This window comes from Telopea speciosissima, chromosome 4 (assembly GCF_018873765.1).
Source record: "Telopea speciosissima isolate NSW1024214 ecotype Mountain lineage chromosome 4, Tspe_v1, whole genome shotgun sequence".
In the NCBI taxonomy this organism is placed as follows: Eukaryota; Viridiplantae; Streptophyta; class Magnoliopsida; order Proteales; family Proteaceae; genus Telopea; species Telopea speciosissima.
In genome coordinates this window covers 25,857,661-25,978,520 of record NC_057919.1, presented here as the reverse complement: position 1 = coordinate 25,978,520, position 120,860 = coordinate 25,857,661, and the positions used below count along the sequence as shown (strand labels likewise).

At 39.9% G+C, this 120,860-nt stretch overlaps 2 protein-coding genes across 2 annotated transcripts; both read right to left on the bottom strand.

Moving 5' to 3' along the window:
• Positions 1-14,209: 14,209 nt before the first annotated feature.
• LOC122657383 lies at positions 14,210-18,093 on the bottom strand. The gene is made up of 5 exons (XM_043852075.1): positions 17,897-18,093; positions 17,616-17,711; positions 16,160-16,285; positions 15,219-15,258; positions 14,210-14,550 (listed from the first exon to the last, which is right to left on the bottom strand). The coding sequence occupies exons 1-5, from the start codon at positions 18,038-18,040 to the stop codon at positions 14,477-14,479; spliced, it is 480 nt and encodes a 159-aa protein (XP_043708010.1). The 5' UTR covers positions 18,041-18,093; the 3' UTR covers positions 14,210-14,476.
• A 12,356-nt stretch (positions 18,094-30,449) lies between these two features.
• LOC122660057 (nudix hydrolase 3-like) lies at positions 30,450-110,019 on the bottom strand. Its single transcript, XM_043855230.1, has 21 exons — positions 109,925-110,019; positions 109,244-109,423; positions 108,334-108,411; positions 108,053-108,149; positions 107,348-107,481; positions 83,878-83,959; positions 82,212-82,298; positions 72,362-72,468; positions 59,485-59,656; positions 56,061-56,314; positions 55,875-55,956; positions 55,108-55,173; positions 54,884-54,961; positions 54,714-54,809; positions 52,959-53,065; positions 52,656-52,824; positions 51,854-51,937; positions 32,067-32,161; positions 31,867-31,957; positions 31,637-31,783; positions 30,450-30,726 (listed from the first exon to the last, which is right to left on the bottom strand). The coding sequence occupies exons 1-21, from the start codon at positions 109,999-110,001 to the stop codon at positions 30,664-30,666; spliced, it is 2,346 nt and encodes a 781-aa protein (XP_043711165.1). The 5' UTR covers positions 110,002-110,019; the 3' UTR covers positions 30,450-30,663.
• Positions 110,020-120,860: the final 10,841 nt, after the last annotated feature.

The window sequence follows — 120,860 nt, the reverse complement described above, 5'->3', positions numbered from 1 at the left end:
CAATGGTGACTCTCTCTATCCTCCAACTTCTCAAGGGCACTTCGAATTCTACTTGGGATAGACTTATTTTGAAAGATATTCTCACTTATGGAAAGTTGAAAAATCAAAGATGCTTTGATTTTATTGCTTGGAGAAGATATCTACAAAGAAAATGAAGCACTTGTTAGAATTGGAAGTTTACTTTTCTAGAAATAGAAGGTCTATGTAAACAATCTTCTCTTCTTCTTCTTTCTATTTTTTTCTTTTTTCTTAGGATTCAAGGCATTGAAAAAGAGGAAGGAGAAGAGAATATTCTCTTTTCTTAGGGAATATTTCTCCTACACTTCCCTCTTCTCCCTTCTCTTCTCTTCCCCCTATAAATACCCCTTGCCCTTTGGGTTGTAAGAAGTTAGTTTTTTAGTTCAGTTCTTAGTTAGTTTCTAGTTCAATTTTAATTCAGTTTTTTAGTGTAATTTTTAGCTCATTCACTTAGTAAAATTTCTTCTCTTCTTCTCCTTCTAATTTGTGATTTTTGGCTTTTCTAAGTTCTGGTTTGCTTTTATAATTTTTAGTTAATGCTTATAATAGGTTTAGTTTATGCTTTAATTTCAATTTAAGTCTTCAATTGGGTTGTAATTTCTTAATTCTAGTTTAGGTTTTAAGCCTTCTAGTCTAAGTTCTTAAGTTGATGACAAGACTTGAAGATTTAGAAGAGGAGGCCATGGTAAGTTTATGCAAGTATTCAAGCTTTTCATTTACATTCATGCAAGCACATCCAGGTTTTACTATCTAAACTCTCAATCTCATTCTCCATCTCCTCTATCTCTCTCTATCTTCTTCTTCTTCCCCCTCTATTTCTTTTATTTTAATTTTATATGGTTGTGGTTTATGGATGCATTTTTATTCCCTTATTTCTTTTTATGTGGTTAGTATGTGTGGCTGCATTTTTATTCCTTTCAATTCGCTTTAGTTTGATAGGTTAGATGCTCATGTGTTAGGACGCCGATTTAATCCCTTAATTTTGTTAGATGCTTATGAGTTAGGATGCATTGATTTTCGTTAGTTTAATTAGTTTAATTTAACACTTTAATTTGGTTTATTTTGCATTACTTTTAAGTTAGTTAAATAGAGTGGCGTATATCTCCTCGTGTTCGACCCGTAGCTACGATTGACCCGTACGCTTGCGGTTTTATTTTAACTCAAATAAGTTTTTGGCGCCGTTGCCGGGGAGATTATTGACCACTTTATTTTTTTGATTTTTAAGTAATTCGAAGTGCTTTAGTTTCTTCTCTTTCTCCTCTTTCTTTTAAAAAAAAAAAAAAAGTTTTTGAAAACCTCTTCTTGTTACTCTTCTATTTCAAATAGTGTGCACCCAATCTAAAGTCCTTCATATGCCCAAACCCAGCCAATCTTGGTGCCCCTTGATTCTTTGGGTGGTTTGGATTGGCATGTGACTTATCTTTGGAGGTGACCACTCTTGATAACAGGAAAGCAACATAGTGAGAGTTTTGGAAACATAAACGTATAGTAGTCCTCCACCCTACATCAGAATCCATTTGGAGTCGTCCGTAGGTGGCTCGTGAAGACTATACGGGTTCCCTTCTTTGTCAACCTATATGGCAACCTTACAGCTTTGGAACCATTGTTTCGATTTCTGAGGGATAGATGCATTATCTACCTTGGGCTCCCTCTTGTTTTTAGTATTTTTTTTTTCTAGTATTTTATTTTTCTTGAAAATTTTTTTTTATGGGAGACCTCAATTTGGGATAGGTGGTTAATTTAGAATAATGGGAGATACACTTCCATATAAGACTTTGGGGGAAAGATGGACCTATGCTAAGGCAACCATGATTTTGGAGGAAATGTTTAAACAGGTTAGGGAAGCCAAAAGTAGTGAGATAGAGAATAATTTTGCACCACCCCAATACAATTTTTCTCCCCAACCCAACTATGGGCTTTCGGGAAATTTTGATTGGTCACTTCCCTAGGCAATCCATGTTATGGAAGGATGCCCTAATCTTTATGGGGGTAGCTATGGTGATGAGAATGTGAGTCCTCAATTTCAATACAATTCTTTTGGCACTTACAATCAGGGGTGGAGTGATCATCCCGATTTTTTGTGGGATCAATGGAATAACCAAGTTGGACCACCCAATTTCCAATATCATGGTCAGTTTGATCCTCCAATGCCTAACCCTCCATTAAATCTCAATGGGCCACCTGTCCTTAAACCATATCACCAACCCCTTGAGTTTCAAAACATGGGTGAGGAGGCCAGACTGAATGAGCTTGAGAAATACATAAACCTTCTCACAACAAACCAAAATACCATGGAGAAGCAACTCTCTCAACTGATAACCATGGTGCAAGAGGAGGAAACTGGTACATTACCTAGTCAGCCTGAACCGCCCCATCCCCAGTTTAATGATATTGAAAGTCCACCACCCCAGTTTGAGGTTAATGAGCGTCATTCCCAACAAGCTGCTTTTCATGATGATTTATTTGTTGAGATTGAGTCTCCTCAAGATATTAGTGAAGCGAGGTTTGATGAGCTACCTGGGGAAGTCCACCTTTTGCCTGAAATTTCTGATTTTAGTGAGCCTAGTGAATTTATTGATTTAGAATCAAATTTTCATGATAACATAGAAAGCCAGGAAATTCGATCTCCCCCTCTCTCTTTGGAAAACTTAGATAATTGTCATTTTGAGGATTCCATTGTCTCACATGTTGATTTGTCCAAACCTCCTAGGTTTGACGATTTTATTGAGGAGGACAATGTTAGTCATAATGCCTTTCAAGCATATTTTCATGATCTTTATTTGGCAAACCAAGTTATGCAAAGAGCGGATAGTTGTATTGCTAGGATTGATTTGAGTAAGCCTCCAATTTTTTATGATTATTTAGATGAGGTTATTCATAATCCTTTTTATGCTTATTGTGATCCATTTTTGATTGGTTTTTCAAAGAATGATAGGTGTTCTACATTGCAAATGGGAGAGAAGGGAAGAATTTATGGCCTGAGTTTTAATGCATTCATTTTCCACTGTCCCATGAGGATAGATTTTTCTATTGGATATTTCTCAGTTGTGCTTAACTTCCATATTATTTCTCGCTTTACTAAAATTCATGGTCGAGTGTTTTCTGGGTTTGAACCTATTTCTCCATTTACTGGTCATGGATTGAGATTTCTGTTGCTGCTCCTAGCACTTTTTGTAGAGCTCATGACTCTTCATGATCCTCTTTGTTGATTATATCCGGTAAACCCCTTCATCTCCTCCCTTGTCCTTATTCTTTCTTTTATGCATGCATTGAGGACACTGCATGAATTAAGTGTGGGGGGGGATGTTGGGCTTAATTGGTGAATTTTGATTGTGACAATAGTTTGGTTTTGTGCATATATCTCTTTGATTGCAAAGCGAGAAAAAGAGGGAATTAGGTGTCCTAGCATGCGAAATAATAAAAAAATTCCTTTTCAAGGATGGTAATTGGTTTGTATCCGGTGAGAGGGATTGAATTGAAAAATATGAGCGTTATTTCATTTGATGGTTAGATTCCTCTATGTGTTTTATGGACCCTTTGATCTTTTGGCTAGTAGTTGAGACCAATTTGTTTATGGCAAGGCAAGGCATGAAAGTGGAAGTGAATGAAAAAAAAAAAAAAAAAAAAAAAAGCAAGGAACAGAAAAGAAAGTGGAATTCCTTGGGACTAGACAGGGCACTGTGCCTCATGAAGCAGGGTGACTTGATCGAAATTCCTTGGAAATAAACTAAAAAAAAAAAAAAAAACTCTTGCATCAATGTCTCAATGTCTTATGGATATATGCAAAAAGCGAAGCTACCAAGTATTTGGGTGTCTGGTGTATGCTCCACCATGGCATTCAGAGAACAGTAGTGGAGTAGAAATAGAGTTTGTGGTTGAGAAAGAAAAAAAACTTTTGCCTTAATGCCTGGAAAAAAAAAAGTATGGTCAACAATACTCAATGCCTAAGTCTTTGGTTCCATCGATGCTATGGGGGGTTTACTTGAAGGTGAGTAGTGTTCAGAAAATATGAGGAGATCCCTTGAACTTGATGCATACTTGTTACTTGAATTGATGTGGGGTGATAAAATTCAAGTGTGGGGGAACCTTTGGCTCCTTGATCTTTAGTTGAACTCTTTTTGGGATTATGTACACTGTCCTACTTATGCTATGATTAAAATTTGCAGCATTCATTTACAATTGAATTTTGGATGTATATTCACTGCAAACACCCACGAGACACAACTCGTCCACTAGGGGTAACCTAGAGGTTCAAAGGCTTGTTGCACATGCTAAGTGCAATCGTGATTCCTACGAAAGTGAGTTAGGATTTTCTGCATTCTAGATTAGTTTTTCTTTTGCTTTACTTGAGGACAAGTAACGTTCAAGTGTGGGGGAATCTGATGAGCACATTTATGTGTGAAATCTTAGGGCATAAAGCATACATTTTACCATATTGGACAGAGTTACTCGGTGCTTTCTTATGCTTTTCAGGTTTTAGGTGAATTCTTGTGAAAATGGAGGAGATGATGCTAAGGAAATGTTTTTAAGGTGTTTAAAGGTGTTAATGGCTTGGATCCGGAGCCCATCGAGTCAGCTTCGCAACGGTTTAAACGGCACATGATTCCGAGTTGAAACGAAGAAGTTACGGCCGTTTCCGTAACGAAGCACGAAAATGGTCTATAGGGGTTTATTTGTAATTATTGATAGTCGGTTGGGGACAAAGTGAAGCGAAAGTTCAGATTGCAGGGGCCTTAACAGAATTATTAGAAGTTACATTTCTTGTACCCGAAAGATTCCATTTGGAGGGCTCTGGACAGTCCAACTTCAACTTGAGATATCTTGGGCTCCCGAACTCCAAATTGGACAAAATTTGGGTCTATTTTGGGTGATTTTTTCGCAAGGAACACAATGGTGAGGCCTATATAAGCACCCCATGCTCCACGTTTCCTGAAGGACAGAATGGGTATTTTATTTATTCTTGAAGGAATCCTAGTCATCACCCTTACTCTCTCTATCCTCCAACTTCTCAAGGGCACTTCTGGAATTCTACTTGGGATAGACTTATTTTGAAAGATATTCTCACCTATGGAAAGTTGAAAAATCAAAGATGCTTTGATTTTATTGCTTGGAGAAGATATCTACAAAGAAAATGAAGCACTTGTTAGAATTGGAAGTTTACTTTTCTAGAAATAGAAGGTCTATGTAAACAATCTTCTCTTCTTCTTCTTTCTATTTTTTTCTTTTTTCTTAGGATTCAAGGCATTAGGAGAAGAGAATATTCTCTTTTCTTAGGGAATATTTCTCCTACACTTCCCTCTTCTCCCTTTTCTTCTCTTCCCCCTATAAATACCCCTTGCCCTTTGGGTTGTAAGAAGTTAGTTTTTTAGTTCAGTTCTTAGTTAGTTTCTAGTTCAATTTTAATTCAGTTTTTTAGTGTAATTTTTATCTCATTCACTTAGTGAAATTTCTTCTCTTCTTCTCCTTCTAATTTGTGATTTTTGGCTTTTCTAAGTTCTGGTTTGCTTTTATAATTTTTAGTTAATGCTTATAATAGGTTTAGTTTATGCTTTAATTTCAATTTAAGTCTTCAATTGGGTTGTAATTGCTTAATTCTAGTTTAGGTTTTAAGCCTTCTAGTCTAAGTTCTTAAGTTGATGACAAGACTTGAAGATTTAGAAGAGAAGGCCATGGTAAGTTTATGCAAGTATTCAAGCTTTTCATTTACATTCATGCAAGCACATCCAGGTTTTACTATCTAAACTCTCAATCTCATTCTCCATCTCCTCTATCTCTCTCTATCTTCTTCTTCTTTCCCCTCTATTTCTTTTATTTTAATTTTATATGGTTGTGGTTTATGGATGCATTTTTATTCCCTTATTTCTTTTTATGTGGTTAGTATGTGTGGCTGCATTTTTATTCCTTTTAATTCGCTTTAGTTTGATAGGTTAGATGCTCATGTGTTAGGACGTCGATTTAATCCCTTAATTTTGTTAGATGCTTATGAGTTAGGATGCATTGATTTTCGTTAGTTTAATTAGTTTAATTTAACACTTTAATTTGGTTCATTTTGCATTACTTTTAAGTTAGTTAAATAGAGTGGCGTATATCTCCTCGTGTTCGACCCGTAGCTACTATTGACCCGTACGCTTGCGGTTTTATTTTAACTCAAACAACTCTCCACTTGGTGTTCCATATGACTTTCTGACAAGCGATCCTCCGTAGGATCCATGTTGTTCACAAGTGATATCTCAGCCAATGAATTGGAGGAATGAGAAAAGGACAGAGAGCTTGAGAAGAATGATGGACTGGCTTGAGTCAGCCTTCCATCGCGTCGGATCCAGATGGGCAAGAACGAAATTGTGCTTCTACGAGAGAAAGAAAATCCTAGTTTAGATACTAAGAATGAAAAGTGTTCAGAAACAAAATAATTAAGGGCGATTTTTTTTCTTTTTTTATATTTTTGTATTACTTTTTTTTTATTCATTTTTTTTTTGGCTCAAGTAATCGATGTCATTATCAAAACCTTCGGTATCATCGACGTTCCTTCAAAACGTATTTCGAATGCCATCGTCGCCCAAACATTTACAAATAAGGTCAAACAAACAAAGAAGAAAGCCTAATTGCAGGTTCCTGATGATTATATCTTGAATTAGTATGAGGTGCCCCATCTTTGAGGGACATGTAGGATTCCATCATACGGGAGTGGACTCTCGTCCTTCTTCGAGGGACTATCGCGGGACCATGGAATTCTCTACTTTGGACGGCATCTCATATTAAAGTCAGATTAATCATCAGGTGACCTTAAATTCAGGAATTCTCCGAGCTAACAAAGGTTGGTTTGTGTCGTATCCTAATCGTATATGGTCTATTTCCCTATATGATGCATGCAATGCGTAGGCTAATAGGACAAAAAAGGTCACCCTTGACAGAACCGATATACCTATCGCTCGTGGTCGTGAATTGTGAGTACGTGGTTCTTTTAATATACCTAGAGAGTAGGTCACACAATCTCAGAATAATCGTGCTAGTGTCTTTTTTGGGTGGCTAAAGCACCCCACAGCGAACTAGTAATTACCCTCGCTGGTGATTCTAAACTTGTTTAGTAAATATCAAAGGCTGTGGCTTCGCCGCGAATTACCCATGACTACTCATGGGGTCCAATGACTAACCACGGGGTAAATGTGTTCCCGTGTTGTGTGTGTGTGCATGAAAGTGGCACAGGAAGCGGCTATCATTCTATCTCAGAGTACTTAGTATGACGTACCTCACCTCTCCAGGGGTAAAGGTACGACAGAGAGTACCCTCGTCTTTTGATTTCACTTCGAGTACTATGCATGATGTAGTTAGTGCACAGAAAAGTTAGCCACACAGGTTTTCATACAAAATTAGAGAGAATATTCTTGCATTTATTGGTAGCATCTATTTAGAAAGCTTGACCTCAAGTGGATGTTTATCCACTACTTCCCCAGCAGAGTCGCCAGTGTAAGTACCGCGGTCCCCGCTTGTGGTCAGGGTTTCCTCGCCACTTGGTGTCGACACATTATCAATCAAAGATTATGGGGGTATCATATTGACACATCATTATGGGGTAGGGATCATGCTTCAAAAATGATAAAACAATCAGTCGCCACCTAAGATTAGGGCCTAGGACCCAATGGGTGTAGCCCTATCTGTTATGAACAGAAATGGGCTACACGATTCCAGACGGTCTGGTCAGAGATTCGGGTAAGGGGTCAGGTTATAAGCATGGGAAGGTGTTAGGCACCCATCTTGCCCGGTGAAAACCGATCTTTCCATTATAGATGCTGGAATGACAAATATTCTCTCTCTTTGGCAATGAAATTACATAATGAACGCTATACAGGTATTTACAATATATACGTTAAAACGGTAAAACTACTAAAAATTACATTGTAATAATGGAAATGCGACGAGTATACCTCTGTGTAAGTATACTTTGGATCCCGATGATCCCCTGGCTCAGGGGGAGACGGATGAATGGACCGACACCGGCTTCTTTCAACAGGGTAATGGCTCTTTTGGGTGACTTTTCATTATCTCTATACGGACAGGATAATGGCTGTAGAGGGAATCTTTGTTATCCGTACACTGACGGGATAACAACTTGGAGGGATGAAAGATCGCTCTTCACTCAAGCGGGTAATCGACGGATCTACCCATACTTGCCGGATCTCGTTCCAACGGAGGCTCAAATCAGGGCAACAAAGGGGTGTTTCTCACGTTAGGAGGGTCTCCCAGCCCGAAAATCCATGAAAAACAAGGGAGGGGGACCCTCCTATTTATAGGGGGGAGTGTCCCACAAGCTGGGCCAAATAAGTCCTCCACGGCGTCGTGGATGACGTCAGCAGGCTGAAGTCACACCCCTTTACAGCGACGTGGAAAAAGTACAGTGGTGTCGTGGTGGATCCCCACGGTGACGTGGGAGTGTCCACTGCGCCGTGGGGGCGCAGTGCCAATTTTCCTTTATTTTGGGCCTTAAATGGGCTCCTCTAGTATTGGGGTTCTGTCTGGGCCTGTGGGCTTTCTTGTCAGGGCTTTTCTAGGGGTAGTGGTGCGGTCTCGTTCATCTATGTCCCTTTTGTCATCATTGCCAAGGGGGTGACAAAATTCAATGTCTACAGATTTGCTTTGTTTTGCATCTTGGAACTTAGCTTTTGGCTTCTTTTTTTTTTTTTGTATTTTCTCTAAGTGAATTATTCATTTGAAAGCAATGGTCAAGCATCCATTACTTGGACAACAAACAAAAATATTAAATTAGCTTGACAAAAAGCCTCAACAATGTAAATAATATTCTCTTACATATATATGAGGGATTAAAGTTTTGATAGTTGCTAAAAGCTAAGAAAAGCAAGGTTAATCTAACATCCACCATGGTATAAATAACAGAGATTATTGACATTTATATTATCTTACATGTGGTGGTATGCGAGGGCAGGCCTTGGTACAACGATAAAGATTGCTCCATTGTGACCAAGTGGTTACGAGTTCGAGTCTAGAAACAATCTCTATGCAAAAACAGGGGTAAGGTTGCTTGCATTATGACCCGCCCCATACCCATATGGATGGATCCATGTAATTTGATGGCCACAGCCATTTCTCTAGAGCGGAATCAGCCTAATTGACCAAAAAGATTCAAGTTTTTTAGCTGATTTTTTGTAGACATTTTAAGTTAAAATTTTACAAATGAGATGGATATGGGTTCCTCCTCTATTACACCAATCCGCCCATGTATCACCACATAATGGGTCGATCACGAATATTTTTTTCACTTTCACTAGCAACAACTCAACTCTTATCCCAACTAAATGGCCAGTGTCGGTTACATATATAGATCCTTAGCCGTCAATAAGCTTTGTTCGAGGTCATACTTGATACAAGACCGAAGCTATACATGTCTTTTCTCACCACTTCTTCTAGAGTCATTTTAGATCTATCCTTATCTCTTTTAGCTCCTTCAATCAAAATCAAATAACTTTTCTATATTGGAGCATCCAATGATCTCTGTTAAATATAGTCACACCACGTCAAAGAATTTCTCATAATTTATCATGTGTCAGAGTTATTCTTATATCAATTATAATATGATCATTCTTTACTTCATCTTTCCTAATAATCGTGAATGTTAAGTTCTTTAAAAGATGCAAACTAGTGGACAAAATCATTTAATCATATTCTTTTTTGGTTTTTGTTGTCTCATAATCTTTTAAAGTGGGACCCATTAATCCTATCCATCCTAGTCCTCCAAACATGAGATATTGGGGGAGCTATTGTGGCATGTGGACATACTACATTGATGGTCCTTAAATAGAAAAGGCATTATCATATAACTCAAAAGCAGACTGTGCTGATAAGAGAAAGGCAGGGAGAGGGCAGTGAATGGGTACAGATCAGTAAACCAATAAAGAAAACATAGTTGCATGGGAAGACATAAGAGACATAGACATAAACCCTAGTGATGGGTGTGCCATGCATTATTGGTGACAAATCCCATCCCACTATTAAAACGTTTCTAAATCATATCCCACCCTTTTTATCTTCTTCTCTTTCTATTTGTATTTATTCATCTCAGAAAGTTTACCATACCATGTAGTCTACTCTTAAGTGGGACCATCCAGTTAGTACATGTGACACGTGTGTTTGTGATCTATCAAGAAGAACCCTTTAGCATTTCAAGTCTTTAAGGCAATTAGTGGTTCATGTCTGGAATCATTTGCATAGTTTTTCTTTGGTGGGTGTGTTGTGGGGTTGGGGGTGGGGGGGACAAGATTTTCATTTTTTTAATGGTCAAGCCTTTTTATTTTGGTAAAGTAATGGTCAAGCTTAAGCCCATACTCGAATGGAATCAATATATGAATGATTCGTGGAAAGCATTACCAAATCAAGAGGGAAAAAGTTGTAGTGGAATGGGTTTATTGGTCGGCCACTGCTTGGATGGACTGTAGATAAGGTTCACAACTTAGCAAAGCCCATGACCCTCTGAGCCCACTTAAAATTGGTTTAATCTTACCCACCTTAAGTTGGGCCAACTTCTATTTTGGTAAGCCCATTAGTCCAATAATTGAATGGGCTGGACTCAAATAGCGGACTAATACCCTTATGGTTTGCATACTCCTTTAACGTAGAGCACTTATACACTGCATTGTATGGTTCTTAATTGTAGAAAATGAAGGCTATAACAATGCAGAAAAGAATGGAAATCGTAAACAATCACATAGTGCAGACAAGGATTTACGTGGTTCAACAAATCTATCTATGTCCACGATGAGATGAGATCTGTTTCACTATCAATGGAGAATAGGTTACAGTCGCTCATCCTCACACCCCTCTCAGATTGCATTATAGAGAAAGAACCCTCACTATAAATTTATAACGAAACTCTGAACAGGGATTTTAGCAAAGTAACTATGTAATCCTTAAAAAAAATTCTCAAAGGCTACAACCCCAAAACCCCCACATGGACCTGCTAATTTGTTGAGGCCCATCAGTATAGTACATTAATGTGAAAGGTGGGCCAATTCCTCTGACCCTTCGAAATCAACTGAGAAATCCAAGCGATGGAGTAAAAGACATAACAACTATAAAAGGTAGTCAAATAAATAAATATATATATATATATATATTATCAAAATGGTGGAAATTTGTTTGGAAACTTAACCTGCATCCTCAATTTAAAATTTTCTTTTGGCGTCTCTTGAATGCAGAACTCCCTGTTAGGGCTTCTATTTCGAAATGGCTCCCATTCAACCCTTCATGTGTTTTCTGTGGTAATTTTGATGAATCGATTTGGCATTTATTCCTATCATGTGATTGGTCTAAGCGTATATGGGTTTCTACAGATCAGTCCTATTATGAATCCATACTGAAATCCTACTCCATTTTGTGTATTACCTACAAATATTTTCTACTAACACCATGGTACATATGACTGGTTTAATGGTCGCAGGCATCTATGAACCTGAACTTAATTTAGCCAAGTGGACCTTTAACCTTCTGATAGATGGACAAAGTTTTGTAAAAGATGCAGGTAGCGTCAAAGTGCAGGATCCAAAGGAACCGGAACCCTTCGGTCTCCTTCAAGACTGGGATAAAGCAAGAGAGGAAAGCATTTCCATCCAACATATTTGGCTCTGCAACAAGGAGCTTTTTTCTCTTTTTAGCTACCCTAACTCGTATACTATCCCATGGAATCTCATACCTCTTGTCTTTACCCTAGCTGAAAATTCTAACAACTTTAAGAATATTACTTTCCACCTCTGTAAGGACATGGCAATTCACAATGCCTCCTACCTGTTCTCTTCTTTCTAGTTTATATATATATATATATATATATAATATCAACTCATTTATTAGTTTTCACCTGGTTTAGTTAAACAATCAGAGTACAACTATATGATTGAAAATGAAAATAAAATTAGAAAAGCTTACCCAATTGTCTAACATCAGAGTAACAGAGACATTGAAGTCTTGGCACACTCGATAGACCTAGGTTCTCGTAGCAGTGCCGCTTTTGCCAAGTGCAGGTGGTAAGGTTGGCAGCACAAAAATTCCTGTTGAGGGTTGATGTCTTGGATCATGTGGATTGGGTTGTGGAGTTGCCTCCAAAGGGATATTAAAAGTTCGTAGAGGGTAATTTTTTGGGTGTTCATGGGGTAAGTTCAGAAATTGTCTCTTCTTTTGTTCTCCTTTTAAATTGGTAGTGATGGGGTTGTTTGGAAATTATTTGAATATAGAGAGGTGTGAAGAAGAGAGCTTGTAAATCTTTCTCGATTACTAGTAAAAAGGCTGTATGTTCTCATTTCATTGTGGACGTAGGCACCTTGCTGAGCTACGTATATCCTTGCATTATGATTGTTTAATTGCTTTTTATTTATATTATGTTGTATTTTATGCATCGTAAATAGATTTCAGTTTCTACAAATTCCAAGATGTTGATAACTAAAACCATGTAAAATAGGAAGCATTTCTAAATGCTTCATCAAGCAGTATGACGAACTCAATGCATTAGAGTTAAGAACACAAATGATGGTAAAGGTAGGACCAAGGATATAACAACAACATCATACAAGGACTCCATCATTGGAACTTGAAGTCTGTTGTTTGTCATTTGTAGTTTCCATGGATTTCCCTCGGCTCTTCATAATCCTTCATACTTCTATAAATGCTATAAAGTGCCCAACATTCTAATAGTATATGGGGAGAATGAAAATGACAACCGTGGAATACTCTCTGGCTTCCTTGAAGAGGTAAGTAAGACTGAAAATGCTAAACCAGGAATTTTTACTACTCAGTTGACAGTGGATTTTTTAACTAGATATGGGATAGTGACTAGGTTTACCCAGTGTAAGAAAAATATTTGGCATGTGCTTTGGAAGATTAAACTCCACCATCGTTTTACAATTTTAATCGGTGGGGTTGCAGTTGGGGTTAATTTGAGTGATTTTATCCATATTAGTTCTGTCCTTTATTTAAGATAAATGGAACTTGTTCCTTGTGCTATTGTTAAGAGGATACAATGGATTCATCCTCCCACAATACCGTATTCGAAATAAACAACACAATGTGTTTAGGATTATCTCTTGAGTGCCGCAATCGAAGCACCTTCAATGATTTATAACACTTGACCACCGAGCCCATTTAAGTATGAATCAACCTCCAAACAATAATTTGATGGAGTAGAATGCAACGAAATTCTTTCTCTAACAATGACAATCACCAACTCTCGGTGAGATAGACAAAAGAAGAAAGAGTTTCTGGGATTTTGGGAGAAACTGTTTTCTTTCAAAATGAGCTAAATGAATAATGACTACAACAAATTTCTCTCTTCTTAAGGGCCTTACATAGTCATACCCTAATTTCTTTCTTTCTTGGGATTGTTATTGACAAATGGAACAATCCTATTGGATCGTACACCAAGGTAGTCTACACTGAATCACACTCAATCAACTAATATGTAATTTGCACATAAATACACCCTAGATTGGAAATATCCATAAAACCGAGAATTGATAGAAAACATTACATATAAATCTCTCTATTTTACAATATCTCATAATATACCTCAGGACATGGAATTAAATTACTATCACCACCCTGTTCCATTCAACAACTAGAATAGAATATCATGATCACTGATTGGACAACACAAAACACGATTAAACGTTTTTAAAATATGTTTATTGAATAATAATAATAATAATGTGGGGATCACGTTTTTTTTTCAAGGCCGAGTGAATCTGTTTGATGTGATGAGTGATATCAGGTGCTGGACAAGGTAGCTTCCAGAAACAAATTTTGGAGAAACTAATATGGATATGTGCTTTCATGCAGCCTAGACCAATTCTGCTTACTTGAACTACATGTTATCAACCTTGTCTATTTTTTGCTCTTTTAAATGGTCATATAACCTGAATTATGAGATCAAGCGCCATACACAGATAATATTTGTATTTTTAATACATTTTTGTACAATGTGTTGTGCCTGTAACACTTACTTTACGATCAAATAATTCAAAGTATCTAATTACCAAGCATTAAGTATTTGGGAAATGTTTTACCAAAAAAAAAAAGTATTTGGGAAATATCAAAGCTATTTGGTTGCAAGTTGGTATCCTTATTTCAGTACTTGCATATGCTGCAGCGGCAGAGAAGGGTCTGGTATTTGAAGAAGCCATGGAGAGTCTATGTGCCGATTCAAGATCGGAAGCACATTTTCCAACTGCTGTGAAAGAGGTAAATTGCAAGTTATACAGTAGCTTCACAAGCTCAAGATATCCGTTTAGTTTTTCTAACCGTTTCACTCTAATGTTTACAGTTCAAAAGGAGGAACGGATAGTTCTATTCGCTCACCCAGAAGGCTCTTGCTGGAGGGAAACCTGTCCCATGCCCATTACATAACAGCATGGGTCAAGGAGCTGAAAATTGTCTGATAGGTTTCCATGTGCTTTTCCAAGTTACTTCAACTGCCCTGAACTATTGCTGAGAAGAGTAGTTGATTGATATCCTCTGTATCAGAGTCTTGCTTCGCATCCCCTGTGGCCATCAATATGCAGAGTTACTAAAATTTGTAATAGAGCACTCAGAGGCAATACAAAAATAAATGCAACTCGTATTTTTTTTTCTCTTCAAATTAGTTGCTTCTGAATTGTGTTTGGGTGTCACATGTGTGGGCTCAGTATATGGCTCCATTCAAAATACTTCTACTTTCACTATAAAACCAGTTTTCATCCTCAACACAGTTTCATGATCAATGAAAGTCATTCACTAGACTAGACGTGGTTGACTGAGAAAGCAAAATGGACCATTTGATACGTCCCAACTTTTTAACAGTACCAATCCTATCAATCACCTGGTTAAGCCATTGATGGGGGATCCTTCACATGTGCCAAGTTTACAGCTAGGACATCTGTAGATTTTATTGGTTTACCAAAAACAGATCAACATGTAGTGCTTAAGAAAGAAAACAGAGCTCAAGACCTATAATCCGTATTTGATTATGTGAACACCATGAAAGTTGTGTTCCTTAGCAATGGCTATTCACAGAAAACGTGAGGATCTGCATCAATTGTGGACCAACTAGGCATTCCCAGGGTCACCAAACCAGCTGAATCCTTAACAGCTAAAAGCCTATGACAAGAAGTTTCAGAATGGGTTGCAGGAAAAGATTTGAATAGATTGGTGAATCCAGTGAATGCTATTACCTGCTTTTGACCTGAGCTGGGCAGTCCACTCATCGATGATCTGAAGACAATGAACAATATATTAAAAGGAGTGAAAACTGAAAAGTTACATCTTCATCAAAAGAACAATGAACAATGGAAGGGTTAGCATAAACTGATGAATGACAGTCCTGGACCTTCTGGCAGACATGAAAATGCCACCATTGTAAAAGGTAATATAATAAGCCAACTAGCCAAGAATGCCAAGTCCTACTAAACACGTATCTGCTTTATAGATAGAACTTGAGAGCATCAGATTATGTAGCAAGGTACTGTTAAGGAAAATACCGGCCTCTCGGTATTATTATTGTTTCTTATGGTACCTCACTTTGAATTTAATGTTGGTTGCTTGCTGGCAAACGGTGCAAATTCTGTAGACACCATTTGGAAAATTGCAACCCAGTAAATTTGCTTTATATATATTTTGACAAATTCATCATCATGAAATGTAAGGGCTTTTTAATTCATGAAACAAGAAAGCTGAAGGTAAAAAACCATTGTCAGAAAGAAGCACTTCATAATTCACTCACATAAGGTTCTATGGCTCGGATGATTTGCAAAAATGGTTAAATCAGCACTCAAACAAATTTCATCTGTTTCTCAAGAGACGTAATTCAGCAGTTTCTGCTTTGGAGAGCAAGAATTTTTTCTTCATTTTCTTTTTCTTTGTTTTCTTCCCAAAGAGACTTCTCATTTGTATCTCAGAAATCAAGCACATTTACTTGTGGGCACAAAAATTACTATGGAGCGTACAACAAGATTAAGGAAAATTGATGCTTGGTATAGTCTAACTAAAATCTAGAGTTAATGAGCAAATAAATGTTTGTCTAAAAGAAATCATAATCAATAAATAGACTCAAACAGTAGCAAATAATTAGGAAAAATAAAGATCAGAATCTGCTATTATGATGAAGCAAGTCAACCTGATTGAAGTTAGAGAAAGCTGTATCATCAGAATCGCTGGTGATGGGAATGCCAGAGGAAGCTTGCATCCGTTGTAGTAGACTCCTGCTCCCAACTAGAACTGTCCTGGCCTTGTCAATCATATCCTGCAACCAAACAACACCTTTATTTATCTCTTTTTTAAAATTAAATAAGAATGTTAAGGATTTAACTGGAATCAAACAGTTACCTGCTTCCCAACATTTTCTGCTCTGACTAATAATATTTGTGGGAAAAACAGGCCTAAAAATTATCCCTGGTTCTGTCACTGCTAAGCAGGACTGATTTTATGGAGATTAGTAAAAGAGGAGGCTTTAGTGTAAAACAGTAAATCATTGAGCACAGAAAATGCTCATGGATGAAAGGCCTACTAGAAATCAAATGAAGCACAAACTCCATATTTTCCAGAATGGAAGTTGGTCATGAAAGGTACCTCCTAAACGCAGACATTTCGCTAGTAAGGCTGCACTGTAGCTCTTACTGTTACAGAAAGACTGTTTGAGAAGAGGATAGTGGTTATAACCCTTCGTGCCTTGTGTGCGAAGATCCTCAGGAAACAGTAATGCATGCTATCTCAGTGCCCCCACTCAAGAAATAAGTGGAATGGCTCCAAACTGGCATATTGAACAAATAATTTACCAGAAGCTGATTTTGAAAGTGGTTTCAATAAATGGCTTTTTTGGATACAGATTGGACTGAAGGACGCAGTGGGCATCTTATTGCATATTTTCTTGTTGGAACCCATGGAAGGTGAGAAATAGCTATGTGTATTGCAGAATCACACCTGATCTTTCTAAAATAAAAGATATTGTGAATGCTGCTTGACTGAATTTGCTCAGGTAAATAAAGGATTGCTAAAGAAGCTGAAATTGAGAGAACCGCAGATTAAGTTCATTTATCAACAATACCTCCTGCTATATAGTCATCAATGATGGAAGCTCTAGTAAGAGGAAGAAAGGAGCTTTGGGGGGATGGGGTTTGATTGTAATAAAGAATGAATAGCAGAGAAAGGAGCTTTTGCAGGGCCATTAGTTGAGAACTCAATAGCAGAAAGGTTTTCACACAACTCATTTCCCTGCAAAAGCAGCTGAAACTGATTCACAGGAAGGGCATGTTAACTTTTTGGCATGTAATAACTTTAATTGGACTCCAACAACTACTTAAAATTATGAATTCTCAAGGAAAAGACCTGACTTCAGTTCTGCTACAATCTTACCAGACATTCCGCAACTGATGCGAGACTTTGATAAGATTTCGTATGTGTATTGCATGAGATCATATCTCAAAGAAGCATACATATCCTGATAGTGGGTGATATTTATTTCTCTCTTTCAAAGGTTACATGACTTCAAGCCAATTAGATTATCACTTATCACCAACTCCCCTCTCTTGTCACTTTTTTTTTTTCCTTCAAAAAAATAAAATAAAATCAGTTACCTGCTTCGCAGCAAGAAGCTCACGGCAGTGTTCTTTCAAGGACAATAGGTCTTCCTGTATCTTCTTTATCCGATAAACAAGCTTCATCGGATTCGCCTGTAACATTCACATCCAAAAGGAAGGGGAAATTTTTAACTTGAAGAAAAGTAAAGCATCTGAGATCATAAAATTAAACAAGGAATGAAGCACAGCATTTACTCTAAAAATCACATGAAAAGAAAGACGAGTGAAAAGCAGAGGAAGAAAAAACAAGATCTAAGGAGAGAGAATGGAGGGAAAACATTTTCAGGGTAGATTTGCTGGAACTCCTTCTCGAGCCGGTGATGAACAACGCTTAGGTCATGGTTGGCTTTGGTGAACAAGTTCGCCAAATCGTCCACCGCTTCATGATGACGATGAAGGTGAAGATGATTCTGGTGCCCCATGTCTCTTCTCTACAGATCTCTGTAATCTCTCTCGCTTCGTCTGGTCTCTTCTACGTTTTTCCTGCCGGTTTTCAAAACTTAAATAGGGAAGCGGGGAGCAGCGGTTGAAGCCTCTGATAAATTTTCGTCTTCTCGTGAGCTTTAAGGATTTCGGATTTCCTTTGTAGCCCACCCAAATCCACAATGGACGGTTGAGATGGTTTACATAGATGAGATCCTGGCCTGATCCTGGCCTGATCCAGCACCCAAGCCAACCTCGCGCAGGTCCTTTTTGGGGATTGGGTTCCTCTTTTTGGAGGGCATCGTCCAATGAGTGTTCAGTGAGGCATTCAACGACTGAGTTGTACCACACACATCTCCATTGTTGATTGGACACTCACCGGAATGTGTGGGCATTCATTAGGCAATGCCCTCCAAAGAGAAGAGCCGAAATCCCCTTGAGAATCACACCATTCCTTCATGAGGCTGAATTGCAAAATCGATGAAATTTGAATTCAAATGAGCCCAAGCCTAGCTAAACCTAGCGTCCTAACCCAATTTGGTTCAAACCAGAGCCTAAATTTGGACCTAGTTGCACCACATCCATGACCATTCATATGTGATCTGCGTCAGAAAAGGAAGCTAAGATATTCTAATCTAACGGTTCTTGTGAGGAACAGTACAACTAATGATATAGAAAGGATAGGTGGTTTTTTATTTGGTATGGACCTTGGTTCAACTAGCATTGAGCTTTCTTAAGCACAATCTAGGAATGTAATTAATTATATCTTAAATACGACCAAAGAAAAAAATTAATGGCCAAGAGTTCTCTGTGGGGGAGCATGGCCCTAGCATGTGCACGGGGGCCAATGATAGCACGTAAAAGCATCATGGGGGAGGGATTTCCACCTTTCATTGGGGATGGGACGGTCATTTCACCCCCCAAATGTCTTGGTACACTACCCCCAAACAACTTATCTAAAATTGATTTAGTGATCACAAAACCAATTCATAAGTGTTTCTGCTAGATCTTCTCTTAATCTTGGTTTAGTGTGAGCTAGTACCATGGAATCATTTTCTTTTACTCCCCAATCATAGGAGCTCTTCTTCAAGTATCTCAGAAGTATTACAGCAAGGGTATTCTTGGTCTAGAAGCATTCCAGGGTTTTATTATTAAAGATCAGCTTTCTCAACCTGTTGAAGCAAGCGAGCGTTTTCGTATCAACTATGGAGCTTATCTTCGACGAGTTCTTCTCTAATTATACTTGGCCTTTTCTCTATCTACACTACTGTAAGTGAGGATTTTTTCTCGCATTTCTTCTGATTGCTGGGTCGGTTTTGCTTTCTTTATCATGTTTGAGTTTTTCAAAACTTTTACAGCTGGAGTTAATGGTATTAGCATTTGGCTTCCATTCATATCCCTCACCTGATGCATGTCATCATCTCTACATCTCTTTAGTGTATTCCTACTTTTTGAACTCTCCGTTTGATGCTAGTGGAATGCCTTTGGGGTTAGATCTTGCTCTTCTTTTTTTGTTTTTTCTTTGTTCGATTTTTGGATAAAGGGTTGTCTATGTTAGGGTTAGGGTTTAAGCACAAGGTTGCTTAAAGCATTACACCCTGAGTATCTAGTTTGGAATACCCAGACTGCTGCCTCCAGCTAGTATATATAGAGAAACTAGGGTTTAGGTCAGATGGACTAATTACTAGATTGCCCCTCACAGCCTGGGCATAAACACAAGTAGGATTATATTAGAACATATGAAGGGATATTACATAAATACCCTTACAATCTCCTCCTATGTTCTACATATGTCCATTACACATGTATAGGAACCATTGTTCAATCAGTAATTGAATCAATATAAATTGAATATCAATAATCCAATAAATCAAATAAGAAATAAGTAAACTTCAAGAAATAAAACTAAGGTTTTAGATCAAAACTAAACCCAACAATAAATCCGAAGTTTCACATGCAAGTGGCTAAACCAAAAGAAATAATCAAAAGGAAAAGTCATTGTAATCCATGTGACTTTACTCATCAAATAAGTCATCCTCATCTAGATCCAGATTCAACCGTTCTCCTCCATCTTCGTCATTCTCTGTAATTTGTCAAATATGAATTTCATAAGATATTATGAATTCAATCATTTGTACAATAGTATCTAGTTCAACAATAAGAACTTAGTACATTTCATATATGACTGAAGATAATCAAAAAATAATAAGCATCATCATCAAGTTTCTTTACAAGAACTCGATCCTATATAGTCTCTATCATAAGGACCATACCATGTTTCCATTTGGAATACTGTTCGTCATATCAGTCATAGATTTATGTTGTATCATCAAATTTGGAATGGTACACCATACTATGAAAGACATGTCATCAAATTTTGAATGACATAAAGACTAGCACAATATCATTGAAACATATCAGACATTTTCCATATTCCTTTGTGAAATAACAAAGTAAAGAGATTTCATATGAAAATTTGCTACACCATCAAGTTTGGAATGGTTTCACAAACCCCCATCCTTAGTAACCTAACTAAGTTATCTAAAACATGTAAACTGTCCCGAATGCTTACCAAGGCTAGATGAGATTCGAATAATTCAAGATAATACTGGGTTAGGTTAAAACCTGACTAAATGGTCTTTAACCCCATCTCCCATGTAGTTTTGAATGTTCGATCTTTGTTCAATCCCTTTGTAAGGGCATCTCCGTATTATCCTTCGATCTCACATCAATCAAAGTGATAATCTCTTGTTCTGTTCTATAATTCAGCATGGCCTGTTTCACCTAATGTGTCTCCTCTTACCATTAAAGAGTGAGTTATTCGCAATCGTCTTTGTTGCTTGATTATCACAGAATATAGATATAGAGTTTAACTTAAAACTCTTCAATGGAATATCCATGATCGTGATCCTTTATCCACTCTGCTTCATCTCCTGAAGCTAGAGCATAAAGTTTCGATTCCATAGATGACAGAGCAATACTAGTCTGTCTCTTGGATTTCCATGCTACAGATTGCTCCTCCTAGTGTAAATACATAACCACCGGTGGATCCGTTGTCTCCCAAATCGAGCACCAAGATGCATCAAAATATCCTTCCAAAGTTGGAGGATGTCCAAGATAACATAAAGCATAACCTTGAGTACCCTTAAGGTATCTCATCGACCTCGATAGGGCATCCCAATGCTCTTTTCTAGGATTACGAGTGAAAAGACTCGGCATGCCTACCATAAAGGCTATGTCTAGCCTAGTGCAACTCATTGCATACATGAGACTACCAATCGCTTAGAATAATCTAATCGATTCACGGTGTCACCTGTGTTAGGTTTCAACCGTTTGTTATAGTCATAGGGTGTCTCAATCGATTTATAATCACTGTATCCCCAACTAAAAATAGCTTCTCAATGTAATGAGTCCGACTAAGGGTGATCCCTTGCTCACCGAAGCTTACTCTCATCCCAAGAATGGTGTCTACCACACTAAGATCTTTCATGTCGAATTCTTTGGGCAATGTTTCTTTAATGTCACTCACTACGAGAGATCGAATTAAGAATCAACATGTCGTCTACATACAAGCAAATAATAGCGACCTTGTTTGACTCGGACAAAAAATAAAGGCACTTATCCGAGGTTCTTTGGTTTGAAAACCAAGGCTCTTTCTTGTCTTGTCAAACTTCTCATGCCACAATTTAGGTGCTTGTTTAAGACCATAGAGAGATTTGTTTAATTTGCAAACTCTTTTTCAGAATTTTTATGACAAACCCTTGAGGTTGGTTCATGTAGATTTCTTCATTAGGTCTCCATTAAGGAAAGTCATTTTTACATCCATTTGATGCACAACATAGTGCTCAATAGATGCTATGGCAAGAAGAATCCTTATTGTTGCCAAATGGCAAACCGGGGAGTAGATGTCAAAATAATCTATCCCTCTCACTTGTTTATAGCCCTTAGCTACTAATCGTGCTTTATACCTGGCTATAGACCCATCCAGATTAAGTTTCTTCTTCAGTACCGATTTACACCTTTGTCTTGGCCCCTCTAGGCAGATCAACAAGGTGTCAGGTCTCATTCTGCATTAAAGAGCTCATTTCCTCATCAATGGCTTCTTTCCATAACAGTGAGTCCCTAGATCTCATAACTTCCTTATAGGTGGATGGATTAGTCTCTAAATGGTAGGTCACAAAATCTTCACCAAAATTCTTGGGTACTCGATCTCTAGTAGATACTCTTCTAGATTCTGATTCAAGGAGCATTGTGGGAGTGGTGTCAGAAACAATTTGTTCAAATTTCAAAGGTGATTCTGTAACCATTTCAGTCAAACCAGGCAAGGTCATGCCTTTATCACTAAGGAATTTATCCTCAAAGAATATAGCATCCCTAGATTCTATCACCACATTGGTTGATAGATCCAAAATTGATCCGCAACACTTGTCTTCTACACAACCTAGATATACACAAGTGTTTGTTCTAGTTCCCACCTTAGGTCTCCTAGGGTCTTGTATCCTAACATAAGCTATACAGCCCCAAACCTTAAGAGTGTCATATCTACAGGGGATGATTATGCCATAGTTCATAAGGTGTAGAAGTCGGTTTGAATGTGGTAGTCTATTTAGAATGTGATTTGCGATCAACAACTGCTTCTCCCCAATAGCAAGAGGGCATGCCAGTGTCAATAACATGGAGTTTAACATCTCTGTTAACGTCCTATTTTTCTTTCGCTATGCCATTTGATTGAGGTGAGTAAGGAGTAGTAGTTTCAAGGATTATGCTGCAGAGGCACGGAATTCCTTGAACTCTGTCAATTTGTATTCTCCTCCCTATCACTTCTAAATCTTTTAATTTTCAAGTTTAACTGATTTTCTACCCTATTCTTGAAAATTTTAAAATTTTCAAATGCTTCATCTTTAGATTTTAACAGGTATAAATGACAATATCTAGAAAAATCGTCTATAAATGTTATCAAATACTTTCGACCTCCTCTAGTTGTGTAGCTTTTAAAGTCACAAATGTCGAATGTATAAGTTTGAGAAGTTGAGTGCTCCTAGAAACCGGTCTGAACGGTTTTCTAGTTATTTTGGTTTGAGCACACACTTCACATCTGTAAATCTAACTGAATTGTCTAATGGTAAATTATGAGTTTTAGCTAGTTTGAGCATTTTCCTATAGTTCAAATGTCCTAACCTACAATGTAGTATTTTGGGATCAAATGAATTATGGTTAACCTGGTTTATTATCTCATTAGCTAAACTCAACCTAAACATACCATTCAAATTATAAGCACAACCAAAATAAAAGGAGTTAACAGACAATGTTACTCTACCACTACTAAAAATAATAGACATGCCAGCATGAAGCAAAATTCCAATGGAAATTAAATTCTTTTCAAAATCGGGAAAGATTTTAACATTTTTCAAAGTTAATATTTTACCGATGATAGAACCGATTCATTGTCCTTGTTGAGCCACTTCCACGACGTCTCCATTTGCAACGGATGATCCTACTGCTACTTGAACAATATCGGTGAGCGGGTCCTTGCTATTGCAAACATGACAAGTCGCTCCAGTCTAACCACCAATCGAAGATGTCTTGTCCACCCCTTACCCTTGCCAACCATGGCAACAAAGTTAGTAGGCTCGAGTCTTGTCCACCAGCATGTGAACTTCCTTCGTGGTGTGTCGGTGTTCCCTTTCTTAGGACCCTATACTCGGATGCATAGTGACCCCACTTTCCACAGTTCGCGGCACTTGCCCCTCTTTTTAAAATTAGTCTTTTTGGCTTCCAAGCTGTTGGGGTTCTTTCTTAGGTGGCTTGGATGCCTAGGATATTTCTTGGGTTGTGAAACCAAATTGGCATATGCTGTTGTTGTTTCACCATCTCCAAGTTATTCCGACTGTTCTCATCTTCGATTCTAATGAACCGTTTGAGATCATCCAGCCCCACTTGTGTTTTCTTTCTGTGCATCTCGGTTTTAAAGGAATGCCGTGAGGGTAACTTAAAGATAATTGCACCTACTAAGAATGCATCAACAACGGGGATGTTTTCTTAGTTCAATTTTGTTCTCAAGTTCTCAAAATCATTACTTGTGGAAGTATCTCCTTATCTTCTTGAAACTTGAAGTCCATAAACTTGTCAACCAAGTAAGTTTTGATAGGTCATCCTCCTTTTTGAATTGGGCTTCTAGGTTTTCCAAATCTCTTTTGCGAGTCTCATATTTACTATAGGTCTCTCTAGCCTATCTCGACAGCGACGGTTCAATAGGTAGTCTTTGCAAAAGTCCTCATCACTTATCCATTGGGCTTGATTAGGTTCGTACAATCGAAACTTTATTTACGACGGTGTAGAAAATATTAAGGTCTTGATCCAAACCAGTCCTCCTTTTCCAAGAATCGAACTCGAGCCACTAAAGCTTTCCAATTTGATCATCTCAATTGGAGCAGCGTGTTTCTCCATATTTATTTGATTTGTTTATATGCCCAAGCAAAAATTCAAATAAAAAATAAATGCTTAAGGAATAGTCACACCTGAGATGGAGAACCCTGGATTTAGACGACGGAAGAAAAGATGGTGGCAGTATAGCGACGTCGACAGTCGTGGTGGGCACCCTAGTGCTGGCAGGCACGGGTCACTGGCTGTTGTTTGGTGACGGCTGGCACTAATCGCAACCCGTAGGTAGTGATCGATCTCAAAAACAAATCAAAAGTTAAAGCCTTTTGTCTTCTTCTACTTTTCCCTTGTTTTTTTTTTTTGTTTTTTTTTTTTTTGAATAGTCAAATCAAGGAAATAGAAAAGAGCTTTGAAAAATAGAAGCTCCCTGCCAATAACATACTCTGCCAAAAGGTAAACTCCAAAACTTCTTTTGATTTGGTTTTTTTTTTTTTTCAAACCAATCAAATCAAAAGGGATTAATTGTTTTTGTCTTTGTAACCAAACAACCAAATAAAAAACCTTTGATAAAGGTTCTCTACCAAGGTCTGCAAACGTTGCAGCTTTGTTTTAAAACCAAATCAAAACAAAACTTTGAGAAACGAAAACCGTGACGCACGTTCGAACAAAATCGTGAAGACAGATCTCCAAGCTTGATTGATCGTTTGATAAAGAATTACCTCTCAAACTGGAACCGTGATGCAAGAGCTTTGATCGATGTCGTCTTTGATAAAACAGATAACCGTGATCGATTCCGTGATCACCAAAAGGTCGATCAAATAAAAACTCTAAAGTCGATCAGAAAACCAGAATTGAGACGAAGTCGAACGTGAATCCAAAATTCAAAGCCGATCTTGATCGCAAGGAAACGAAAATCCTAATGCTTTAAAATTGTTAGGGTTAGGGTTTAAGCACAGGGTTCTTAAGCGTTACACGCAGAGTATCTAGTTTGGAATCACTGGGACTTGCCTCCAGCTAGTATATATAGAAAGCTAGGGTTTAGGTGGATGGATTAATTCTTAGATTCCCAGACCTGGGCATAAACACAAGATAAGATTATATTAGAACATATAAATGGATATTATATAAAAACCCTTACAGTCTAGGCCTCTGCAAACCCTGTTTCAGTCCTGTTTTCTGTGATTGTACTTGTGGCTAAGTTGTGTGAAACTTCTCCCTTCCCATCTGTTTCTCTACCGAACATCCGCCCGCCCCCTCTCCCTTCCCCTTGGAGCTGGGATTTATCTCTAAGGTTATCTTTGAGCCTTTAGCGGCTGAGTTCTCTTTCAAGTTCGACTTGCCAGAGATTATTACTCCTTCAATGGACATTACTATTTTCTTCATCCAGCAAGCTCTCCATTTGTTCACTAGTGGAGTTGAAGTTTCCTTACTGTGTGACTTGTTCGAGAAGAGCCCTGCTTTGGTTATTGCCTCTGTGGTTGATTTCGAGGTTGTGATGACTGGCCACAAACAGTCACCAGGGAAGCAACGAAGGTTCTCGTTCTTAATTGTCGAGGGATTAGTCAACTCTCGACCAAGCGGGAAATCCGCTCTTTGGTGATGAAGCATAGACCTCTTGTGTGTTTTTTGTCTGAGACCAAGTGCTCCTCCAGTAGGTTGCATAATTTTTGTAGATGCCTCTCTTTTGATCCTTTTATTTGCTCTCCAGCCTTCAATGGAGCAGGGGGACTGATTTTGGAATGGTGTAATTCAGTTCGTGTCGACGTCCTGTGGCAAAATTCTTGGTGTTTTCACACTAGTATGTTCTTTAATGATGGTTCTCAAAAATGGATGTCGACTTTTGTTTATTTGAGTTGTGTTGAGAATGTTCGGAAATCCCAATTTGATACTCTTTCGAACCTGTCTTCTTTCATTAATGACCTGTGGATTCTTATGGGTGATTGGAATGCTTATTTGAGCACTGAAGACAAGTTGGGGGGAAGGCAGATCTCTCAAGCACAAATTTCGCCTTTTAGCAACTTCACTAATATGGCTTGTGTGGCTGAGATCCAACATACAGGGTTCCAGTTCACGTGGAACAATAGGCAAGTTGGTGACCGCCGTATAGAAGCTAAGCTTGATTGCATCCTATCCAATGCGGAGTGGTTTGCTCTCTTTCCTAAAGCTTCGGTCACTACGGAAATTGTTAGCTCCTCAGATCATAGAGCTCTTGTTTTACAAATCGAAGAATTTCGGATTAAATCACTTCATCCTTTTCGATTCGAAGCCTTTTGGTTAGAAGAATCTGACTTTTGTGATGTGGTGGAGCATGATTGGAATTCCGATGGGCAGCGTGGATCTCCTTCTTACAATCTATGTTGTAAGTTGTTGGATATGCAATATCTTCTCAAGAATTGGAATAAATTTTAGGTGGGCAATATCTTCAATAAAATGGAAGAAACTAGGAGGAAGCTCTCTAATGTTTATCTTGCTCCAACTTATTTGAGGAGTGAAGATTGGTTTCTTGAGGAGAAACATCTCATTGCTCTGCTTAGGAAATTGAATCACCCGGAGGAGATCCTTTGGCAGCAGAAATCAAGGGTGGATTGGATTAAACATGGTGATCGTAACACTAGATTTTTCCAACTCACAACTATTAAGAGAAGGGCTAGAAATAGGATTAAGTCCTTAAATTCAAATGGTATCACCTTCACCGAAGAAGAAGATATAGCCAGGGAGATCAGATGTTATTATCAGAATTTATATGCTACTCAGAATCCTACTTTGGAGGATTCCTATTTTGAGCCAATCAGGGGCAGAGTAACTTTCAAGGACAATTTGTCTTTAGGAAGACCAATCATAGATGAAGAGATTGAAAAAATAGTAATGTCAATGCCTTCTAACAACTCGCCAGGACCAGATGGCTTCTCAAGAATGTTTTTTCACAAAACATGGGATGTGATTGGTAAAGATATTATCAGATGCGTTAGAGCTTTCTTTCGAACTGGAGCCTTTTCTCTTCAGATGAACCAAGCTTTCATCTCCTTAGTCCGTAAGGTGGATCACCCAACCTCAATTCAAGAATACAGACCGATTAGTCTCTGCAACTTCACTTATAAAGTCATTTCTAAGATCATGGTCAGCATGTTGAGCCCTATTCTCAATAGAATAATTTCTTTCAAATAGAATGGTTTCATCAAGGGTAGGCATATTCAAGATAATGTTCTTATCTGTCATGAAATTCTCCATAAGATTAAGAAGACTAGAAGAGGCAAGAAGGGTTATATTTCTCTCAAGATTAACATGAACAAAGCATATGATAGAGTGGAATAGTCTTTTCTCAAAAGTACTCTCCTCAATTTCGGTTTCGACAGTAATTGGGTGAAGAAAGTGATGTTCTGTGTTGAGAATACGCAGATGGGTATCCTTTTGAATGGTTCTCCTCTCCCATTCTTTTGTCCATCTGGAAGAATCAGGCAAGGGGACTCGCTTTCCTCTTATCTGTTTGTTCTTTGTACCGAGGTCTTTTCTACCAAACTAGCAATTTCTCTACAGGAAAATCAGATAAAAAGCATTCAGATTAATAGAGGTGGCGAGAGAATCTCTCACATGGCATTCGTGGAAGATCTTATTCTATTCGGGGAAGCTACTATGTTTGACGTCAGGGCGCTTAATGAAGTTCTTCAGGAATACTGTTCTTTCTCCGGACAATCTCAACAAAACCAGAGCTTATTTTAGCCCGAATGTGGATTTGGCCATCAAGAGACAAATGAGGGAATTTTTTCAGGTCTGCCCATCTTCTACTTCTAACATTTATCTTGGTATTCCCTTTGTGGGAAGAAAGTTATCCAAAAATCATTGCACAAATCTGATGGATAGAGTCAATAAGAAATTGTTGCTTTGGAAATCTTAGTTCCTTAGTCTAGCTGGGAAACTTGTTATGATTCAATCAATGCTATCTACTATGCCTTTATATGTTATGTCTTGCTTCAAGCTTTCTGCTTCAATTCATAAATCTCTAGATGCAACTAGCAGGAAATTCTTTTGATCCAATGGTAGTAGGAATCTGGTTCCCACAGTTTCTTGGAGTACTATATGCAAGCCTAAAAGATTTGGTGATTTGAATGTCAAACAATCGAGCTCCATGAATCAAGCGTTACTGGCAAAGAAGGCTTGGGTGTTGTCTCCTAATAATTCATTATGGGGTAGGCTTATGAAGGGAAAGTATTTCCCCAATACTTCTTTCTTCAATGCCAAATGCCCATCTAATGCTTCTTGGGGTTGGAAGTCAATTTGCTCGGCAAGGGATCTCATTCGCCAAGGTTTGTTTATTCAACTTGGTGATGGTCATTCTATAAATCATTGACTCGATTATTGGATTCTATCCCTGCTTGTCGCAACTGCACCATTTCCAGTCTCTTGGGATGCTCCCAAATTGGTGTCAGATCTTATCGATGTTCACACTGGGAGCTGGAAGCGTGATTTAATCTTTCATTGGTGGCCTCCTGACATTGCTTTTCGCATTATCTCTGTTCCTATTCCAACTTTCCCGGTGGAAGATAAGTTTGTTTGGGCAGCGGCTTCCAATGGGTCTTTTACTGTTGCGTCTGCTTATAGCTTAGCCATTAATGGTTTGAATCAGAATCAATCAAGCCAATGGCTGAGGGTTTGGCATCTCCCAACTGCTCCAAAAGTTCAGCATTTAGTGTGGAAGTTACTTCATCATAAGTTGCCTCTTTTGGATCTACTTATTAACAGGGGTTTGAATATCAATCCGAATTGTTCTCTCTGCCAGGCTCATCCCCAGTCTATGGAGCATCTTTTCGTTGAGTGCTTTTGGGCACAACAGGTTTGGGAACAAGCGAGTATGTTTCATCTCATCAACAATCATTTTATCACCGATCTATTCTCTTCTCTCTTAAGGAGTCAAAATAATTCCTATAGGGAAAATATTTTGTTCATCGCTTACTGCTGCAGCGTCCTTTGGAACATTTGGGTGAGCTATTGGAATTGGACTTTTTCAAGAGAAGTTTTTAATCGTAGGATGATTGCATTGAAATCCATTTTAGGGGCGAAGAAGGCAATTGGTCACTTTCGTTTCTCCACTAGGAGAGCCAGTAGATTCGTAAGATGGGTTCCTCCCCCTATTAGCTTCTTCAAGTTTAATGTCGATGGTTCTAGTTTGGGAAACCTTGGTCTGGCTGGTATCGGAGGTGTGTGTCGCAATTCGAATTCTCTTTTCACTCTTGGATTTGCTTATGGGACCGGATGGAATTATGCTCTTGCTGTTGAAGCTATTGCCGCTAAATCTGCTATGATCCTTGCTATCACCCTGAACCTCAAGAAAATTATCATTGAGAGCGACAACCTGTTAATCGTACAAATCCTGAGCAAATCTTCGAACACTACTCCTTGGAGGATTGCTCCCATTTTGAATGACTGTTTCAATATATCCTAAGGGAAGGAAATGCTGTGGCGGATTCACTTGCGTCATTTGCGTCTACTACACAAGATTCCAACTTTTGGTTTTCCCCTCCCCCTTCTATCTCCCCCTTACTGTACGCTGACTCTTTTGGAACTTTGTTCTTTCGCCTATAAATTTCTTTTTATCAAAAAATATATATATATATCACAAAACCAAAACCCATCATTCCATGCTCACCATTTCACATTTTCACAAAGAGTTGAGTTTACTGGAAGGCCCAGTTGGTTTAGAAGTGAAACGAAACTTTCACAAGTAAAGTCAAGTAATGAACTGGACAAAGAGAAACAATTCATTGGCCCACAAAAAGTCTCCATTACAACCAAATGCTTGAAAGATTAATTGCAAGACTTCACCAGGGAGATTTTCACTCAAATGCTAACCAAAATGGAGCCTAAGAAAGGGTCTGCAGGTAAGACTTCTGAGATGTATAAAAGCTCATGCTTTGAAGGAAGATGTTGATATTAGTAGCAGTACTTCCACTTTCTTTTCAAATGGGAAAGGGTAATTTTCATTAAACTCCATAATCAGTAGCTTTATATACTGTGCCTCCTACAAACTCCATAATCAGTATATTTTCATTGTTATTAATCAAGAAAGAGTAACAATTTCTTCTGATCCCAAAAATTCTAAGACGTAAGAAACTTCTATTTGCCATATCCTGAACACAATCATCGACCATCTCTAGATACACAAAGACAACATGCCTACCTTGGTCTCTCCAACCAAAATGAAACAAGTGGAGACCAAATGGAAGGGTGAAATAGCATGCCACATGTTCTAATGATTCTTCTCCAGTATTTGGTCGGCAATACGAAATATGGGAGCAATATCCACCGGTACCTGAGATTAAGAAAAAAAATTATAAAAACCAAATTTAAGTGCCTCTAATGGAAGAATATTATTTATTTATTTATTTATGTTCTGTGTCTTAGGCTCTTAGCTAGTTGATAGCAAACAAACTATAGGCACTGACTTGTGATGGTATATCAGCCATCCCCATAACCCAAACCAATAGTCACAAGGATGGTAAACTAGGTAAGACCAGTAATATTATCTCACACTAGCTCCCTAGTTCCATCATAAATCATTTAGAATCACAAAGATGGGAAACATTGTATTGACAAAGCACATCCTGATAGTAATGAAAATAAATAAATAAGAATATGAAAAAAAGAAAGAAAGAAACATGGAAATTATGGTGTTTGGTGCTTCAATTTAGAGGTTCTAAGGATTGGGTTGGTTTGGAAGGTTAAGAGAGGTATTTGCCTTCAAATAGGATTGGCTGATGGTAGCTTCTCCTAGTCTGTTTACCCTTTTTTCTTTACCCATGCGGATATGACTGGACCATTGAACTCTTAAAATGCATTTTGAGCATTATATTTCTGTTACCAAACAGGGGAGAATACGAACATTAAGGGCTCTGCTTGGTTGGACCAAAAATGAAAGGAAAATCAAGAGGGAGGGAAAGAAAAGAAAGAAAATCTCGTCTTCCATTAGCCATTTGGTTGGGCAGAAAGTCCCGTTCTTGTAGAATCCCTTACTTTCCTCTCATTTTGGGAGGAAAAATAAAATGAAGACATTTGGAAGACTGAAAGGTATTTAGGAGAGAGACGAAAATGAGGACTGCACTTTTCCTCCAACCAAATGCATAAAAGAGCATAACTGAAAGGAAATTGTTATATTTTTCTATGGTTGTCTATTCTACATCTGATGATCCTGATTGAATGGAGCCAAGGCTAAAGTCCTATACCTGGATTTTTTCTAATTTCTCCATCGCAAGTTGCAAAGGTTCTGTCATTTTACCATATTCCTGAAGAAGTGACCTTGCAGCTTCTTTGTCACCTTTTGCCTGTATTGTAAGTATCTTCCTGCTCAAACTCTCAACAGCTCCTTCAACCTTCAACCAGACAACAAATTTTAGGCCTCAGAGTTATTCTAGTTTGTGGAATAACGTCACTTAAGTAATTGTGAACTATGAACCTTGGTAAAATCGACAGAAAACATTCCATCCGAGTGCAAAACAAAGGCTTGTTTTTCAAATAACCAGTTGAACTGCAGTGCTTGACCTTTCCTGATTTTATTTTGTCAACAGCAGTTAGTGGAAAAAAAAAAAGAGGCAGGCACAGGAGGTTCTAACTGTCAATGGCATGATGAAATAACATAAAACAGCAAGTATTTACCCATGGGCTTCTTCTAACCCAAAACGTACTGATCGGAAGCATCCCGCAAGGAAAGAAACATACATGGATTTAATCAAGCTTATTGGAAGCAGTTCCTGATAAAAAAAGGAAGATAAAATATCAGATAGACCTCATAAATAGCTCAGGAGCCATAAGTTCTTCATTTACTCATATTTGATGAATAATGATGCCTTGTTATTAAATAAATACCAGTGAAAAAAGGAAAAGCAAAAAAGCAAAGCTGAGTGAAGAGATCTTAATGGTAAAAAAAAAAAAAAACAACCACAATAACATATTTTACAAGACAGGAATATGGATTGAACACATGTGAATGTACATAAAAATTCAAGTTCAAAATGAAAATCAGTTCCTAAATGTGTTTAGCCTTTTGCTTTATGCACAGGCCCCTCTTATAAAATATGATCCTTGTCTTCCAAGGCAAATCTCTGTGCAGGCATGTGTGCATGTGTCTACGGCAAAATATGTTGCAGGATGGAGCTAGTAAATGATGACCATTGTGCTTCAGCCCATTAATACCAATCTGAGGAATTGGAGATTTATAGTAATGATTTTTTTTTTTTAATATAGGTATTGTTATTTTATGACATTTTACATAATTGCAATAATTTCAAGTGTATTATAAGACTCTGGATGAAAAATTATGGAACAATTATATGCGCGGGTAAACTTGCTGACAGATAAGAGATTAAAGGGATATTACGGTAAATTAAGTATAGAGGATAATGACAAAGAAGAAGTAGGATGAACAGTACCAGTGCCATTGACCTTTGCTAAAGAGCCATTGGTCAAAGTGACACTAGAAGAAGATTCCCAAAAGAGGAAAAAATACCTAAAACACCAGACATGTAATCTGAATCACCTGAATCATGTTCATCCTAGTGCCATTGAGCTTTGCTAAAGAGCCATTGGCCAAAATGACACTGGAAGAAGATTCCTGAAAAGAGGAAAAAATACCTGAAATACCAGACATGTGATCTGAAACACCTGAATCAATGATCCAGGGACGAGAAGTGGAGAGATATGCAGTGGCATTACCTGCCTGGACAACGAGAAGTCTGAAACTCGTTATATAGGGCAAATTCTTTATCGGTCATCATTACCATCTTAGTCTCAGATTAGACAGTCTGGGGGGTAGACTCATTACTTGCTGCTGAATTTGCAGACTGCTTCTGTGGAGGTTTGCCATGAAGTTTCCAACAAAAAAGTTGGATATGTCCTAGTTTACCACAATGGTGGCATGTGCATACAGGTCCCTGAAGAGGTGGAACTACCAGTAGGTTACCCTTTATTATTCCCACTACTAGTGCCACGTGCAGTACCGTGATTGGCATTCTGAGAAACAAGAGCGGAGCTATCCGCTGGTGTAGGATCATGAGAACTCTCCCGAGATACCCGTAAGACTCGGGAAAAGATATCGGCGAGTGAGGCAAGCTTGTCACTGCCCAGAATTTGAGAACGGATAGAATCATATTCGGTTCCAAGGCCTCCCAAAAAACCCATAACTGTGAGTTCTCGCTAAAGCTACATCTTCTACACATCACTCCTAATAGGAAATAGAGAATTCGATTCTTTGTACATCCTCTTACAATCAATGAAGTACTAAGTTAGGGGGTGACCCTTCCGATCAACCCGATAAAATTCCTGTGACAACTCGTAGATACGAGAAAGGTTGTTCTGTCCAGAATACAGAAAATCAAATATTCCCACAACTCCTTCAATGTCGATGTGAGTAACAAGATAAACAATAGAATTATCCATCAAGTTCAAAAGCAGCCCAAGAATGCGGGCATCAACAGTATCCCATTTGGTATCATCAGCAGTCTTCACCTTTGTGAGATGATCCTGTTGTTCAGAACCAGTAAAAACCAAATGCACAATTTTCTTCCATTGCTGAAAATTGGAAGCCCCTGTATTCTTCTCTGTGATCCGATGAGAGGATGAGGGTACAACTTCAGTCACCATATTCTTTATTTCAGCCATGGAAACAAAGAAAGCAACAAACAATCAACAAGGCTGATCAACAAAAAATCGATTTTTCCAAAAACTCTGACCAAAAAATCAATTTCTTCCAAAACCCTGACAATTAATATCTCCCAAACAGAAGCACACCTTTCAAAGAATATCTCCCAAATAGCAGAACCGAAAAAGAGAACTGATAGACTCTAACACAGAATCAATCCAAAAATCAGCAAACCAAAAAAGGGTACCACAATCATCATACCCACAACAAATCGATCTCCAACCTTCAAAAAGAGAATTGATCGATCAATGGGACATCCCTCTTGAATCGATCCCACCAAAAAATTGATTGATCATAAATTTTAATTGATCAATCAAGTCTTCATCGCATTCAGATCCAAAATCAGTAAATCAGGGGGTGAAATCACCCCCTCTAAGTGTAGCCACGACCTGTGAGGTAGAGCAGTGTCAACCAAAGAAGAGGAGTTGTCCACTGGATCTAAGGACACAAAACTCGATGTAATGTTTAAGGATCGAGTTCTGATACCATGTAAATAATAAATAAAAGGAAAAAGAAGAAGAAAAGAGAAGAGAGGTTGTAACCTTGGGAGTCACAACCTTGTGGTTGGGACTGCCCAGTGCCCACTTCATTCAATATATAGAGAATTAGGGTACACTAGTAAGGAGACAAGAGAAAGAGCCAAAAAGACATAAAAGCCCCCAAATCAAGATTAGTGCCAGGCGCTAATCACGATTTCTCTCCCCCTTATTTCATGACTTCTAAATCAACCCAAAGCAGAATCCAGTAGCCAGGATTGTCACATCACTAGTCTTAGCTGGAGGGTTAAAGTCAGAATGAACTGGATGTCAAACAAATGGGACATCCTCATGTTCGATCTGCACTAGTGTCTTGTTGCAGCACTGCATCCCTATGAGCCAACAAACCATGGCTGTTCGTTGAATAATATACCATTCCCAAAGAAGTTGTGATCAGATTTCACAAAAAAAAAAAAACCCTCATTCAGGTTTGATTTATTTCACTTTTCCGTTACATGGGGGTGCTTTGGCCTTAATGGATCAGAGCAGAAATGGCAGCGGCAAGCACTACTGCCCACCTATAACGAGCACTGACAGGGGAAGTGATGGGGTTTAGCAAGAACGTGTAGGGATTTGGTATACTTTAATTACTTCATGAAATTCTTATTCTGCCCTCAACATATTGAATAATATAAATGAAAAAAATGGGGAAAAAAATTATAGTGAAACAATCCACTTCACTCTCCATTGTGCTATGGAAGATTACCCTTAAAGATATTTGCTTTTTATTCTGACAAATGATTATAGATATTTCAGTCTCATTCTTGAAACTAATTTCTAGTTCTTGATTCAAAGCAAAAACCATAGATTTCAACCTAATTCCTTAGGAATTTCAATTTTTTCTGGCAAGTAGCAAGAATTTATCAGTAAGGCATGTATAGACTAATAGATGTGCCAAAGGAAAGAAATGCTATGTGCATGAATACATAGAAAAATCCAAGGTAAGTCCAACTGTCCAAGCATAGTTATCAAAGTGTCACCTAGGCAACGCCTAGGCGTCAAGGCTCCTTGGTTGGCGCCTTGCTGCCATAGTTGTCACGGCGGTTAGGTGACCCAAGGCGTTGGAGATGGTAAAAAAAAATCAAGGTGACACAAAGTAGGCGACCAAGGCGCCCAAGTCGACCAAAGCGGTTGGACGCCTAGGCAATGCTTTGACAACTATACTTGCCGCCTTGTTGGTGTCGGCTTGATTTTGGACCCTCTCCAATGCCTTGCCACCTTGATAACTATGAGTCCAAGTGTCCAACCACATATACAAAATAGATTACTCTTTGAAAAAGATGAATCATCATCCGTATCAAATTCTGTTTATACACTACATAATCCCCACCCCCCCCCCCCCCGGCAAAAAAAAAATCACTTGCCAATTGCAAGTCACAATGTTAATTCCATTGCCATTAGAAATCCTACACAAAAGGTCTAAAGTCATCTTTTCCTGTTTCGTTCTTTTCAAATTCCTCATATAACCGGTGGTATATTCTGTAATTAAATATGAAATACATGTGTGTGTGTGTGTGTACATGCAGATTTGCATCCACCTAAAACCAAGCCTGCCATAGAAATCTAATAGATTTCTTCTCATTTTTACACTCTCAGTTCTGGTTTGTTGCAGGTCTTGTACTTGTTACGTGGTATTACAGCTGTTCTGGTACATTAGAAAGCTCACTCTTCAGATACTTGAAGGCTTCAGCAATCAGCATCTTCTCAACAGTTAATGTGTTAGCCCGAAAGTCCAGCAACAATTATTGTTTGTCACAGTTATGTATGGTGCAATAGTTGTAAATCAAAGATTGCAAGAGACCAAGGGAGAAGGAAGAAGATGTGAGAAGGAAGAAGAAGGAGAAGAAGAAGATGAAGAGACAAAGGAGTGAAGGAGATGGCGGTAAAACATATGGGAGAGAATACTCTTCTCTCCCCTATATTGATTCACCTAGCTTTAGCAAAGAGAAATTGCATCTCTACCCCAACGCTAATATAAGATAGCCAAGGGAGGTAAAAGGTAAAAAAAGAAAGAAATACATTACAAGTGTGAGACCCACCTCATAAAATTGGGCCTAATTTAAATTTTTAATAGGTCCTACGGGTGCAGTTTTAGGTGCCATGTTCATCTTCGCGTTGTGGGCATTGCCCGTCATTGAAACGAACCCGCACCCTATTGCACCTTGTGCCGAGGAACCATTGAACACGGCTTTGATGGAATCCAAGGAACCCTGTGGCCCGTCGCATATATGGTTCGCGTGCGAGAGATGTTTGGCGGACCACTTGCAACAACTATCAATGTCGGATGCCGAACATTAGGTAATAACACCTGTTTTAGAATTAAAATAAATAGTTATTCTATGCTTGTTTCGGCTGGCCTCGAGTCAATTACCACCATGATTGGCCGTGCCGGCTCGATGCCTTGTCATACCTCGCGGGTCCAATGCGATCGAATCTTGTAAGACCTCATGTCGCATCGGTACGACCCCGACATATCGATAATTTGTGTATTAATAAACTTATCTCGGAATCGGTTTCCACAAAGCTTTGAATCACTTTTTTTTAAATTATGAAGAAACCCACCTATTTCTATCCTTTTACAAACAGGCCCTTGGGACTAAATATATATTCTTATTCTTAGCTTTGAGAACTCTTTTCTCAAAGCTAAGAGGTAGAAAACGTTGGGCTGCTCTTGGAATGTTCATATGCTGTGATTTTGGCTTGGAAATCCCCCTTGATGTGCTTGCATGTTGGATCTTCTGCCTTCAAATCCTTTCTAACTCATCATTAGGTAAGCTACTAACCTGTAATTAGTTCAATCCATGTCTAGATTATCTTATTTTAGCTTAGGTGTTGCTACTATGGATTTCTTAAGCTTAACTCAGCAAAATCACCTTCCAATCCTTCCCTTTTTAGTTGAGATTGGGTAATATTGACTTTAATGGATGTTCTTTCCTCCTCCCTAAGCCTCTTGGCTAGCTGAACCAAGCTTGGTGGTCAAAATCCAGCCAAATAAATTGCTGTTTTTAACTTTGTTTTCTGGGCTCGCTCTTCAAAGCAGGCTGACCAGCCCTTCTGGAGCTAGAAGCTCAGGCCACCTCTGAATGACTTTTTGGGATCTTTAATGGTTTGGGATGATGCTCCAGCCTCTTAGGAAGAGTCTTAACATTTTTATAACTCTGTATTTAGGGGATTGAACCTGCTTTGAACTCTTTCTCTTTGATTTTGGACACTTGGTTGGATATCTCGATCAAGACAACCAAGGTGAGTGGGATTTTTTGTGTTGTTTGTAATTTGTATCTAATTTATTATATATATGAACAACAGTTCCAGATTTGATTTTCATGTTTGAGAGTTCATTTTATTGTTCATCTAATGTTAGCTAATGATGCATGTCTAGGATTGTGTATTGTTTATATTGAACTTATTGCGATATGTTTAAACACTTGTTTTGGAATTGCTATGATACAAGCTGTTTTCATTAGTGGTGTATGGATATGCAAAATGGTTGTGATTGTTGTTTGGAATTAATATGCATTACCACTTGTGTGACCCTGTGTTCTTGAGTGGACATGTATATGGAACACGGTGCACTCCTGAACACAGCATGTCATCATCTAGAAAACATGGTTAGGATGGAAACCCCGAACTACAACCCTTACCAGCAGGGGTTCAGGTGCTGGGTAGTTGGGTTACTGACGCTTGGAGCAAAGGGATTTAACCCAGGGTCAGCGGTACTTGACTATCGGGGTCTGCCCGAAGGCTTGAAGCCAACGTACCAAGCGTGGAGGCGGCTCCCTACTTGAATTGGCTGAGGGGGTGCAACGGCGATAAAAGAAGTGACCCAAAGTACCCCTCGAGTCGATACCGTAGTTCAAACCAATGACTTAGTCTGCTTGTTAGGTGGATTAACAAAAATGGAATTGATCATGCATCATGTTGTGCGATTGATAATTTCATTTAAAAATATGTGATCATGCATCATTTGTATGTTGTGTGTTTTTCCCCTCATTGGGCTCAGTGTAAGCTCACACTCGTAGAAACCCCTTTTTTTTTTTAGATGAGTGTGCAGGTGACGAACTACCTGATAACGAGTTCATGGATGATACCTTTGAGGACTTCACAGGCCCAGAGCCCGAGGAGCATGACGGGTCCTGCGTCTGTGATTTATGTGCATTCTCTTAGGTGGGCCTGATGGGATAGGCTGTACATGTTATATTCTTTTTTATGTGTGTATAACACTAATGTAGATAGTCTTTTTGGAAAGGTCTATAATTATGAGTTGTCTTTTGGGGGGTATAATCTTGTTCATACTAAACAGGCATACCATGTGGTCCCTCGATGGACTTTATGTAAATATTTTACGTTTATACGTATCTTTCCACTGTTAGTACTCTTTATTTTTATGCCTTTGACAACTGTGCTGCACAGAGTTCCTGGCTAGGTTGGGTGCGAGACCGCATCACTTTATGCTACGCCTGGGCTATCCAAGGCAGGGTGTGACAACAACACATATAACAACATAATGGGCATATACCTAAAGTTCCATTATTAAGTCTAACACTCCCCCCCCCCCCCTCAAACTGGATAATAAATGTCATACAATCCCAACTTGCACAGAAGGGTACTGAACTACACTATACCAAAAAGCAATGAGATCTTTGGTGAAGATGTCAGCCAACTGATAGCCTATCCTCACAAAAGGTGTGCTGCATATATGTAGCTAGAGTCAATCTTCTCTTTGATGAGATGGTGGTCCACCTCGATATGCTTTGTCCTATTATGTTGCATAGGGTAGTGAGCCATACTTATAGCAGCTTTTTATCACAATAAAGTCTCATAAGTGCCTCAATATCAAATCCCAACTCTTGGACCAGTCTTCTTAACCATAAGCCATAGCCTTGAACTCTGCCTCTACACTAGAGAGGGCCATCATAGGCTGTTTTTTTGTTCCAACTGATCAAGTTACCACCCACAAATATGCAACAGCCTGATGTAATCGTCTGTCAGAAACTGAACCAGCCCAATCGGCATCAGTGTAGCCCTCTATCCTCAAATGGTTGTGCCTGGAAATCTGGAATACATAGTCCTTTCCCTGGGGTGGACTTCAAGTACCTGAGGATGCGATATACAGCATCCAAGTGCCCACTCTTGGGGGTATGCATGAACTGACTCACCACCCCAACTGCATAGGTAATGAATGTCTGGGCGAGTCAAAGAAAGGTAGATCAGCTTCCCCACTAGTCTCTGGTACTCCCCTGCATCAATAAGGGGTGAACCACAGTCTTCTACAAGCTTGTGCTTTTGATCAATAGAAGAGTTTGCTAGTTTGCAACCCAAAGTTTGCAACCCAACATTCTTGTTTCTTTCATCAAGTCCAGCACAAACTTCCTTTGATAGATATTTATCCTTTCTTATACCTTAGCACTTTCCCAAGAAATACTTCAGGGGTTCATGATCTTTAATCTCAAATTGTTGGGCCAAGTAGGACTTCAATCTCATTATCTCAACTCCATTTCCAATCACCATAATGTCATCCACATAGACAATAAGGGCTATGATAGTACCATTACCTTGCCAGGTAAATAAAGTGTGGTCAACTTGACTTTGGGAATACCCATTCTTCAAAATGGCCTATCTAAACCTCTCAAGTCAAGCCTTCGGGGACTGTATGAGACCATATAATGCCTTCTGAGGACACACTTTCCCTTCAACTGAAGGAAACTTGAAACCAGGTGAAGTTTGCATGTACACTTCCCCTTCTAAATCACCATGAAGGAAAGCATTCTTCACATCCAACTAGTACAATGGTCAGTCTCTATTGACAACCAATGATAAGAGAACTCTTATTGAGTTGTGTTTAGCCACAGGAGCAAATTTCTCCTAGTAATCAATCCCATACACCTGACTGTACCCTTTGACCACCAATCTGGCCTTATATCTCTCAACAGTACCATCTAATCAGTACTTGATTGTGTAGATCCATCTACATCCAACTAGAACTCTCCCCTTGGGAAGATCAACTAGCTTCGAAGTACAGTTCTCAAGTGCCATCATTTCCTCAAACATGGCTCCCTACCACTGTGGGCCAAACATGGCCTCAGTGACATTCTTGGGAATGGCAGTAAAGGAAAATTAGGGATTAGTGGCTCACAGATGAGAGATTAGTAGCAAAGTTAGAGACATAAAGAACAGAATCAAGGGACATAGAAGAAATAACATGGACATTACCCTTACCAGAATTGGAGGAAAGGGAACCACCAGCGACCATAACCTTATCCTTACCAGAACCATGGAACAAGAACTCGGTGAGATCTCGTTAATATCTCGCTTTTTTAGAAAGGCGAGACGAGATGAGTGGCAAAATAGTTGGTTTACATTATCTTGACTAAGATCTCGGTTCACTAAGTTCCTGACCAATATAAAATGTGCAGATCTCGACGATCTTGCTGGTCTCAACAGAGAACCCCATAAAACACAATTTGCATGGTTTTGGTCCCATTTTCCACCGAAAATTCGTCAAATTGTGCCGGAGAAGCTTCATCCAACATCAAATTTGCTACAACTAAGGACATAAGTATGAAGACCATGCTTGAAAGTTTCAAAAGCATGAGTATAGATACTACTAGTGACCGTCAATCGTGGCATGCATCTCAGCGTCAGTATGGCTATGAGTATGGCCAAGCGAGCACTAGTTCCGAATATAGTGCCTATGGTTAGTTTGGACAGCCGCAGTCAGTACACTCTGCACATGAGTTTGACAGTCGGAGCACTGGGTCAAGTTTTGTGGACGACATATTCACAATCCCAACCCAGCCATACATGTCAATGGTAGTTCAATAGCCTGGTGGCAGTAGCAGTGGATCGATCTCATCGCAACCGCCTCTTCCATACCCTTGGATAGGGTACTAATGAAGTTCTAGATAGGGTAAAGCCCTACTAAAAGCCAATTAAACCAGGACCAATAACAAGGAACTACGGGGCTGTTGGTTCTGCAATTTCAGTAGGACAGAATTGCAGTTTTAGGTTAAATCTAGGGCTTAGGTTAGGATAATGGAAGGGGGGCTTAGGGGGTATGGCTAGGCAGGTTTATAGGACTCTAATAATGTAGGTATTATAGAGTTTTAAGTGTTTTGAAAATTCTGTAAAACTGGGCAGTAAGTCAGGATCGACTATGGGTTTTGGGGAAATTAATGAAGGATGAGGGGATTAGGGTTTTGATGGACAAATAGGCTGAGCAGCAAGATCTAGAGTTTAATGGAATTAGGGTTTAATGGAATTCAAGCAAAAATAAAGGGGGATCAATTGGGGAAGGGAGTAGAGGATTAGAAGAAGAAATTAATGAACAAGTTGCAGCAGAAATCCACTAGCAGCAGCTTGGACAGAAGTGAAGGATAGAACCACCTTCGAATTGGGATCCTCCCGGCCGTCACGGCGCAAGGAGTCGATCGGATTCCACCAATCCCTTTCCACCTTGATAGAACCACAAGGATGCACACTCACAAGGAGCACAAGAGCAGCAACAATAGCAGCCAACAAGCAAAAGCTTTTTTCATTAATCAAATTCGTATTCAAGGCTTTGCCCCCCTTACAACCTTATATAAAAGACTCAAAAACAGACTTCTACTCTAAAAAGGAAAGGCCTAACCCAATCCTTAACCTATTAGGTAACTTAAACTGACTAGGAAACTAAAATACTAAAAAAAAAATAGACTCAAAACATGGCTGGACTTATAGAGTCCTAATCCAGCCCAACTTACATCACATGACCACTTAAGTTGTCACATGACCACTTAACCAAATCACATGATCACTTATACTGAACCAATTTGAACCGGTTCAATTAAAAAAACATAAAAATAAACTAAGTACTGGGCTAGTCCGTATGCAACCTATATACCCCTAGTTTAGGCTCATTAAAGTGGCCTATTACATAGAAAACCCTTGGGATCAAAGGCTCAACATATATATATCCCAACCCTAGACTTATTTCTAAAGAAATAAGCCCATTTCGGTGATGAATCTGAATCAGGTACCTTCCTTTAGTTAATGACAACACTTATATGAATTGTGTGGAAGACTATGTTGGATTCTTCAACAACACTATGACATGGGAATCCAATGTGGCACATTCAGAGGAATACTTGATTTGGCAATATGGCTTGGGATGGTAGACATATATGTTAAGATTGATGTATTTTACACTTTTACATTTCTAATGCTTATTTAAGTTATTTTATATTAATTGTATGCTTTGATTGCTTTTTATTACTAAATTATGTGTAGAATAGGGCCTATTAGTACATCGTAGCCTACCAAACTAGGGTCCAAAGTCAAACTCCTATTTGGACTTTGATTTTGGACAATCTGATAGTGTCATTATGTTTAAATGACCCAAAATAGGTTGTATACCAAGTTTCATGACCAAACTTTGTCAAAAACCCACCGAAACCATCTACCAAGTTCCAAAAAAAATGCACCAACTCGCCAAGATCTTAGTCCAACTCAGTTTTCTGGCTGGGCGAAACCAGTACCAAAATCGAGTTCTCGAACCATGACCAAAACAGACAGAATAGGAATCATAACACTGGGACATACCAATCATATAATTAGTGGCGCCAAAGTCAATAACCTAAGGATCAGTCGAAGGAGCAAATGTGGAGACCTGCAAGGCAGAAGCCCAAGAGTCTGGCCTATAAATGTAGAAGAAGAGCTGCCCAGCTGTGACATAACTCTGCGAAAGGGAATTGTGATCTGTCTGCAGGACAGATGGATACCCCATAGGGTCAGTCTCAGCCATCACAATATGAGCTCTAGCTCCCCCTCTCCTACACCACCATGCATACTAGTAGGACCACCACGCATACTAGGTGAACGACCATGAAGTACCCAACACCTCTCTAGTATGCCTAGGTTTCCCACAGTGATCAAATCGGAGCCTCTCTGTCATCCCCATGTGGTAGCCCTTGGCCTCTGCCTCCTGCGCCAATCTTTGTGGGAGCTAGAAGAAAGAGCAGACCGCTCAAGAGATGATACATGTTCCATGGTCACTCTTCAGGTCTCCTCACTTTGCTAGTAGCTACAGACTTCATCTAAGGAGGGAAGAGGAGACCAGCCCATGATTTGTATCCGGATTGGTTAACACTCCGGGTTCAAGCCGCCAAGAAGGATGAGAACACGCTCCTTCTCAAGTGTTTGGTATGCCTTAGCTTCATCCTCTGGATTGGATAGTTGGAGGTCCCTATAGTGATCATACTCTTCCCAGAGACCAATAACAGTATTATAATACTCAGAAATGGTCTTCTCTCTCTGCTTCATTGTGATGATCTTCTAGAGGAGTTGGTAAACCTTAGCCGAGTCACTCACTCAGTCAAAAGTTTTGGAAACACTATCCCATATGTCCTTAGTAGTCTCATTTCCCATAAACCTCCTCCCAATTTCAAGCTTCATAGAGAAGATCAACCAAGTCATAACAGTGGAGTTCTCGGTCTCCTATTTCTGTTATGTTGGGTCACTTAAGTTAGGGGCTTGAATGGTACCTATAATATACACTAGCTTCCCCCTACTCCGCAGGGAAAGCTTTACAAAAATGAACCCAATCCAAGTAGTTGGTGTTGTCCAACTTCACAATGGAAATTTGGGTGTTGGGATTCTCAAAGGCCATCTAAGTTGGATGTAAACTACTCGAAGCACTGGCCAAACCTTCCACAGGTCCACTGACCTCAGACATAATGTAGAAATACACTCACAAAGTAGGGATGACACCCAAGCCAAGTGAGGAGTACACACGCTACCCAAATACCACTTCCCAATACACAAAAAAAAAAATTCCTGCGAGAGCAAACACACGACTCAAAGAAATCCAACTCAAATATACTCTTCAAGGTGTAACATCATCTCATAACAACTCAAGAGGCCCAAACAATATATCTCACCAACCCAAGGCAGTCGGAAGCCATCACATACAATATTTCAAGAGAGAAAAAAAAAGGGGCTGATGGTACCTTTTAAGCCAAGAGGAATTGAGTTGTGTGCCAACAACTCTCTTCTTCACAAACTGAGACCATGAGGGTGTTGTAGGTGACCCTTAAGCAATCCAAATGCACCCAATCTCAGATCCAACAACAGCCGGATGAGAGAGAGAAGATCAAGCAAAAGCTGGCGGTAACATGTATGGAGCTGGTTTTTGTTGATTTGAGCTCCAAATGTCTACTACATATGAGACCTTTTGGTACTTATATGGTCTTCATCCAAGCTCATCTCATGATTTCTTCAAACGTTTCACATAATAGACCTTTCCTTGGAACCCCTTGTAACCTAGGGTTCCAAAGAGAGGAAACAGAAGCGGCGAACTTGCAGTACGACTCTCAAACCGTGGATCTAATACCAAGTTGTAAATCAAAGGTTGTAAGGGAACAAGGAAGAAGGACGAAGAGAGAAGAAGAAGATGAGAACAGGTTGGAGGTAGAAGTATGTGAGAGAGTATTGGGCTACTCTCCCCTATATTGATTCGCTTTGCCAAATAATAATAGGGAAATTACATGCCTACCCCATGCTTATGTAAGGAGCTAAGGGAGGTAGAAAGGTCAAAAAAAATAAAAATACAATACAACTCTATCTATCTATCTAATTGCGGATTATTTGGCAAAAGAGGCAACAAAACAGGGATCATCTTACACTGATTTGATTTTCCCTAGGACGGTTCAAGAGGATCTTCATTGGGATGCAGCTGGGAAAGCAAGGTTTCGGTTTTGTTGAGTTGTAATTTGGAGGCCAGGCTCCCCTGCTGATGGCAATGCCAAAGGTGGGGGCCCTGTATATCTCTCTTTTTTGGTCCTCTACTGGGGTTGTCCAGTTTGAGGCTTTTTTGTATATTCTTTCTCACTTTCGTTAATACAATCTGATCATTAGCGAAAAAAAATCCCAATGTCCTTATCACATATTATTACATGAACTCTAACAATCTATGCTCCAGCTTCAGAGGGAGTGTTAAGAGTAAGTGTTGCAGGGGGTAATTCTGGAATAACTTGTATCCCTTGGGGTCTTATTTATTGTAAACAGCCTTGAGATTGAATGCTTGAATGATCAAAATCGATCATCCAGGCCCTTTATTTATAATAACCAGAATTACAATTAGTCAAAGTAGAAGTAGGAATGCCACCTCAGCCTAACCCTATTAGGAATTCCTATTCCCACTAGGAATGCCAAAATCGAGATCGGCTGAGGGGAAAAAACAGAAAAAGAGAGAAAACTGAAAAAGATAAAACACAATATAACTAGGACTAAATTACCCCTATCGGGTAAAGTAGCCTATTTTAACACTCCCCCTCAAGTTGGAGCATAAATATCAACCACACCCAACTTGACCAGAATAGGATGAAAAACCTTCCCACTTAAGCCTTTAGTGAACAAATCAGCAAGCTGGTCAGCAGATTGCACAAAAGGAACACACACCAGCCCTCCTTCCAACTTTTCTTTAATAAAATGCCTGTCAACCTCCACATGCTTGGTACAATCATGCTGAACAGGGTTGTGAGCAATGCTAATAGCAGCCTTGTTGTCACAATATAACATCATGGGAAGATGAACAGGAGTACCAATATCTTGTAATAAACCTTTGAGCCATAACATCTCACAAATACCTTGTGCCATTGCACAAAACTCAGCTTCAACACTAGACCTTGCCACTACGTTCTGCTTTTTACTACGCCATGTAACAAGGTTGCCACCAACAAACGAGCAATAGCCAGAAATGGACTTTCTATCAGAGGAACCAGCCCAATCTGCATCAGTATATGCTTCGACACGAAGATGGCCATTCGAAGACAAAAGAATTCCTTTTCCCGGTGCTGACTTTAAATACCGAAGAATCCGGATAACAGCATCCATATGAGAGGAATGCGGATCATGCATGAACTGACTAACCATACTCACAAATACTGCTATGTCAGGTCTTGTATGAGACAGATAAATGAGCTTACCAACCAATCTTTGATAATGACCTTTGTCGACCGGAGTTCCCTCCTTTTCTTTAAGTCTGGTAGTAGCATCCATAGGTGTATCAGAAGGATGACACCCTAGCATCCCAGTCTCGGTCAATAAATCTAGGATGTACTTCTTTTGAGAAAGAAAGATGCCTTTAGAAGACCAAGCAACTTCTATCCCTAGAAAGTACTTTAGTTTTCCCAGATCCTTTATTTCAAATTCTCGCCCAAGGTAAGTCTTCAACTGGGTGATTTCATGATTGTCATTTCCAGCCACCACAATATCATCCACATAAACTATTAGGAGGGTTACCTTTTCACCATTTTTCTTGATAAACAAGGTATGATCAGCATTGCTCTGCTTATAACCCGCAGAGACCATTGCCTTGTGAAATCGTCCAAACCAAGCACGGGGGGACTGTTTCAGCCCATATAAAGCACGCTTCAATTTACAAACTTTCCCGCTGGTTTTATCACGAGCGATACCTGGTGGAATGTCCATATACACTTCCTCGTCAAGTTCTCCATGGAGGAAGACATTCTTCACATCTAATTGTTGTAACTCCCAGCCCAGATTCACTGCACAAGAAAGTAGCACTCTGACGGTGTTAAATTTCGCAACTGGTGCAAAAGTCTCATGATAATCGATCCCATAAGTCTGAGTAAATCCCTTTGCAACCAAACGTGCTTTGCATCAATCCACAGCATAGTTGTCAAGGCGGCGTCTAGGCGGCGCCTTGGTCGCCTAGGCGGGCGCCTTGGACGCCTTGTTCGCCTAGTTGGTGTCGCCTTAAACTTTGGCCCCCTCCACCACCTTGGGTCGCCTAACCGCCGTGACAACTATGATCCACAGTGCCATCTACCTTCTGTTTCACCACAAACACCCACTACATCCAACTGGTTTCTTTCCTGGAGGAAGAACCACAAGTTCCCATGTATCATTCTTTTTTAAGGCTTGCATTTCTTCCATCATTGCTGCTTTCCATTTTCCATCTGTAAAAGCTTCCTGCCAATTTTGGGGAATACGAACAAAAGAAAGAGAAGAGACAAATGTACAAAAGGATGGAGAAAGGGAGTCATAAGAGACTACATGAGAAATGGGATGTTGGGTACAAGCCTGAATACCTTTACGATGAGCAATAGGTAAATCAGGAGAAGAAGGAGAAGATATATTACCTGGAGATTGATCTGGTTCCAGGGCCGACAATTGTGGTGGTGCTGGTGCTGGTGCTGCAGTGGATGGGAGCTGCTTATATTTGGAATGTCCCTTGTGATAGGTTTTGAGATTAGGGTCGTTAATTTTCTTCTGAAATTCCCTAATGGTTTGTTGGACTGGAGTCACCTCCCCCTAAAGGGAATTGTCACCAATAGGATTTTCAGCATCTTCTAAGTTCTCCCTCTGGGGAAAATTCTGTTGGGGACCAGTAGAGGCATCGTCTAAGTGCTCCCCTGGGGGAAAATCCGGTTGGGCACCAGCAGAGGGAAGAGGGGTGGAAGCAATAGTTGGTTGAGGGGTGGGATCAACAGGTGGTTGGACCCGGGTCTGGGTCCATACGGGTACGGGAAGATCAACCATCACATCTTCACTGAAAGTCTCCCCCTGAAAAGCTGTGGATTGATAATAGGAGAGAGTTTCATGAAAGACAACATCCATACTGGTGAAGGTACGACATGTAGGAGGATGGTAACACTTATATCCCTTTTGGGATGGAGAATATCTCAAAAAAATACAACGGACCCCACGGGGTTCGAGCTTGCCCGGAGAGCGGGTATCACGAACATAACAGACACAACCAAAAACTTTAGGTGGGACGACAAAGGAGGAAGAACCCTGCAGTAAAGAAGCAGGGGTGTCAGAGTCAAGGACTCGGGTAGGGAGCCTATTGATGAGATAGGCAGCAGTCAGGACAGCATCTCCCCAATATTGGGAAGGGACAGAATGGGCAAACATAAGAGCCCAAGTCACCTCAAGGAGGTGGCGGTTTTTCCTTTCAGCCACACCATTTTGAGCTGGAGTATCGACACAACTGGTTTGATGGAGTATACCATGGGCAGCAAGGTAGTGTTGGAACTGACCATCCATGTATTCTTTACCATTGTCACTTCGCAATATCTTGAGAGTGGCATTGTATTGGGTTTGAATCATCTTATGAAAAATTTGAAAACAAGAAAAAACTTCACTTTTGTTGTGCATTAAATGGACCCATGTACTCCTAGAATAACAATCAATAAAAGAAACAAACCAACGATGGCCTTTGAGAGATGGTTTCCGGCTAGGACCCCAAACATCAGAATGAATAAGATTAAAAGGAGAAGAACTTCTTTTATTAGAAATGGAATAAGTAGAACGATGTTGTTTAGCCAAAACACAGGCTTCACAAAAAAATTCGTTTCTATGACATTCTTTAGCTAATGCTGGAAATAAAAGGGATAATGGTCCTAAAGGGGGATGACCTAGTCTGTTATGCCATTGTTGAAGTTCAGAAGAAACTAACGTGCTTTGATGTATAGGAGAAGCCAAAGGTGGTGGCGAAGTAGGACTCCCATTATCAAGCAGGTACAATCCACCATGCATCTTACCACATCCAATCGTCGCCCCCGTTGCTAGATCCCGAAATACACAGTGAGAAGGAAAAAAAGTTACTTTGTAATTTAAATCACGGGTAAGACTACTGATGGAAAGAAGATTAGTGGCAAATTTAGGAATATGTAAAACAGAGGATAAATGTAAGGAAGGAGTGCAACTGATAGAGCCCTTCCCAGAGATAAAAGAGAGAGAGCCATCAGCCACCCGTACTTTGTCTTTACCAGATGTAGGAGAGTAACAAGTAAAGAGGCTGGAGGATCCAGTCATATGATCAGTGGCACCGGAGTCTATGATCCAAGGAGAGGAACTACCGATGCACAATGACCAGCAAAAGAAATACTTGTATGGGCTAAATGTGAACCTGGAGGAGTGGAAGAACTGGCCGGTGTTGATGTAGTAGAAGCAGTGAAAGTCTGTAACATATGACGGAAAGCCTGAAGTTCATCCTTGGATAGTCCAGTGTCAGTAGGAGGAGCAGGAGTGACAGCCTCAGTATGATTAGCTTTGTTTTTCGATTTTCGAGCAGCACGTTTAGCATCAAAGCCGGCTGGTTTGCCATGTATGATGTATCTTCCAACAGGTGGCCTTAGTGTGCTACAACTTGCCACAATGCTCACATTTAACTGTTGTTTTCTCAGATTTAGAAGTATCAGCAACCGAAGGAGTAGAACCAGCCCCAGTGTGCAAGGCTGATCGATCAGGAAGTGTAGTGTTAAGCATAGTAGTTCTTCGGCGATCTTCACTATTAACCTAAGCATAGGACTGTTCCAGTGTAGGGAAAGGATCCTTACCTAGAATCTGAACCCTAATTGGGTTGTATTCCACATTAAGGCCAGCCAAAAAATCATAAACCCTAATTTTATCGACATGCTTTCTATAGGCAGCAATGTCAGTGGCATTAGTGGGTTGATAATCAAAGTAATGATCAATTTCTTGCCAACACTTGCGAAGTTCAGCATAGTATTGAGGGATGGATAAATCAGTCTGCTTGGTGTCATGGATTTTTTTCCTTTATTCATAGACCTGAGCATCATTCCCTACCTGTGAATAGGTGTCTTTGGCAGCTTCCATATCTGGGCAGCAGTGTCTAGGAGAAGGTAGCCCGGTGCAATTGAAGGATGCATAGAATGAATAAGATATGACATGACCATGGAGTCAGTAGATAACCATTTAGTCTGAGCAGCTCCTTCTTCAGTAGGGATAGGAGTAGTGCCTGTAAGGTGTCCTGTGTAGCCACGGCCAGCAATCATAAGGTAAGTGGATCTAGACCACATTAGATAATTTGTCCCATCTAGTTTGGTGGGAGAAGCAAAAGGAAGATACTCTGGTCGAGAAGATCCATCAGAGTCAGCTAAAGTGATGTCAGACATCATGTAAGTGTAGAAGATACGGGTTTTAAAATTCCCACAAATTTAGCCGTCAAAAATAGCTCAAACTAGGATTGAATTCCCTGCAGGTGGTAGGGAATAAGCCCTCAAAAAATCAGAACCTTCTGATGATGGAATAAGAAACCCTAAATTTGAAAAAATTTAGGAATAGCTGAATGCAAATCAATCGCAGGTTTGAATCTGATGTAGTTTGGATTCAAAGCTGCAATCTGAAAGTAAAGGAGGTGTAGATCAATAAGGGCAGGGATCAATCTCCAAAAAAACAACACAGAAATCCAACTTGAGAAGGAAGCAGCTCGATCTCCAAGGTTGGAGGAAACCTGCGGCAGATCTGATCACACCCAAGTTTGTAAAATCTTCAGTGAGGTGTCATTGAGGGCAGCAGCTAAATCTTCATTGGATCACCTCAAAGTTGCTGCCCTGAGTGAGATAGAGAGTCCGAGAGTGGTGGAGATGCAGAAAACCAGAAGCCGAGAGAGTTTAGAAAGAAAAAAAACCAAAAATATCGAGGGGCTGCTCTTTAGATCAGAGGTGGCTCTGATACCATGTAAACAGCCTTGAGATTGAATGCTTGAATGATCAAAATCGATCATCCAGGCCCTTTATTTATAATAACCAGAATTACAATTAGTCAAAGTAGAAGTAGGAATGCCAAAATAGAGATCGGCTTAGGGGAAAAAACAGAAAAAGAGAGAAAACTGAAAAAGATAAAACACAATATAACTAGGACTAAATTACCCTATCGGGTAAAGTAGCCTATTTTAACATTTATATCTCACATAAGTGAAGGGTATCCTTGTAAATATTTTGTTTTATTGTTATAAATACAAAAGTTACTGCTACCAATTGGGTGTCTAGCTATTCTCTCCAGTCAATAGCTTATTTTCTCTCCATTCTTTTCTTCTTCTCTTCTCTCTTGTTTCCTTCTTCTTTTCTTCGCTTCTAGATAGTACTGCTGGTTGTTTTTAGATCTGAAATTGTCAGTCATAGTAACAGAGCATTTATAGAATAAGACGAGCATAAACTGCTAGAAAGTCCAAAATAATACTGCAAAAGTACTCACAATTAACAGAATAGTTAAACAATCACCAACAAACTATGTGACAGAAACATCATACCAAGAAAATGAACACTTATAATCGTCTGTAATGGTTCTGATATAATAAACACTAATCTTTTCTGTATTTTACTATTCAACCTTATGTTACATAAGCATTTCATACAGGCCAATAAATATGTGCATAACCCAGTCCACATCAGATAGGAACTGACCTTTTTTATTAGAAATTTTAGTGCCCAAAGGCCAACAATATCTGCTTTTGCTTCTTCCAAAGCTGAGTGAAGTTCTTGAAGTTCCTTCATCATTCAAACAAAGTAAAACATGAGAGACCAAAGCAATATTTAGCAAACCAAGTGACTTGTTTTCAGTGTTGGAAACTCAAAATTTGCATTGTGGTCATAATAGAAAATGCAACCTTAATGCTGATATAATACAGAGATCCAAGCAATCAATCAAAACTCAAAGGAAAGTCTCTCAGTAAGTCAAGGTTTTTCCAATGACTGAACTCCAGGGCCAGAAATTAGATTGATCTATAACCATCAAAAACCCCAAAAAAAATGTCTAATCGGTGAAAAAGAATAACTTGCAAATAGGTGAGAAAAACATTTCATTCTTTTTTGTTCAATTAGCAATGGATTAGAAAAGTTGAACATCTGTCGGCCTAGATCGAATGCTCATAGTGGAGCATATATATAAATGGGCAATGGTTAAAATGGAATTTCAGCGTATGAGGCATTTCTGATGGGTTGCCAGTGATAGTAGATCATACAAGTGCCAGGGAATAGAAAAGCACATAATTTTCATGTTCCTTTTGTATCTATCTATCAGCATAGTTCTTGTTCTATCTATATTGATATCTCCCCACTCGTGTATTCCTTCTCCTTTTATAATAAAATTCTCGTCCTTGTTGATCAAAGAAGGGGGAAAGGTATGAGGGAATACCAATCAGAATAACAACAGTAACAATCCAAAGACAGAATCACAAATTACTAATAAGAATTAGAGGGAACGCACCAATCTGACTGTAGACTTTTGACCACTTGGAAGTGTTATTGAGTGAGGTCCAATCCCATGGCAGCACTCATGGCAAATTGTATGAGTGAAAAAGGATTCGAAATCAACATGTATCCTCTGTTCTTCTATAATACATATGTCAGCTATTGGTTGAAGAACATGCTTGAACCTGGTTGGGATGACAACTCACGATTTCAACAGTTTCTCAAACTAATCACAAAAAACTAGTCATATAGACAAACAAGGAACATAATTTGATGCAAATAGTTTATCAGGACAAGAAGTTCACAGAAAAAAATTTACTTCGCCTCTGAGACATTCTTGAGCATGACCATTGACGTCCCACGGTCTTTCACTATACGTTCATCATTTGGTAAATTGAAAGCAACAGTTTGAGGACCCTTTACATCCTAATAAAACATTTGAAGAGAATCAATGATTACTTCTGACCAAGTTATTCTCAAAAAATAAATATTAGTCGGCATTTTTCCTAAAACAGCCAAAAATAAAGATCACTATGAAAAGTGCATAAGACATCAAAAAGCTTGCAAATACGTAAACCAAGATCCAAGAAGAATAGGAGAATGAAATCAAACTTAGATAACCAAATTCAGCATGGTTTGAAACTACAACCACTAAATGGGTAGTGACAGCCTTACAACTAGCCCACCCATCTATTGATTGTACTTACACATATGACCTACATATTATTCGATGTTTCATGGTCGGACCTTAGACCAGATTGGCAGACAGACTGTTCAGCTGCCAGCCAATGGTTTGACTTCCATTCTATGTTTACAAATGCAGTGTCATCAATTTAGAAAAGTGTCTAATGCACTCCTTACTAGACCATAGAGGAGGCTTTGTACCTCAAAAATAAGGTGGTGGAAGCATGGTTCGAGAACTCGCGAGATCTCGCCGAGATCTCGTCGAGTTTCTTGGTTTCGTGAGATCCCGAGACGAGATGCCATACGCATTCTAAAATTACACTTTCTCGGCGAGATTTCGAGATCTCGCCATCGGTATTGTCTCGGTACACATTTTTTCCAGTTTTTTTTTTAGTTTTAAAAGTTCAATATCTCGCCGAGATCTCGGTATCGGGTTAGAACATGGTTTTTTACCCATTTTAATTGCCCATTTGACCCATGTGCCCATTTTTATTAAAAGAGGGCAATGGACAGAACTCGGAAATGTCAATAGTTCTGTCCATAGCTCTCTAAACAAAGGGGAAAACACTCAAACAGCTCTCTCCCTCAAATTTCTTCCTCTTTCTTTCAAATCTTGGGTGGATTGCATTGTTTGAAGTGAAGATTCAACTCCAACAATCCAAGAATCATCACCTATTTGTAGGATTCCAAAGTAAAACTCATATTTGGACTTGTTTTTTGGCAAATCTGGGCATGCCATTGTGTTTAAATGGCCTGAAATAGGCTGGATACCAAGTTTCAGACCCAAAATATGTATAAAACCCACCGAGTTGGGGATCCAAGCCAAAAATAAAAAAATGCAGCAACTCGCCGAGATCTCAGCGAGATCTCGGCTCGACTCGGTTTCTGGTTTGGCCGAGATGCCACCGAGACCCGAGTCTTAGAACCTTGGGTGGAAGTGGCTGGAAGGAAAGCATATAATATCGAACAATGTTTCTGTGTCTTCTCAATGCAATGTCAAAGTCGACTTATTTACTTTTATGTTAGCAAAAATCTAATATTCAGAAATAACTGGAAGTATAAAAATGAAAAGGAACAAATTTTAGGGGGGAAAATAGTATTAAAGACGCCATGACACCCTCCCCACCTCCAGAAAAAGAAACAAAGTTTTAAAGATGCATAGACAAAACCATGCAAAAGAAAGGATTGGGAAACCTATGTCTTAGAGAAGGAGCTAAGCAGTGCCAGTGACAATCCTAAGTAGGAGTACAATCTTATGTGAAAACTCAATTGAAATTTTATGTCCAAACACCCAAAGGTATTCATATGCACATCATAGATTAAAAAAAAAATGCTTCCACATGTTTTGAAATAAGTAATTGAAATATTCTAGGCACAATAGACAACTCACTCCTGCATTATAAACAAGCTGTATCACACGAATTGGAGCAGCTATGACATCTTCCGATTTGTATATGTTGTCTAATGGAAGATTTTGCTCCAAAACCTGACCAAATACTGTGAAGTTACAACAAGAACATAGAAAAGAAAGGAGAGGGAAAGCAAAGGAGGACACTGAACTTGCAAATGATCACCAAAAAGTTTAAGTTGAGATGTTGCTTTTTCATCACGTATGCCAATGAATGCTTCGAATGTAGCCTAAAGAATAAGACATTCAACAATAAAAAGTTGAGTACTACACTAATATAATCACCATCACATGTCCATTCTCTACACAAAATCACCATTATTGCACCAGAAAAGTATTATGTAGAACATAAGAATAAGATGCCTATCAGCAATACCTTGTATCCAAAAATAGTATCTTCATAAGTCTCATATGGACCAATAGTAATGTCCAACTTAGAGTCCTGCAAAGGATTCAAGCAGATAAGTGAAAGTGGTTAGTCTCAGTGATAAGAAGACCAAGAATAATAATTAGATCCAAGCAGTTCTTACATCCCATAGACAGACAACATAAAATTTGAATACAGAGTAGTGTCATGAAAAGCAATTTCCGCCAAACACCAAATAAAGAGTTTCTTTGACTCTTTTCAAACTCATTAGCATAGGCCATAGAGGTTAGAAAACCTTAAATTTCAAAGTAACAGTTGCACAAATTGTTTTTTGCATACCGTAAGTAATGTTTAAGAGATTTTTTATGTCCATTAAAATAAAAAAAACACTACCATTACCCTGTACCCACACCTAAAACAACTGAAGTTCAATGATTTCTCAACAAAGAAAGAATATTTTAGAGCTTGACTTTCAAAAAAGAATGAAGTAAATGATAAAAAAAAAATTATGTAATAACTGCAGTCAAAATTCCAAAAGGGAGCAGAAAAGGCAGTGGCAAAGGAAAGAGAAACAGGTGAAACTGTTTTGATACGTCTCTATAAACTTAACTTTTACCTATTCAAACACTTGTCATTGTAAATTAATGAAAAGAACAAAATCATGCATGTGAAAACATTAATGAACAGAGTAAAGCTAATAAGAGACAGAGAATATGTAAATAAATAACCAGAACAGCATTTGGCACGATATATTCATATATGCACAAGAAATATACCAACTCCATCCAAGCTATGTCAGATTCATAGTAATTGTTTGAAAGAAAAGCATCAGCTTTGCTATTCAGCAGCCTCTTCAAGCTACACAATGTCAGACAAATAATTAGATTATAAGCCAACAATAAACTGCACAAGAAAAATCTCCAACAAAAGGAACCTAAATCTCTTCCCAAACAACAATCTACCTGGGAGAGTCGGTCAAGTCCCCAGCTTTATTTAGTAGCTCAGCAGCTTTTGTAAGAAATTGTTTATATTCTTCAGAGTAAGGAACAATGAAAAGATCACTAATTGGCTGTGCAACCTGATGAATGCTACCAGATATACCATTGAATGGAGAGACATCTAAATCAGATTCACTCCGTCTTCTAATAACAGTAAAAAATCCTGTAGCAGCTTGTTGTTGATCCCGACTTAAACTACTCTTCCACAATTCAAATTCCTATCACAAATTAGAGAAAGCCAATGACTGCCAAGCTGGGTATATGAAGATATGCAAACAATGCAAAATAATGGAACTTTGCGACATATATAAGTCAGACTCACAGGTGGGTCTTATCTTTCTAGATTCGAGATACTACATAAATGACTAAAACATTAATGAAGGTGCAGAGTGGGCCAAGCTCAAACCAAGATGAGCTATTCAACACGACCTTTGGCTGGCATTTCAGATCTTTTGCCAGGTTTTTTTGAGGCCTCATGCAGCATGACAAACCAACACAAATGATGAATAGTATCAAGTGAGGTTTAGTAGTGACCTCACTGTTTCTTTTGATGAGAACCAAATATAAGTTTATTTTAGCTTAAACCATGCAACAAACTAATGTTAAAGTATGTGTCTATCGAGCTCCTAGGGTTAGTGTATCTCGATTAGAATATTCCTTATTCTAATCGAGAAACCTAGTTCCTAGGTGTCTCACCTTATGGTTGTAGTTAAGTGATGGTCAGTCCTAGCCCTAGTTCTAGTCTGTTTACTAGTATTTTTCTATTTCTTGTGATTCCTAGTAGGATTAGGAATCTTAAGTTGTAACTTGAATTCACATATAAATAAAGGGTTGTGAGAGGGGACTGGATAGTTGGATCTCCCCTAACTTCAGTCCCCTTCTCTCTTCTTCGTCTCTTCTCTTCTCCACCCTCTTGGTCTTGGTTTTCTTGTGCTTATTCTGTCACAAGCTAAAGTAACTATGGTTATCTCCAGGCTGGCACTCAGGTTGATTCTTAGGTTTGACTTTGGTTGTGAGCTGACTCTTTAGTTCCTAGTGTTGGGCTTGCGTCAGCCCTCAACCAAGCGAAACCACCAAATTTGCATCCATAACTGTAAATATAAATACAAGGAACACATAAATATCATTCCAAAGATTACAAGAAGAAGAAAAAAAAGTGGGGGGGGGGGGGGGAGGGTTCCTACACTCGGGCTATCACTGCCACCATGGCAGCTCCGATTGCTATCAAATTTAATAAGATATATTGTCCATTTTATCATCTAGTCGTGTTAAATTCCAGACTATCTGAGTTTTCCATATATAAATGCAATGCTTTGAAAATTGTTTAAGAAATTCAATTATGATTTGGACCACTTAAACAGCAAGACTTCTGAAAAGTAAGGGGAAACACCCCATACATAGTGCACCACAAAGTTCAGATGGATCTCCAAATTTGGCATGTGGATTAAACTATCCAACTTTCAGGATCCAAATCATCTTGTCCAAATGGCGAAAGAATAGTCAGCATGTAGGAAAGGATTTCCGTACATGGAGTGTAGGAAACCTTTCTTAGAAGAAGAAAAAAAGGGAAATTTACACATACCTTCCCTGAGGTTTACTTTAATTACACTTTCACCCGTGAGGTTTGGCAAATGACGCGTACCTCTCCTGCTTTCCAAATTAATTAATAACTAAACCCACTCCGTTAACCTGGGAATGAAAACGTTAGAATTGTTCATTTGTTGACCAAATTGCCCTTCATGCTAAAATAAACCTATTTCTTCCATCTCGCCCATGGAGGATTCAAAGACCAGCAGCACGACCATCAGCCTCTCTCCGACAACCTCTTTAACTGGTGACGATCCCGGAACACCCTGCATCAATGACCACCGGCCCCTCTCTGACAACCCCTTTAACTGCCACCATGGAAGACGAGCTTCTACAACAGTCCAAGCAAGAGAGCTGGGAAGATGACGAAGAAGAAGAAATGGTTGAGGAAATTGAATAAAACCCTATTCAAAACCCTAGTTTGCTATCGGTACATTAGATCTGTAAAAAAGAAGACAGAGAATCAGATGAAAGTCGAAATTCCTCTCCGGATCTGGAATTCAGTTGCAGGGACTTACAGAATCTTAATGAGGGTTTGAACCTTAGAATAACTTCACTGCTAAGGGTTTTAATTTGTCAGATTACAGCTTGGGCTTTGGGTTGTTCTTGTGTTTTTTAGTAGAATCGGAGGATCGAGAGTTGAACATACGGTGATTTTTTTAATTTTCTGTGTGTTATCATCTTCCTCTTTGGAGTTTGTAGGAGAGAAAAAAAGGAAATAAAGCTCTTGTTTTGGCTTTGTAGGGTCCAAGCTAGCTTCTGAAGGAGACTCCTGGTTCGCTTTGTCTGAGGTGCAACTAAAGGAAAGAGTGATTAAGAACTAAAAACACAGTTTGTTCGAATTCATAATTTCAGATGCAGATGATGTCCGGAGTAAATAGAAAAACCGAAGCACGAAGTCAGAGTTACTTTTTAAAATTCAAACGAAAACAGAGTCGATCCAAGGGGAAACATGAAAAAATTTGTATCTGCTCAGATCTTTCCGCCCCACCCCTTCCATTTCTTTCATCAAACATCAAGAAATCATGATGCCCTTTTGATGGAGGCAATCGCTCATTGCCACTAAGCCTGATAACATACTCTTGCCAGTTGGAACCAGTTGAAGCTGGCTGATTTTGGATCTGCTCAGATCTTTCTGCCCCACCCCTTTCATTATCCCCTGCTGCCGAATACACAAACCCTGCAATCAAAACCCTAGTTTGCTATCGGTATGAGATCCGTTAAAAAAACAAAAACCCTATTCCAAAGCAGGGACAAGCACAGAGCTTTTGGGAGTAGCAATCATCACTGGGACTGAGATTAGCTGTGCACCTCTCTCTCCCCACATAGCATCTCCACTTCCCATCTCGCCCATGGAGGATTCAAAGACCAGCAGCACAACCACCCCCATTCAAAACCCTAGTTTGATTTCTTATCCATCGATTTCTACAGAGGAGGAAATTGGATTTGATTGGGGAAGATGAGTTGCAGGTGGCGGTAGCAGTGTTGGTGGTGGTGGCGGTAGCGGTGTTGCAGGGAGGCTCGGCTCAGTTGTTAGTTTGGTCAGGAAGATGAGTTGCAGGTGTCCAGTTGAGATATTCAAGGGTATATTGGTCATAAAATGTCCGAATTTTTTACCATTCGCAACTAACGGGAACAACTAATGGAGTGGATTTACTTATTAATTATTTTGGAAAGCAGGGGAGGTACACGTTATTTGCCAAACCTCACGGGTGAACGTGTAATTAAAGCAAACCTCAGGGGAGGTACGTGTAAATTTCCCAAAAAAAAATTCTAAAAATACATTATTTTGATGCACTACCATTTTATCCATATCCGGAGGGTAGAAATTAGCACCAGGCGGTTTCTGCACAGGGAATGCAGCTCTATATTCAAGTCCTTTCCACCCAGGTACAGACTTAGTAGATTCCACATGCAGCTTGACTGCTGAGTCTGCAGTTGTCAAAAACGCCTCATTCTCATCAAGGGATGACCTGTTATGGAAGAAAAAAAAAAGACTGTAAATTAAATTATGCCATAGACAGTTATTTAGTCCCAGAGACCAAGGCCAATTCATGCTAACTTAGGAACTGAATAAATATTTGAATTGGTAAATTACCAACATATCACATTTGAAAAGAAACAAAAATATGCAGAAATAAACGCCAATAATGACTCGACTTCTTTTGGCAAGACTAAAATACTGAAGAAAAGCTAAAAATATAGTAAAGCACTCCACACTCAATATCACGTTGACAAGAATCTGATATTCATTAATTGCATGTAAAACGAAGATATTTTTCCAATATATAATGTGGAACTTTTAGAAGATTACATCACGCATAGAATCCTACAGTGGACATAACCATGCTTAGCACAATTCCTGATGGTTAATGATTCAAGCCTCTGCATTCCTTCCAACATCATGTTAGTGCATAACAGAGAAGATACTTTGCATAACCAATGTTGGGATATATCTTGTTTGTTGTCAAATATCCTCCCATTATTCTTCCTCCAAAGACCCAAATCACTACAAAAGAGACTCCTGTTATTCATCTTCCAAAGATCCAAATCAATACAGAAAGAACCATCTGAAAAAGCATTTTCCCCACATCAAAGGGAAGTAGATGGCCATGAAGAGGAAACTCTTGTCACTAAAAATCATCTCTTGTATTCCCCAGTAGGCCAAAGCACATTCAATAAGATTCTCCTCTAAAAACCCCAAGGAGACAAGATATGATGATTTATTGAGCTTATAAACGACACACCTTAACAAGCTCGCAAAAAAAATTATATTAGTTTCTTTGATGTTCATGGAATTGGTGGCAGGTTTGCATTTCCTTCCTTTTTTTTTAGGGGGTTGCTGCTAGTCAACAAGTTGTTATTAATGTTTTGTAAGGATAATTTCTTGTTTACCTTGCAGAAGTAGTTTCTCCTGGAAAGTGACTTCTTTAACTGTGACAAAATAATACAGTTAAGAGTAAGGTAAGACAGATGAACAAAGGGAAACTCAATCCAATCACTTAATCTCTTTCCTAATCTTCGTCTCTTCCACGCCTCCCCCCCCTCTTTGTCCTGCTTCAACAAATAACTGACGTCATTAAAAAAAAAAATAAGGATGCAATCACCAAGGGTAAAAAAACAGCCTCCCATGACTAGCAAGAGAACAATGTTGACGTATGTTGATATACATTGTTGTAGGTTTGTAGCCCTTACTTAACAGATCAAGCTTTTGATAAGCAATTATAACATGGTATCAGAGCTAGGAGGTCAGGTGTTCAATCCCTGGTAAGTGTGAGGGTTTATGTTATGTGTTGCCGTACGCCCGTACCCCTATGCTTTGTGCCCCTTGGTGACATGTGATGGCGCCATCACATGTAGAGCTGCGGGCCTGCACGTGTGGGGGTGTCGATTGTGTTGACATACATTGTTGTAGCCCTTACTTAACAGCTTGAACTTTTGGGATAAGCGGTTATAACAAACAAGAAGGAAAGCAAGAAGGCAAAAACAAGAAAAAAACTTTGCTTTCTTCAATTCCTTGGTCATTTTTCTCCAAAAGCATAGGATTTCAGTTACAATCACCATCATCCAAGTCCCTTCCACTCATTTCAAGTAAGGCAGAACGAACTATGTTCTGCAATTCCGTTTTAGCAATTTTTCTGGCCCGTGACACGATCAACCTTTGTTTTTAATATATTCGGCAGCCCTCATAAGTTAATTGGGCTACTGTTTTTCAACTGTTCTTCAGTGCAGACCAATCAGATTTTTCATTGATTTAAATCAGAAAAGGATGCACTGCATCAAAACAAGGAGTGCCACCAAGTCAACCCAACTTTTTTCCTTAATAAATCTTTCGACCAGGATCATATTCTTCATTAGAACACTATGTTCAAATGTCTAAGTAATCCCATGTCAGGTCATTTTACATTTCTCTTCTCCCTTTAGAAGCTCCAATCTCCGATTCTATATCACAGCACTCATTCCATTATTTTTTGTTGTTATTTTGTTCTTCCCATTTTCCTATTTGAGGGCTCCTTCCAATCATGCCTCCAAATCATCCAATTTGACATTTATGCAAAATATATTCAGAACATACAAAGCTGTTTGATTGGAGGAAAAGATTGACTGCCTATTGATAGCCCTACTACTTCATTTAAAATAAGTGAATGCTAGGTCCAAGTACAAGAAGTACAAGAATGCCCCTATGGACAGATTTACCCTTATACTCATATTACAGCACTCCCCCTCAAGTTGGTGCATAGATATCACACATGCCCAACTTGCACACAATTGAATGAAACAACTTACTACTTACCCTTTGGTAAAAATATCAGCTAATTGACCACCAGACTTAACAAAAAGAATACAGATTAACCCATGTTCCAACTTCTCCTTAATAAAATGATGATCAATCTCCACATGATTGGTTCGATCGTGCTGAACTGGAGTGTGAGCAATGCTGATGGTGGGCTTACCGTCACAATAAGAGCATCATCAGTAAGGGAATAGGGAGATTCATATCTTTTAAAAAATCTTTGGAGCCACATCAACTCACAAATGCCATGGGACAAGGAACGAAATTCAACTTCAGCACTGGACTGAGCTACAATAGCTCTTCCAAGTAACCAAGTTCCTCCCACAAATGTACCATAACCAGTTGTAGATCGTCAATCATCTAGAGAGCTGGCCCAATCTGCATCTATAAAGGCCTCAACTCGCAAGTGACCATGGGAAGAGAAAAGAACCCCTTTTCTTGGAGCATATTTCAAACATAGTTATCAAGGCGGGAAGGCAACCATGGCGTTTTAGAGGGTAAAAAACACAAGGCGCCCAAGGCGTCCAAGGCAACCAAGGAGTCTGGACGCCATGGTGACGCCTTGGTGACGCCTTGATAACTATGATTTCAAATACCGCAGGATACCCGAGAGATTTCCTCTATGTAGTTACCAGTGACCACAATGACGTCAACATAAACAATGAGAAGAGCAATCTTGGAACCAGATCGCTTGATAAATAAGGTGTGATCAATGGAACCGACAAACATCATGGCTCTATGGAATCTCCCAAACCAAGCACGAGGAGATTACTTTAACCCATAGAGCGCATGTTTGATCTTGCAAACTTTCCCTTCAGTTTTCTAACAAGAGAACCCAAGAGGAACTTCCATATACACGTCTTCTTCAAGCTCTCCGTGAAGAAATGCATTTTTGACATCAAGATGGTTTAATTCCCATCTGAGGTTAACTGCACATGAAAGGATCACACGGATGGTGTTCTCAACAGGGGCGAATGTCTCCTGATAATCAAGGCCATATGTCTGAGTAAATCCTTGAGCAACTAGCCTAGCCTTGTATCGATCCACTATCCCATCCATTATTTAATTCATTGTGAATACCCATTTGCAACTCACGATTTTCTTATGAGGAGGAAGACACACCAAGTCCCAAGTATCATTTTTGTTCAAGGCTTGCATTTCTTCAACCATGGCTACCTTCCACCGTGGGTCTATAAGAGCCTCTCGCCCATTCTGGGGAATAGAGACAAAAGACAAGGAAGACAAAAAAGCATGATGTGAAGGGGAAAGAGAGTTGTACGAAACCACCTGAGCTATAGGGTGTTGCGTACACGATCTCTTTCTCTTATGGACAGGTATATGTCAGTCAAGAGATGGATCATAACTGCTAGAAAATTCGGGAAAGAGATTATCAAATGGAGTAGAACTTGGATCAAGAGGTGGCGGTTGACTGGGTAGAGTTGATTCGACTATGGTGGTGTCTATTTATTGCTCACGATCTCAACGAACATACACTTTCATAATAGGCGGATCAGTACCTTGTATCTCCCCCTAAACTGAAGGAGCTGAAGTAGGTGGAGCAAGGGAAGGAACAAGAGGCACATCTTCACTAAACATAGGATCCTCCACCTTGAAGAAGTGTCGGAGAAAAGTAGGCAGAAGACTCATTAAAGACCACATCCATAGTAACAAACACGCGACGGGACGGAGGATGGTAGCACTGATAGCCCTTCTGGATGAAAGTAGCCAATAAACATACACCTGAGTCCTCGTGGATCCAACTTGTCATGGGGATGGTGATTCCAGGCAAACAAGTACACCCAAAAATCTTTGATGGAATGAGAAAAGAGGACGATCCCTGGAGAACTACAAGAGAAGCACAAAAGTCAAGAACCCAGGTAGGCATCTGGTTAATAAGATATGTGGTTGTCAAAACAGCTTCACTCCAATACTGGGAAGGAACATGCATTTCAAACAAGAGGGACCAAGTCACCTCTAACAAATAGCGATTCTTGTGCTCGGTGACACCATTCTAAGTTGGGGTATCCACGCAACTAGTTTGATGGAGAATTCCCTGGGTAGCAAGGTAAGACTGAAACGAACCATCCATATATTCCTTACCATTGTCACTCCAAAGGATGTGAATAGTAGCATTGAACTGGGTGTGAACCATGCTATGAAAGAGCTGAAAACAGCAAAAGACTTCACTCATGTGATGCATCAAATAAACACAAGTAACTCATGTATGACAATTAATAAAAGAAACAAACCAACCATAATTGTCCAGGCGGCAAGGCGACCTAAGGTGGTGGAGGGGTGCCTAAGCGCTTAGGTGGCAAGGCGCCCACCTGGGCATTGCCTAGGCGACCAAGGCGCCCTAGTGTTATTTATTATTTCTCCTCTTTTCTAACATTATTTAATATGTTACAATATATACCTTATATCTTCAAAAATCAACATTAAGCCACACAAAGTAGGGGTGTCAGTTTGGCCCTGTCAGCCCGAACAGGGCCTGGACTGGAATTTTCAACCCTAAGGGTGGGTTAGGGTTCGATTATTCAAGTCCGAGGTCAGGGTTGGGCTGGGCTAGGGTTGAGACCTTGGGCTGAGCCCTGCCCGGCCCAGTCCAACCCTGATTTTAACCCTGACTTTATAATATGGTTTTACTGCTTTAGCCTTTAGTCTTTAGGTTTCAAACTTTCAATGTTTCATTACTTCCCTTCATTCGACATTTAGGGTTTGCAGTTTGGACTTTGCCGTTTACTCTCCCAAGTCCCAGCCAAGTAGCCGACGAACTACTTGTATTATCTACAGCATCTCTGCGTTTCCATGAGGTAAAGCCTTGCCTGTTCTTCATCAAGCCTACACCTTACTTCCTCCCCCAATCTCGGCTTTTGGCTTCTGCAACTCCTCTCCCAATCTCGTCTTCTAGCTTTTGCGACTCAAGAGCATGGAGCAGTGGCTGTGGAGCATCTCGGAATTTCCCTGAGGTAAACCATAAGCGTATTATCTATGTATATTATATAGTCACGATGAATGCTCTGCCAAAGCAGCGTTTGCTCTGCCGGTTATGATTGCTCTGCCGAAGCTGGGTTTGCTCTGCCAGTTTCTGGTGGTGCTCTCCTCTGTTCTTCCCTTTTCTTCTCTCATGGTGCTTCTGTTGCAGAAGATATAAAGGGAAACTACTAATCAATGTGGCGCTTCTGTTTTGTATCTCTTTTAGTTTTTCCCCTACGCATGTAGAGGAGATTTGTTTGTGGACTTGTGGGTTATGACTGATGATGGTTTATATGGGGAGTGGGCAGTGTTTATGAGGGATTTCATACTTTTTTTAAAATGATTTTTACTTCTCTTTTTATCATTCTGGTATGCTTTTGAAGTTCAATGCTGCAGCTCAAGCAATTGATAAGATTTGGAACATTGGACTTTTTTTTTTGGGTGAAAGAACGCTTGGACTTCTTGCTTGGTGGTTATGCACTTGCAATGAAAATGTTTCAGCCTTGACATTCTCAATAATATTCTGCTTCCCAAATTTCTGACTTTTCCTTTCATGACTTTATCATGGTTGCTAAATCATTCTTATCATCCTGAGATTTATTGGAATCATTCTTGACTTCTTTTTGTCACTCAAGAAATATTCACCATTTTCCAGGCGAAGGTCAATCTTATTGGTCTGTTGAGGAGGAGGAAAGGGTGTATAAAGTTTCTTCTCTTTACCCTTGACTTTCTTTCTCTTAACATCTTTCTTCCTCTTAACATTTTTCTTCTTGAAATTGGGAAGGTATCTATCCCAGGCCCAACTCTCATTTGCAAGTTCTGGATTTTTTTAAAGCTTCCGTTTGATCATGAGCTCCTTGATGTGGTAAATTGGATGCTTATTATTCTGCATGCAATCTTCAACAATCCTTGTGAAGAACAGCCAGATGTTATTTGTTTAGGTAAAGAAAATGGAATTGGGGAGTTGATTGAAAATGACTTAAGAGATAGGAAAAAGACAGTATCTAGATAAGGGAGATTTCCTATTGATGTTAATGTTTTTGTTCATTATCAGTGTTGTTATTTACAGATTCAAATTTCTCTTGGGTGCAATTGCTATTGACATTCTTTTAATATTGTTTGGTAAGGCGTATATTGTTGTGAATTAAAGAACAAGTGTTTTACATTTTTTTAATGCATAGGAGGACAAAAATGACAAAAAATAGGGCAAAACAGGGTCAATCCGGGCCAACCCAACCCAGCCCGGCCCGATCATGGTCAATCAGGGCGGGCCTGGGCTGGGCTGAGCCTGGGTTGAGTTTTTTAGACTTGGGTCAAGGTCAGGACGGGCCTGGGCTAAACTAAAGGGTTCCAGGCTTGGGCTAGGGTTTTAAAAAACCCGGCTCAACCTGACCCTGTTTCACCCCTAACATCAAGTCATCAAAAATCAACATTAAGTCAAATCCAGTCCTAAAAATCAATATTAAGCCACATCAAGTCATCAAAAATCAACATAGAACTAGAAGATAACAGAACTGAAGAAGCAAGCTATTGTAAGTTTGAAACAATCAAAATATACAGTTGGTTATACTGTTCTTAGAATTTGTCATTGTCATGGTATACCTAGTCTCACATTTGGTTTATATTATTGTTAGAAAATATGATCTTATCTATAAGTAATTAAACTGCTCTCGATTTAGATAAAAGTTCTTGTTCTCTAAGAAGTTTGACTGATCAAATGATTTTATTTTTACATGAGACCTTTTGTATTAGATAGAGCACAAAACCAGCTTTTCAACAAACCCAAGATTGCTTAAATCTGATTTATATTGAAGGAGTTATGTACCGGTCAAACCTTATTTGGTGTGTGAGAATGTTGTCAAAATTGTTCTAAATGAACATATTTTTTTAAATATCAAAACAAATGAATATTTTACCGCTCTTTTGGTTTTAAGCAATATTTTACCATATTAAGATTTATGGAATTTTCAAATTTGAGAAGAACCTCAGCATTAGAAAGTTGAAAACTTACCTACCGCCGAAAATCTAGTTTTTGTTCTTGAACTTAGGGGTTGACTTTTTATCATTTTGGAATTTGATTTTTTTGCTATCTTTATTAGATTCCAATAGGGGGTATTTGCTTATTTATGAATAATATTTTAAGTAAATGAACTAACAAATTCATTTACTTCAATGGTATTTGGCATAAATAAGGGCCAAGGCATTTGATACCACTAAGGCGACAACTGCCTAGACCCTAAGAAATCTGCCTAGATACCTAGGCGACTCCTGGACGACGCCTTGACAACTATGAAACCAACGATATCCTTAAATAGAAGTACAACGGGCGGAGCCCCATACATCCGAATGAATAAATAAGAAAGGAGAAGTACTTCTATTATTTAAACTATGATAAGCAGAACATCAAAACACAAGCATCACAAAAGAAATCCTTCGGGTTACATTTCCGAAACAAATGAGGAAAAGCTTTAACTAAAGCTCCAACAGGGGGATAGCCTACAAAAATAAATCAGATAAAGGAGTTGTAGACTTGTAGTAGAATCGGTCTGATGAGCTAGACGAGTAGAAGAGATGTCATTGTCGAGCAAATACATACCACCATGTAATCTACTGCAGCCAATCGTATTCTCCGTCTCCAGATCTTGAAAAATGCGATGAGAAGGGAAAAAAGTCGTTTTACAATTCAGATCAATAGTGAGACAACTAATGGAAAGAAGTTTAGTAGAGAAATTAAGAACATGCAAGACAAAAGCTAGGGATAAAGTGGGAGAACAAGTGATGGAACCCTTCCTAAAAATAGAGAGGGAACCATCAGCAACCCGAACCTTGTCTTTACCTGAACAAGGAGAATACTGAAAAAAGAGACTTGAGGAGCCAATCATGTGATTAGTGGCACCAAAGTCAATGATCCAAGGACGAGAGACAACTGATGCATAATGACCACCAAAATAAATACCTGAATGGGCAAGAGATTGGAGTTAGAGGTGACCAGAGTAGGTGTAGAGGCTAAAGCAGAAGCAGGTGCAGAGGATAATGAAGGCTCCAATTTAGTCATCAAGCGCTAGAGCATAGCAAGCTCATCCTGAGATAGGGAAGATCCAATACTGGCAGGGGCAAACTCAGATGCTTCAGTATAATGACCTAGAAATTAGAAACCTAAGAGTACATAAATTATTAATTTCAGCCGAGGGGTATTTTTCGTAATTTTACAATGTAGGGGTAATTTCATAAATTGCTGTTTAATTTCATAAATTATTGTTGTTCTTTTTAATGACTTGATGCATAGGATTTAATTCTAGAAGACCTAATTTTGGATGGCTTATAGATAACTAAGGTAATCAGAAACGAAAGAGTGCTTTCGTTCTTTATTTTAATTTGATTTATGGATTTAGTAAATAAATAAGCATTTAGCCTAGTCGCTGAGACACTACTTTTTTTTAAGAGGTATTGGGTTCAAGTCTTATAAGCCTTAAAGGGGGGGAGTATTTTATTTATATTCTTTTATTGTTGGGTCTAAGTCAACGGTGGGCCCCACCCTATCCAAAAATCGTGTAAGGAGGGGATTTCAAATTTGCGCAAGAAAAGGGGATAACCCCCACGTGTGGAAAAGAAGGTAATTAGAAAGTAAAGAGAAACTAGGATATATAAAATAAAATTTAAAAAAGAAAGAGAGACCGAAAGAGATAGGGACAGAGAAACACCGTGAGAAAGAGAGGAAAAGAGACTGAGATAGATAAGGAGAGAAATATCGCGAGAGAGAGAGCTGCTGATCATTGACTCCATTGTGGGGACTATTGGGGTTAGTTTACTTGTGAATTAACCTTATATTAATCCTAAATTGATTTTATATCTGAAATCCTATAGGGACAGCATGTATGTACACGTGTTGGGAATTTATTTAGGTGATCTAAGAGTGGACTTTAGGGGAATAAAATAGTGTTGTGCTGTTTAGACCATGTGATCAATAGAGTATATATAATACTTGTAGGTGGTGACGAATTCGAGAACTTGGAATTTGGAGTGTTGGACTAACACGTTCACAAGACAAAGTAAGTGGAGCATAGTAGGTGTACACCACAGTTGTGTGGTATGATTGACTTAATTTTTGTTTGGTATGCTTGTTGTTGAAATATGTTAATGTATGGTGATTTGAAATTATGGTCATGAGTGATATGTGGTTATGTGAGTAATGTTTAGTGATGTTAAATCTTGTTTTGGTGTGATATATAATTGTGGAAGTGATGCCTAAGGGCTAGTGATTATTGCTTGGATGCTTTGGCATGAGTGTTGACATGTTATATTTAAAACATGTGTGTGTTTAAAGAGTGAAATTGGAGAGAGTGTTTGAGGGTAAATAGACTGCACCATGCCAGTGAAGAGTCATAGCCACCAGAGAGATAGAGTGTTCCATGGGGCCACGGAAACATCCATAGTCACAGAGTGGGTGACAATGGGGTATACACAGTCACAGAGTGGGTGACAACAGAGAGTGATTGTAGTGGGCCGTGTTTCTCTTGTGTTATGGGCGGTGGTAAGCTATTTCCCTCAGTGCCGGCTAGAGTGATAAAGAGTGATTATAATAAGTGAAAGTGTATTTTGATGAAAAGTGTTATTTTTAAAGAAAACTAAAAGTAATTTGTTTAGCCGCATGTGATTGTTTGTTTGTTGTTTCTATGTTGCACTCTTATTATATTCTGTCTTACTGGGCTGTTTAGCTTACCCAGTAAGCTATCACAAAGGATTGAGATGGAGGTATACTCTTGGTGGAGAGTTCGAGGGCGACTCGAAGATTTAGTTTCTTTTCATTATTATTATTTTATTTCATTAGATGGATGTAATAAGGAGTGATTTAAGATGTAAACTACGATAGATTGGTTTTTGAGGTTTTAGTTTGGACAAACCTTAGATTGCCACCAATAGGAGTTTTTTTTATAAGATTTAAAGCTACGGTTTGAACATTTTATGTTTGAGATTTGAATTTGATGATTTACTTTGAATGTTTCTGTTTGATTTTAGTGATCATTTGATTATCGCCCATAAGGGCTGAAACCCTACATGTATCAAGGTTTGGGTCTTGACACTCAATGTGATGAGCATGGGACTAGGAGGATTTACCATGATCACGGCCTCGTTAGGTGGAGGAATTAGGCCGACCATGAAGCTTCCAACAGAATTCCTTGGTGTGTCTTTCCTTACCACAGTCACACTTAACAGGTTCCCGTTTAGAGGAAGGGCAATCACTGGGAAGAATAGAACCACCACTAAGCTGTGTAGTAGACCCAGAAAATAGAGCAAATTGTTACTGAGAGATAAGGGCTGCAACAAAACAATGTGACGGCTGTCCTCCAACTGAATCAAACAGTAGGACTGCTCCAAGGCAGGGAAAGGATCTCTACTAAGCAATGGGGCACGAATCTGATCATACTCAAAAAATCGCACACGTGGAACTTATCTTCCCGCTTCTTGAAACTAGTAGCATCAGCAATGCAAGTAGCCTGAATAGTATCATAGAAATCTAACTCTTGCCACAGACTTCGCAACTCAGAATAATATTGTGACAGAGTTAGATCCTTTTGCTTGGTCTCACGAAGTTTCTTTCAAAGTTCATAGACCTATGCATCATTCCCGACCTGGGAATATGCGTCTTGAGCAGCTTTCCAAATCTTGGCAGCAGTATAAGGTAACCCTAGCAATTTGGAGTTGCACAGAATTGATGAGAAAGGGCATCACCAAGGAGTTATCAAAACTCAACTTCTTCTGTGCTGCACCAGCAGTAGTGGGCTTCCAAGTTGAGCCTGTAATATGGCAAACACACCCACGTGAATCGATGGACAGGTAACAAGAATGCAACCACATCAAATAATTGTTCCCATCTAATCAAATAGAGCTTACAGGGAAAGAGGGAAAATCAAAATCATTATGAGTCCCACTATTCGTTCCCTCAGTTCCAGTTGATGCAGTAGTAAGATCCAAGGTTTAGAGTATCGGTATCGGGTATCGTATCGGTCGGGTGATTTTAAGAGACGTATCGTATCGTTTCATATCGTATCGTATCAAAGATACATATCGAACACAACAGATACGCATAGAAATGGTCAAGATACACATGGAAATTCACTTTTGGAACAAAAAACAATATAAATAAGCAACATACAACAAGTGTCATGCATAAACACTAAAATGGAGAATAATGTATAACCAAACAAGTGCATTAAATTGAAATTGTTATAAAAGATGAGCTTTCTTAGATGTTGTAATCGTCTATAGCCATCAAGAGTATTGGATGACGCAAAGGATGATGTTGTAGCAGTCCTCGATTCATTTTTTAGTCCAAAAGTGTGAAAAACCAAGATTAAATGCAAGATTTTAGTCTCTTGGTTGAGAGTTTTCCTTCATTTTTCCGTTAGAATAGGAGTTGTATCAAGTCTATGAGTGAAAATGGTTTTTTTATGGAATGTATCGGTATGTATCGGTACGTATCGGAATGTATCGGTACGTATCGGAATGTATCGGTATGTATCGGCATGTATCGGTATGTATCGAATTGTATCGGCCGATACATATCGATACGAATTCGATACGTATTAAACCACCCACAGAACCCTTTTCTGGACGTATCGATATGTATCGGTCTGTATCGTATCGGCCGATACAAAACGATACCAATCGAGACGTACTAGTTTCTAAAAAAAAGATATGTATCGGTATGTATCGTATCGGTATCGACCGATACCGATACGTATCGGTGTGGATCGTATCATATCAGTCAATACTACTAAGATCTGACATTGTCACCAATCAAGATGTTCACACTGGTTGAAGAAGAAAGACGAACGATCTAAAACATACCACGATCACAGAAATCATAACCATCACAAACCAACAACAGGGAAAATAAACTCCGAAAAATCGATCAGTGAAAGAAAAACCCTGAAAAGATTAAAAAAAATGAAGCTTAAAGGGGGTTCTCAGACCATATTAGGGTGGATCTGAGAAACCGAAATAGAGGATGGAGGAGAGGCTTTTGGTGGTGTAGGAGACCACCACCAAGAGTGGGCAGTAGGTGAAAACGAGAGAGAAGAGAGAGTGAGAGGCAATAGGCGAAAAAACAAGAGAGAGAGAGAGAAGGTGGAGGCGGCAGTAGGGAAAAAACGAGGGAGAGGGGCTTCGGCTAGGGCTGGGATCCCAAGGTGGATCTCAGCTCTGATACCATGCTTGATTGGGGGAAAAGATTGACTGCCCATTGATAGCCCTACTACTTTATTTATAATAAGTGAATGATAGGTACAAATACAAGTACAAGAAGGCCCCTATGGACAGATTTACCCTTATACCCATATTACAACAACAGCAAACCATTTCTATCGCATTATTCTGTAAGAACGTCAACAAATATACTTGGACTTACCAGGGACTCTTATTGATTGAATAATACTTCAATTTCAACTTATCCAAGTTAGATTTATCACAACCCTCCTTCAACCAATCTCGTAATGCTGGATTGTTGTACCATACCTATAGGAAAAGCAAAGCATCAGTAAAGCAGTGAAAGGCATGTATGATGTATCTTGATGGCTTTAGTATTACTCTAGCATAGACCACAGAAACCAAATCACTTTCAAGATAACAGTTAATAGAAGTAAAACAAATATACAACTTTTAGTATACCCAATAATGTATACCAGTCACAGGTGATAATCAGTCCATAAGAGGATCGCAACTTCAGGTCGAGCAACAGTAAATACTTCGATCGGCTCTCAGATGTGCAGGAAATTTCAAAACAATAAACTAAAAAACAAGAAATCAAAGAAGGGAAGAAGATAGGGTAGTTTCTCTAAGACTCGGGTCTCTCACCCACTGTCACACCCCACCCAAACTAACCCGATTTATATGACTGAATGTCCACTGACATTTCCAAAACCACCAGGATCTCAGTTCTATGGCCTACCACACAATTAATAATCAAGTAATCATTAAGAGAATCAGAGTAATGCAACGGAAGATTAATACTATAATATAAACATCATTAATTGAGTTCTATGTGATAATAGTAGAGTCTATGTACCATACAGTTCTTTGAACTTTACATCCATTATATCTACATAATATTCCAAGATGAATATTTACACGAGAGATTGTGTTAACATATCCAACACCAACTACATCAAACCATAGCCACTGAAGGCACAACTGACACGGGCACATGCATCACCGTGCTCATCCTACTCAGCTCCTCCAATGTCTGCTTCTTGCTCGACAACAAACTGGGATGAAGGGTCCACATCCATCATCGCCATACTACCTGTCATATCTAAAAGAGAGATATATCGAGGGGTGAGCTCCACTGAGCCCAATGAATGGAATCACACAAACAAACACATATAGTCCATGATTTATGCATGATTCGATATTAATGTCATCAACAATGCCTAACAAGCATAATGCCTAAGTCTCGTGATAAGTCAAATACTATAGCAACTTTTGTTGCAATGGAAGTTTGCCAGACACGTGTACGTCCTGCCCTGCAAACCCATATGTCAACCCTAGCTCTCCCTCAGTTACGGGCAACTCCGTCTGCCATCTGAGTTCAAGAATAGTACACCATTCCATCGGTATCACTATCGGTTACCAACACCTTCCCCCTTATTGGTAAGGGATGTAGTATAGGGTACGTTCTAGCCACATGCATTCTAATCATAATGTAATGCGCATGAATGAAGGTATAATCGATGCCCATACAAAGCCATATCAACCCTCATACAATGAACAACATAAATGATTTTCTATGTATAACCACACAATGATCATCTCTAAATCACAATCACATTCAATGCTTCTCACTATCAAACCAAAGATCATTGTGCCAATGTAGATATACAAATCATATCACACATAATGCATGTTTCAACATATGCTTCATACATATTATAAAATAAATAAACACTCCATAAAAAAAAAATACTTCCCACTCACCTTCAAATATGTAAGAGTTCCCACAAACAATTCCCGAAGTCAACCCTTGTGAGGCCTCATCATAGTGTTAATCTCTAAGAAAAATAACGTTAATTAGCCTAGAAGATTACAAGGCCAAACCCCAAGAACCCAGACCCTAATCAGCAAAACAGAGTTCAGCAAGGAGGACCGGATGATCAACAAACCATGGACCGGTCGTCCGCAGTGAGCCAAGATTGACCATTCGGTGATTGCTGCAGAGCTCAAATTTGAGTCTTGAACTCAAATGGCTTCAACCAAACTCCAAATTGAAGAGAAATAACAGAGGGGAAAAGTTAATCATATGACATTTAGCTAGTATGAACTCAATGGAACTCCAATTAGGTTGAATAAGAGCTCAATTAGGTTACAAGAGCTCAAAAAGGGATTCAAATCATGATTAAATCAAAGTTGAACAGAATCAAAGCAATTAACGCTAATTCCATGATCATCTATACAATCTAGGTCTGATTTAGGTTAAGCATGGCTAATGCAGCCATGCATGAAGATTCAAAAGTAGATTAAAGCATAAATCATAAGCTAGATTAAGAATTACACCCAACGATTGAAGAATTTCAGGAGATTAGAACCCTACTTGATGATCTTGGCTAACTGGAGTGACAGACCACAACAATCTAGTGAAACCAGTGCCAGGCAACTCCAGTTCTTCTTCTTCTTCTCTTTTCACTTCTCCAGAGCAAAATTTCTAAGTTTACAAAGTGAGAAATGAAGTAGAAAGCTGAGTTTTCTATTTATAAGATTAGGCAACTAAGGCATGTTTGGTTCGCTCCACCTAGAATTAGTTTGGTCCTTATAGAAATAGTTTGAATTAAAAAGCCATCTAGCCCAGGTGGGACCCAATGTCGAGTCCCGGGAAAGGCGTTTCTTAATGTAAACGGGAGCCCGACCGAATTGGTGTACAGGTAGCTAAACACAGTGGGGTCATGTGGGGCCCACAAGGAGGATCCACATTCAAGCTGATACGACCATCCGGTTGGGTCACCAGATAGTGGATGACCGTCCGGGGGTTACCACTGTTCAGCCTTTTGTAAAACACTAAGGGGGTCTCTTACCTATTGCTCGGTGTCCGAAATCGACAGGTTTTGCATGTGTTCGATCCAACATTCCTCATATGCAAACTTATGTATGAGGTCCCATCCAGTCTCTCAGACTCCATAATAGCTACATCAGTCGGTTGTTCGGAGTCCGTCATCGGTGAACTGGGGGATTGATCCGAATTTCCAACAGTCAAAGTCCACAACATGGAGACATACACAGATGTTGAACCTAGACCTGAAATCATACAATTTCAATCAGACCCGGTTTAGGGGTGGGTTTTACACCCACGACCTCTCAACGTATTTTGTTCTCTCATCAATGGCATCTCACCATACTCTCTCACAGAGCTAAGCACAAAGCTATGTTTTTTTTTTCTCAATCTTATTAATCAAATTTGTGTACAAGGCTGTAATCCCTTACAAACTTATATAGAAGACTCAAAAACAAACTCGAAACACTAAAAAGGAAAGAAAGGCCTAATCCAATCCTTAACTAATAAGGTAACATAAACTAACTCAAAACTTGACTCTAGCTGAACTAATAAAGTAAATCTCGTTTTCTTAATTTCTACCAATATTTTAGGCCCATTAAAGTGGCTCATTACAAAGAAAACACATGAGATCAAAGGCCCAACACCTACATAACCCAACGCAAGGCTTATTTCCAATAAAATAAGCCCTTTAGGTGACTTATTTCCCCAGCCACCTCTGGCCACGAAGGCACGAATCAGCGTGATTTCCTTCCGTTCCAGAATAGCTCAACTAAACTAAATGGAAGCAATTATTTGTTGTGGTCTCGCTCTTGCCGCTTTGCAATTAGTTCCCGTGGTCTTTCTATCTATACCACGGGTGCGGTTGCCAAACCCTCTGATGCTGGTTCTGCGCTTGACAAGTAGGTGACTTCCAATTTTCTTGTCATGTCCTACCATGTCAATTCTATGGAACAGGAAATTGCCGGGCGTTATCTTCTTCTTGACACAGCTGCGAAAATTTGGAAGACAGCCAAGGATACTTACTCTAAAGTTGGCAATGCTGCTGCTCAATATGAGCTTCGCCAAAAAATTCTTCAGACCAAGCAACTGGAGCTGTCCCTTTCCCAGTATTACTCAAAGCTGTGTACCATGTGGCAATAATTAGATTTTTTTGGGACTTATACTTCTACCTGTGAGACAGATGCTACTGGGTTTCAGAAATGGGAAGAGGACTTACGTGTGTTTGATTTTCTTGCTGGACTCAATTTGAGTTTGATCAGATCCGGGCTGCCATCCTCCATCGTGATCCTCTTCCCTCCCTTAAACAGGCGTATTCTCTTGTTGCTGCTGAGGATGATCGTCGAACTGCTATGATTCAGCCTGCTACACAGGAATGGTCTGCTCTTCTCTCTGGTTCTCAGTCTAGTACCCGTGGAAATTCTTCCCGTAGTACTAGGGCTGATCATACAAACACTGATCGACCTCCTGTCAAATGTGATTATTGTGGTCGGGAACGACACACAAAGGACCGTTGTTGGAAGCTTCACAGCCGTCCTGTAGATACCTAGGGACGTGGTTCAGGTCGTCCTTCCCGGGCTAATCAAGCTGTCTCTGATGATCCTTTTTCTGACCCGACCGGCCCTCTTTCCAATGATGAGATGCAGCACCTCCGTACTTTGATGTCCAGGCTGGACACTACTGCCTCTTCTACGGCTGCCTCTGCCATTTCCTTGCCCAAAAATTCTGGTTCAGGAATTTCTTTTAGTGGTAGTTGTTCCTCTGTTGATTCCACCTCATGGGTATTGACTCTGGCGCAACTGATCACATGACAGGTTCTCCTTCTCATTTTTTGAATTATTCTCCTTTATCTGGTAATTCCAAAGTTCGTGTTGCTGATGGTTCTCTCTCCCCTATCTCTGGGAAGGGAACTGTACAGTGTTTGCCGTCTATGCGTATTTCCTCTATCTTGCATGTTCCCAAATTTTCTACTAATCTCTTGTCTATTAGTAGTCTTACTAAAGATTTGCACTACAAAGTCATCTTTTTTCCTTCTCACTACTTGTTTCAGGACTTGAATACGGGTCATACGATTGGTAGTGGTACGGTGGTTGGTGGTCTCTATATGCTCGACGGCTGTTTGTCTTCAAATTCTGCTTTGACATCTCCTGGTTCTCCCACTGGCACCTCAGATTCTGCCCTTACTGAGCTTCTTACATGGCACAAGCGTCTTGGCCATCCTTCCCTTGAAGTTTTATCTACTTTATTTCTTCTTTGATTAAGAGATGTAATCCAAATAATATTAGTTGTGATGCTTGCATTTTTGCTAAACAAACTAGAATTGTTTATCCTGTTTCTGATAATATAAGTTTTGATGTGTGAGGCCCTGCCCGGTGTGTGTCCACTTTTGGATTTCGTTGGTTCATTACTTTTCTTGATTGCTTTAGCCGGACTACCTGGGTCTACTTGATGAATCAGAAGAGTGATGTCTTTAGTTGTTTCCAGTTATTCCATAAGATGGTTCAGACTCAATTTGATGCCCGTGTGAAGATTGTGTGCACTGACAATGGGAAGGAGTACATGGACAGCCGGTTTCGCACTTACTTTGACTCACGCGGGATTATCCACCAGACCTCCTGTGTCGACACACCAGCCCAGAATGGTGTTGCCGAACGAAAAAATAGACATCTTTTGGAGGTTGCTCACTCCCTTATGTTCACCATGCATGTCCCTGCACGATTTTGGGGGGATGCTATGCTTGCTGCCTCATATCTTATTAATCGGCTGCCTTCTCGAGTCTTGGATGCTCACTGCCCTCTAGAGGTTCTGTTGGGGAGTTCCTCCTTTGTTGTCCCTCCAAAGGTGTTTGGGTGTGTTGTGTTTGCTCGTAATCACCACCATATTGGGAAGCTTGATCCTCGGGGTCTTTGGTGTGTATTCTTGGGATACTCTACCACTTAAAAGGGCTACAAATGTTACCATCCTCCCACACGGCAATTGTTGATCTCTATGGATGTTGTGTTTCGTGAGTCTGAGGCTTATTTTTCCCCTACTACACCTCTTCAGGGGGAGCCTCGGAGTGAAGAAATGTCTCCTCTCATTTAGCCGTTGGAAGTTGAGATTTCTACTATGGAAGAACCATCGACGGAAATAGAGATTCAAGATCGGATCACCGGACAGGAACAGGACCAGCCCCTAATACAAGGAGTTGTTGAGCAGCCTATTGTCCAAGGGGAGACTAGAAGAAAATATCCCTACTATGATGAGACGTTTGGCAAAGGAACTTGGCACAGAAAGACTACCACCTCCGAACCATCTCCAACTGCACTTCCAGCTCCAAGTTCTCCTCAACCTCCTTCGAGTTCCTCTCCTGGTAAGCCTGCCTATGATCCTAGTCTTGATTTGCCTATCACTATTAGGAAGCCTAAAAGGAGTTGCACTCAACATCCTATTTCTAATTTTGTGTCTTTTGACTCCCTTTCCCCTTCCTTCCAAGCCTTTATTACCTCTCTATCCTCTGTTTCTATTCCTAACTCTTGGCAAGAGGCTATTGCCGAACAGAAGTGGAAAGAAGGAATGAATGAAGAGATGAGTGCTCTGGAGAAAAATAAAACTTAGGAGTTGACAACTCTTCCTCCTGAAAAAGAAACCAGTCGGCTGTAAATGGGTCTTCGCCTTCAAACAAAAAGCAGGTGGGTCTGTTGAAAGATACAAGGCCAGATTAGTTGCAAAGGGCTTTACCCAAACCCATGGCATTGATTACCAGGAAACATTCGCCCCTATTGCGAAGATGAACACAGTCAGAGTAATTATCTCATGTGCTATTAATCAGGGTTGGGAACTTCAACAACTTTATGTAAAGAATGCCTTCCTCCATGGTGATCTTAAGGAAGAAGTTTACATGGAAACAGATTTACCACTTCAAAGACTAGAGGAAAGGTATGTCATCTAAAGAAAGCTTTGTATGGGTTGAAGCAGTCTCCAAGAGCCTAGTTTGGGAGATTTCATAAAGCTATGGTGTCAAATGGCTACAAGCAGAGTAATGCTGATCACACATTATTTATCAAGAAATCAGGGCAGCATATCACAATGCTAATTGTCTATGTCGACGACATTGTGATTACAGGAAGTGACAATGAAGAAATAAAGAAGTTGAAGAAGTACTTAGGTACTGAATTTGAAGTGAAGGATCTAGGGAAACTCAGATATTTCTTGGGAATTGAGGTTGCCCATTCAGCTCGTGGCATCTCTCTGTTCAATGAAAATATACCCTTGATCTGCTCAGTGAAACTGGAATGTTAGGGTGTAAACCTGCAGACACACCTCTGGAGCCTAATACTCATTTGAAGAGCAAGGACAGAGATCCTGTTGATAAAGGCAGCTACCAGAGACTTGTTGGCCGCTTGATATACTTATCACATACCCGGCCTGATATAGCCTTTGCCGTGAGCTTGGTCAGTCAATATATGCATGACCCTCATTATTCTCATTGGGAAGCTGCCTACAGAATTTTGAGATACTTGAAGTCTTCTCTTGGAAAGGGAATTTTATACTCTCCTCATGGCCATACTCGAGTTGAAGCATACACAGATGCAGACTGGGCTGGTTGCCCTGATGATAGGAGATCTACTTTAGGATACTGCACCTTTGTTGGAGGTAAATTAGTCACTTGGCTGAGCAAGAAGCAGTCTGTTGTTGCTCGATCAAGTGCTGAAGCTGAATTCCGAGCCATGGCACATGGAGATTGTGAGTTAGTGTGGATACAAGGCCTTCTACAGGATTTACACCTTCCAATAACTCTACCCCTGCATCTCTACTGTGATAGTAAATATGCCATTAGTATAGCACACAACCCTGTTCAACATGACCGTACCAAGCATGTGGAGGTTGATAGGCACTTCATTAAAGAGAAGCTGGAGCAAGGAGTTGTGTGTGTCCCATTTGTTCAGTCCAGTGATCAACTGGCTGATGTTCTTACTAAAAGTCTTTGTTCTAAGTCTTTTTCTTCTGTAGTTAGCAAGTTGGGCATGGTTGATATATATGCACCAACTTGAGGGGGAGTGTTGTAATGTAATGGGTACAATGGTAATTCTGTCCTAGGGGTATTATTGTCATTTGCATCCATTCTGGAATGTTCCTCATCTAGTTATAAATAAAGAGTCTGTGGACACATTGTTCATAAGCCAAATTCAAGGATTTCCACAGATACCAAATTGGTGGGTTCAAGCTAACAACATCATAGATCTCAGAATTTTAGGTATCACAACCAGGAGGTTTAACACCACAGATTATTCCCAATCTAAATTCAGATTAACCCCAAATTCAGGTAATATGCAACTAAATAGTAGTACTTCAACCCCTCAAAGTAGGATGAAGATCCAACGGTTGGATTCGAAGTTATCAGCAAAGAAATGAACATAGAAACTAATCTCAGAATTAGAAACAGGAATATATATTCAAACCCCCAAGGCAGAACAGCAAATCAACATAACCATATAAATTGCCCAACAGATGGAATATCATAAAGATCAATTCATTCTAATGGCTAAATGTTCCAGAACAGCAATACTTCAACATAGCAAGCTAACATCAGAAATATTAACTACCAAAAACAAGCAATTCACAGGTCAGACCAGTCCCATGTTATAGTCAAAGAAGAATATGTTAGGTGGAACAACAATCCATAAACTTTCCATGATCCGCTGGCTGGTAGAATCACAAACAGTACCTCATTGATGCTGGCCAACAAGAGCAGAAAAAAAAAGTAACCGCAGGGCTTATAAAGGCAAGGGACAAGTCTAGTTATAAATTTAGTCAGCCCCTTCTATGTATCAGCAACCAGGTGTCTCAATCATAGTTGTCATGGCGTCGCCATGGCGTCCTGGCGCTGGAGAGGGCTGCATGGCGACCTACGCCATGGCGACCCTCTTTGATTTCTTCTTCCGACTCTCTTTCCCTCTTCGATTTCTTCTTCCTGTCTTCGATTTCTTCTTCCCTCTTGATTTCTTCTTTCCCTCTTCAATTTCTTTCGATTTCTTCTTGATTTCTTCTTCTGTCTTCTTTCCTCTTGATTTCTTCTTCCTGTCTTCTTTCCCTCTTGATTTCTTTCGATTTCTTCTTTCCTCTTGATTTCTTCTTGATTTCTGAATTTTCTTCTTAAAACTTGAGAAACAATAGAAAAAATAAAACATGGCTTGAGTATACATCTATTAACACATTAAAAATAGAAAATAAAAAATAAAACATGGTCGACATGCTCGCCATGCAACGCCATGGGGCGACATGTCGATATATCGACGTGACACCCTCCACCGACTTGGATCGCGTGCGCCGTGACAACTATGGTCTCAATAGGCATCAATTAGCTTCAACAGTCACTCGATAGGTAGTGTATAGTTGCAGGAAACTCAAAGGAGAAAATAGAATGAAGAAAGGTGAGACAAGAAAAAGGGGATATGACCAAGGCCACTCACCTATGGCCTAGGTAAGTCTCTCACTCATCCTAATGGCATCACACCAAGCTAATGCAAGGAATCTCACTATGCCCACTGTCTTTCACAGCAAAAGGCAAACAAACTTCAAAATAGAGCGGCCGCATGTAGACAGCCCCTCTTTTATTGATAAACAGCAACTAGAGTTCCCCCCTAGCATGGAGAAGGAAACCCCTAGAAAATAGTAACCAAATAAAATAAAAACATTCATTAAATTAGAAACTACTACAACCATAAAGAGAATCTAAACAAAATAGAAACCATAAAAAGTCTCCCCACGCATGGACTGTTTAACATGTAGCATTGGGCCTAAATCTGGCCAACAAAAGTGGACCAATAGCTAGGCCCAGAGGCCTAGGCTGGCTGGCTGGCTTTTTCTTCTCTTCCACCTCCTTCGATCTACACATCAAGCAGCCTACAACCATAACTAGCTTTCGCTTTTAGGAATCATTGCCATATGTTATATTTGTTTTTTCGAATATTAACCAAACACTTATAGACCATGCTGCACAAACTATAATTAGTCAGAAGCCAAAGGAGCAGATGAATGCACTTTAGTCTAGCCTAAGGGGCCTCTAACAAGTGGAATGTTCAAATGATAATACTATTTTCCGGTTCCCACAATAAACGTCAGGCATAGAAAACTTTCCAGTATCAGTCACATGAAATTTACATGCAAATCAAGTGTGACCTCATTTATCCATGTGTACTTGTATAAATACATAAGAATCACTTTGTACTAAACTAACCTGTAAATGGAAAATGTCATCAATTACAGTTGCAGCTTTAATAAGCAAGACTAGAGCTTCCTTGTCTGCTTCTGAGATCCCAGTAAGCTGTGTAACAGAAGAGAGAATAAGTACAAAAAAAAATTACTGAATTATTAAAACCATAGAGATTCGTTAGAACATGAGAGAGAGAGAGAGAGTGAGCAGTATCTTCTGCTAGGAGAGGAGACAATGTCTCATAGAATATGTAAAGGTGATCAAGAAAAGCACAACTAAACCTGGCAAACAGGAACATTGCAATATCCAAACATTTGTCAAAATGCAGCTTGTAGAATAGTTCATACTTCATACTTCATTAATATGAAAAGAATAATTATTTGGAAAATGAGATAGTGAACACAAGAAGAAAAGCATTCTGCATGCCTTGTGTGGCTAGTAGTTGAAATTAGGCTTTCAAATTTTTTTATCAGGAACAGAAGGAAAATTATAGGGTTTGTAGCTTTGAATCTTCTCCATCAACCCTCAGTTCTTGTACTCTTCCCACCTTGAAAGCCAGTCGGACTTTCTAGTTGCCAAAATCCTCTTATTGCTCCCACACCTCATATAGTTACCACTAATAAAGTCATGTTTTGAATATGTTGCCAGTGCTCCATCATGATCACAATGCTACAGAGATCATGAGGCATTGTCACGAAGACGCAGGTTAACATAAGAAGATTTCAAACAGGAATTTACAACCAAATAAATAATTTCAGAATTTCAGCTACAATATCCAGATTCCAGAAGTTAAGGTTTTTCTCTGGGGGTGGGGGGTCCTTATGGGTGTATTTTTCTTCTAAAAGCTTAATTCCGGGCTATAGTAAGGCCCTACAAGGTATACAAATAGTTTTAGGATCAATCCTCTGCTTATTCTATGCTTTCAAATGCTTAACTTCTTTAGAAAAATGTAAGAATTTCCTAAGCAGAATTCTCTTGACTAACTAGATATGATTTTTTTTTCCTGCTCAAAAATGCATATTGATTCTCTTTCTTTTGCTTGTATAGGGACATAACTGTCCTGCTGTTTTATTTCAATCTAATCTCCATGTAGACATTTTGCTGACACATGAATGAACTTTTTTGCGTTGCCTAGCAAAAATTAATAATACATATGTTATGAAACAAGTTTGACTACATTTGCATCCTCTGTTACCCTAACATATGCTTAAGAAATATGGAGTTGTTAATATTTACATCCAAGTTAAGAAACAAGAAACGGCTAACCGCCTGAACTAATAAGAAAGAAATTAACCCAACAAAGGTGACTCCAGCTTCTTGGCTCCAACAGGACCAAAATCCTATCTGGCCATGGAGACTCTTTCATCTCCTTTTTGACATAGTTTCTATGTACTCTTTTCTTTATAATATATTGTAATTTATAAAGTGGACAGGGATTTAGTAAGGCCAGCTCATACTTTAGCAAATAGGGCTCGTCTAACTAAGACTGTTAATAGGTTTTGTGGATCTTATTCGGACTCTTGTAACTTGCTTTGATCTTAATGCATTTTTCTTTCATCAGAAAAAAAAACATTAACATCAACTAAATCTCAAGATAGGAATCAAGAGAATTAACATAACAATTAAGTGAGATTGTGATAATCGCTAAAATAGTAAAATTATTACAAGGCACGAGAACAATAATACCTACCTCTGGATCAATGCAAATTGGAGAATAGCGAGAAAGCTGTTTCTGCAGACTCAAACAACGAGCCTCTGTATTACAATTATACCTACAGCAGTGTCAAAAAGAGATCAGAAATGCACATGAAATTATTGTAACATAAATTTAGAGACATGACGCTAAAGATGGTGCATTTCTTTACTTAAAATAAAGGGTTAATTCCACGGACACCCCCTGTAAGTATATGAAATATCACGGACATACCAAACTTTGGAAAAATATCATAGACTACCCTTACTTTATGTTTTTATTTCAACTTAGTCCACTCCATTAGGTCTGTGCAGTTAAGTTGCTGTTAATTCTTTTATAATGACGAAATTACCCTTACCACAGGGTGAACTTACCATAATACCCTTAAGGGTACTGCCCCATTAGCAGAGGGAGTCTCTTGACAGTAGCCGTTGCTGTCCCGTTCTAGTGGCTTGGTTGTTTGCGGCGCATGCTAAGTTGGCGTTGCAGGTTCCGGCACCAGCTCCAGCGTCGTCATTGGATGGGCCTATGATGCCGGACAATTCGCAGAAGTGTGTGAAATCGCTGCAAACGTCGCTTCTCAGTCGCAACATCCACATTCCACAGCCCAACGCGACATGCGACGCAATCGTTTGTTTTTGCGGGATTCAGCTTCATCAGAACCTGCTTGAGCTGTCCTGCTGCATTTAATTTCTTCGCACCATAACGCCACGCCCACTGCCGCCGTTAGGAACTTGGAGCGGAATTGCAGAAACTCCTCCTATTCGGCTTCACTAGGTGCCTTGGAGCCCTTGAGAGGGTTAGTAATCTCTCTCTCTCTCTCTCTCACACACACACACACACACAGACATTTCCCCCACAAGAGGATTTCCGATAAGGATTACTTCCGCTGTTTTTATCAATTTGATTCGTTGCAATTTTCTACAAAATTACTACTTGTTTTAGTTGGTGTTTTTCATTCAAATATAGTTTTAAAAATCAAAATATGATGAAAGGATTCTCTCTCTCTCTCTCTCTCTCTCTCTCTCTCTCTTCTCTCTCCACTTGTTCATTTTTTTTTTTTTAATTTTGAATTCTTGCCGATGGGAAGAACAGAACAAAGTTTCTGGTGGGTGGAGCAAGAAAAATTAGGAAATGGTCGAAAAAAGTATTTGCTCTATATGTATTCTACAATCTAGTCTCCACTCTTTTTGTGTTTTCCTTTTGTTGTGATGAAATTGGTAAATTCTGTTTGTGTTCCTCTCCGTCTATCGCCAATCTGCAACCTTTGCTTTCGTTTTCATCTGGCAGATGGCAATGGCAGATGGGCAGAGTATTCTGTGTTTGTTTCCTTTTTCTGTTTCATATAGCATAAGACTTTTTTGGACTACGCTATACGTTGGTGGTCGATACCATATATAGAATGACGAAATTGCCCTTTTTTTTGCTCCACTCTTCTTCATTGGGAACAGCTGAAGGAAGAAGAATGGGACAGCAAGGTGAGAAAGGAGGAGCAGCGACGGCGACAGTGATGAGAGAGCGAGGAAGATGTTTAGCAGGGACCGCCAACTCATGGGGCTGACGTGGCTGTTGGCGAGGAACAAAACGGTGTACATACCAACGGTGTCAGCGGTGCTGAGGGCTATGATGTACAGTGCGCACCCTCCACACCAGTCCAAGTGCAGCCCAGACCAGGAGAACAATGCCCCATTTGCAGAGGGAGTGTCTTGACAGAACCCAGCAGGGAATCCCATTGATTCCAGCCAATTCGTCCTGCCTATCTGATTCCCTTGCCTCTCTGCCGAGATCGGTTGTAACCTCATCGGAATGGGCTCCGCCGGTGTCACTGGTTTCCAGGATCCCTGAATCTGGAAATCTTTCCTTTTCTCTTTAGGAATTGAAAGACCTCTACCGAAGGCCATCTCCAGACTCCGGTGGGTTCTCCACTCCCCCCCTCTCTCTCTCTCTAATGAACACAACACAAACAAATGCTAAGAACCACCGATCTCGCGTATTTGACTTCACCGCCGGTGGGTTAACTAATGCCGGAGCTGCTGTCTGATTTTCTACAGTAAACGGAAATATTTTAAAAATTAAAAAAAAAAAAAAAAGAAAGTTGAAGAAGATGGGAGGATTGGATTTCATTCTTTAATTAATCTATTTAAATAACTATTTGGGGGTTAAAATGGACATTTCAACTTTGGGTGCTAACTGTGCTTAACGTTAGGGGAAGGTTGATATTTTTCCAAAGTTTGGTATGTCCGTGATATTTCATATACTTATAGGGGTGTCTGTGAAATTAACCCTAAAATAAATTGATTTCTTGATCGAACTATTTCTCATCAAAATAGAAACTGATAAATGGGGAGGGGGGGAACTGAACAAGTGGTTAGCAACATGGTACAAGGTATTTATTTTAGTTGTTTTAATTGAATTATGTGTGTTCTAGTACTAAATTGTGTGTATACAGCACCATACCGCGTACACTACCAACCTAGGGTCCAGAGTCCAACTACCATTTTGTATGTGTTTTTTTTACAATCTAAGGGTGCCACTATGTTTAAAGGGCCTAAAATAGGGTTTCCTAGAAGTTTAGGGAACTAATTTGGCCATTTGAGCTTCAAAACCATCAATTGAAACAAGCAACCGACCAAAATTTTGCTGTTTCACGAAATATTCCGAAACCTTGAACCTTGGTTAGCAAAAAAAATTGTGTAACAAGGACAACAATTACAACTAGTAGAATGTGCCCACACCAGACACCAATACCAACACTTTACTATTTGCCTATATAATTTTCATAGCAGCTGCCATGTAAGACACTGAACCCCATGTCTATAGACTTCCCTTTCTTTCTTTTTTTCTTTTTATCAATGGCAAAAGGGTAATTTTATCTGCAGTATAAAGTGGAGCATTACATATGGGAAAGCATTCTCCAAACCAGTAATGGAACAAGTAAATAGGATACTTATAAAAAGAAAGACAAAGAGTACGGTATAGCACTATAGCATGTATCTATATAGAACTGCCGTTCTTGTAAATTAATTAAGAAAAAGGAATGCATAACTATTATCCATTACAGACAAGAAATGAAAAGAGAAGTACATGAGTTGCTGCCTACCTGTACAACTGCATATTCTTTTGTGAAATTTTTTTGGGGGGAGGGGGTAGTGGAGGGTGCAGTGTTTTTTTTGGATGAATAATAATTTAATTGCAAAGAAACGGGGGAAGGGATATACAAGCCCGAAGGTCAAGAAGCCCGAGGCTAAGGAGAGTGCAAAATAGTGGAAGGAAGACCCTAGGAGATAACAATAAGTCTGTTCCTTGGGGAATCTATCACACTAGTCAGGGGGAGGGAGTTAGCTTTAGATGAAACGTCAAAGAAGATGGCCTTCCAAATCTTGTCAAGAGAGCGGGAGTTGGACGTCCATCTTCTAAGGTTACGCTCCATCCAAATGTGAGATATAGAAGCACAAAAGGCAAGCTTTCCAACCAAGTCACAAATCGAGTTACCACCAAAAGTCATATGAATCCAAATCCATTCCCGAGAAAGCGGACGAGGTCTTCTACGAGTAGGCCAGCAATGGCGGAGAACCCGATTCCAAATGGAGGCTGCAAAGGGACAAGTGAAAAAAAGATGATCTATGTCTTCGTCCCCATTCCACCAAAGACAGCATCTAGGAGAGACTTGCATGTTGCGATGGATGAGAAAGGCCTGAGTTGGGAGACAATTTGCTAGAGCACGCCAAACAGTAAAGCTCTGCCTAGGGATGTAGCCTTTGTACCAAACCACTTTTTGCCAAGGACAAGGTGTCCCTCTATGTCTAACCATATCCCAAGTGGAGCGGGAGCTGAAAGTGCCTGAGGTGGAGGGAAGCCATAATATGGTGTCCCCTCTGCCTCGATGTCCAGAAGGAATAGGGGGAAGGGAGCTCCAAAGGTCAGCGGGGGGGGGGGGAGATGTGGGAGGGGACCAGGAGCCATTGGTGATGATGGAAGCCACTGAGCTAAGTCTGTCCAAGCCGGAATCGTAGATGACACGGGGGCTGACTAAAGAGGCCAGGACACCTGAGGGATGCCAATTGTCAAGCCAAAGATAGGTCTGCACCCCATCGTCAATCCTGCAAGAAATAGCTGCCTTGGCAATGTGCCTCACTTAAAGAATTCTGCGCCAGAAATAACAGAAATACAATTGGAAGAATACTCCCATTTATATGTTTAGGGCTCACAACCTGACACTTTTAAGTCTGTGTAACATAAAAGTACCTTTGACACAGTAACCTAAACAACTTTTAGAATTTCAGATTCTTTTTCTTTATCCAAGAGAAATTCAAACTATATGTTGATAAAAAGAATGAGAAAGAGTATACAAGAAGCATGGACAGATAAACCTATCTACAAAGAGGATGCACAAAAAGATATAGTATATAGCCTTCCCAAGTGGACATAATAAGTTATGTCAGCGAGACTCCATCACTTTGATGTCAAAAGCAAGTTAACTATGGTCTCCCCAAAGATGAGGAATTTTTTCTGAAATGCTCTCCCCCGGCAGCCCCAACCGCTGCCTGCACCTCTGCTTCTCATCCAGACCCTCCCTCTCCCTGTCCCTTTGCTTCCCACCTTGACCCACCCACCCTTGTTGTTGACCAATCTAACCCTGTTGAACAACCCTGGTCCTCCCTTTTCTCCGGCAGCACCTCTGCTAAACCTGCTGGACATCCTCTTCATTTCGTCCCCCCTACCTCCCTTGATGATTCCAAGATTGGGTTCTGCCCCAAAGAATTGCTCAACGATGAAATCTCAAAATGGCAATGCTGCCTTGTGGGGTATTTCCTGGGTAGCAGACCTCCTTACCATGTTGTCAAGTCCTCCCTTCTGAAACAATGGAGAGCTGCTGGTGCAGTCTACATTTACTTGCTATCAAGTGGGCTGTTCATCTTCAGATTCTCTGACGATTCCGATAAAGCTCGTAAGCTGGAAAGTGGGCCCTGGCAGATTGGGAAGAAGCAGATCTATCTCCGGCAGTGGGACCATCGTTCCTCACTCAACAGGATCGACCTCAAGCTCATTCCAGCTTGGATTAACCTACCTGGGCTCCCCTTCCATTACTGGTGCCCCTCTTGACTTAGCATCGTCGGATCGACCATCGGCAACCCCCTCTTCTCCGACGAGCGCACCAAGAGAATGGATCGACTCTCCTTCGCTCGCATATGCGTTGAACTCTGTGCTGAAGACCCTCCACCGGACTTCGTCACCATCCAGGAAGAAGATGGACACTCATTCACTCAGCGTGTTCTCTATGAAGGCCTGCCCCACCACTGCTCTGTCTGCAAGCTCTTCGGTCACACCTCCAAGAACTGTGTATCAGGTTCTCCTTCTTCCAAGAGCCACTCGACTTCCCTGCTTGCTCCTGAGGCTCAGGTCGAGGCCGAGACCTTCGCAGAATATCACAGACCAGCTCCGTCTTCATTTCATGTGCTTGCTACGTCCTCGGCTACAGTACTTGTTGCTGGTTCTACTGACCCTGGGACCTCCCTGCTTGGCTCCCCTGCTGCTGGTTCTATCTCTGCTTCTAAAGGCATCTCGATGGACTCCATCGCTACTAGTGTCGTTGTTGGTTCTATCGTGCTTCCAACTTGATCGATTCCACCTCAGTTACTGCCAACGCTGCTACTGGGGACAGTTCTCGTGGCCGGAAAAAACATAGGAACTGCCACCAGAGGAGTAGGCGGGAACCAGACAAGACTCCAGCACCTGGCGAGATCCCCGAGGCTCACCTACCACGATGCTCACCTGACACTGGCCACAACAGGTTTTCTGCGCTCATGGACCTCGATCCTGAGGCCGTCTGCGATGTCGCTGTCTCTCCGGTTCTTCAGGAGCCCAGGGAGAACCTACACGAAGACCTGCAACCTCCCTCTGCAAACCCTCTTGCGCAACACCTTTCGCCTCTGCTTCGCTCCCTTTCCCCTTTTGCTATTACAGCCTCGAAGCCCTCCACTGCTACACTTTTAAACCCCCCCACTTCTAGCTCTTACCTACCCCCAACGTTGGACCCTACTCCCCAAAATACCCAGTTGACCTTTCCACGTGGCCCTCCCCTTGTGCCATTCCACTTAAAAATATTTCCTATTGACCCGACCCAATTACCCTCCTCCCCAACTCTTCTATCCCCACTTATCCCCTTTAACCCAACCAGCTTGAACCCAACCGAACCAGTCCCAGCCCCCCTTACCGGTTCAACTGGTCCCAACTTACCCCTGAGTCATCCCTCTCCCTCCTTTCCCTTGGTTTGCTTCCCCCACTTGCGTGAATACAGTCTCCAGCCCCGCAGTGTTCCACCGAGGTCCAGAGTTAGTCCATTCACTGGTTGGCTGCCCCCTCCACCTCCCCTCCCATGATCCCTTGGACCATCCGGAACGTTCGTGGGCTTAATGCTCCGGCCAAACAAGCTGAAATCCGTGTTCGCCTAAAGACCTCCAAATCCCCCCTTTGTTGTCTCCTTGAAACCAAAGTGCTTGAGCACAACTCGTCCCGCATTGCTTACTCTCTGGCCCCCTCTTGGTCCTTCCTTTCCAATTATGACCACTCCCCCCTTGGCCGCATCTGGGTTCTGTGGGATCCCACAAAATTCCATATCTCGGTCACCTCCTCATCCTCTTAATTTCTCCATCTCAGCATTTCTGATCACCTCCATAACCATCTCTTCTTCTTCACCATGGTCTATGCCCTCAACCGCCATCCCGATACGATCCCTCTCTGGGAGAATATCCGCTCCATCTCTTCTTCTGTTGGTTCCTCCCCCTGGGGCATTGGAGGTGACTTCAATGTCGTTTGCTTTTGTCATGACAAATTGGGTGGTTCTCCTATCGACCACCAAGCAGTTGCAGCCTTTAACTCCTGTCTGGAAGACTCTGGGCTAAACGACCTCAGATGGTCGGGTGCTGATCTCTCTTGGTACAACAAGCGCTCTGGCTCTGACAGAGTTGCCTGCAAGCTAGATAGAGTCCTTGTAAACGATCCTTGGCTTTACTCCCTTCCCTCTTATGCCTTCTTTGACCTTCTGGCCTCTCCGACCATTCCCCCATATCTCTTTTTGTCCTTCCTTACCTTTCTTTTGGCCCAAAACCCTTCAAGTACTTTGACATGTGGTCCTCCCACTCTGGTTTATTGCCCATTATCCAAGCGGCTTGGAACATCCCAGTTCATTCCTTCTCCTCCCCTCTGCTTGCCTTCTCCAAAAAGCTCAAGAATGTCAAGGTGGCTCACAAAGTCTGGAATTCCTCCACTTTCGGCAACATTTCTTCTCGTGTCTCCTCTTGTCGGGACACCCTCTCCTCCATCCAGCTCCGCCTTCAGGCTGACCCCCTCAACTCCTCCCTCGCCGAAGAGGAGATCCTCGCTGCTTCTGACCTTTCCTCATCTCTCTCCCTTGAGGAAAGCTTCCTTAAACAGAAATCCAGAATCAAATGGCTTGAGCTCGGTGACTCAAACACCGCCTTCTTCCACCGCTCTCTCAAAGCCCGCTCCAACTCCAACTCCATCCTCTCTCTTACTTCCTCTGATGGCACTGTCCTCTCCTCTGTGGATGCCATCAAAGCCGAAGCTGTGAGCTACTTCACTGGTGTCTTTTGCCCCCCTCCTCCCATACCCCCCTCCCTGCAGAACTTATCAACAAATTCCTCCCCCTCCCCACCTCCTCAACTCCCTCAGAAATCACCTCCGCTGTGCGCTCCCACAAGGCTAGTAAAGCTCCTGGCCCCGATGGGTTCAGCATGGGATTTTTCACCACTTGTTGGGACATCATCGGTGTCGAGCTTATCAGTGCCATTAAGAGCTTCTTCTTCAACCCTCAGCAGATCCAAAATATCAACCATACCTTCCTCTGTCTCATCCCCAAATCCTCTGGAGCTTCTTCCATGTCCGACTTCAGACCCATCTCCCTTTGTAATCTCCTCTACAAGTTCATTGCTAAAATCCTTGTCAACCGGCTCAGCCTTGTCATTGATTCCCTTGTCAGTCCTAACCAATCTACCTTCATTGCTGGGAGAAGCATCTAGGACAACATCATCCTCTGCCAGGAAATTGTCCAAGGCTTCGACTGCAAGTCCCACTCTCCTGCTGCTCTTCTAAAGATCGACATCCACAAGGATTTTGACTCCATCTGATGGGATTTCATCTCCCAAGTCCTCCTCAAGATGTCCTTCCCCTCCCCCCATTTTTGTCAACTGGATCCACTCCTGCATCTCCACTCCCCGCTTCTTTGTTCTCCTGAATGGTAGTCCTGCTGGTTTTTTCCCCTCCTCGGTTGGCATTTGCCAAGGCTGCCCCCCTCTCTCCTTTTCTCTTTTGCTTGTCCCTTGAAGTTCTCTCTCATAGCATCCAGTCCAAAACCGACCTCCACCTCATCTCCCCTATCCGTAAGTGTAAGCCTACAAACCTGACCCACCTAGCCTTCGCGGATGATATCATGATCTTCTCTAAGACTGACCCTCTCTCCATTGCATCCATCATGTCCTCCCTCAACCTTTTTCAGGGCCTTTCTGGTCTCCGCATTAACCTGTCAAAGTCCCAAATATTCCTTGCCGGAGTTTCGGACACCACCAAAGCCTCCCTCTCCTCCCTCACTGGCTTTACCATTGGCACCCTCCCTGTCCGCTACCTAGGCCTACCCCTCATCCCTGCCAGACTTTCAGCACACCACTGCTCCCCCATCCTGGACCTTCTTCGCAAGAGGTTGCAGCTTTGGAAAGCCAAGCTTTTATCTTATGCAGGTCGCCTCGAGCTTATCAGATCGGTGCTCCAGTCTTGCTACATTTATTGGAGTGGAGTTTTTGGCCTCCCAAAGGCTACCATCAAGGCAGCTGAATATATTATGTGTGCCTTCCTTTGGAAAGGTGTGGACTCTGCCAGGTTCCTCCATCCTATGAGTTGGACCTCCCTTTGTGTCCCCAAATCTGAAGGCGGCCTTGGGCTAAGGAGAATAAAAGCCGTCAACATTGCTGGGTCCATCAAACTTATTTGGAAGATCCTCACCAACAAAACCTCCATCTAAACTTCTTGGTTATATGTTGGGCCCCTCCATAGAGATTCCATTTGGTCTGTTAGTCCAAAGACTGACTCCTCTTGGGTTTGGCGCAGAATTCTGCAGATGAGACATTTAGCCAGGGACGCCATTTCGTGCACAATAGATGATGGTACGTCCACCTTGCTTTGGCTGGACAAGTGGCACCCTTCTGGTGTCCTCTCTTCTATTGTGGGTCCCAGAGATATCTACTCCTCCGGATTGGACAGATTCGCCCATGTTGCTGCTATCATCACCAGAGGCTCTTGGTCCCCTCCCACCTCCCCTCTCCCCCTCGCTAACCTTTGGAGCTCCCATCCCCCCAAGGCATCGAGGTAGAGGTGACACCATCTTATGGCTTCCCTCCCAATCGGGCATATTCAGCTCTCACTCCGCTTGGGATTTGGTTAGACATAGAGGGACCCCTTATCCTTGGTATAGAGTTGTTTGGTTTCGTGGTCACATACCTCGCCATAGCCTCACCACTTGGCGCGCCCTTGCTAGCTGCCTTCCTACCCAAGCGTTCCTTATTTATCGGCATATTCAGGTCCCTCCCAACTGCTGTCTCTGTTGGAATGGGACTGAAGATGTCGATCACCTTTTCTTTACTTGCCCCTTTGCTGCCTCCATCTGGACCCGTGTTCGCCGCCATTGTTGGCCCGGTCGGCGCACTCCTCTTCCTCTCAGCAGGGAATGGATTTGGATTGACATGACATTCGGAGGGAAGTCGACCTACGACTCGATTGGCAAGATTGCCTTTTGTGCCACTATCTCTCACATTTGGATGGAACGCAACCCTAGAAGATGAACATCCAACTCCCGCTCTTTCGACACGATTTGGAAGTCCCATCTTTTTTTATGTTTCATCTAAAGTTAGATCCCTCCCCCTCTGTTATGTGAAGGATTCCCCAAGGAACAGGCTCATTGTTGTCTCCTGGGGCCTCCCTACATCCATTTTGCGCCCTAACTAGTCCCCAGTTTCGGCTTGCTGCCCTTGGGCTTGTTTATTCCCTCTTTTTCTTCGTAATTAAATTTTTATTCATCCAAAAAAAAAAAAGTTATATCAGCAGACCAGTTTTGAAAGTTGTGAGCCCATGCTTCTTGTATACTCTATCTCATTCTTTTTCTTTATCCAAGAGAAAATCAAACTATATGTTGATAAAAAGAATGAGATAGGGTATACAAGAAGCATGGACAGCTAAACAATCCACAAAGAGGACACACAAAAAGATATAGTATATAGCCTTCCCAAGTTGACATAATAAGTTATGTTAGCAGAACAGTTTAGAAAGTTATGAGCCCATTAAGGCTCCTGCATTTTTACCAGTAAATCCTAGAAAAAAGAAGTCTCCATACCATCTTTTCTCTTCTTAAAGTCCATAAGAACAGAGATGAAGATTCCACAATAATCTTCCTCAGTGGTTAAGTCCATAGCTCTCTAGCCCTCGATCAGTGCAGGGATACACTTAGCGGCAAACAAGCACTAGTTTCAAATGTCATAGATTAAACTGCATCTCATCATAATTTTTATCGTTCATCAGATTAGTCAATCTGACAACTATTCATCTTGGTCCATAATTTGACCGATTGACCAATGATTCATTAGAGCAACCCATTTGCTTTCTACTCGATCTCAACAAAATGAATAGTATTAAGGAGGGCAGCCAACAAGGAAAGCCAGCTGTAGGTCAGCTTTGGGCTACGATTATAGGCCCATAACCCATTGCCGCACCTGACTTCAAGTCTTAGGCTATTTTTAATTTTAGGCTGTGATAGGCTTAATACCTGCAGTCCATTGGCCTGGCTCAGCTTTAAGGAATAACCAACGTCCTAAGCGAAGAAGTCATCTACTATTTCAACCAGGTAAGTGAGGCTGTTTAGATAAGTTTGCCTTTGCAATATATATATTCTAGACTAACCAATATATAAAAAGATTACTCAATCCAACTAAGGAAAATTCTTGTTTTTTTTTTGTTTCTTTTGGGAATAAGAAAAAAAAAAAAGTTATCTCAATGATTAACAGTTAAAAAACATATAGAAGTGTCTTTACAAGTATGAAATAACTCTTTACACCAACACCACCAAAAGAACATAGTAACATACAAGTAAATGAGTAATCTTCATTCATGCACTAAAGATAATCTAAGCTAATCATGTTATTAACAGTATTATTGGAAATATAGACTAAGTCAACTAAGGCCAAGCCCCAACAGTCTAGGTGACACAGGAGAAGCATAGATCCCAAGGGTATGTGTCAAATAACAAGCAAACACAGTAATGGACAAATAGTAACAGCCACAAAGTGAAGGCAACCGAGCAATACATAAACTATACCACTCCATTATTATTTACAGCAACATTGATACCTGGGTTCTAAATACACTCCACTGAAATCATCATGTTCATATTATTGGTTGAATTCTTTCTGACCCTCTTGATTTGTATTACCCATGAAAGGCAGAGTTCTCTTCTTCCAGGTAGAAAGTTGGGGCATTGCCTAGGCGTCCAGGCACCTTCTTGGGCCCAAGGCAATAGCACGTCTTGTGTGATGCAAGAAAGGCAACTGGCTTTGAGGCCTAAGCATCGCCTTGTGGTCTTGTGACAGCACGCCTTATATTAAATCCGTTTTTGACATTTCACGAGTTTATATTGGTTTATGTTTATTGCTTTGTTTTTATGATATGCTTATATTATATCCAGTGCTTTGTTTATTATATGTTGGTTTTCATATATTAGGTCATTACTAGCATACTTAAATCATATTGCATCAATATGGCTTCTATGTTGCATGTAAGCATAAATTTATATATCCTTGTTATATGACATATATTGCAGGCCTAGGGAACCTGAGTGCCTAGACAACCCTCCAACTGATGCAGTTAAATCACCTAAATGGGCTTATTTTATTGGAAATAAGCTTTGGCTTTGATCCCATGTGTTCATAGTTGTCACGCTCACCATCCAAGTCGGTGGAGGTGTCACGCGATATATCGACATGTCGCCCCATGCGTGCATGGCGAGCATGTCGACATGTTTTATTTTTATTTTTCTATTTTAATGTGTTAATAGATGTATACTCAAGCCATGTTTTATTTTTTTCTATTGATTTTAAGAAGAAAATTCAGAAATCGAAGAAGAAATCCAAAGAAATCAAGAGGAAAGAAGACGAAGAAGAAATGTTTGAAATGAAAGAAATGAAGAGGAAGAAGAAATCGGGGGGGGGGGGGGGGGGGGGGGGGGGGGGGGGGGGGGGGGGGGGGGGGGGGGGGGGGGGGGGGGGGGGGGGGGGGGGGGGGGGGGGGGGGGGGGGGGGGGGGGGGGGGGGGGGGGGGGGGGGGGGGGGGGGGGGGGGGGGGGGGGGGGGGGGGGGGGGGGGGGGGGGGAGGAGAATCGAAGGGGAAGAAGTTCAAAGAGGGTCGCCATAGCCTCTCGCGATGGACCACTTTAATGGGCCAATAATATGGGTAGAGGCTAGGTATACGGCATTAATTAGTTAAGCTTCATTTTTTTTTAATTATTATTAAATGTTTTTAGTTAGGCTGGATTAGGATTCTATAAGTCCAATTTGTTTTGAGTCAGTTTCCTTTATTAGTTCAGTTTTCTAGTTAGTTTATGTTACCTCATTAGTGTGGTATTGGATTAGACCTTTCCTTTTTAGTGTAGGAGTCTATTTTTGAGTCTTCTATATAAGTTTATAAGAGAGGCCAGCATTGTACACAAATTTCAATTAATAAAAAGCTATTGCTGCTCTTTTTCTCCATTGGTAAAGAAACCCTTGTGTCTGATCAAGGCTGGTTAGTGTTTGATCCATCCAACCACCTTGCAATGTGAAGCCCGGGTGTTTCTCTTATTGCTATCTTCTTCTTCCTCCATCTTCCTCTCTATTAACAAGTAAGTAATGTAAAAAGACTCAAAATAATGCCAAATAACAAGAACTTTTATCAAAGAATAAGTCAGGTTATGGAGATCTTAATAACACAAGATCAGGTCAGTAGATGGGGCTGAAACTCAAACTGAGTTCAGTAAATAGGGATTAGAACACTTGCTGAAAATCTGAAGATGATCCAAAGGCTGGATCAGAAAATATGTACTAATCCTAGTAGTACTAGGAGAAGGGTAATTTAGTAATATCACTAGTCAAACAAAAATCAGAATATAGGAGTTTAATGAGAAATCGATTATCAGTAGATGGTATAATAATCACAATAACAGAATAACAGGTTAGATATATCGATTGCAAATTCAGATGCACAGAAAAACAAATAAAGGGCAGAATAGAGATTTCACTGTATGTGCAGATCATCAAGTCTGATCTGTACCAAACTTGGGTCGAGTTCCTCTCTAGGGTTGAGGAACAACTGAAGAAAATATGAAAGGATTCTAATGGCTGGATTCTTCTAATCAGAATTCATGCAAAAAAAGACGTGCATATGAATTCAACTAGAACAAGATTTAATTGCAGGAACTAGAACAGCAGATACTAGAAGATGGATTGCAGAAAATTAATTAGAACAATAACATACTTTAATTGATGGTGTAGAAAACCTAGGACCTGTAACCAGTAACTTGAGAGAGAAGAAAAGATGAGGAAGAGGAGAGAACTGTTAAACTTATCAGTCTCCCTCATAATGCTTGTATTTATAATCTCAAATTACAATAGAAAGGGGAACTCCTAATCAGATTAGGAATTCCTAATCATGATAGGATTCCAAGTTACAATAGGAAAAGAACTAGAACTAACAACTCAAACTGAAACTAAGACTAACAACTCACAGTAGAATTAGGACTTGACATAATTAGAAACTAGGACTCCAACTAGGACTAGGAAAATAGAAGATACACATATCAACCAAATCAATGTTCACATGAACAGTACTTCAACACTCCCCCTCAAGCTGGATTATACAAATAAGTAAAGAAAGAAAATCCAGCTTGAACTAAAAGGAAAAAAAAGAACTCCATAATAATGCAAACACTCCCCCTCAAGTTGGCGCATACAAGGTATTAATGCCCAACTTGAACAAAATGAGAAGAAACTAAGTTGCAGCAGAATCCAGCTCGACAGATGAATGTAGCTCCCAAATAAACCTTCAAAAACTTGAAATAATTGATCTTCAAAACCTGGATAGACATGATCAGCAAACCGGGACTAGAATTTCTTCCAAAAAAAGGCAGCTTTTAACGATCTTCAATAGCTAACCAGTGATGAATCTCAGATTGTCATAATGACATAAAATCTTGAAGTTAAATAACTAGAGCAGCAAGTAGCGGAAACGAGCTGAATTAGGCAGCGGAAAAACACTGTATCAACCCAACTGAAAGTCCTCAAATAGGCAACAACCAAATATCTTCAATACTCTTCAATACTTCAATCTCCCCCTTACGGCAAACTCAACCCAATAACAAGGATACCCAATAGCAATGGTGGAAAACACTGATCTTCTATGTTTTGCACCAATGTTCCTGCAAGTTTTGCGTTCTGCAATGTCTGCAGGTGTACTGTACATAATCCCCCCCTCACGTGTAGTACACGTGGACATAACAGAGATGATGTAAGAGATAGGGCAAAAACATAATATTCTAGATTTTTCCAAGAGGTGCTAAGGGGAATGGAAAAGGAAGAAATGGCAAATTAGAAAATACCATGAACTTCCAAAGGGGTTATGGGTATATGCCAAAGGTATGTTTTGGGATATGAATTAGAATTATTGAAAGGGAATGGTGTTGGAAAAAAGGATGGCATGACTGTAATTTGGTGGAAATCCACTTTTAAATACAATCCAAGCAAAGGGCAACGGTAATAAACCAGAATTTTCAAGGTCAATTGGGTAGTCAAATAGGAGAATGTATTAAAAGCTAATGACAGTTCCGTAAATAAACCAGAATTTTGCAAGGGTCAATTGGGTAGTCAAATAGGAGAATGTATTAAAAAGGTAATGGCAGTTCCGTAAATAACCAGAATTTTGCAAGGGTAATGGCAGAATTCCAAATAACACAGAGTTGAAAAAGGGATGGCATAGCTGTAATTAACCAACCAGAGGAGGGTCTCTTGATAGATTAAAGAAAAGGATACAAAAGGAATTACCAATTATTAACTAGGGATAGACTTGAAAGCATAGTTGTCACGGTGTCACGGCGATCCAAGTCGGTGGAAGGGTGTCACGTCGATATATCGACATGTCGCCCGCCATGGCGTTGCCATGGCGAGCATGTCGACCATGTTTAATTTTTTATTTTCTCTATTTTTAATGTCATTTAGTATGCTATAATATATGTCCTATAACATCAAAAATCAACATGAAAGTGTACTACACTACTACTAATATACTATGCCACTATGGTTTAATTAATGAAAGTGTAACTAATATCCATTAGTGTATATGAAAGTATGAAAAATTGAAAATATAGATTAACCTATCAAATAATTGAAAGCAATAGTAAAAATCAAATGATAGGCTAACCTGTTTACTGAAGCTTGATAGCAATAGTCTTTCTTCAATGTGTGTGATTTGGAGCAAAGCATCTAAGCTATTAAATGGTTTTAAAAAAAAAAATTTAAATCTAACTTTTATATGTACAAATATCGACCGATATGCCAACATATCGTGGTATGGCATCCATGGCGACGCCATGGAAGCCATATCGAACGATATATTTACATCTACCATGGCGTAGCTCGATATGCCACCTCTCCCAGCGCCAGGACTCCATGGCGACGCCATGACAACTATGCTTGAAAGGGGAAATAAAATAAGGACCAAAGTGAATGAAAGAAGTAGCAGAACTGGATATAAGGAATTAACCAACAGTACCGTCTTCAACCTCATGACTCGATTGCATCAGAGAAAGTAGCGAAGAAATCGATCACATCAGAGGAAGCAATGAAGAATTCTTTTACTGTTCCAACAGAAATACTATGATTCCAAGAAGACACCTTCAAGTCCATCAATTGAGCCAATCGAACCACACAGCAGCAACGACAATGACGAGTTCGATCAGCATATAATCCCAAGATAAAAAATAAAAATAAAAGCAAAGAAGGTTGCGTATTCAACCTTGAAACCGAGAAATCTGGGAAAGAACGGCTTCAACCTTGCAACCGAGAAACCAGGGAAAGGAGGCGTCAAAGACCAGATTCGAGACTGGCGGAGATCAGAAACCTCTAACAACCAGCGAACGAGAACAGTGAAGAAGATTTCGTCTTCCTCAAGACAAGCAAAGAGAAACCGAGCAAAAATTAGGCAGGTCGTGAACTTCAGCCCCTCAATCACCGTCAAATCGAGAGAAAAAACAAAAGGGTTTGTACCTTCAACGAATGCAGGTTCTTCAAAAGCAACTACAGCCCAGAACCAGGTTCCTCATTAATCAATCAACAAATCAGTATGTAGTCTGCAACGCATCTCAGCAGAAGAGCAGAAATCAGATTCGAAATCTGATGTAGAGTTTTCAGAATTGAATAAATCTTCAATAGAGATACTCAAACATCAACGATGGAACCAGCAGTAGCAAACCAGAGTAAAATCAAATAATTCAGCACCAGCAGTATACGAAAGTAATACGAACTCAGTACATGAAACCCTAGTCTTTCTTCTTTGAACTAGGGGTTTCTTCTTCAAACCAGAAACCCAAACCGACTCTCAAAATGGCAATCTTGGAGAGAATCAGTCACTGGTTGCCTAGCTCTGATACCATGTAGAAAACCTAGGACCTGTAACCAGTAACTTTAGAGAGAAGAAAAGATGAGGAAGAGGAGAGAGTTGTTAAACTTATCAGTCTCCCTCATAATGCTTGTATTTATAATCTCAAATTACAATAGAAAGGGGAACTCCTAATCAGATTAGGAATTCCTAATCATGATAGGATTCCAAGTTACAATAGGAAAAGAACTAGAACTAACAACTCAAACTGAAACTAAGACTAACAACTCACAGTAGAATTAGGACTTAACATAATTAGAAACTAGGACTCCAACTAGGACTAGGAAAATAGAAGAGACACATATCAACCAAATCACTGTTCACGTGAACAGTGTCATATGAACAGTACTTCAACAAATGGAAAGGAAGAAGATGGAAGAATAAATAAGATAGAAAAACACCCAGGCTTCACACCAGGTGGTTGGATGGATCAAACACTAACCAGCCTTGATCAGACACAAGGGGTTTCTTCACCAATGGAGAAGAAGAGCAGCAATAGCTTTTCACTAATCAAAATTCGTGTACCATGCTGGCCTCCCTTACAAACTTATATAGAAGACTCAAAAATAGAATCCAACACTAAAAAGGAAAGACTAAACCCAATCCTAACTAATAAGGTAACATAAACTGACTAGAAAACTGAAATGATAAAGGAAACTGACTCAGAATAAGACTGGACTTATAGAATCCTAATCCAGCCTGACTAAAACACTCAATAACAATTAAAATAAAGTATTGAATAATGTAAACCAGAATACCGTGGGGGTATTCTGGTCTTTTGGGTGCTTTATTATTATGTTTTATAGTTGTTTATGTACTACCTAGCTGTATCGGCTAGGCAGGGGTATTTTGGTCATGTAATTTCATATTCCAGCATTATAAATAAAGGTGCCTGGGTGATCACAATTGATCATTCAAGCTTTCTCAGTTCTGGTTTTAGTATTCTAGTTCTGAACATGGTATCAGAGCTAGGATTTTAAGACCTGCTCGATTGTTCAAAAAAACCCTTTTCCTTTGATTCCTCTCCTCTCTCCCTTCTCCTCTCCCTTCTCCCTTCTCTCTTCTCTCTTCTCTTCCTTTGATCCATTCAACCCTTTTTAGGGCAGCACCCATGAGGTGATCCATCTATGGTTCGGGTGCTGCCCTCCATCTCACCTCAATTTTAAAACCTAATTCAGATCGATAGCTGCTGCCATTATCTCTCTCTGCGATTCAGGATTGCTTCAGTTTTTTTTTTTTTTTTTTGGAGATCGATCTCATAACAGTTGGGAGATCGATTGGTTTCTTTGGAGCATCAATGCAGGCCTACAACAGCATCTATCCTCTCTGATTTCACATTGATTGAAGACCCCACAGCTGCAGCCTCTTTCCCCTTCTTATCGATCTCAACTGTCAGGGTTTTGCAAAACCCTGACACTTTATCGATTTGGTTCTTCTAGGCTGCTGTTTGGGAAGATTTTTTGAGGGATTATTCCCTGGTTATATTGCTGTACTCGACACTGTTTCAACCTTGAATTCCTGCTGTTTTTTTGAAGATCAGAATTCTGTCCAATTTCAGATCGACTACTGCAGAATTTTTGGAAATTCAGTTTTTTTCAAAAAACTCGAATTTTACCTTGCTGCATTATGGGTGACTCAGAGGTTACATCAGCTGCTACTGGAGGAGATCAGACCAGGACTGATTTCCTGCCCTATGCTGCTGCCATAAAACTAGATGGTACCAATTATCTGATTTGGGCCAGATCCTTATCCCTCATCACTGTGGCTGGCAGAGGACTCACTAGCCACCTTACTGGTATCACCAAACAGCCCACTGAAGAAGGGGCTGCCCGCACTAAATGGGCAGCCAATGATGCGATGGTGATGTCTTTTGTTCTGAATTCTATGACCACTGACATTTCTAGTCAGTACCTTCTCTTTGACACTGTGACTCAGATATGGACTGCTGTCAAGGGTACTTATGGTCGTTCAGGGGGTCGTGCTCAGGTTTATGAGATCCGAAAGACTCTTCAAAACACTACCCAGAAAGAGATGACAGTCACCAAGTACTATGCTGCCCTCAAGTGCTTATGGCAGCAACTGGATCACTATGCTCGATTCCTGCCTACTACTGCTGCAGATATTACAGCCTACCACACTTATGTGGATCAGTTTCGAGTCTATGACTTCCTGGCTGGACTTAATGATGATTATGACCCTATTCGGGTGCAGGTTCTTGGTCGGGTTCCTTTTCCCACTTTGGAGGAAACCTTTTCATATGTTCACAGTGAAGAGACAAGGAGGGCTGCTATGATGATTACTCCTAAGGTTGACAGATCAGCTTTACAGACTACTGGTTCCATCACTACTGACACTTCTGCTGATAATGTTGCTGCTACTGCTGCTAGTAAAGAGCCTGTGAAGTGTGATCATTGCCACAAACCATATCACACTAAGGCTCAGTGTTGGAAACTTCATGGGAAGCCTGCTGATTTTGAGAGCAAACGTGATCGTGCTAAATCTAAAAACAAGGCCAATCACACTGAAAGTGTAGCTTCAGCTCCCACTACTGACATTGGTTTCTCCCAGGAAGAACTTCAAGCTCTCCGGCGTCTGTTGAACACATCTGCTGCCCCCACTACATCTGCTGCCAATTCAGGTTCCTTCTTTGCCCATACAGGTATATCCTTTGTTGGTCATTGTGCATCAGTAGTCTCCACTCCTTGGATCATAGACTCTGGAGCTACTGATCACATGACAGGTTCCTCCAGTCTTTTTAATACCTACTTCCCTGCTTCTGGTAAAGACAAAGTAAAAATTGCTGATGGGTCCCTCTCCTCCATATCTGGGAAGGGTTCCATTGGTTGTTGTCCTTCATTGACTTTATCTTCTGTGTTACATATTCCCAAGTTTACTACTAACCTTCTCTCCATTAGTAGTATCACTAAATCTTTAAACTGCAAAGTGACATTCTTTCCTACTCATTGTGTTTTTCAGGAACTGGACTCGGGGAAGACGATTGGATCGGGTAAAGTGCATGGCGGATTGTACCTGCTTGATGGAGATCCTGCATCTACACCGGCTTTACCTTCTAGGCTTTGTTCACCAGCATCTTTTTCCTCTGAATTACACTTATGGCACTCTAGACTAGGACATCCACCTTTAGGAACCTTATCTACTTTATTTCCCGCATTAGGCAAAACTTATAATAAAGAAGACTTTTTTTGTGAGCCTTGTGTCTTGGCCAAACAGACACGTTCCAACTATCCTATTTCTAATAAAAGGGCATCTTCTTTATTTCATGTTGTTCATTCTGATGTGTGGGGTCCTAGTAGAAAAGTTGCTCTTTCGGGTCATCGGTGGTATGTCACCTTTATTGATTGCTATTCTAGGTTTACTTGGGTTTATCTGATGCACAACAAAAGTGAGGTTTTCTCATGTTTTCAGCACTTTCACCAGCTGGTTCAAACTCAATTTCATACCACTATTCAAATTTTACGGAGTGATAATGGGCGAGAGTATATGGAAGGTCAGTTCCAAAAATACCTAGCTGCCCATGGGATCCTCCATCAGACCAGCTGTGTTGATACTCCAGCCCAAAATGGTGTGGCTGAGAGGAAGAACCACCACCTCTTAGAGGTCGCTCGTGCCCTTTTGTTTGCCCAGAACGTCCCCTCAGTTCATTGGGGGGATGTTGTTCTCACTGCCGCCTATTTAATTAATAGGCTGCCCAGTCGGGTCCTTCACTCTAGACCCCCTGTTGAGCTACTACTTGGCTCTTCCTCGTTTATTGTTCCCCCTAAGGTGTTTGGCTGCGTGTGCTATGCCCGGGATACCAGGTCCCCGGGCAAGCTTGAACCCCGTAGTCTTCGATGCATTTCTTAGGGTACTCTGCCACTCAGAAGGGGTATAAATGCTATCACCCTCCATCCCGCCGGACTTTTGTCAGCATGGATGTTGTGTTTCATGAGCGTCTCTCCTACTATGTGTCCCCGCCTCTTCAGGGGGAGAGTGTTAGCGAAGATGTGTTAACTGTTGAGCATCCTCCTCCACTCCAGTTTGTCTATAATGAGTCTGTTCAGCCTACTTCTGGTCCTCCCCCCCGAGTCAAGGGGAGAAGTTCTTGTTCAGGGGGAGCAGGCCACTCCAGTCCAAACTGAGGTTCCTGTTCAGGGGGAGCAGACCCCTCAAGCCCAAACTCCTGTCCAGAGGACCATTAGTGAATTTCAGAGGAGGATTGATGCTAGCACTATGAAGACCTATGGAAGGAGACATAATCAGGTTCAATCCACTGTTGCTCCTGTACCCATCCAATTGCCGAACCTGGATCCAGAACCTGCCTCTCCACCTCGTAATGTTCCTTCTCCTGACTTGCCTATTGCCCTTCGCAAAGGTGTCAGGACTTGTACTCAAAGATCTTATATCTCATGTTGTCTCTTATGACTCCCTTTCCCCATCATTTCGTGCTTTTGTTACTTCTCTTTCTTCTGTTCGTGTTCCTAATAATTGGCAGGAAGCTTTATCAGATGGAAAGTGGAAGGCAGCCATGATGGAAGAAATGGAAGCCTTGAAAAAAAATAACACATGGGAGCTTGTTGTTCTTCCACCTGGGAAGAAAACCGTTGGATGTAAATGGGTGTTTGTGGCGAAACAGAAGGTGGATGGCATCGTGGATAGATATAAGGCATGGCTTGTTGGCAAGGGTTTTACTCAGACATACGGCATAGACTACCAGGAGACCTTTGCACCTGTTGCAAAGTTGAATACAGTTCGTGTGTTGTTATCTTGTGCAGTCAACCTTGGTTGGGAGTTGCAACAGCTAGATGTTAAAAATGCCTTCCTGAATGAAGCACTGGAGGAGGAGGTATACATGGACATTCCACCAGGGTTCTCTTGTGACAATAATGGAGGAAAAGTGTGCAGGCTGAAGCGTGCACTATATGGACTGAAACAGTCACACCGGACTTGGTTTGGTCGATTCCACAAGGCCATGATTTCTGTGGGCTATAAGCAGAGTAATGCTGATCACACATTCTTCATCAAGAGGCTTGGTGAAAAACTCACTGTTCTTATAGTCTACGTTGATGATTTAGTGGTTACTGGCAATGATGGTGATGAAATCAGACAGTTGAAGACCTTCCTTGGCCAGGAATTTGAGATTAAAGATCTAGGCAAATTAAGATACTTTCTTGGGATTGAAGTGGCCAGATCTGCAAAAGGCATATTTCTCTCCCAAAGAAAGTATGTCCTAGACTTGTTGGCTGAAACCGGTTTGCTAGGCTGCCACCCTTCGGACACTCCTATGGATCCTACTGTTCGGCTCAAGGAAAATGGTGGTGAGCCTGTTGATAAAGGCCGGTACCAATGACTTGTAGGGAAGCTGATTTACCTTTCACACACTCGTCCAAACATTGTTGTTGCTGTAAGTGCAGTGAGTCAATTTATGCATGATCCCTACACTTCTCATATGGAGGTTGTTCTTCGTATTCTACATTATTTGAAGCCAGCTCCTGAAAAGGGCATTCTTTTGTCCTCACATGGTCACCTACGGGTAGAAGCATTCACCGATGCTGATTGGGCTGGTTCAGCAGATCGGAAGTCCATTTCTGGATATTGTTCTTTTGTAGGTGGAAATCTTGTTACCTGGCGTAGCAAGAAGCAGAATGTAGTTGCTCGTTCTAGTGCCAAAGCTGAATTCAGAGCTATGGCACAAGGAATTTGTGAGTTACTTTGGCTTAAAGGGCTGCTACAAGACTTGGGTCTCCCTATTCGCCTTCCTATGATGTTGTACTGCGATAACAAGGCTGCAATCAGTATAGCACACAACCCGGTGCAGCATGACCGTACCAAACATGTTGAGGTGGATAGGCATTTCATCAAGGAGAAATTAGAAGATGGGCAGATTTGTATTCCCTTTGTGACTTCTTCGGATCAACTTGCTGATATCTTCACCAAGGGTCTGCCTGGAAAATTATTTCACCCTAATCTAGTCAAGTTGAGCATGATCGACATATTTGCTCCAACTTGAGGGGGAGTGTTCAATAATGTAAACCAGAATACCGTGGGGGTATTCTGGTCTTTTGGGTGCTTTATTATTATGTTTTATAGTTGTTTATGTACTGCCTAGCTGTATCGACTAGGCAGGGGTATTTTGGTCATGTAATTTCATATTCCAGCATTATAAATAAAGGTGCCTGGGTGATCACAATTGATCATTCAAGCTTTCTCAGTTCTAGTTTTAGTATTCTAGTTCTGAACATAAAGAAATAAAGACACTTAACCAACTAATCCCGTATGCCTAGCCTCTACCCATATTATAGGCCCATTACAAGGAAAACACATGGGATCAAAGCCCCAACACATGCATAACCCAACCCAAATATTTTTCAATAAGATAAGTCCATTTAGGAGATTTAACTGCATATTGGTTTACCTAGTCGCCTTGACAACTATGTTTCATCTTGAGCTTCCCTATCATAGTATCCTTTGTTGTTCTTAACACTTTATACTATACTCCATAAAGTGGGAGTAAAGAATTGGATGGCACTGATTTTGCAAGAAATTGTTGTATATAAAAATATGTAACAAAAAGAATAGGACTGAGGTTCAGTGACAGTCCTTAATGGAATACCTTTTTGCAAGTATATCAAATAGTTGATGGCACTGATTTTGCAAGAAATTGTTGTATATAAAAATATGTAACAAAAAGAATAAGACTGACGTTCAGTGATAGTCCTTACTGGCATACCTTTTTGCAAGTATATCAAATAGTTGACCAAATTGCCCATGTACATCATAAGGAACATATTCAGGATCTTCTTTTGCAAGTAAGCTTTTATATTCCTTCCAAGAAATATATTTAACAGCAGAAACTTCTGTTTCCTACAATTTTATTTACAGATAAAACGAAAGAAAGGAACATTTCAGTTCAAATTGTTGAAGACAGCTCAACAGATTGAATCAATCAAGAAGACAGATTTTAAGATGATAAATGAAATTTCCAAGTTGTAAGTCTGAATGGATACATGCAGATAGATTCATATAGAATACTTTTCATGCATGAGGAGTAACAAAGTACAAATGTCATGAATAAGAATAGCAAAAACATTTACAACTTCCAGGATCAAGATAGCATGCAAGCTACTATGCAGTTCTTATGACAGAAAAAAGGAGTTCAGATCAATTATTCCCTCAATAAAAGAAAAGAAACCATTCATCCAAATGATTTTATTTAAGGCATAAATCCATGAATCCTCTAAATTCTAGAACCAGTCAAGCTGCCTGCTATGACATAAAAGACCAAGCATATAATACTTTATAACTCACATGGATAAAAATTCTAAAGCAATATCTAAGGAACCAATTTATGGTATTTAAAAAGCCTTCATGCAATAAGCTACATATAGGAAATTCTACAGTGTCTCCATGTGATGACCAACTTTGAAGTTCTCACCTGAAGAGTAAAGGCCTCCAGAGGAATTGGAGCTAGAGTCGTCACCAGATACACATCATTGAATTCATTGTTGATAAATTTTCCATCATTTATAACACTGTCCATCGCATACAACAATTATAACATCAATATAGAGACACGGTTGAGTGGTCCAAACTCCAAAGTATCATACTCTGTTCATAATGAACAGAGGATTAAACTGGCATGGAAATAAATCTGCAAACATGTTACGTGAAGAAGAATATCGAAATGTATACACAAAAGAAAGGGAATCTACTAACCGCTCCTCAAGATATACGAATAACAACTCAAATGCATCATCTAGAAGAGCTATACCTAGTTCTTCATGAAGTTCCCTCCTGGGAGCATATGAAATTTTGTTAAAGGTAAACAGATCAATTAAAAATCAGATTCACTATAATGTATTATATGCCAACAAGCATAACAGATCTATCAGATCAAACAATACATTGCAAATTAGATGACATTTATTTCTAAGAATTTAGATTTGCAAGAGTCAATGGATTAATGTCGTGTTTTTATATCTGACAAGCGCATAGCTGCAGTTGATACTGGCACTGCTACTCAAAACAAAATATGGTAGAATTCTGTACCTAGACATTCTGTTGAAATGAGAATTCAATAGTGAGGAAACAAATTACTAGCTACTGATGATTTTGAAAGTTTCCGGTTGAAACAATCAAATACAAATCAAAGGAACTCCACTTCAAAATATTAACAACAACATTAGCATATGAAAATGACATTTAATAGAAGTTATAGAATAAAGCACAGCTCTATCATTCTAATTCAGAAAGTTTCCTAAACAACAATTTCATAAGAATCTGGATTTAAAGGGGGAACATGGAAAATACATTACTATAGAAAACACAAAAAAACAACATGATAAGTAATATATCTAGCTACAAAAAGAACAAAGAATAAGAACGAATTTTGGCCGGATGGAAAGAGCAAGTAACAGTTAAAAGGAGCTGACAGGACTAAGTACTAGGTGGTAGGTGTTGATTCAGTAAATAAGCAAACATGAAATGGGAAAACAATTGCATACTATTTTGTTTCTTTGGGTAATGGTCCATAAAAAGAATTAACCTGTAGCAGCTTTCCTAAAGCACCAGTAATTCCTACAAAGCAAACACTGCCCCAGCATACCAAGGCATTGCTTTTAGCTACCTGGCTGATAAAAGTGAAGAATCACCAGCAGCTATATGGCCGGCACTCGATATATCCCAAAACCCCGGCCAAGAATCCTTGCAGTCAGTACGGAGCTGCAGAAGCAATTCTTGAGTACTCTCACAAAAAATCCACACAAGAACACCTCGATGATAATCTCCATCTCTGTGAACCTCACTCCTGTATAAGAACAAAATAACAAACTTCCATAACCAAAGAATCAAACAAAAGTACCAAATATCCAACAACAAGATAACAAAATCACGGTAACAACATAATAGGCAGAACTCTGCATTAATGGAACACAAATTGATATTTTCAACTAAATTACGAAAAACAACAGTTGTACGACGAACCCATCACTGTTCCTCAATTGTTCAGTATATAGTTCATTTATTCTGTTCTTTTGTTAGTATAACCATAGTAATTTATGACCAATTGATTTTAAGAACTATGTAATGAACACTTTATTCCCAATTCAGAGAATTGGGTGTGGAACATGTAAAGAGTTACAGTTAGTAGTTTGTGTGAGTACTTGACAAAACTATGATTATAGTTGGAGACTCTGACATCTTAGAAAATTGAGCTTGAAATGGGTCAAATTGGATGAGAAGCAAAGAAAAGCAAAACAGCGATCCAAATGAAAACAATGAACAATGAAAATAGAGCTTGAGGACTCGCCTGGGTTTTGAAATCCCAGTTTTTTGACCTGTTATCGTGAGAACGTCAAGGCGCTCTTCCTCGTGCGCTTCAGCCATCTCCGTGATTACTTCCCTTCCGAGTTCCGAATTCCGAGTTCCGACACCCCCACCCTTTTTTTCTGATGTTTTAGGAAGCGTTCGGTTGCGTAAATCTTTTGGAATTTGGCAATCAAACGGTTTTATTAATTTAAGATTATGGTCCGAACACCGTTCTGCTGATTTACGCAACCAAACGTTTCCTTAACTGTCCGTCCTGGCTGGGCCAACTGCTAACAATGCCCATGAGAGGGTGAAAATTTCGTCCTACACGGCTAAACATGCGGGAAGCCTACTATTAATTTTTTGGGTTATGCTTGATATAACCACGGTTGATCACATCGAACCTGTACCATGACAAATTTACCCTCTTCGTACGTGCTAGTTAACTAGTAAGGGTGCAAGTTTGGCCCAATCGGCCTGAACCTACCCTGGCCCGCCCTGAGCCCGAATAGGGCCTGGGCTGAGATATCTTGGCCCTGAGGGCAGGTTAGGGTTGGAAATTTCTAACCCTGAGTTAGGGTTAGGTCGGGTCAGGGTTGAGGCCTTAGGCCTACCCTAGCCCGGCCCGGCCCGGCCCGACCCTGTTTTAAGTTATACTATAAAGTATATATTGATATAGTATATATATTATAAACTTTAAATGTCACCCACATTTTGTTATATAATATATTATATATGAAGATAATAAGTGATATAAATATTTTCATTATAGTGTTATTTTAAGTAAAATTGATAATTTTCTCCCCGGTCCAATCCAGCCCATGCATCTCCCTTCCCCCTCCCCATGATCAGGGCCAATCAGGGTCAGCCGGCCCGATCCTGAGGGCGGGTCAGGGTTACATTTTTCAAGCCCTGAGTCAAAGTCAGGTCGGGATTGGGCTCAGCTAAAGACACTTAAGGTTGGACTATGGTTTTATAAAGCCCATCCCAACCCAACCTTGTTGCACCCCTAGTTAAGAGTATGTGAGGTAATTATTCATAATCTTTAATTTTAGCATTGTATAGTACGGTATAGGGTATAATTGTAAAATGGTGTAGGTCATTGTCCTCAACTCCCTATTGCCATTATGTTAGGCGTAGGCCAGACTGTTGAAAGTATTGTGAACTTTGATGCTCTCGTCTCGATTGTGTTGGGTTTTTTGCCATGTCCACATAATTATTTTAGCATTTGTATACGTTTGGATCGGGTTTTGGGTTAATTACATATATAAGTTAAAATTATAATTGTGTGAGAATTATGGTTGTTACAGTTTTCTATAGATTGTCTTTGTGAAAAAAACCTAGACACAAGCAAAGCATATCGCTTTGTGAATGGTGTAGAATTTTTTTTAGTGATATTTCTCTGGTTCTCATAGGTGGATGTAGGTATTCATGTTAAACCACGTTAAATTCCTCGATATAGACACTAAATTGTATCACCCTAGAGGACCCTCCAGATGATGATGATTTGAGTTTGACACAATTCTCAGGGATCATTTCATAGAAAAACGATCGTTTTTGTCCTTGGGGTGACTTGAATGCCCAAACCTTTTTGAAATTTGCCAAAACTTCTAGGATATGTATGTTTTATCATCTCAATCCCAAATCTAACGGTTGTTGCAAAGACGACATTGTTTTGCAATTATTTCATCAAAATACCTGTTTTGCACCCCCCCCCCCTCCTCTCTTTGAGTGTAATTTTGATTGTATTTTTTTTGACAAAATTTATGGTTGATCCCCGCTTAATTGGATAGTATTCAGATAAACCTTTTAAACATATGGATCATCAAAATTTGACAATCAGATCTTCAAAACTATTGTCTGAAAAATCAACCAATTAAAACAACCTTTTACGAGAATTAGGATTTTTTTGAGCCAACCAGGACTTGCCACATGGCAATATACTTGGTGGCACCACCAAGAGGGACTAGGAGGTGCCGCCAAACCCCTCCTAGTGGTGTCATGTTTTGAAAAATGCACAATTGCCCTCCCCTGAAACCAATAAACAGGGGGCTCATTTTATTTTCAATACAAAGTTCAAAATCCCACAGAGGGGAAACCCGGAGTAAAAGCCCTACAAAATCCCAAAAAATTGCTAAAATATCCTAAAATCTGAAATTTCACTGTGATTACAACAAGAGCATCGAAACTCTACAAAATTTAGTCTACAAGACATTTTGGCCAAAACATGTCTTTTTCTCTCTCTTCCCTTTTTTATTTATGTAATTAGGTAAATGTTTATTTAATTATTTAGATTAGAACATTGCATAGTATCCAAACTTTTCTGTCTTTCCTAAATATCTTTTTTATCCTGTTACAACGCCAAAATTTTTGAAAATAGTTTAAATTGTACCTTTTTACGTTTTTATGCTACAAAAATAGGTTTTCAAATATTAAAATATTATTTTTACACCATTAGGCTTTCAAAATGAATTTTTTATAATTTATAAAATTGTAGGTTCATCGTCGACCAATGCTGACCTCAAAAAATAATCTTCAATTGAGTCTAATTTTCATTGACACTTATGCAGTGCCAATGGATTTTATTTTTCAAAAATAGATATATAAGGCTATCAAATTAATGTTTGGAACTGTACTTGACTTAATCCCTATTGAGGATACGCAAGCAACTTGGCGAAGTGACATTCAAGTTTGGTCCACTTTTTCACATATTCATCCCTAGTAAAAATACGTGGACAACTTGACAAAGTTATGTTCAAGTTTGGTCTACCCATGTATATATTTTCTTTTTCCCATATTTCTCTTATATTATGTGTATATTCGTTCTACATACTTCTATATGTTTTATCTACTTTTCAACATAGCAACCTAGATTATTTTAGATTTATTATTTTACTATACATGCTAATAAACAAGACTAGTTAATAGGACTAGTACGCTCAGAAATTATCTAAATAGAAGGAGATCGGCCTTCGTCCAGGTGGACTAGATGCCTAATGCCTTTTCGATTTGTAATCTTGAACCTACCCATAGACCTGAGCAAACTGAAACCCTATTCATTGGACCTATTTCTCTCCGAAAGTGGGGAGACATTTATGGTACTAGACCCTTAACTACGACGACTCCCAGTAAAATCTTTTCCCCTCTAGGAAGAGAAGGTGGGACCCCAAAGGTGTATATTTCATATATATATACCTACACCTGTGTTGTGTGATTGCTTGCTTGGTTTCCTCCTCATGGTAACACATTCATCTCTAACAAAGTGGTATCAGAGTAATATTCAACAGATCATCATAAGTGGTGCATGGAGATTATGAAACAGATGGTACACAAGCAGAGCAAAAGGAGGTGCAATTGTAGGCCAATTTTTCTTCGTGAATACACGTGGATTATTTTTCATTTACGTACAATGAGAAATTAGATAAAAGGGTACTGTACAATTATGAAGTTCGATTTTGGATTGTGAAAGAGAGGAAGATGAAAGGAGGGTTTGTGTGTCTGTCAATTTCGGGAAAAAAAAAAAAAAAAGGTTTATATTATACTGTGAGTGAAAAGTGAGAAAAAGTGAAGTACATGTGTGCATATGGAAGGGAAGGGGAGAAAGTAACAAAAAGCATGTTAGAAACAAGTACCTGGTTTGAGAAAATAAGACTGAGATACCACAAATTCGTTGTTGTTGATAACCACGACCTAATCACGAACCAGTATTGTGGTTGAGTTGCATCAATGAAGATACTCTCCTTAAGGTCAGAAACGCCCCCTATATCAGTACAACCGAGGTTTCTTGCATTTTACCTCCAAGATAAAACAACCACCAAACCTTGGTCTTTTGCACAAAGACTTTGGTTACAAGGGAGAGCAAGGCTAGGCTCACTAGAAGATTTTGAAAAACTAATTTTAATGCTGCCGAAAAACCAAAAATAGTAAGATTGTCTCCACACAAAATCTTAGGGAAATAGACAACACCCCCTCTCTATATATAGGAGAGGAAGAGACACCACTATGGGGTATCTCCAAGAGACATGCCCTAACATCATGTCTTTTTTCAAAATACTTATTTGTTGACCATTCAAACAAGTAGTCCAATAGTCACACCTATTGGTCATTTAGGTGCCTATTATTGCCTATTAGGAAACCGACATAATCCTCTAAACATTTTGAATCTTTAATTTTAAAGACAAATTAAAAATTTCCACAATGCCCCACAAGATTCGAAATATCGATAAAACATGAATGAGTCTAATGAGCGTATTAGACACAATAGGACACATCGTTGCAGGTGTTTTCAGGTCTTGAACCTATACTATGTCTGATAAACTACGCTACAGGTACGGGTGAAGTCAGACTTCTTAAACCTTTCCTCATTGGCGTAGTCGACTAGCTCACCAGCCATATCTTACCAGTTGACCTTAGCAATCATCCCTTTATATAAAATGGATATTTTTTTTATTAAAAAAACCGGCATTGTCCCTTATCTTGGACTCATGGATGTTTAGAGAGTTCGCCTATAAAACTCTCATTGGTAGGCGGTCACACCTTCTACATTCACTTAGGTGAGCCAGTGTGTACCACAGTTAACACCCCCCCACATTTCGTAGCATTCGGCTAATTAAGAGTCTAAAACTCATCCTCCTTTCATTGTGGTGGTACTACTTTCCCATCTAACCAGAATGAGCAAAAACTTAGTAGTACTAAACAGATCATCTAGTGATTTCGTTTTTATCCTTTGAACCTAATTCAGGATTAAACCTATTCAAATAGGTTGGGTGTTGTCTATAACATGACCTATGACACAGGCCTTACGGGCTCATTCCTTTATATGTATATCACAATAATGGTCAGAGGCAATATAATAGTATTGGTCATTTTTTGTCCCGACTATACTGAGCTGATAATGCTACCTTCCTTAGCCTCACCAGATATATGTAACCAAGACATATTCGTCTTTATTTCTTTACTGACCATGCCCTTTGTATTTCATGACACAATTTGGCTTTGGTCATCACCATATATCTATCATTATATTCATAGCCTTATGGCTCCAGATCCGACTTTCCCACGAAGTCATAAAATAAAACCATGGTGGAATCCATAACTTAGGCTTATGTTACTGATTCCATGAATCACCCCCACCAACACATGTTTGTACATGCTACCTTTGAACCAAGGTAATCTTCTAAATATTTACATAATTGAATCTAAATATATCTATTAGATTCAATTTCCAAGTAGAGATTAATCATTCTACTTGACTTTATTTATCTCTTAAAAAGAGATTCAATATGTAAACAAATAGAATATTGTTTATAAGTGTTTGTTTAACAATGTGAGTTTTTGTTTTCCGTTTCTTTCGCAAACAAAAAGGCGAGTGGAGTGGGTTACTTAGTAAACCCCAAGGAAAGGGAAAAAATATTTCTGAGCCAGTTCCATATGTGTTTGGATTCTGTATCGTAAATCTGCTTTCATACAAAAGGTGTGGTACGGAGGTTAGGTGTTCCTATGGTTTTTTGGTGTTTCGGACTCAGTGGAAGAGGCGGATCAGGTAGATTCTGCTCCATTGGTGTAGATTGTGCAGATTCATACAAGATCAATGGTAATCAAATACATTAAGGTTGATGGTGGGTATAGAGGAGGCAAATCAGGTAAATCGGATGGCGATGAAGGGTTCAAGCTTCTCCATAGAACCTTTCAATGGCCATAATGACTTCGGTCTATGACAACAATGTGCGAAAAATATCCTTATGCGAAACAGGACAGTTAAGGCTCTCGGAAGAAATCAGAAAACCCGGAGAAGATGACTGGCAAGAGTTTTAAGGGATTTAGCAAACAACATGATTTAGTTGTATCCTGTGAATAATACTTTTCATTAGATCATAGGGTTGGCGGGTCCAGAGGAAATCTGGGCAAAGCCGGAGAGTAGGTACAAGTCCAGGTCATTGACACATCAATTGTTTTTTAATAAATGTTTATATGGCCTTCGATTTTCAGAGCGAGCAAAATTTGAAGTACACTTGGATGAGTTCACCATGATATTAATGGAATTTGTTAGCTCTAGATGTTAAGATTGAAGAGAAGGACAAAACAGTTCTCATGTTGGCTTCATTGCCTCCATCATTTGATCATATTGTGATTACATTGTTGTTCGGTAAGGATACTCTCAAACTCGACGAGGTTATTGTTGCTTTGCTGATAAATGAGACATGACAAAAGAATAACTCTAAGGTGGCGTCAGGGAGAATAGTGCCTTGGTTATTGGAGGTAGTCAGAACTGAGGTAGATCAAATGAAAAGCTGAAGGAGTTCAACAAGAATAGAAGTCACTTAAAGTCTAAAGGTCACAAAATAACTTGTTATTATTGCAAGGAGGAAGGTCATATAAAGAAGAGTTGTCTAAATCATAAAGAGGATAAAAGGAGAAAGTTGTCAAGGAAAAGGCAGGTAAATCATCAACTGTTGATATCGTGGAAGGGACCTGGAGTAATGATGGATATGTCTATCTCACTACTTCGTCAGGTAAGAAAATTTCATATTGGATTTTAGATTCAGGTTGTGTTCAGTCAGGAATCAGTTTGTTACATATCATGCATGTGATAAGATAATGGAACTATCAATATGGCAAATAATGTAAAAAGGAAGATTACTTGAATCGAGACTGTACGGATTTGAGTCTTTGATGGGATTGTGCGAACTTTGACTAGGGCGAGGCATGTGCCGAATCTAAGAAAGAATATGATTTCATTGGGAATACTATATTCGAGAGGTTTTAGATGCTCATCTGAAGGAGGAGTTCTTAAGGTTTTCTAGAGGGGTCATGATTGTGATGTAGAGACGGATGATTAGGAATTTGTACAAACTTGGAGGGAGTGTTGAAACAGGTGGAGCAACTATTGAAACTCAGGAAAGGGGTACAGGTGGATGACATAGACTACAAATTGTTCAAGTGATGAAAAGTACAAGTTTGGAAAGAAGTAGGTGTCTTTCGCTTCAAATTTGGTTAGTGGCAATGATTTCTCAGAGCGGATTGAGTGGTAGGAGATGTGGAGCCGCACCACATCATGTGATGGTGGTAAGTTGTACGGTACACCTTGAGGGTGTGGGCCATGTCAGATGGGTATGGCAGACAAGCAGAGAGAATGGCAAAGTTTGTGGAGTCGACATCACTAGTCTTCTTCAGGGTAACTTGCAGAAACTAGATTAGCTAGATTGGTTAGTGGTAAATGTCTTAGGGATTACAGTGGCACTGGATGTTCCAAAAGATCTAAACTCATTTAACATGCCTCAATTGCCATTGTTTGAGTTAAAATAAAACCGCAAGTGTACGGGTCAATCGTAGCTACGGGTCGAACACGAGGAGATATACGCCACTCTATTTAACTAACTTAAAAGTAATGCAAAATGAACCAAATTAAAGTGTTAAATTAAACTAATTAAACTAACGAAAATCAATGCATCCTAACTCATAAGCATCTAACAAAATTAAGGGATTAAATCGGCGTCCTAACACATGAGCATCTAACCTATCGAACTAAAGCGAATTGAAAGGAATAAAAATACAGCCACACATACTAACCACATAAAAAGAAATAAGGGAATAAAAATGCATCCATAAACCACAACCATATAAAATTAAAATAAAAGAAATAGAGGGGGAAGAAGAAGAAGATAGAGAGAGATAGAGGAGATGGAGAATGAGATTGAGAGTTTAGATAGTAAAACCTGGATGTGCTTGCATGAATGTAAATGAAAAGCTTGAATACTTGCATAAACTTACCATGGCCTCCTCTTCTAAATCTTCAAGTCTTGTCATCAACTTAAGAACTTAGACTAGAAGGCTTAAAACCTAAACTAGAATTAAGAAATTACAACCCAATTGAAGACTTAAATTGAAATTAAAGCATAAACTAAACCTATTATAAGCATTAACTAAAATTTATAAAAGCAAACTAGAACTTAGAAAAGCCAAAAATCACAAATTAGAAGGAGAAGAAGAGAAGAAATTTCACTAAGTGAATGAGCAAATTTTACAAGAGAGGTAGGGGGTATTTATAGGTGGAAGAGAGGAGAAGAGAGAAGATGGAAGTGTAGGAGAAATATTCCTAAGAAAAGAGAATATTCTCTTCTCTTTCCTTTTACAATGTCTTGAATCCTAAGAAAAAGAAAAAAATAGAAAGAAGAAGAAGAGAAGATTGTTTACATAGAGCTTCTATTTCTAGAAAAATTAACTCCAATTTTAACAAGTGCTTCCTTTTCTTTGTAGATATCTTCTCCAAGCAATAAAATCAAAGCATCTTTGATTTTTCAACCTTCCATAGATGAGAAAATATAAATCTATCCCAAGTAGAATTTCGTAGTGCCCTTGAGAAGTTGGAGGAGAGAGAGAGTAAGGGTGATGACTAGGATTCCTTCAAGAATAAATAAAATACCCATTCTGTCTTTCAAAAACGTGGAGCATGGGGTGCTTATATAGGTCTCACCATTGTGTTCCTTGCAAAAATCACACAAAATAGACCCAAATTTCATCCACGGAGTTGGGGAGCCCAAGATATCTCAAGTTGAAGTTGGACTGTCCGAGCCTTCCAAATAGAATCTTTCGGGTACAGTAATGTAACTTCTGATAATTTCATTAAGGCCTCTAAAATCCGAACTTCCGTTTCACTTTGTCCCCATCCGACTGTCAATTATTATAAATAAACCCCTGCAGACCTTTTCACGCGTCGTTACTTAAACGCCATAACTTCTTCAAGTTTCAACTCGGAATTAAGTGCTGTTTGAACCATTGCGAAGCTGACTCGATGGGCTATGCATCCATTTACACTTCTAAAAAGCTTAAAAACATCTCCTTAGCATCATCTCCTTCATTTTCACAAGAATTCACCTAAACCCTGAAAAGCACAAGAAAGCACCGAGTAACTCTTGTCCAATGTGGTAAAATGTATAATTTATGCCCTAAAATTTCACACATAAATGTGCTCATCAGATTCCCCACACTTGAACGTTACTTGTCCTCAAGTAAAGCAAAAACAAAAACTAACCTAGAATGCAAAAAATCCTAACTCACTTTCGTAGGAATCACGGTTGCACTTAGCATGTGCAACAAGCCTTTAAACCCCTAGATTACCCCTAGTGGACGAGTTGTGTCTCGTGGGTGTTTGCAGTGAATATACACCCAAAATTCAATTGTAAATAAATGCTGCAAATTTTAATCATGGCATAAGTAGGACAAGGCACATAATCCCAAAAAGTGTTCAACTAAAGATCAAAGAGCCAAAGGTTCCCCCACACTTGAATTTTATCACCTCACATCAATTCAAGTAACAAGCATGCATCAAGTTCAAGGGATCTCCTCATATTTTCTGAACACTACTCACCTTCAAGTAAACCCCCCATAGCATCGATGGAACCAAAGACTTAGGCTTTGAGTATTGTTGACCATACTTTTTTTCCAGGCATTAAGGCAAAAGTTTTTTCTTTCTCAACCACAAACTCTATTTCTACTCCACTACTATTCTCCTGAATGACATGGCGGAGCATACACCGACACCCAAATACTTGGTAGTTTCGCTTTTGCATATATCCATAAGACATTGAGACATTGAGACATTGATGCAAGAGTTTTTTTTTTTTTGAATTTCCTTCCAAGGAATTTCGATCAAGTCACCTTACTTCATGAGGCACAGTGCCCTGTCTAGTCCCAAGGAATTCCACTTTCTTTTCTATTCCTTGTTTTTTTTCTTTTTTTTCTTTTTCATTCACTTCGACTTTCATGCCTTGCCTTGCCACAAACAAATTGGTCTCAACTACTAGCCAAAAGATCAAAGGGTCCATAAAACACATAGAGGAATCTAGCCATCAAATGAAATAATGCTCATATTTTTCAATTCAATCCCTCTCACCGAATACAAACCAACTACCATCCTTGAAAAGGGATTTTTTTATTATTTCGCATGCTAGGAGGGCACCTAATTCCCTCTCACTCTTGCTTTGCAATTTGAAGAGACTTATGCACATACCCAAAAACTATCGCTACAATCAAAATTCACAAAATTCAAAATTCACAAAATTCACAATTAAAGTCCAACACACCCCCCCACACTTAATTCATGCAGTGTCCTCAATGCATACGAGAAAAGAAAGAATAAGGACAAGGGAGGGGATACATACCAGGATATCGGGGTCAAGGTAAAGAGGCTCATGGAGATTCATGACCTCTTCGTCAACCGGAGTAGGCATGTCTATGTACGGCTTCAATCTTTGGCCATTGACCTTGAAAGTAGCTCCTGTACTTGGATTGAGGACTTCAACACCCCATGAGGATAAACTTTTGAACAATATAGGGCCCATCCCATCTAGAACGCAGCTTACTGGAAAGATATGCAAACGAGAATTGTACAACAAAACATTCCTGCCTACCTCAAAAGATTTTCTCAAATGTGCCTATCATGGAAAGCCTTGGTTTTTCCTTGTAAATTCGGGCATTCTCATATGCCTCATTCCTAAGCTCTTCCAACTCGGATAGTTGGAGTTTCCTATGGGCACTGCAGCGTAGGTCAAAGTTAAGCTTCTTGATAGCCCAAAAGGCCTTGTGCTCAATCTCTGAGTAAGTGACATGCCTTTCCATACACCGAGGCAGTGAGATTGACCAAGATCGGTCTTGAAGGCTGTCCTATGGGCCCACAGTGCATCTACCAATCGGTTAGACCAATCCTTGCGGTTCGGGTTGATGGTTTTCTCAAGAATTTGCTTGATCTGCCTATTTGAAACCTCAACCGGCCACTGTCCGGGGATGGTAGGGTGTGGCCAACTTATGGACGACACCATACTTTTTCATGAGGGCCTCAAAAGGCCGATTACAAAAATGCTTGCCCGATCACTAATGAGAGCCCGGGGAATACCAAAACGGAGAAGATGTTCTCCTTCGTAAATTTCACAACCACCTTG

Excerpts from the sequence above, each read along its gene's own strand:
- LOC122657383 (XM_043852075.1), bottom strand. The coding sequence starts at position 18,040 with ATGGGGCACCAGAATCATCTTCACCTTCATCGTCATCATGAAGCGGTG. Across the intron at positions 17,712-17,896 it reads AGCAAATCTACCCTGAAAAT|GCGAATCCGATGAAGCTTGT; the intron begins GTTTTCCCTCCA and ends TGAATGTTACAG. Across the intron at positions 14,551-15,218 it reads CCAGCTCAGGTCAAAAGCAG|GGGATGCGAAGCAAGACTCT; the intron begins GTAATAGCATTC and ends TGATGGCCACAG.
- LOC122660057 (XM_043855230.1), bottom strand. The coding sequence starts at position 110,001 with ATGGCTGAAGCGCACGAGGAAGAGCGCCTTGACGTTCTCACGATAACA. Across the intron at positions 31,784-31,866 it reads TTTCTGTCGATTTTACCAAG|GTTGAAGGAGCTGTTGAGAG; the intron begins GTTCATAGTTCA and ends GTCTGGTTGAAG. Across the intron at positions 30,727-31,636 it reads AGAAATTAGAAAAAATCCAG|GTACCGGTGGATATTGCTCC; the intron begins GTATAGGACTTT and ends TCTTAATCTCAG.